General features: G+C 46.0%; 2 protein-coding genes across 7 annotated transcripts in view; one reads left to right on the top strand and one right to left on the bottom strand.

Moving 5' to 3' along the window:
• The first annotated feature begins 19,109 nt into the window (after window positions 1-19,109).
• NKAIN4 (sodium/potassium transporting ATPase interacting 4) lies at window positions 19,110-131,775 on the top strand. 2 transcript variants are annotated; one of them, XM_075901054.2, is made up of 7 exons: window positions 19,120-19,410; window positions 72,647-72,784; window positions 76,244-76,324; window positions 94,054-94,251; window positions 118,680-118,740; window positions 123,400-123,484; window positions 131,421-131,775. In XM_075901054.2, the coding sequence occupies exons 1-7, from the start codon at window positions 19,357-19,359 to the stop codon at window positions 131,428-131,430; spliced, it is 627 nt and encodes a 208-aa protein (XP_075757169.1). In that variant the 5' UTR covers window positions 19,120-19,356; the 3' UTR covers window positions 131,431-131,775. The 2 variants fall into 2 exon arrangements, with proteins under 2 accessions (XP_089625852.1, XP_075757169.1); XM_089769726.1 differs by lacking the exon at window positions 94,054-94,251 and having other exon boundaries at window positions 19,110-19,410.
• Window positions 131,776-137,904: 6,129 nt separating this feature from the next.
• Window positions 137,905-138,868, bottom strand: part of LOC102455419 (baculoviral IAP repeat-containing protein 7) — an 18,637-nt gene continuing 17,673 nt past the window's right edge. For all 5 annotated transcript variants that reach the window (XM_075901055.2, XM_075901060.2, XM_075901059.2 and 2 more), the window contains one exon: window positions 137,905-138,047. The gene's annotated coding sequence lies outside the window, so the exon portion shown is untranslated. The remainder of the gene's footprint in view (window positions 138,048-138,868) is intronic.

Here is a 138,868-nt window from a genome sequence, read left to right as displayed (position 1 = left end):
AAGTACTGATTGTAGTCTAGATGCTCTTTATCGAAAGAAGCTTTTTCGAAAGTATCTTTCGAAACAGCCTCTTTCGAAAGAGGCTTGCAGTCTAGACGTAGCCTAAGAGACGCAGCTTGCATCGCTCAAATTGCGTAGCTCATTTCGACCTGCGGTGCAGTGTAGATGCACCAGTAGCATGGGGGCCACTGACGGACAGAAAAATCAGTCAGAGCCACACACAAGTGAAAAACAAAAAATGAACCCCCACTGATGTGGCCCCCAACAGAGGAGAAAGACATTCTGCACATTCCCCCTTGCTCACCAGAGCCTAAGGGACCCCAGATTAGTAGATTTTGTGTGGTGAGGCAGCAAGGCGGCTGGAGCATCAGTGCAGGCTTCCCATTGCTGGGGGGTTCTGGGCCTGAGGTTCCCCACCCCGGCCACAGAGACCATATGCTACTCATTTTCAGTGCTATACCTGTTCCAGCCTTGATAGTAAATGGTCTATTGTCCTGCCATGGTTATATGGGGGATTAACAAGAATAACTCTTTTTACTATTAATGGTGGCTACATGCATAATCCTTGCCTTACATTAAAGAGAAAATAATGGACTCCAAATATGTGTACATTGGAGGCGGGCAATGAAACAAAGTAAATTCTACGGGCTCGTCTACATTGGCCCCTTTTCCGGAAGGGGCATGTTAATTTCAGAGATCGCAATAGGGAAATCCGCGGGGGATTTAAATATCCCCCGCGACATTTAAATAAAAATGTCAGCCGCTTTTTTCCGGCTTTTAGAAAAGCCGGAAAAGAGCGTCTACACTGGCCCCGATCCTCCGGAAAAAAAGCCCTTCAAAGTAGGAATAAGATCCTCCGGAAAAGGACTTTTTTTCCGGAGGATCGGGGCCAGTGTAGACGCTCTTTTCCGGCTTTTCTAAAAGCCGGAAAAAAGCGGGGGACATTTTTATTTAAATGCCGCGGGGGATATTTAAATCCCCCGTGGATTTCCCTATTGCGATCTCTGAAATTAACATGCCCCTTCCGGAAAAGGGGCCAGTGTAGACGTAGCCTATCTGTATAATTTGCTTTTCCAGTTAAGGACAAAGTGACTTCTTCTGATAAGTACCATTATTTTCTGGTAATATGAACTAATATGAAATGAGGTTCCCATTATATACACACTATATGAGAATCTAATTAGCGTATCAATCATACTTTTTCTATAATTGATTTAGGGCACAGTGGTTGGTATCAGCATTGATTCTGCAGTGTGTCTGATAGGTTTATTTTGCATATTCAATACTTTATGCTTGCAGCCTCAAGGGAGCACTGTTGTGCAACATTTATTCATATGCCACAAATGATGCAGCACTGAGGTATTAATACTGTCTCTATTCTTGGTTAATATACCAAAGAGGAACATTCTAACACTGTCTGGGCAGCATAATCTTCCAGTGGCAGCCTTGGCTGACTGAATCAAAATTGCCACTAATAATGTGGGAGCATATTAATGCATTGCTTGCTCTTTTACAGAAGATATAAGTTATGAATTGCATGGAACAATAAATAGATCTAGATGCTTACATTTGCACCATGTGGTAGCAATATTGCAACCCTTCCTAACATGAAAGAAGTCTTCACTCACACAATAAATCAGAAATAGGAGTAAGTACTTGTGTGAGGATTACAGGATCAGGGCCTTTCATTCAGTGGTAATGAGACAAAGCCAGCACTGGCTACGTCTATACGAGTTTTTCCAGCAGAAAATATGCTAATGAGGGCAGGGCCGGCTCAAGCCATTCCTGCTCCTCCAGCAGCGGGCGCGTGATGCATGCGCGGCTCAAACCCCGGGCACACGGCACATGCACGGTCCCGCCCCCCAGCGCACTGTGCACCTTACAGCTGCAATCGGGCACGTGGTGCCTGATTGCAGCTCTAAGGGGCGCCGCGCGGTGCCCCTTATAGCTGCCATCAGGCGCCCCCCATAGGTTGGCGTCCTGGGCAGCTGCCCGGCTAACCCCCCCTTAATCCGGTCCTGAATGAGGGACTCATTAGCATAAAGCGTGATCTAATTTGCATTTTTTCTGCCAATCCATTTTTTCGCTAGGGGTTTTTGCGCAAAAACAAGCAGTGTGGCCATTTCCTTCATGCACAAAAACCCTTTTTTACGCAAGATCAGTATACCTCTTTTTTTTGAGGCATAAGGATCTTGTACAAAAAGGGGTTTTTGCACAAAAAGAAAACATCCACACAGTTTATTTTTGTGCAAAAACCCCTAGCAAAAAAATGGATTGGCAGAAAATATGTAAATGAGATCACGGCTTATGCTAATGAGTCCCTTATTAGCATATTTTCTGCTGCAAAAACTTGTAGTGTAGATGTAGCACTATGTCTCTCATACACAGCATACAAATGAAGCAATGCAGTTCCCTAGCAAGTTTGAATTGCTCTGTTCCTCGAATCTGGGTCAGGTACATAACCCCATTGCCATCTCTGAAATTGGAGACAGATATCTGTAGTGTGGGAGTAAGCAAACATTTTAAATATTAACATCTAGGACTCAGAAAAAAAAAGTCAAATTCTATCTTTCTTGGTTGACTGGCTACTAGTTGGACTTCAAATATGTATTTGGGTATTGTACAAGGGTATTTAGGCTTGAGGTAGATCTTGGATTGCACTTAAATTCAAAAAGTGATTTCATGCTTTAAAAGGTTGGAGACCACTGGCTTAAACTGAAAGGGAACAAGTGAGTATGTGGTCCCTCTTTTTAACATGTTTACGTAACTCAGGCTTTGTCTACACTACGAGGTTTTTGCGGCAGAGAGTATGCTAATGATCGACTCATTAGCATGAGTCGCAATGTCATTAGCAAATTTTCTGCCAATGCTTTTCGCACAAGGGGTTTTTGCGCAAAAATAAGCAGTGTAGCTGCTTCCATTTTGCGCAAAAAACCCTTTTGTGCAAGATTCCGGAGAGGCATAAGGATTTTGCGCAAAAGGGGGTTTTTTTTGCACAAAATGGAAGTGGCTACACTGCTTATTTTTGCGCAAAAATAACCTTTGCGCAAAAAGCATTGGCAGAAAATATGCTAATGACATCGCGACTCATGCTAATTAATCCATCATTAGCATACTCTCTGTCACAAAAACTTGTAGTGTAGACATTGCCTCAATGTAGTAAATCCAAGGACTGATCAGATGGGGAGATTTGCAATAAATGTTATCATTCAGTTTCTGCATTGTAATTAATTATAACTTATGTAGCAATAATAATAAAATCCTAACAACGAAACCTGGCACATTTTTAGCTTTCTGTATCTCTTCAATAACCTCCAAGTGCCACTGGTGGGAAATGTGATAAGACCTGGAGCTTTTTGCTCTACACTGCACCCTCTGATTTCCTAATGGCACTTCTTAGAAATAAAACACTCCTACTCCACGAGTGGTTAACTATAAGGTCGTTTACACTAAGCTGGCCTGCTTCTGGGAAGAAGGCATCTTAGAAAGCATTCCACGATGACTTCTCCCAAAATAAATATATTAATTAGAGTGGTTTTGTCTGTGTTTTCAAAAGTGCTGTACTTGTTATTGACACTTAATGCTATAGTTAATTATAGTAAGCACTTTTGGTCCTAATCCTGCAAAGACTTAACACAGTTAAATCTAGACATTCCAGCAGTCTTAATTATTTTCCCTGGGTTACTCATTTGTGTAAGTCTTTGCAGGAGTGGGACCTTAGTCTTTTAATATTATTTATATTACATGAGGGAAATAACAGAGATAAAAGCATGTTAAATGTTATCTTCCACCTGAAGAAATCTTAGAAGCCTTTAATAGAATAATTGCTTCCCTCTGATTGTACTGTATAACTTGCCTTGTTACTCCCTCTAGCCTCAAGTACTTGCTTATAGGTGATGCCAGTTGTTGAAAAATCACTACTTAGGATTGTATCCACACTTGCAAGATCTGGATTTATAACTGTCAACTAGTACAGCCTACTGCTGGTAACAAAAAGCAGAAGCTATAGCCTAGACAAGGCTCTGGCATCTAAAACACATGAACCCTGTCTCCATTACAGATTTCACATTACGACCAGCAATGGGAAATTACATGTTCTGTTTTACCTAGTATAGACAAGGGCTAGGAGAATAATTTTTTCTTAAACATAGGTGTGAATAATGTCAAGAAATTCATTAATGACTCCAGCTCACTATCCTGGCTAGTCGTAGTCCTGTCTCCATTCACAACACAAATCAGAACTGTTATTGTTTAATACTTACATTTATCTTACTATTTAAGTTATTAGGCCATCCAAACCATTATCTTTCTCCAGTGACACCTTCTGATTAGGATCATTTTAGGAGGGATTAGCATAATCCCACTGGTCTGAAAGTTAGGCTGTGCATATATTCCAATTTCAGACATGAGTAAAGTGCAAAAGTTCTTAGCTTTAGGCGAGACAGATTCACACTTCTAATATTACAAAGTTAGAAATCACATGTTCACATAAATCAAGTATGAGCTTTTATGTAACAGGTAGCTATTATTACACACAGTTGGAGTCTTCTGATAATGTTGTCTATAATAGCTAGCAAGTGCATAGGTGATGATATCATCAACCAGAGTTGCTAAGTGCTTTTATTATCTATTTCATAGTAATAAAGCATGCTGGGAAAGCCGTAAGACTTTTGCACTTCTTGGAGGCTTAAAGTCACTCAACCAAGGCACATCACAATTTATCTCAGTGCCAGCCACAGTCATGAGAATGGCCACAGGCTGATCCTGCTCAGCACCTCAGCCTTAAAGACAGTGAACTCATTGCAAAATCAGGTCCTAAATGGTTTATGGAGACTAGTAGTGATGACTCCAATAACGGTATTGGTGGGGAATGAAGAGGGAAGCTTGCACTGATATTGCCTGTTGTGAACTTGCTTGCTGGATATTTAGAGTTCAGTGTCCAATGGTTGTCAATTTGGCACATTTCAGGAGTAGTCAGTCACTCAAAAATAAATGCCTCTGAAAAAAATACACTGGTTGTTCAGTCTGGCGCCGTAGGGCACCGCCTGATGCATCTTAATTTACCTTAATATGCAGGGGCTGTCAAGACGTGTTGCTTAGCTTTAGAGATTATTCAAAAGGAAAATATTAGAACAAGACTGCAGAAAATTGTGTCTATTTTTGTATGTGTTTGCACAGTGTGCTTAATGATTATACATTTCCTAGGATGGCTACACTATGCGCATGAGCCATAAGAGACACACTGCTTACTCTACACACAATTGCATACACTGTTTTACTGACTTCTTTAGATGCCCCTTCAATACTCAATTTTCCTTGATCTCTTCTCCACCACATCACACACAGTTTGTTGTAATGGAACAATAAAGGGCATAATACTTTGAGGGTAGAAAAAACAAATATAATAAAAGGGAGAACCTCCCATTAAAAAGAACGACCCTAGAGAACTGCACAGAATTACCGAGCTTTCTCATACTTGTAGCCTGAGATGTTTTCACATCATTTAAGAAATGCAGTTGTTCCATGGAAACCTTGAACAGTCATTTCATATCAATACTCCATGGAACTTGGCAGCTGCACTGAATTACCACTTGGTCACACTGTCTAGTGAAATTGCAGCTGGAAATGTGTCTGCAGTCATGCCAGCTTCTCATATTGCATGAGCTGAGATGTTCAGATGTCAGCTGGGACATCTTACTTTTCTTGCCTGAAGTAATCCCTCATACTTACCCAAGGCCATGCCTTTGAAGGCACCTGTAGTGTTTTTAGTGGAATGTTGGAATGCAAATCTGTGAATCGATAGAACCCTGTCTGCACATCTGAAAGCATTTCACGAGGTCACTTAAACGTCTCAGGTTATGCATTACATAAATGGGAAATTAAGTAATTGGATAATGGAAGATCTTTAATGCCATTGTTCAAATAGAATTCTGATCTGTGATATAAATATTAAAATAACATGAACTGGGAAAACCTAGGAAATTCTGAATTCAGGCAACCACTGTACTCGCACTTCTTCCTTCATGCTGGACAGTTCTGGGGGCTGAAGGTGCTGAAAGAGGGCAGTGTATAGCCCTGATATACTCTGAAGCTTGGCACATCACCTAACTCATCCACTCCTTTACTTACTCATCAATACATTTATATTTAACTCACCTGCCACTTGCGGGTTTTGTGTGGCATTGAGAAGGATAGTTCAGTAGTTAGGATGCTCATCGAGGGCTCAGGAGAACTGGGATCCATTCCCTGTGACACTGTGTTTTCCTGAACAATCCTGGACAAGTCATTGAGGCAATATTTAGGTTCCTCATGTTGATTAAAATCAACAGATGCTGAGAGGATTTGGGCCTTCGTCTCTCTATAACCCAGTTCCTCATCTGTAAAATTGGGGGACTACTGCTTCCAACCTTCCAGGACTTTGTGAGGAGGAATGTACTAAAGAACATGAGGTGCTCAGATACGGTGGTGATGGAGTCATATGTAGTAAGATGTGGGCCTCAAACATATGCCCAGGTATCACAGGCTTGGTGTAAGGCCTAGCCAACAATAGTCAAGACTTTGCTAATATAAAGCAAAGCTAAGCTGTGAGCAAGAGGTAGGCTTCTGCTCATGGAACCTGACACAAACAGGCTGAGAGTATAAAACACTAATTGGTAATAGGCCCAGGTGTACAACAGTAATTGGAACTAGGTACCCGCTGTAACTGGTACTGGGCATAAGATAAAAAGCACATTCAAAGGATGGTAACAACACCTTGTTAAAAAGGACCTTGGTACCCACCCACCCTTTCCACAAAGATACTAATCCAAGTTCAGGAAAGGGTCTGAAATAACAGCACAATGGATGCATATGTTCTAATCGAACCACCAGGCGCAAGGTGATGGGTAGTATCCAGTTAACGTCAGAGAATGGCAACCTGATACATCAGGAGTGATGTGTAACTTGTTTGTACCTGTATATAAAGTTGTGTCTTGGAGGAGCTGTCTTTGCCCGGCCTAGGGGACAGAGTCTCATTCCTGGCACTGACTAAGGAATTGTTAAGGAGTACATTTGTGTAATGGTTCAGTAGAGTCTGACAACTATTATTGTACCTCATTTGACCATAAACCTTGCTGGGCACCTTCAATCCTTATTTGCTGTCTTTGGGGGCTTTCTCAAAGTCTGCTGTGTTGACTACTTACGCAAGTCAACACAACACGCAGGATCGAGCACACACACGAATGCACACAGCCAAATGATTAGCATGAGGGGGGCAGATTTGTCAGGACACCACAACAGTGAATCCTGAATACTATGAAAATGAACTTTTAAGTCCTCAGATAAAATGTTCTGGAGAAATGTTATTAGGGTGGAACTTTTGTCCCCCTGAAGCCAATGGCACATATAGTCAAATCCAAAGCAGTCCTTACCCCTTCCTGTTTTTTGACATCTTTCCCTTCAGGATTCTCTCTATTCCTGAGTTTGGGGTCTTAGGGCTGAGCCTACATTTTGTCACTCTACATGGGCTCTGCTGTCCCATGTCCAGTGGTTCTTGAAAGCTCAGTGTTTTTATTTTTAATTAATCCAATAAAACAGTATGGCTACATCTAGATTGCATCCCTTTTTCGGAAAAGGGATGCAAATTAGACATATGGCAATTGCTAATGAAGCGGGGATTTAAATCTCCCCCACTTCATTAGCATAAAAATGGCTGCCACTTTTTTTCGGCATGGAGCTTTGCCGGAAAAAAGCGCCAGTCTAGATGCGGATCGTTTGGAAAATAAAGCCTTTTACGAAAGATCCCTTATCCCTTGGGGATCTTTCGGAAAAGGCTTTATTTTCCGAAAGATCTGTGTCTAGACTGGCGCTTTTTTCTGGCAAAGCTCTGAGCCGAAAAAACGCGGTAGCCATTTTTATGCTAATGAAGTGGGGGAGATTTAAATTCCCGCTTCATTAGCAATTGCGATACGTCTAATTTGCATCCCTTTTCCGAAAAAGGGATGCAATCTAGACGTAGCCTATAGGTCATGGCTCTGTGGTGTATTCTACATGGTTTGTTTTTAATCCTTGGTCTACTGGGCCAACATGATGACCCCTTTTATATCCCATACTAACTTTTTACGCAACAGGCTGCAAAAATGTCTTTTAGAGATATTAACACTGATAGTGTCAATGTGGATTTATGAAGCCTTTAATATCCAGATCCATACCTGTGCAGTCACCCTGAATGCTCAAATCCTTTATGGAATTTCTGTGTGACCTTATCAAAAGTGCTATGCACTGGCTGCTTTCCTAAGAGACATAAATTAGTCATTTTATACTCTCTCTGTCTCTCACACAAGTTATTTTTAATTCTTCGCAGAAAATGAGAGGAGGAGAATCATAGAGACATAATCCTTGTCATTCATTTCTTTACATATATAGGCCCAGATTCTCTCCTGTGGTACAATTGATTTGCATTGCACTGCTCCTGGATACTGGACCTCATACAGGCATGCTTGGTTGACATGGAAGAGGAGTCTAGAATAGCAAAGAGCCCATATGGCTGATATTGTAGGGGGCATAGCCAATGGATAGAGTGGATGGCTGGGATTTCCTTGCATCCTGTCAATTTCCAGCACCTGTATCAGCCCTATAACTATTTGCATTTGAAGAAAATTAGAGCAGCCTTGAGGTTGCGCTAGCTTATTCAAGGAAATGAAACCTGTGTACAGTTGCTCAAGAGGGAGGGAGCACAAAGGTGATTAAAGCTATGTTTGTGCTCCATCTCCCACCCCCCTTCCTGAGTTGCACTGTGCACTCCCTAGCATAACCAAGGATCTGAGCTAGGCAACATAACCTACTTACAGTGAGCTCAGATATGGAAGTAAGGCAAGATGACTTGGGAGGGCATAGGGAGCAAGAAGGGGGATAGGGAGAAATTAAAGCAGAATGTAGGAACTCGAGTCTGATAGATGAGGGGGAGTTCTGTGAAAACAATGAATTCCTTACCTAAGACCCATAGAAAGTCTTTCATTCTCCATAGCAATATGTTGGGTGCAAAAGGTATGAGAAAAACGATCATATAAAAAAAGTCATGCCACATGAAGCTGAACTACTCTCTCCATTCAATTACCTGAAATGCTGCTGTTTCCATAATTAACAAGCTCACATGTCCCACCATGCCAGTCTGCTGCCCATCAATATCAATGGAACTGGGATTTTATACCTTGAGCTTGATTTTCAGAGGTATTGTACATCTACAGTTCTAGCTGAAGTCAACAAATCTGTGGATGGTCAGAACTCTGGTGTATATCGTTGGGCATCCAAAAATTCAGGTATTCAAAATCTGAATCCATGGCTGAAAACACGGGCCCTAAATCTCTCTTGGCTACAATTTCCTCCTTTGTGAAATGAGGAGACTAATACTCCCCTTTCTCACAGAGATATTTTTAGGCTCAGGATATTAATATTACAGAAGCATTTGGCAGTTTGTGGACAGAAGGTCCTATGGAAATGCAAAGTAGCACTCTCAGCAGCTTGTACAGGGCTTTCCAGGAATCAAAGGGAAAATGACAGGCTTCATGCACTGGTTATTGCAAATTTCACAGTTTGTGCAGGATTCTTAGGGGGTGATGTGAAGGCACAAATATAATGTAAGTTGTTTTAAATGGGTCTAGTCATTAGATATGTAAAGACAGCACAAAACAGTCAGCCTTGCTCTTTCCTGAGATGTATTCATTAGGCTGCAGAGGAGATGAGAGAAGAGCAGATTTTGGTTCCAATGGAAGGTCTATCAGAAGAGTGCAATCTGCTGCGGCTATAGCCGGGATGTGCCATGCTGCTGACTACTTGGGCTGGTTGTGGTCCCTCTGGCAGAGAAATCCTAAAACAGTCAATCCAAAAAACAATCCTGTGTGATTGCTTCTTAATTGCTGCTCTGAGGGTAATCGTAGCTTAACATATACAATTAAATAACAAAGAAGTAAAAGAACGCCTTTCCTTTGCAACAAAAGTGGATGCTAGGATACCCACTCCCTTGATATCTCTTACCTTTTTATCTGATCCTGAAGTCCTTGCACAGGCCTCCTACTGACTTCAATAAGGGTGTGTCTTATTTCAAAAGAGAGCCCTCTTCCTTCGACTTCCCTTACTCCTCGTATAATGAGGAATCAGAGTAAGAAGTCCTCCAGTTTGACAGTATTTCAACATTATTTCGAAATAACTGCCTGCTGTGTAGATGCAGACTAAGTTATTTCAAAATAATGCTATTTATTTCGAAATAGTGTTGCTGTGTAGATGTACCCTAAGAGATCTGGGTAAGACATGATTATTGAACTGGGCTCTTCTGTGTCACACTGATAGGCTGTGTCTACACTGCACCCCTTTTCCGGAAAAGGGATGCAGATGAGACAAGTCAGAATTGCAAATGAAGCGGGGGATTTAAATATCCTCCGCTTCATTTGTATAAACATAGCTGCCGCTTTCAGAAAATAAAGCCTTTTCCAAAAGGTCCCTTATTCCTGATTTTATGAGGAATAAGGGATCTTTTGGAAAAGGCTTTATTTCCCGAAAGATCCCGTCTAGACTGGCGCTTTTCTCCAGCAAAGCCCCGAGCCGTAAAAAAGCGGCAGCCATGTTTATACAAATGAAGCGGGGGATATTTAAATCCCCCACTTCATTTGCAATTCCGACTTGTCTCATCTGCATCCCTTTTCCGGAAAAGGGGTGCAGTGTAGACACAGCCATAGAGTATCAGGAAAGGCTGGATATAGTGCACTGCTATAGTAAATCCTTCCAGACACACTAAATATAGCTTCCTGAGATAAGCAATAAAGCAAAAAAAAAAAAAAAAAAAGAGAGAAAAAAAGGAGATTGGTAATAACTTTTATTTGACTACTGAAAATCAAGTCAAACAAGCACACTTTCTAGCATCTTGCACACATCAGGCCATGAAAAATGAAGGTACAATAAAACAATAGACATAGCAGCTGGGGATAACAACACATCAAAAGAGACAATTACATAAAAACAAAAAAAATTGGTGTGGATTGGAGAGCTCATGTATGGTAATGACTAAAAACTCTCTTGCTCTGGGAGAAAACAGGGGACAAGAGTGTCTAGGGCCTCTCTTTCCCTGTCTAGCATTTCAGCTGGCAGCCTTCCTCCTTTGCCAGGGGCTAGGGCTTGTAGCTGGTTTCTGGGGTAGGGAGCCCAGTGACTCCTTCTGGGACTTCCTCCCCTGCTGTTTCTATATCAGCAACTGATGGTACATTGTCTCACGCTCTCTGTCTCTCCTTCCATCCTCTCACTCTTCCCTGCCCCAATTCGGGAGGCTTTTAAAGGCCTCCATCTGGCCTGAAGTGGAGTCAATTGGTCCCAATCGGCCTGAGCCAGCTCCCTGCCAGCTGCTCCTAATTGTCCTACAGTTCCTCTCTCCCAGCCCCCCAAATTAACAGGCCTTTTACCCTTTTTGGACTGCCTTTTCCCCACTCTGTAGCAGCCTTCTGCCCTGACCTTGGCCAGTAAGGATAACAGAAAAAGTAAATATACTCCAGGAGAAACAGCTCTATTATTTGTTGTCAAGGAGGTCTGTTTGGGGAAACCCTGATGACATGTTTTTAGCTAGCTGTGCTTGATGAAACAAAGCCTGATCTAGGATGGCTTCTGTATAAGAACATAAGCAGGGCTCGACAAATAATACAATCTACTCACCCGTGGCGAGTAGATTGTAACCTGGAAGAGCCAGGTTAGGGCGATCTGAACATGCACAGAATGCCGGACAGCGCGGCTGGTGAGCGGGGCTCGCTGCAGTTCAGTGAGCCCTGAACATAAGAATAGCCATACTGGGTCAGAGCAAAGGTCCATCTAGCCCAGTATCCTGTCTTCTGACAGTGGCTAGTTCTAGGTGCCCCAGAGGGAATGAACAGAACAGGGAATCATCAAGTGCCCCTGTAACCATAACTATCCACTGACAAACAGAGGCTAGGGACACTATTCCTATCCATCCTGGTTAATAAGCATTGATGAACCTATCCTCCTGGAATTTATCTAGCTCTTTTTTGAACCCTGTTAAGGTCCTGGTCATTACTTCCTCTGGCAAGGAGTTCCACAGATTGACTATACATTGTGTGAAGACGTACTTCATTTTGTTTGTTTAAAACCTACTACCTATTCATTTAATTTGGTAACCCCTAGTTCTTATGTTATGGCAACATGTAAATAACATTTCCTTATTCACTTTCTCCACACCAGTCATGATTTTATAGACCTCTATCATATCCCCTCTTAGTTTCCTCTTTCCTAAACTGAAAAGTTCCAGTCTTTTTAATCTCTCTTCCTATGGCAGCCATTCCAAACCCCTAATCATTTTTGTTGCCCTTTTCTGAACTTTTTCCAATGCTAAGATGTCATTTTTGAGATGAGGTGACCACAGCTGCAAGCATTTTTCAAGATGTGGGTGTACCGTGGATTTACACAGAGGCAATAAGATATTCTCTGTCTTATTCTCTACCCCTTTTTTAATGATTCCTAGCATTCTATTTGCTTTTTGACTGTACATGGAGGCTACGTCTACACTGGCATGAATTTCCGAAAATGCTTTTAACGGAAAAGTTTTCCGTTAAAAGCATTTTCGGAAAAGCACGTCTGGATTGGCAGGATGCTTTTCCGCAAAAGCACTTTTTGCGGAAAAGCGTCCGTGGCCAATCTAGATGCGGTTTTCCTCAAAAAAAGCCCCGATCGCCATTTTCGCGATCGGGGCTTTTTTGCGGAAAACAATACTATGCTGTCTACACTGGCCCTTTTGCACAAAAGCTTTGTGCAAAAGAGACTTTTGCCCGAACGGGAGCAGCATAGTATTTCCGCAAGAAGCACTGATTTCAGACAGTAGGAAGTCAGTGTTCTTGGGGAAATTCAAGTGGCCAGTGTAGACAGCTGGCAAGTTTTTCCGCAAAACTCCTCATTCCACGAGGAGTAACGGTAGTTCGGAATAGGACCCTAGTCCGAACTACCTAGTTCGAGCCCCGTGTAGCCGCGCTACACGGGGTTCGAACGAGCGGGGATTTAAAAATGGCGGCTCCCCGCTTATGCTAATGAAGCCCGGGAAATTCAAATCCCGGGCTTCATTAGCAAGTTCGGTATGCATACATTACCCCGCTAGTTCGAACTAGCGGGGTAGTGTAGACATACCCGGAGAGAGTTCAACTGCCATTAAAATCATCCCTCCTTTCCTAGGACCCTGCAGAGGGTTCCCCCTAAGACAGGGGTGGGGAACCTCAGGTCCGGGGGCCAGATGTGGCCCCCGGCTTGCCTGGATCTGGCCCCCAAGACTCAGAGCACCCCCCCAGCATTGGGGAGCCTACACTGGTGCTCCAGCCCCCATGCTGCCACACTGCAAGGCTGGAGCACACAAAATCTACTAGGCTGGGCCCCGGTAGGCTCTGGTGGCCAAGAGGAATGTGGGGAGTGTCTTTCTTCTCATTTGGGGGGCACGTCAGGGAGGGGTTGTTTGTTTTGTTTTTGTTTTTGCTTTTCACTTGTGTTTGGCCCCTGACTGATTTTTCTGTGGGTCAGCAGTCCCCAACCCAAAAAAGGTTCCCCAGCTCTGCCCTAAGATTATGATCTGTGCAGGGATGTGGGAGGGAGGGGCTTCTCTGAGCTGGGTTGGGGTGACATACACCCCCTTTCCCGACCCCATGGAGTACCCCTAGATGTTCAGCACGGGCATTATCACTTGGTCTATGCCAGACTGTTTTCACAAGAGATCCCTCTTTAAAGGGTTCAGGGAGGTCCCTGAGGCTGCTGTGACCAGAGAAGCACACAGGAGGAGGAGGAAAAATAGCCAGAGACTCAGAGTCAAATTCCCTGACCAAAGGATCGGGAGGGAACTCCACCCGAGTGTCCCTATCTGGTTTTCTTCCGCGTTTAGCCTCAGCAGAGGCTGCACAATGGAAAGGGATGACTCAGCCCACAATTCCCAGGCTCAGAATCAAATGACATTAGGAAATCAAGCTTCCTATTAAGAATCCTTCAAGCCACATCCTATGCTACCGAGCCAGGAAAAAATCCTGTTGACACCCCTTCTGAAATCCCACCGAACTTTTTGCCAGGCAGCAGTTCAGGTCATCTTTGGGAGCTGAAAACCCTGGACATGGAGAAGTTCAAACATTTCATTCTTCGATGGTTTTAATGGACCTTTCTAACGGCTTAATCTGGTCCCTTTCAACTCAGAGAGGGTTTTGCTGCCAAGGACAGTGGGGGCAGGAACTGGTCCTTAGAATAAATGTCACGTGGACCCAATCCTGCATACCGTTATTCACTCAGAACCCAAATTCAGCAAAACACTTAAGCATATGGGATACTTGCATGCTCAAAGTTAGGTGTGTTCCTGGAGAGTCAGGTAGTAGACAACTGAACTAATCATGTGAGAGTAAGGACTACCTGAGTCAGGAAGGGTTTGCAGGATAAGGGTCTAGGAGTGTAACCATCTCCCCTCAAGAAATAGTCATTCTACTGCTGTCTTTTTACCCTTCTTAATAAACTCTGGCGATTCAACATGGTTTTCCAATGCATAAAAACGCCGGATCGATTCACAGTTGCCTTTTTGTCCTGTCTCAGTTTATCAAGATAAAACTGTTGGAGAAAAATCCTTTCTGTGGCAAGCTATTTATTATTTCAGTCCTGCTATGTGTTCCTATTTCTCTGAAACGGCTTCTTTGTGTTTTATATATATATATATATATTTGAAAATGTTTACACACATGGAGTTTTCAAAAGCAGGAGCTGACACAAAGAACGTAGGAAACTGCAATAAATTACACCGAGGCAAGGTACTTGCAGACACAGCTGCAGTCCAACCTTTTCCACACTGTTTCCAGCTGATAGCAGAGAATTTTACTCAAACCAGCATAATACCAACCTGTTCCTGTTGTTTTTGAAGTAGCATTTTTACATTCTGATGCCAGGGGGCCTGACCCGAAAGTGCAGCATGAGACTTCTTTATTCAGGTTCTAAAGAATGTTCCCTTCACATCCATAAAAAATAAAACAAACCTTCAGACATTTCCAGCAAATATAAATACAGCAAAAGCTCCTTAAATACGGAGCCTTCCAGGCAAAGTAATTGGTATTTTCTGTGCACATATTCATTTCAGCTGGAATAAAACATGTCTCATTGTGTTGGACTCCATTAATTGCTGAATGTCAGATTATGTTCAGCGAACAGGTCAGAAAATCAATATGTTTCACTATTTCAAATCAATAGGATTTGTGTCCATTTAAAGGTCTGACTTCTTGCTTTAAGTATTATAGGGACTTTTTTCTTTGATTTTTTTTTCTTTGTTTCATGGCTGTTGATTTGAATAACAACGGTAAAGTTAATAAGAGGTTTTCTCATCACTTTGGGCATCATCCTATTTTTCTTGACTATCATCAAGGAATGCTTAAATGGGCCATTTGTCTCTTCAACATCATGATGTCCCAGGTACCACCATATTCTGACGCCACTGCAACAAGTTCTCTTTTGTGTTTACTTAAAGGAAAAATGAAGCTGATCATCCCGGCTCCCAGCGAAGCCAATGCCAAAAGCTCCTCTTGACTTCAAAGGGAGAACAGGAAGGCTCGGGGTAGCATACTAAACTTTGCTATTTAGTTTAATGGAAGCTGTGGAGGTACCACATTATGATCACATGGGTCTTTCCCATGCCAAAGAACACTGGGTGTATCTGACTCACTCTTTGGGCTATGGTAGAGTGGGTGATGGCTCCCACTTCTCTGGACGCTCTCCCTCCCACAGAGCTTATGCATTTGGTTGGTTTTTATGTGTGGTATACACCCCGTACAAATTGTTGTACCTATGTCTGGGAATTTGCTCTTCCCCTTGCTGTCTGGCCTAGCAGACAGCACACTATTGTGGGGCAAAGGAGACCTTGGTTTTACTCCTAGCTTGGCCATTAGCCAGCTGGATGACCGTGGGCATTTGATGACATTGTTGTCATTGTTCTAAGACTCAGTTTTCCCATCTGTAAAATGGAGCTATGGGTGCTGACCTCTTTTGTAAAGTATTTTGAGCTCTGTAGATGAAAAGCACCATCTAAGAGCTAGGCATTGTTAACTGTGACAAGTGTGAAGATATTTGGATGAGTGTACAGAGATATAGAATATCTCAAAATGTAGCAAAGCATATACTTTGATCGCAGAACTTGGTGGAAGGTAAGACAGGGCCTATTAAGTCCTTGGTACATCTAATTCCTATTTACTCATAGACTCATAGACTCATAGACTTTAAGGTCAGAAGGGACCATTATGATCATCTAGTCTGACCCCCTGCACAGTGCAGGCCACAGAATCTCGCCCACCCCTCTTAGAATAATCCTCTCACCTATGTCTCAGATATTGAAGCCTTCAAATACTTTGAAGGCCCCAACATGCAGAGAGTCCTTCAGCTGTGATCTGTGCCCAATGCTACAGAGGAAGGCGAAAAACCTCCAGGGCCTCTGCCAATCTACCCTGGAGGAAAATTCCTTCCTGACCCCAAATATGGCGATCAGCTAAACCCTGAGCATGTGGGCAAGACTCACCAGCCAGACACCCAGAAAGTTCCCTATAGCAACTCCTATCATCCCTCCATTGACCTATTTCCAACTGGTAATGAATGGTCAATTAGTTACCAAGATCATGTTCTTTCATCCAACCATCCCCTTATCATAGAATCATAGAACTGGAAGAGACCTCAGAAGGTCGTCAAGTCCAGCCCTCGGCTCTAGGCAGGACCAATCCCATCTAAATCAACCCGGCCAGGGCTTTGTCAAGCCGAGACTTAAACACCTCTAGGGATGGAGACTCCACTACTTCCCTAGGTAACCCATTCCAATGCTTCACTACCCTCCTAGTAAAATAGTTTTTCCTAATATCCAATCTGGACCTCTCCCACCACAACTTGAGACCATTGCTCCTTGTTCTGCCATCTATCACTACTGAGAACAGCCTCTCTCCATCCTCTTTGGAACCTCCCTTCAGGAAGTTGAAGGCTGCTATCAAGTCCCCCCTCACTCTTCGCTTCTGCAGACTAAACAGACCCAAGTCCCTCAGCCTCTCCTCGTAGGTCATATGCTCCAGACCCCTAATCATTTTGGTTGCCCTCCGCTGGACCCTCTCCAATGCGTCCGCATCCTTTTTGTAGTGGGGGGCCCAGAACTGGACACAGTACTCCAGATGTGGCCTCACCAACGCCGAATAAAGGGGAATAATGACATCTCTGGATCTGCTGGCAATGCTCCTCTTAATGCATCCTAATATGCCATTAGCCTTCTTGGCTACAAGGGCACACTGTTGACTCATATCTAGCTTCTCATCCACTGTAACCCCCAGGTCCTTTTCTGCAGAACTACTACTTAACTGGTTGGTCCCCAGCCTGTAACTATGCTTGGGATTCTTCCGTCCCAAGTGCAGGACTCTACACTTGTCTTTGTTGAATCTCATGAGATTTCTAGTGGCCCAATCCTCCAATTTGTCTAAGTCACTCTGGACCCTATCTCTGCCCTTAAGCGTATCTACCTCTCCCCCTAGCTTAGTGTCTTCTGCAAACTTGCTGAGGGTGCAATCTATCCCCTCATCCAGGTCATTAATAAAGATATTGAACAAAACCGGTCCTAGAACCGAACCTTGGGGCACTCCACTAGAAACCAACCGCCATCCTGACATCGAACCGTTGATCACTACCCGCTGGGCCCGGCCTTCTAGCCATCTTTCTATCCATCTTACCGTCCATTTATCCAATCCGCATTCCCTTAACTTGCTGGCAAGAATATTGTGGGAGACCGTATCAAAAGCCTTGCTAGAATCAAGGTATATAACATCCACTGACTTTCCCATGTCCACTGAGCCAGTTACCTCATCATAGAAGCTAATCAGATTGGTCAAGCACGACTTGCCCTTTGTGAATCCATGCTGACTATTCCTGATCACTTTCCTCTCATTCAAGTGTCTCAAAATGGATTCCTTTAGGATCCTTTCCATGATTTTTCCAGGAACCGAGGTAAGACTGACCGGCCTATAGTTCCCTGGATCGTCCTTCTTCCCTTTTTTGAAGATGGGCACTACATTTGCCTTTTTCCAATCATCCGGGATTTCGCCCGATCTCCACGACTTTTCAAAGATAATGGCCAAAGGCTCCTCAATGACATTTGCCAACTCCTTCAGTACCCTTGGGTGCATTAAGTCTGGACCCATGGATTTGTGTACGTTTAGTTTTTCTAAATAGTTCCTAACCTGTTCTTTACCCACCAAGGGCTGTCCATCTTCTTCCCATCTTGCGTCGCTTAGCACAGAAGTCCAGGAGCCGACCTTGTCCGTGAATACAGAGGCAAAGAAAGCATTGAGTACTTCAGCTTTCCCCACATCCTCTGTCACTAGGTTACCTCCTTCATCCATTAGGGACTGCACACCCTCTCTGATCACCTTCTTCTTGTTGACATGCCTGTAGAAACCTTTCTTGTTATCCTTCACATCCTTAGCCAGTCGCAACTCCATTTGCGCTTTCGCCTTCCTGATAACCCCCTGGCATTCTCGAACTATACATTTAAACTCCTCCCTAGTCATTTGTCCAAGTTTCCACTTTCTGTAAGCTTCCTTTTTGTGCTTAAGTACACCAAGGATTTCCCCTGTAAGCCAATCCGGTCTCCTACCAGGTTTGCCTCTCTTGCTACGCATCGGGATGGTTTCTTTCTGTGCCTTCAATAAGGCTTCTTTAAAATACTGCCAGCTGTCCTGGACTCCTTTCCCCTTCATGTTAGCATCCCAGGGGATTCTTTCCATCAGATCTCTGAGGGAGTCAAAATCTGCTTTTTTGAAGTAAATTCATTGCCCTGCACTGTTTACACAACTCTGCTTGCATGGGCTCCCCGCGTGGTCCATGCAGAACGGTCTCTCGGTTCAGCCTCTGCTTCTGCCTTGGGTCGGGATGCCCCGGGAGGAGCAGAAGTGCCGGGTGGGGTTTTGCACCTTCCCCCCAGTTGACTGGCAGGGCCTGATCCCAAACCCACTGACGTCAGGGGCAAGACTCCCGGCTCCCGCTCGCTGCAAAGATCCCGGCTCAGCGCCGCTTTCCCAGGCATTGCCTTTTTAAGATGCAGCCCCCCCCCCTCCGTGTGCCTTCCCCCCCACAGCAAGCAGTTCCCTGGAGGAGCGCTTTCACTTGCACCGTGACCTCGCGGCGGGGAGAGGCAGCTGCTCTCGCCGCCCGGCTGCTGCCAGAGAGGGCGGAGGGGCCGTCGCTGGATGCGGCTGCAGGCAGTTGCACCCGGAGATGGTAGCGGGCCGATCCGAGTGAAGCCGCCCCCTTCTTGGTCTGCTGCTCCCGGCTCCAAGCGGCTGGGGGGACCCGCTGGGCTCGGGGAGAATGGGATGCTGCACCGGGCGCTGCACCTTGATTTTCCTCTGCACTTTACAACTGGTGAGTAGCCGGCTCTTTCCTCGTGTCTCTTCCTCCCGCCGGGACAACCAGCCGGGCTGCTAGGGGCCCCCGTGGGAGACACCCCCCACGCCCTTATCTCCCCGGAGGGAGGCTGATGTAGGGAAACTTTTACACGAGGCTGCAGCCCGGCTCGATCGGCGTCCGGCTGGACGCGAGTTGGGACCAATTCTCGACCCCCCCCCCCCCCCCAGGCGAAGCGAGCGTGGGGAGGGAGGTTTGTTGTGTCTGTCTTCGTCCGGATCTACCCTGCTTCCCAAACAGATGGGGAGCAACTCACTTTCAGCGATGAGGCACAAATCCGGGGGGGGGACCAGAACCGTCAGGCTCAGAACAAAAGATCCCCGGGATCTAATTCCGTTCCCAAAGTGCATTGTTAAGAAAGAGAGAGTCCCAGACATTTCAGCAGGTAGGATGAACATTGAAGTCCCCGGAGCCGCTGCTTAGTAATAATTGTTTATTCGAATTATTCTAGTTATTACATTATTGGGGATCCCTTTAGCGTCCTGCCTTTTGGATTATATTTTGAAAGGTGTGTGTGTATGTGGTGGGGAGCGGGGAGGGGGGGTTTCCGGATGTAATCCTGAATTGCCAGTGACTCTCCTTTCTGGGGCTGCTTCATTGTTTTGTGTATTTAGCATTGGGTGGGGGATCCCCTTGAAAAAAGTCTTGGACTTGGTAGGTCACTTTCCTTAAAAAAAATAAATGTTACACCTGACGTTAAAATTTGAGAACTATCATCATGATCATCAGCAGCAACCGCAAAAAGTTCAAAAGTGCTGAAATAGCCAAGATATCAAAAGAGGCCAGAGGTACTAATATACAAGGCTGCAATGAAAGACTAATTGAATGTGGACTGCTTTACTGTTCACTGTATGTGTTCATGTATATTTAAAGCTACTTTTTTCAAACGTTCTGGTTCATTGTACAAATCTATAATCAGAAGCAAACTCCTTTGGTGTCTGAAATGCTGGTTTTCATACATCATGGCTTTCTATCACATCTGCATACATGTCAATGCTGAACTGTGATAAACAAAGGTCTGGTTGTTTTATGATTGTCTGTGCATCTAGCTTGTATCTGGAGGTTCCCCTTGTCAATTGCTAATAGGCTCCAGGGTTTCTCTTGCCTTAAAAAGGAAATGGCTTTCCTTTATTTAATTTTGAAGCACGCTCTTCTAAATGTGTTTTATTTTGGAGCATAAGCCATAGATCTTGTTAAGGAAAGGAGCCACTTGATTTTAAACTCAGTAGTAAATTAGTGCCACTGAGTACTCTAGTTAAACAGTGCTTTGGAATTGTTTACTGTGGCAGGAACTTTTTTCCCCCCTGAAGGGACAGTTTTGTGTAGAAAGGAGTCTCCCATTTAGTGGCAACTGGAAGCTGCTAGGTTTTAAAACCTAAACCCTTGGACTAAAATTTGGGAGTGGAGAGAGAAATTTCATGCATTCATTGTGACAAGCATGACCAAGAGATGTAAGATTTGACATGTGGATAAATGAGATAAAGAATGAGGTGCTGTTGTTTGCATGAAGCGTATTACTAGACATGTTTTATGCATGAGGATGGTAATGATGGTGGCGAGTATTTAGTCTTGTGGCATATGCATTCTTTTCCTTAATTTTTCACCCATACTGTACAGAAGAGACTATAACCATATTACATTTGTGTAAATTAGTGTTTGAACACCTAATTGTCTCAAATTCAGCAGTGTATTGACCTCCTTTAATTTTTTTTTTTAACATTAACTGCTGGTGCTACTGTTATTTTTGACAAGCGTGGGAGTTTTCTGGTATCCAGGATACTAGAACAAAGAACCCAAAGTGGTTTTTTTTCTTTAGGACCCTCCTTCTTGAAGAAAAGAATTTGCTTTGCTCATTCTTAACTTTGGATGCCTCTACTTTGGAGATTTCACATGGTGCTTGCCTTGGTAAATTGGTAGAAGACAAAAATGTAAAGTATGGGGAGGGAATTCCTGAAACTCTGCCCTGATGAGCGTGTGACCACGAGCGGTTGGCTAAACTCCCAGTAAGTTACTGGGGGAAGCTGTGAGACCTTTTCCTGATACATATCCAGCTCTCCCTGTTTGTAAAATGTCACATTATTTATACAGCAGGATAGCCAAGTGGGCTGCAATAGAATGAGACACTATAGGTGATGGAATCAATTAATACAAAAAACAGGAGTGATCAGCTCATCATCATTAATTAATTATAAAGATGTGAACTTTCTTTGATCTTATGTCTCTGTTCTATTTCACATGCTACTTTGAATACTGTATATTCTTCCCAAAGGGTATGGCTAGACTGCGGAGGGGTTTCGGGATACCAGAGGTATCCTGAAAAAACTCCACCACATCCAGGAAACACGTTTGCTCTTCTGCTTTTTTTTGCGGAAGAGCAAACACGCTCTTTCAGAAGCCCCTGTATTCCTCATTCTACGAGGAAGAAGAGGGCTTTCGAAAGTGGTTTTTTTTCCGACATTTGGTCCAGTCTAGATGGGCTAAATGTCAGAAAAGCCTCTACCAACAAAAGAATTGGAAAAGGTACACAAAATGCGGAGTGCATTTTGCTCACCTTTTTCCAACAAAAACTTGTAGTCTAGCCGTACCCTTAGTGCTTCCAGACACTGTACTTCCCACAGCAAAAATCCTGGGGAGAAATCTCAGCTCTACTGAAGTCACTGAGAATTTTGCCATTAACATCAGTGGAGTAAGAATTTTACCCTTCGTGCTTAAAACCATTAATTGCAAAACATTACTACTTTGTTTGGAATCTGCACAGTCTACAATATATTTCTCTAGTGCAATAACTGATTTTGTTGGGAGATATTATAAATAACACAAGAAAAACAAAAGTTCAGTTTGCACTGGCTTGTGAAGAGCCTATTACTCGTTATGTGCAAATAGTTGGATAACTGCCAGCTGTGCTCAGAAATGCTCATAGATTCCGAAATGTTCATAACTTGAGCACAAAGGTATGTCTAAACCTCCCCCCTCCAAATATCTGAGAATACTAATCAGTGTTGTTTGTTGTTCTCCTGATTAAAAACATTTGTCATCCATCTGGATAGCAGAAACAACAACATGTGAATTAGATGATTGACCGTGTATAGCAGGAATGGACAATAATTTTTAATGGGGGGCCAACTCTAAGATTTTGGTAAGGGGTGAAGGGTCGCACTTCTGTGGAGGAGGCATGGGGTCTGGGACAGCAGGTGGGGTGTAGAAGGAAGCTTGGGATAGAGGACTGGCGTGCAGGAGGTATTGTGGGTTCTGAGAGGGAATTTGAATGAAGGAGGAAGTTATGATCTGGGACAGGCCTTGGGATGCCGGGTCCAGGAGGGGTAATGGGTCCAGGTGAGGATACTGGCCTGGGGGCAGGGTTGGCCTTACCATGAGGTGAACTGAGGCGGCCGCCTCAGGTGTCAGAGTGTGTGTGGAGGGGGGGCACTAGGAGCCAGAGAATTGAGACCTTTCAAAGTTTTGGCCCAAGCGAAGGCGTATGGGGGCGTCATTTGAGCTCCCCGCCTCCGGTGCCAAAATGTTGTGGGCCGGCCCTGCCTGCTGGGGGAGAGGTGTTGGAGGGGGTGCAGGGTTTGGGAGAGAGTTGTGACCTGGAGGAGGTGGGGAGAGGGGATAGAGAGAGTTTGGGTGGTGACCTGGGGCAGGTAGCTGGGGGAGATGAGGGGATGGGGTGCTAGAGGCAGGCTCTGGCTGGGAGGCACTTATCTAGGTGGCTCCCAGCCAGCAGTGCTGCAGGATCCTGAGGCAGACTCCCTGCCTGTGTGCTGGGTAGGCTGCTCCACATGGCTCTGCTCCAGCACAGGAAAGGAGGCAGGGAGGAGGGAATGAGGAAGCTTTATTCACTGCCCCTGCCTTCAACAAAGTATCTCAGCTCCTATTGGCCAGCAACTGGCCAATGGGAGCTGCAAGATTTTGCTAGGAGGCAGGGGCAGTGTGCAAAGCTTTCGCCACCCTGCCCAGACTGTAGCAATTAATCACCTGCTGTTTAAAGCAGCTGGTCTGTAGTAGGATGTTGGTCAGGCGGCAGCAGGCCAGATCCAGCAGCTTGGTGGGCCGGATGCAGCCCGCTAGCCACCTCTTTTCCACTCCTGATTTAGATAGAATGTCATATTGGTTATCAGCAATGCACAGGCTGCAAACTCTTTGTCTTCAGTCTAAACTGTATAGGCCAAGTTAATGAATATCATAGAATCATAGAAGATTAGGTTGGAAGTGTTCTCAGGAGGTCATCGAGTCCAGCCCCCGCAGGACCAACTCCAACAAAATCATCCTAGCCAGGGCTTTGTCAATCCTGGCCTTAAAAACCTCTAGAAATGGAGGTTCCACCACCTCCCTAGGGAACCCATTCCAGTGCTTCCCCAGCCTCCTATGGAAATAGTTTTTCCTAATATCCAACCTACACCTCCCCACTGCAATTTGAGATCATTAGTTTTTGTTCTGTCATTTGCCACCACTGAAAATAGCCAAGTTCCATCCTCTTTTAAACCCCTCTTCAGATATGTTTGCAGAGAATCAGGATTGAGTCTGAGTTGATTCGCTGATCAGAAAAAGGCTACATTTGGAAGGAATAATTTGACTAACTCTAGTCTTAAATTGAACACTTCAACCTGAATCTTCTACCTGAGCACTTCCAAGTAAGGGTTGGCTCCACTGTAGCTCTGTGCTGATGAGAATAGAAAAAAAAGGGGCACTTCAGATGCTCTGTCAGCCACCCCCACGCATGTAGCAGGAAAAGGTAGCACCACAGGTCATGATCCAGCATGACTTTCACTGGAACTTTCTCACAAGTTCAATTCTCACACCTCTGGATTAAACAAAGATACCAGACGGTTAGATCATTACCTACCTATCAAACAATGAAGGCGACAATGGTTCTTTGTCTTTGAAGCAAAATGCAGGACAATGTAGCACTTTAAAGACTAACAAGGTGGTTTATTAGATGATGAGCTTTCGTGGGCCAGACCCACTTCCTCAGATCAAATAATGGAAGAAAACAGTCACAACCATATATACCAAAGGATACAATTTAAAAAAAATGAACACACATGAAAAGGACAAATCACATTACAGAACAGAAGGGGGATGTGGGGGGCGGGGGGGGGGAAGGAAGGTGAATGCCAGTGAGTTAATGATATTAGAGGTGGGGAAGGGGAAATGTCTGTGAGTTAATAGTATTAGAGGTGATAATTGGGGAAGCTATCTTTGTAATGTGTAAGATAATTGGGGTCTTTATTAAGTCAGGTGTGGAGGGTGTCGAATTTTAGCATGAATGCCAGTTCAGAGGATTCCCTTTCAAGTGCAGATTTGAATGTCTTCTGAAGTAGAATAGTGATAGAAATGTAGCCGTGTTAGTCTGGGGTAGTTGAAGCAAAATGCAGGACAATGTAGCACTTTAAAGACTAACAAGATGGTTTATTAGATGATGAGCTTTCGTGGGCCAGACCCACTTCCTCAGATCAAATAGTGGAAGAAAGTAGTCACAACCATATATACCAAAGGATACAATTAAAAAAATGAACAAATATGAAAAGGACAAATCACATTGCAGAACAGAAGGGGGATGCGGGGGGGGGGGGAAGGGGGAGGAAGGAAGGTAAGTGTCTGTGAATTGATGGTATTAAAGGTAGGGAGAGTGGGATGTTTGTGAGTTAATGGTATTACAGGTGATAATTGGGGAAACTGTCTTGGTAATGGGTGAGATAGTTCAAATTCTTGTTAAGTCCTTGTTGGCAAGTGTTGAATTTAAACGTGAATGACAGTTCAGAGGATTCCCTTTCAAGTGCAGATGTAAAAGGTCTTTGTAGCAGAATGCAGGTGGCTAAGTCATTTAGGGTACGTCTACACTACAGCGCTAGTTCGAACTAACTTAGTTCGAATTAGTTAATTCGAACTAAGCTAGTTCGAACTAGCGCATCTAGAACTAAAAACTAGTTCGAACTAGCGTTTTGCTAGTTCGAACTAGCGCGTCTACACTGATTGGACGCAGGGGGGCATTTAAGGGCAGCTGAAACCGGTTCTGGCAGGGCATCAGGTCAGCAGTTGCTTTGTGTGGCTGCTGTCTGAGGCTATCTGAGGCTCGTGCTTAAAGGGACCCCCCCTGGACAGCCGGTTCTCAGCTTTTCCTGCTTGCTTGCCAACCTCGCCGAGGGACAGCAAAGCGTCGGTCTCTGTGCCCGTCTGTGTCGGTGCTTCCCTTCGGGGGGGACTGCCGCAGGTGGCAACATGGAGCCACGGCTCGCCCTGCACCTTCTGGTGCACGTTCTGGACTTGCTACTGCAAGCCTGCCAGCAATGGCTCGAGGCTGCCTGGCACCACCTGGGGAACGTCAGCCCCCTGCCTCTCCGCCTGGCCGCCCTGGGGGCCGTGGAGGAGCCGCGGCGGCGCCCCGGCACCGGCGTGCCCCGCCGCATCTGGCGTCTGGACACCAGCAGCGACTGGTGGGACCGCATCGTCCTGGAGCGCTGGGACGACCGACAGTGGACCCAGAACTTTAGGATGAGGAGGGACACCTTCCTGGAGCTCTGCGAGTGGCTCGCCCCTGCCCTGCAAAGAAGGGACACTCGCATGAGGCCCGCCATCCCCCTCCAGAAGCGGGTGGCCATCGCCCTCTGGAAGCTCTCCACGCCGGACAGCTACCGATCCGTCGGGAACCAGTTCGGCGTGGGGAGATCCACTGTCGGAGCAGTGCTCATGCAGGTACGGCGCTCGTCGGCCACCGAGCCGGGGGGGAGGGGGGCTGCGAGGAGGGGATGGGCCGCCCCAGGGACAAAGGGGGGGGCGGGAGGAGGCGAAGGCGCCCCGCACCGGAGGGGTCGGGCTGTCCCGGCCGTACTACACGCCGCCAGGGGGGTTGCTTCCGGGAGTGGGGCGCGGGGCACTGCCAGGGCATGAATGCTCCCAGCCACCCGGGCGCCCCACTGATTGACGCTTTGCTGTGTCTCTCTCCGCAGGTGGTCAAGGCCATCAACCGGGTGCTGCTCCGCAGGGTGGTCCGCCTCGCCGACCCGGATGCCGTCATCCGGGGATTCGGCGCCCTCGGCTTCCCCAACTGCGGGGGGGCCATCGACGGGACGCACATCCCCATCCGTGCCCCGGAACACCAGGCGTCCCGGTACGTGAACCGCAAGGGGTACTTCTCCGTCATCCTGCAGGCCGTGTGTGACCACCGGGGACAGTTCACGGACATAAATGTGGGCTGGTCCGGCAAAGCACACGACGCCCGGGTGTACCGGAACTCCTCCGTGTGCCAGCGGCTGCAGGACGGGACCTTCTTCCCCGACCGCCACATCAGGGTCGGGGACGTGGACATGCCCGTCTGCCTGGTGGGGGATGCCGCCTACCCACTGCAGCCCTGGCTCATGAAGCCCTACACGGGGCACCTCAATCCCTCCCGCCAGGCCTTCAATAACAGGCTGAGCAGGGCCCGCATCGTGGTGGAGGGGGCCTTCGGGCGACTGAAAGCCCGCTTTCGATGCCTCCTCACCCGTCTGGACCTGGCCGAGCACAACATCCCTCCCGTGGTGGCGGCATGTTGTGTGCTCCACAATTTGTGTGAGCGGAAGGGGGAGGCTTTCTTGCCAGCCTGGATGGCTGAGGCTGACCGCATGGCTGGACACTACGGTCAGCCCCGCACCACCGCCGTCCGGGAAGCCCAGCGGGGGGCCATCCGGATCCGGGAAGCCCTGCGGGAGAGCTTCCAGGTGGAGGAGGAGGAGGACTGACCTCTCCCTGCATGCCCCACCGGGGCCTTCTTCCACCCTACCCCCCCCCTTCCCCTTTCTCCTCCCTATCTACTGTACAATAAAGACACCTGTTTTTCAAACAAAAACGTCTGTTTATTTCAGAGAACTGGGGTGGGGGAGGGAGGAATGAAGGTGGGAGAAGGGAGGGGGAAACCTGGGACGAGGGAGCTGGAAGGGGAGGGGAGGGAAGGGAGGAAGGGAAAGGAAAGCTCAGGGGTGGGAGTCTGGGTGCCTCTCCCGTCTCGCCACACTGCGGGTCCGGGGGCGTCGGTGGGGAATGGTTGTGGAGGGGGGGGCAGAGAGGACAGGGGGTGTGGATGAAGCAGGAGCGGAAGCAAGAGCGGAAGCAGGAGGAACAGGAGGAGCAGGGGGAGCAGGGGGAGCAAGAGGGGGATCAAGAGGGGGAGCAGAGGGAGGAGGAAATGGAAAGCGGTCTAGCAGGCTCTGGAGGTGGCCTCGCAGGGCACGGCCCTGCTCCTCCAGGGCCTCCAGACTCCTCTGGCGCAGCCTGAGGTCCTCCTGGACCCAGTGGTCCTGGAGACGGAGCTGTCGGTCCAGGAACCGGAGATGCCGCCTCTGGTAGTCCTCCTGGTTCCTGGCTGTCCTGCTTGCCCGGGCGCGGGCGGCTGCTGCAGGCGGTGTGGTGCGCCCTGCAGTCCCCGGTGCTGCAGCTGTGGTGCAAGAAGACCAGCGGTCAATTACCCCAGGGGCCCAGGTGTGTGAAACCCAGCTCCCCTCTGCAAGGCCAGGGCCCCTGCAGGATCCCCAGCTGCTGCTCCGTAGTGGGCAAGGCCCAGGCGCACGGTCCCGGGGCTCCCTCTCGCCCCAGCCCCCCGTACACATAAGGGGAACACGAGGGTACTCACAGGTGGACGCCTCCCCGGCCTCTGATGATGCAGGCGAGCGGCTCTGTGGGGTGCCTCGGGGGTCCCGGGTCCTGGGAAGGCTGGCGGCAGGCTCCTGGCTCTCAGAGCCCTCTTCCTCCTCCTCGGTGTCCAGGAGCGGTCCCTCTGCCCCGGGGTCAATCACGTCCCGGGGGGCAGGGACGGCATGAGGCCCCAGGATGTGGTCCAGGGCATGGAAGTGGGGGCAGGCCTCCGGGTCAGCCTCTGGCAGGCAGGCCCGGGAGTAGGACTGCCGCAAGTCTTTAATCTTGCAGCGCACCTGCTCCCGGCTGCGCTGGTGGCCCCTGGCGGCCAGGCTGGCAGCCATGCGTCCATAGACGGCCGCGTTCCGGTGGCTAGTGCGGAGATCGTGGACATTTGAGGCTTCCCCCCAAACCTCGATGAGGTCCACGATCTCCGCACTTGACCAGGCGGGCGCCCGCCTTTTGCGCCCCCGGGCAGGCTCCCGGGAGCCGCCAGGCTGGTCGTGGGGAGCAGTGGAGGGCTGGGAGCCCTCGGATGGCTGGCTCATCCTGTGGCAGGTGCAGGCTGTGCAGGCACGGGTGCTGGCAGCCTTGCAACTGGCACAAAGTGAGTAGCCAGCCCATGGCCCTTTAAGGGCTCCGGGGCCGGGAGGGGGGCAATAGAGTTTCCCTGGTGTTGGCCAGAGTGGCCACCAGGGAAACCTGGGAAGCCTTAGCCTCCCACTAGTTCGAACTAAAGGGCTACACAGCCCTTAGTTCGAACTAGCTAGTTCGAACTAGGCGTTAGTCCTCGTAAAATGAGGTTTACCTAGTTCGAACTAAGCGCTCCGTTAGTTCGAATTAAGTTCGAACTAACGGAGCGCTAGTGTAGCGCATAGGAAAGTTAGTTCGAACTAACGTCCGTTAGTTCGAACTAACTTTCTAGTGTAGACATACCCTTAGAGAGTGTCCTTTCTGGTTAAAGTGGCAAGAAACTGTTTTCTCTTTGTGATCTTGTCTGATATCTGTTTTGTGGGCATTAATCCTTTGGCGAAGTGTCTGAGATGTTTGTCCAATGTACATAGCAGACGGACACTTTCGGCACATGATAGCATAGATTATATTTCTGGATGCGCAGGAATATGTGTTCTTGATCTTATAACTCACTTGGTTAGGTCCAATAATGGTATCAGCAGAATGAATATGTGGACAAAGCTGGCAACGGGGTTTGTTGCAAGGGAAGGTACCAGGGTTGGTATTAGTGTGGTATGTCCTGTGGTGGTTGGTAAGAATCATCTTGAGGTTAGGTGGTTGTCTATAGGAGACTATGGGTCTGTCTCCCAGAGCCTCTTTGAGTATGGTATCTTGTTCCAATATAGGCTGCAGTTTATTGATAATGTGTTGGACAGGTTTAAGTTGGGGGTTGTAGGTGATGACAAGTGGTGTTCTATTGTTGGTTTTCTTGGGTCTGTCTTGAAGTAGATGGTTTCTAGGTATTCGTCTGGCTCTTTCAATTTGCTTTTTTATTTCTCTGGGTGGGTAGTTGAGATTTATAAATGCTTGGTAGAGATCCTGAAGCTTCTGGTCTCTGTCAGTGGGATTAGAGCAGATGCGGTTGTATCGAAGGGCTTGGCTATAGACGATGGATCGTGTGGTGTGTTCTGGATGGGAGCTGGATGCATGTAGGTAACTGTATGAGTCGGTGGGTTTTCTGTAGAGAGTGGTGTCTAATTTTCCATAGTTGATTTGTACGGTGGTGTCCAGGAAGTGGATCTCTCGTGTAGAATGGTCCAGGCTGAGGTTGATGGTGGGGTGTAGGTTGTTGAAATCTCTGTGGAATATCTCCAGTGTTTCTTGGCCATGCGTCCAGATCATAAAGATGTCATCGATGTACCGTAGGTAGAGGAGGGGTGAAAGGGGACGGGAGTTGAGGAAACGTTGTTCTAGGTCAGCCATAAAGATGTTAGCATACTGTGGGGCCATGCGTGTACCTATGGCTGTGCCGCTGATCTGGAGGTATAAGTTGTTCTCAAACTGGAAATAATTGTGGGTGAGAACAAAGTTACATAGGTCTGCTATCAGGTTGGCAGTAGTGTCCTCTGGGATAGTGTTTCTAATTGCTTGTAATCCGTCTTCATGTGGGATGTTGGTATATAGAGCTTCTACATCCATGGTGGCAAGGATGGTATTATTGGGGAGGTTATCGATGTTTTGTAGTTTCCTTAGGAAGTCAGTAGTGTCTCAGAGATAGCTGGGGGTATTGGTTACGAAGGGTTTGAGAAGAGTGTCTACATAGCTGGATAGACCAGTAGTGAGCGTGCCAATACCAGAGATGATGGGACGTCCGGGGTGCCCAGGTTTATGGATCTTGGGAAGTAGATAGAACAATCCTGGTCGGGGGTCAGAAGGTGATTCTGTGAGGATTTGTTCCCGAGTAGCTGTGGGGAGGCTTTTAAGTAGACAGTGTAGTTTCTTTTGGTATTCCAAGGTGGGATCAGAGGAGAGAGGTTTGTAAAATGTGGTGTTGGAGAGTTGTCTGGTTGCCTCCTGGTTATAGTCGGCCTTATTCATAATGACCACAGCACCCCCTTTGTCAGCTGGTTTGATTACAATGTCCAGGTTGTTTTTGAGACTCTGGATGGCATGGTGTTCAGCGCGGCTAAGATTGTGTGTTGCTTGTTGTCGTTTGCGAATAATGTCAGTCTGTGCGTTGTTGCGGAAGCTGTGTATATAGAAATCCAGATTGTAATTCCGACCGTCAGGGGGAGTCCATATAGAAGTATTTTTCCTTTGGTGTTGATAGGGGGGATCTGGTAGGTCAGATGCACGAAGTGGGTCTTTGCCCATGAAAGCTTATGCTCCAACACTTCAGTTACTCTATAAGGTGCCTGTGACGCCCCCACGCCGCCCCGCGGCGTTTGCCCAGAGGGCTCGCTATGGTCCTTGAGTCTCGAGCTCCCTCGGCTAGTCTTATTCGCACTTTCGTCTTCGGTTTCCCCCCCGCAACAACGCAGGAGGGGAAGGGGGGCCCGGGCCCGCCCACTCTCACGGGCCCCAGCCCAGGGCCCTAAGGGTTCTGGTCCAAGTGACCCGAACCCGGCTGACGGGGTACGACCCCTTAACTCGTCAGCCCACCAGTCATCCCTGACTCTGCCCATGGCTGCTTCCTTCCCCTCGTGCTCCCGAGCTCACCAATTCGCCACGGTCCGGGGTATCCGTAAGCCTGGGGGTGGTCCGCTGCCTCGGCGTTGCTCCCCTGGCTGGTGGGGGGCTGTGCGGTGGGGTGCGGAGCTGCGCTGCGCTGCTCTGCGCCGCTCTTCACGGCGCTGTCCTCCGCCCGCGGTCTGCTGCCCCCCCCTTCCCTTGGGGCCGCGGTCCCATTTTAAAGTTGGTGCCGGGGGCGCGGCCCCGGCGTCCTGCGCCGTCCCCGCCCCTCACGCCGGGGCGTCTGCCCGTTGCTGGGGCAACGGGGCCTGGGCTCCGGCGCGCCCGGATGACGTCCTCCGGCGCGTCGGAGGCCAACGCGTTCCTCGCCGCCGCCGAACACCGCGGGCAGCGGCGGGGGGTGCTCCGCCTCCCGCAGTACAGGGCGGCTGGGACGGGGCTCTCCGCCGTGGGCGGGGCCGCCCCGTCACACACCTCCCCCTTTATCTGCCCTCCCTCTTCTTCCGAGTCTGCCTCGTACCTTCTCGAAAAGAAGTCCGCATTTTGGTGCTGCGCGCCAGGTCGGTGGGCCACGTCAAAGGCGTATGGCTGGAGGGCCAGGTACCACCGCATCAGGCGCGGGTTCGCGTCCTTCATAGTTTGTATCCAACGGAGTGGGGCGTGGTCTGTGACCACCTTGAACCGTCCCCCTAAAAGATAGTATCTTAACATGTCTAAGGCCCACTTTACCGCGAGGGCCTCCTTCTCAATGGTCGAGTAGCGACGCTCTCGTGGGAAGAGTTTGCGACTGATGTACACCACCGGGTGTTCTTCCTCTCCTTCGCCCTGCGAGAGGACCGCCCCAATCCCCGTCTCGGAGGCGTCTGTTAGGACCGTAAAGGGGAGGTTAAAGTCAGGTTGGGCCAATACGGGGTCGCGACTTAAACTTTCCTTTAACCGCCGAAAGGCTACCTCGCACTCGGTCGACCAGCCCACCTTCTGGGGCATCGCGGCCCGAGTTAAGTCCGTTAGCGGCGCTGCTATTGCCGCGAAGTTTGGGATAAAACGCCGATAGTATCCGGCTAGCCCGAGAAACTGGCGCACCTGTTTCTTTGTTTTGGGTGGGGGGTAGCTCTTCAAGGCTTCGACCTTTTCTACCACGGGGCGTATTTGACCCCGTCCCACTACATACCCTAGATAGACTACCTCCTTTTCCCCGAAGCGGCACTTTCGTGGGTTCGCCGTCAGCCCGGCTTCCCGCAGAGCCTGTAGCACGGCCCCTACGTGTTGGAGGTGTTCTCCCCATGTCTGGCTGTACACGACGATGTCGTCGATGTAGGCGGCCGCCCATCTTCCCTGTTCTCTCAGCACCCGGTCCATAAGGCGCTGGAACGTCGCGGCGGCACCATGTAGCCCGAAGGGCATCCGGGTGAAATGGTATAGCCCAAACGGGGTCGAGAAGGCCGTCTTCTCTCGGGAGGTCGGCGTCAGGGGAATCTGCCAGTATCCTCGGGTCAGATCCAAAGTGGACAGGTACCGGGCGCCTCCGAGCCGGTCTAGCAGTTCATCTACCCGTGGCATGGGGTAGGCATCGAAGCGCGACTGCGCATTGACTTTACGGAAGTCAATGCAGAATCGTAGTGATCCGTCGGGCTTCGGGACGAGCACTATAGGGCTGCGCCATTCACTGAAGGATTCCTCCACGACTCCCCACTGGAGCATCTTCTGCACCTCCCCTCGCACCGTCTCCCACATCCGCCGGGGCACGGGCCGCACTCGTTCACACACCGTCTTCCGGGGTTCCGTCTCTATGTGGTGGTGGATGAGGGTGGTTTGCCCCGGCTCGGCCGTCAGGACATCCCCGAAGGTCCGTAGCAGCTCCTCCAGGTCATTCCTCTGGGTCTCGGTTAGGTCGGTTCCTGTGGGGAAGCTCTGGGGCGGGGTCGCCCCGTCTAGGTTCCCGGGTCCTAACTCCGGGTCGGGGGGCACTGGGTTAATCCAGAAGGCCTCACGCTGCTTCCAGGCTTTCAAGAGATTAATATGGTAAACGCGTGTGTCATTCTTCCTCCCTGACACCTTAACCTCATAATCGACGTCCCCTACTCGCCTCAGGACCTCGAAGGGCCCTTGCCACTTGGCCAACAACTTCGAGCCGGGGGTCGGCAACAGCACCAGGACCCGTTGACCCGGGTCGAACACCCGCAACTGAGCTCCTTGGTTATAGTACCGGGCTTGCTTGGCTTGGGCTTGCTCTAGGTTCTCTTTCGCGAACTCCCCTAGCCTGTGCAGTTTTTCCCGGAGGTTCAGGACATACTGTACCGACCCCTGCACTCGGGTCCCCTGTTCCTCCCAATTCTCACGAATAATGTCTAGTATCCCCCGCGGGTGTCTGCCGAACAATAGTTCAAACGGGGAAAACCCTGTAGAGGATTGGGGCACCTCCCGTATCGCGAACAGGAGTGCTGGCAACAACGCGTCCCAATCCCGGGGTTCTTGCCCTACAAACTTCCTCAGCATCTCCTTTAGCATTCTATTAAAACGTTCTACTAACCCGTCTGTTTGTGGGTGGTAGATGGCTGTTTTCAGCCGCTCAATCCGCAACAGCTTACACAACTCGTTCATCAGTCTCGAGGTGAAGTTAGTCCCTTGGTCAGTCAGAATCTGTTCCGGCAGCCCCACTCGGGCGAAAATCTTCACGAGTTCCGCGGCAAGGGTGCTGGCGTGCACGTTTCTGAGCGGGACGGCCTCCGGATATCGTGTTGCATAGTCTAATAGCACCAAAATATACTGGTGCCCGGTTTTGGATTTGTCTAACGGGCCGACTATATCCATGGCGACCCTCGCGAAGGGCACTCCCACCACGGGCAACGGCACCAGGGGGGCTTTGGGTACCCCCTTCGGCCTAACCTTTTGGCACTCGGGGCAGGAGCCACAAAAGTCCTGTACTTCGCGGAAGATACCCGGCCAGTAGAACCGCCGAATGATACGCTGCACAGTCTTTTCTGCCCCCAGGTGCCCGGCCCAGGGGTTAGCGTGGGCTAGCTCCATGAGGCGTTGTCGGTACCTTTTTGGCACCAGCAACTGCTCGACCCCTGAATCGCCCCCCTGCCCCCTGTCCACCCGGTACAACCGATCGTGCCGTACCTCAAAGTAGGGGCCGGTCGGCCTGTCGGCCTGGGGAGCGTCCTCGTCCTGCGGATCCCGGGCGGCACTCCATGCATGTCGGAGTGACGGATCTTCCCGCTGCTCCTGTATAAAGTCACCATCCACTAGCTCCAGTATTCGCGGTCCTTCTGCCTCGCCCTCTTGTGGGCCGGGGCGGGGGTCCCCAATCATACCCTCCTCTCTCTGGGGAGGCCCTCGTTCCCGCCATGCGTTCAGGGCCCGGCGGAACCCCCGCCAATCCCGTCCTAGGAGCGCTGGGTACACTAGCTTAGGGGCGACCACCACGTAGCACCAGTCTTGGCGGTTCCCATCCGATATCTGGGTCCACGCGGTGGCGTATTGGTGGGAATCGCCGTGTACGCACTGCACCCAGACCGGCGGGCCCCGTGGTCCTCCCTCCGGGAGTAGGTCGGCTCTCACAATCGTCTGGCTGCAGCCAGAGTCCACAAGGGCTACCACCGTCTTATCCCCTATCCCTACGGTCCTTAATATCTTACCTTGCCCGTCGCTGGCCTCGGGTTCAGCCCCCGCCAGGGCCTGGGCGTAGGAGCAGTCCATATAGGGGCAGTCCCGGATGAAGTGCCCCTCTTGGCCACAGCGGAAGCAGGTCCCGCGGGCCGGAGGTGGGGTGCCCGGCCTCTGACGCCGGGGGGGTTCGGGCCGGGGTTGCGGTGCCTCCCGTGGCCCCTCCTCGCCCAGCGCTGGCCTCGCTGCGGCGGTCCATCTCCGCTGCCCGTCCCTCTCTGGGCTCCTTCTCCTTTGGACTCCCCGCCCGATGTCGATACGCGGTGAGGGGGTGGCTTTCCGCCCGCGGTCGCGCCCGTCGGCCCGTTCGGCGGCCTCATAGTCTGTCATCAACTCCACGGCTTCCTGGAGGGTGGAGGGATGGTGTCTGCGGACCCATCGCTGTCCGCCGGCGGGGAGGATGTTGACGAATTGTTCCAGGACGACTTGTTCCGCCACCTGGGGACCCGTGTGTTGCTCAGGCTCCAGCCAGCGCCAGGCAGCCTCCCTTAGCTTCTGGGCCATGGCCCGGGGGCGAACCTCGGCGCTGTAGGGTTCACCCCGGAACTTCTGGCGGTGCGTCTCAGGCGTGATCCCCATTTGGTCGAGTATGGCCTCCTTCAATCGATAGTAATGCAGGGCCTCGCGGTCACTTAGACCCCTATATGCTAACTGAGCCGGGCCCGTTAGGTATGGGGCCAGTAGTGTAGCCCAGTGGGACTCTGGCCACCGGGCTACCGTCGCCACCCTCTCAAAGGTGGCGAGGTATGCCTCAGGATCGTCAGCCGGCCCCATCTTAGTTAGCCGTATGGGCAGGCGTACCACCTCCCCCTCTCCTGCTGGCCCCTCCTCCTCGGGGCATGCTGGACTCAGGGGGGTCACCATTGTCGGTGGATATCGTCTCATCCACTCTTCCTGTTGCGCCTTCATTTGCTCGGCTACCTCCCGGATCAGTTGTTTTTGCTGCTCTTGTTGCTGGGTGGTGAGCTGCTGGATTAAGGCTGCCTGCTGCTGTTGGTTTTGCCTTTGGGTCTCCTTAACCCACTCCATGAATTGTGCCGGATCCATGGCGGGTCCCGGTGCAGTTCTCACTCCCCTTTTTCCGAAAAACACCACAAAACACACACCCCTGTTAGTGCTCCCTAAGCCTTCTCACACCCCCTTTCCTTTCCCGGGGGGGGTTGGGTTCGTGAGTGGGTTTTTTTTTTTTTTTTTAACGCCCCTTACATCCGGGGTAGGATCCCCACTATGCCCACATTCTCCACCACTTGTGACGCCCCCACGCCGCCCCGCGGCGTTTGCCCAGAGGGCTCGCTATGGTCCTTGAGTCTCGAGCTCCCTCGGCTAGTCTTATTCGCACTTTCGTCTTCGGTTTCCCCCCCGCAACAACGCAGGAGGGGAAGGGGGGCCCGGGCCCGCCCACTCTCACGGGCCCCAGCCCAGGGCCCTAAGGGTTCTGGTCCAAGTGACCCGAACCCGGCTGACGGGGTACGACCCCTTAACTCGCCAGCCCACCAGTCATCCCTGACTCTGCCCATGGCTGCTTCCTTCCCCTCGTGCTCCCGAGCTCACCAATTCGCCGCGGTCCGGGGTACCCGTGAGCCTGGGGGTGGTCCGCTGCCTCGGCGTTGCTCCCCTGGCTGGTGGGGGGCTGTGCGGTGGGGTGCTGCGCTGCGCTGCTCTGCGCCGCTCTTCACGGCGCTGTCCTCCGCCCGCGGTCTGCTGCCCCCCTTTCCCTTGGGGCCGCGGTCCCATTTTAAAGTTGGCGCCGGGGGCGCGGCCCCGGCGTCCTGCGCCGTCCCCGCCCCTCACGCCGGGGCGTCTGCCCGTTGCCGGGGCAACGGGGCCTGGGCTCCGGCGCGCCCGGATGACGTCCTCCGGCGCGTCGGAGGCCAACGCGTTCCTCGCCGCCGCCGAACACCGCGGGCAGCGGCGGGGGGCGCTCCGCCTCCCGCTGTACAGTGCGGCTGGGGCGGGGCTCTCCGCCGTCGGCGGGGCCGCCCCGTCACAGTGCCACAGGACTCCTTGCTGCTTTTGCAGATTTAGACTAACAAAGCTACCCGTCTGATAAGTGTTTCCTGACTCTTTGTTGTTTGCTAATTAATGGTTCTTATCTGCCATCTTTGACTATCTAGTCTTTAGGTGCTTATAGACTATTTATTTTCTCTATTGCTTTCCAGCTCAGCTTTCCCTTGATATATTTTTTACCCACTGCCTTTTCTTGCTCTCTCCACCCCCTCCCAATTTTCCCTTCTTCCACCCCTCCTCCTGTTTCCCCTATTTATTTTGGTGCTAGACATCCAACACTCCGGTCATCTGAAGTGGGCTGTGCCCACAAAAGCTCGCGATACCATCTACATGTTTTGTTAGTCTATAAAGTGCTACCAGACTATTTGTTGTTTTTTCAGTTTAAGCACAAGCTTAACATTAAGCAAGTGCTTACATGTGTTGCTAAATCAGGGCCATAATGTATAAAAGAGTATTGTATTAAGTAGGCCCAGCTAACAGACAGCTTGTACCCTGCATTCCTAAGGGGGAACCCACGTTCAGCAGGTTGATGGCTAGCTGCTAATACACCAAGGCTTTGTCTCCACTGCAGGGTTTTTGCGCAAGAAGCTTTTTGTGGAAGAGATCTTCCACAAAAACTTCGTACACAAAAACGCGTCCAGACCTCAAAAGTGCATCGCAAAAGTGATGTGCTTTTGCACAAGAGAGCGTTCACACTGCATGGACACTGTTGCGCAAGAAAGCTCTGATGGCCATTCACAGAATGGCCATCAGAGCACCCGTGCTTTTTCTGAAAGGCTCTTTTTGCGCAAGAAACCCCTGCAAAGCATCCACACATGTCTTTTTGTGCAAGAGCTGTAGCGCAAAAAGGAGTTAGTCCTTGTGGGGAGAGGAATAACTCTACCGGCAAAAGCCCTCTGTCCTGTCTATTTACTGTTTTTTGGGGGGGGGGTGCATAAATGACCTTGAGCTGTGGATGCTCCGCGGGGTTTTTGCACAATTTTTGCGCAAAACCCATGTAGTGTAGACATAGCCCTAGTGTTTCTGCCCTGGAGAAGCAACATAGTTACTCCCACAGCATGGTGCCTGTCCTGGCCCTGCCAGCAGAAATCCAAAGGCTGTATCTTTGGTATCATCACTGTGCCTGTCAAGAGAGTATTGGGTTCTAGGACTGGCTGTCTGTCCTTTTATTTCACACTGCAAGGGTACGTCTAAACTACATCCCTTTTTCGATAAAGGGATGTAAATTAGATGTATCAAAATTGTAAATGAATCTGAGATTTGAATTTCCCACGCTTCATTTACATAATGGCGGCCATGGCTTTTTTTCAAAAAGCCGCTTTTCGAAAAAAAAACCCGTGGTCAAGATGGGGATCTTTCGACAGATATGTCCCATTTCGAAAGATCCTCCTCATTTTTTGAGGGTTACAGGATCTTTTGAAACAGGGCGTTTCTGTCGAAGGATCTCCGTCTTGACTGTGGTTTTTTTTCAAAAAGCAGCTTTTCGAAAAAAAGCCATGGCCGCCATTATGTAAATGAAGTGCGGGAAATTCAAATCCCAGCTTCATTTACAATTTCGATACATCTAATTTACATCCCTTTATCAAAAAAGGGATGTAGTTTAGACGTACCCAAGGATCCGGTAGTGTCAATAACGGATGGAGGGTCCAGGCACAGCTGTGGTTTTATAGTTTTTACATCACTTTAACTCAGACACTAATGTTATGGACTCCATCCCCGATCCTCTTATTCTGTTGTAATAAGAATATTAGGGAAAGCTTATGCCAAATCTAAACAAGTGTTATGTTTCCCTAGAAAAGGAATAGCATGTGAACTTCCGCCCTGGGAAGTGTGGTAGAGCAATGTGCAGGAAAGCAATTAATGACAGTAAAGATTCAGAGGGCAGGATTTCACATCCTAGCCATACTGCAGAGTACATCACCAGGAGGCATCCACCAAGACCCCTAAAGGATTGTGGGGTCCCAGCAAGAAACCATGGACAGTTGCTGCTAAGTTCCAGACAGGAAAAACGTTTATAGTTGGTGATCCAATCCTTCCTCCCTGTGAATAAGCAGATTGTTCCCAAGGGTATATTTCTTAAAGTGCGCTGAAGGCGCCATCTGCATTTATTTCAACCAGACCTGGCATAGAAAAATTCCCTGCCTCCCCATAATCTATCCCAACAAATCCAGTAATTGTTTAAATTCAATACATGGGTTGGGTGTATGGATGCCAAGTATAAGCCTGGAGGCAATTTTACAGATACATTTTGTGACGTAGTGGGGGTACCTGGCTGGTTTCTATGCTGCTGGCTCTGGGGTAACCCCCACTGGCTGCCGTGGGTACCAGGACCCAGCAAAACAGGATGAGTCACTATGCAAACGAGTAGGGCCAGACACCCCCCATGGAGAGGAACAAAGGAAGGTGGAATGCTGCCCTGGCTGGGGGGCAGGGCTGGAAGGGAGTTTAGTTGGTGGCTGTCTGGGAGCATGGAGGAGACAGCCTAGGGAGAGGAGCTGGAGTTTAGGGGCCCAGTCTCCCCCCAACTCAAGGGGGCCTGAGGCATCCTAGCCCAGCTCTGTGACCAGATTCCATCTGTGCTGTGCTGTACCCTGGAGAGGCAATAAACTTCCTCTATTCCACCGGCTGGTGCGGTCTGTTTGTGCCATTTCGGGGTGCAGGAGACGGGGGACCCCCAACACGCCGTCACACATTTAGAACCCCTTCTTCTCTGAGGCTCGACATGGGAAAAATGACAAACATTTCTCATTAAGAATGAGAGAGGAACCTGCACAGAATTTTTATGCACAGAAACAAACCAAAAGTAACTATATCTATGTATTTATTTCTTCTCTCTGTGCCCTCCCCCCTTTTCCTGACAATGTCTTTCCAATTTTCTTACAGACGTGGGTGATCAATTGTGGAAACTATTTGAAACTAGCATAGCTCTTCACTAGCAACCTTCTCTAATGACTAACGTGGCCATGACAGCTTGATCTAGCAGAAAGTTGATAAACTAAAACAACACTGGAAAATTTTTTTAAAAAGAGTTTTGGGACTGCACAGGGTGTAAATCAGAACAGAATATGACCAAACACGAACAAACATATAAAATATTTAAAGTTTATAAAATGTATAAGCTCCCCACCCAATTTCCTACATTAAACAGACCTGAATGCTGATTTTAGAGCCACCCACCCTCAATTTCCAAGACAGGCAAAATTTGAATTCACATACAGGACCCAACTTTGCAGCAGGCTCTTGACCCCTTTCTTTATCTCTTGAGCTGAATCAAGCAGCCCAAAACTTTGGGGAAGTTCACCCAAACCAGTCAGCAATAATTCCTAGGCTCCTTGGGACAGAAATTGTCTCTGGTGTCCTACGCAGGCTGCACTGGAAAGCAACTAAATACTAGACTCTGCTTGGCCTCTAGAGGAGCATGGGTTGGGAAAAAGGCTATAAGGAGGCTTCCACTACACCTTGCACAGCCTGGCTAAGAACCAAGAAGCAGAAGTACATTCTCTGACCTTTTGGAAGTGCAGGGACTGCTCCCTTGCTCTTCCACCAAGGCTCAGCATGCCACAATTGTGAGGGAGGCGGAGGCAGGAACATTCTCACTTTGCTCCCCTTTGCACTAGACCATGGAGCAGAGTCGGCACTATTGGGGGATTTAGATAGATCCCCAAAGAAGTATTGTGTGTGCCCTATGCCTCTCCTAGGGTGGTATCATAGACTCATAGCTGTGTAGGACTATACAGCCAGCCACTAATGCTGTGCTGTGTCTAACTGGCATATTTGAACAAAATAGGTGCCCACATCAAATAGTTCAAACAAAACAGGTGCCCACATCAACAGCAGAATCATCTCATTGTTACCTAGTGCTCCCACATCTTTTTATCCACTTCACCTACTGTCTCTCATACTTAGACTGTAAAACCTTCAAAGCAGGGGCTGTCTTCTTGTTATGTTTGTTCAGTGCCGAGTGCAGTGTGATGCTGGTCCCCCTGTGGCCCTGAAGCACTGCCACAGATTATATACAAATATAATAGTCACATTAGACAGAAGCTGTTTTCTGAATGTGAGTGCTAGACAAAGTAAAGTTAAGGCTCTGGCAATAATGGGTTTCCACTGAATTTGGTCATTGATGGAAAACTGAGGTGATGACTAAATGATTGCCATCATGGACATTTTTCCATGTCCACTTTCCATGGACAATGTTGAGTTTTTATCAAAATCCCCAAAAATGTTTTGTCTGAAAATGTTCCAGTCTTGGTTTGTTTGGGGTTTTTTTTTGATGAAAAGTCACATTTTTCTGTGGAGAAAAACAGTTCTCCAAGCAGTTCTAGTCAGTAATGATCCCAACAGGCAGTTCCACTGGAAAACTAAAGAGCAGTGTTCTTTTGTGCAGTATCTGGCATTTCAAAGGTGCTGCATCCTGAGTTCATATTGTTCAGACAGCCCAGATTCCTACTTCCCATTGTGGCAGTAGATTACCAGTGACTCCCAGGAATCCTATGCTTTTGTGTTCTCTGCACCAACCCATCCCACGGCTTCAGACCATGAATAAAATCTGGCAAGGTCCGAAATAAAAACAATTCCTCCACCCTTCAAACTCTTTTTCTTAAAGTGCTTTCTCACACGCTTGGTCTGGTTCTTTTGTGATATGATCTTCTGGTACATTTGAAATGGGTTGGTAGCACAAATAACACACAGCAAAAATTCTTCTGTGACTTCTACCGCTGTGCCAATGAAAGTATTGTGCTATGGTTTATTATATACTCTCTCTGGGTATGTCTACACTACCCCCCTAGTTCGAACTAGGGGGGTAATGTATGCATACCGAACTTGCTAATGAAGCCCGTTATTTGAATTTCCCGGGCTTCATTAGCATAAAACCAGCGCCGCCATTTTTAAAAGCCGGCTAGTGCGAACCCCGTGCCGCGCGGCTACACGCGGCACGGGCTAGATAGTTCGGACTAACAAGCCATTCCGAACTATCTGTACACCTCTGTACACAGAGTTGGCCACACATAAGAATTATCGTCTTCAAACTCAAAACAACTCTTTCTTGCTGCTTTCCCTGTAGGTGCCTTGTCTCATTTTACTTTGCCACTGGGTTGAGATCTCTTAAGATGCAACTTCATGGGTATTTTATTACATCATTGTATTCCCTGCACTTTGTAGCTGCTCCTTGTTTAGGTTTTCCTGTTCGTATCTCCCCTGTGCTCTGTCTTTCATTTCTCCCTTCTCTCCATACATTTGAGCTATCTTATGGCAGGCCTCTGCTAACAGACCAGAACTTGCCTTTCTTTTCACTGGCTTTGTTTCTGCAACCCTTGCTCACATTGAGTAGTCATTACTCAAACAAATAATCTCATTGAACTCAACAGGATTATCCCCGGGAGTAGTTTAATACTTAGCATTAGGGCTGCAAAACTGGGTCAGTTATAAGTAACAGATTAAGAGAACCTCACCTGAATTTTGGTTGCCCGAGTTCTTCGGGGCAGAGAGTTGGCAGGGAGAGAGGTGCAGGAATCAGAGCAGGGCTGGGAGGCAGTGTAGGTGACTGGGGGAAGGGGAGAGAGTGAGGAGGATAGAGAACAGAAGTTTTATGTCAATTGCACTCTGAGTTTTACATGTTTTAATTTGTCTCTTTAAGGGGTAACACTAATAACAAAGTTTCATGTCCTTAAACTGGTGTAAATCAGTAGAGCTCCATGGACTTAGTTATACTGATTTATGCCAGCTGCAGATTTGTCCCAAACTATCTTTTCAAAGCAGTACTTTTGGCCTTATTTACAAAAGGGCATAATTGCCATTTCCCTTGTGTCTGTGGCTTGCTGTCAGCACAGCTGCTTCGATGTCAGGATGCTAGATATAAGTATGTTGGTAAGCAGAGAAGCTGATGCCCCAGAATTTCATTATGTGGTGAGGACTCCATTCAGAAATAAAGACAGCAGCTTTTTGTGATCCCTTTTGTCTATCACTTCCTCTTCTCCCACATGTTGTTTGGGTGAATCCAAGTTGAGTAATTTATGCACCAATTTCATTGTCACCTTTCCTCTGAAATTATGATACGTAGCTATGGTCTCAAATGCCATCTGCCATGGCTTAATGAAAATATAATGTGGGAATCAAGGCATCAGCTTGCCCCTGTCACCTGCTCATAGAAGGCAAACAATTGGCGCTGTTGTACCAGTATTCTTTGCCACCTATCGGTGACCAGCCCACTCTGCAGTAAAATGCACCAGCTGTTCTCAGATCCTTCTCAGAGCAGACGCTTGACTGATATACTTTTTTGCTTTCTCCCTCATTGTCCCCCCCCCCTCGAGAAATACGTTCTGTCCCCAGATACTTGGAACTCCTTGAAACCTGAATAGCAGTCATATTTCCTGTATTGGTGGGGAAAGGATACATGCTCCTTACAGGCCCAGATTTTCTGAAAAACTGGGAGCATGGTTCTGGGGCTAATTACTTCAGGGAGTGACCACACTTAACTCCATTATCCCTGGGGTCAAGTTGCAGTGATCGATCCACCAACCCTCTGTTTATCGCATCTGCTTCGATGTGATGAATTCATCTCCGAGCGCTCTCCCGTTGATGCCGGTACTCTACTAGGAGAAGAAGAGTAGCCGGTGTCAACAGAAGAGCAGCCCCCACCGATCTTACCACGCACAAAGCGCTGTGGTACTCTACTAGGAGAAGAAGAGTAGCCGGTGTCAACAGAAGAGCAGCCCCCACCGATCTTACCACGCACAAAGCGCTGTGGTAAGTGCATCAACTTCAGCTATGCTATTTGCGTAGCTAAAGTGAGGTAGGTTACATAACCATTGGGGGTTAGTGGAGACAAGGCCTCAGACAGGCAACAGGACTTGGGCATACAGACCCCTCGACCTGCATGTATGATTGTGCCTCACACAATGGAGTCTCAGCCAGTGTCCTGCCCTTTGTGGTGCACCAATAGAACAAAGGAGACTTAGGCTACGTTTTCTCTTTGAATTCTTCCAGACAGGCATAAGGATCTTGTGCAAAATGGAGGTTTTCCACAAAAAAACCCAACAACGTCCGCACTGCTCCTTTTTGCACAAAAAAACCCTTGTGCAAAAAGAAACTGCAGAAAATATGCTAATGAGATAACGATTTGTGCTCATGAGTCCCTCATTAGCATATTTTCTGACAGAAGAACTCACAGTGAAGACGTAGCCTTAGAGAATTCCCAAAGGCTGCTGGGGATTCCCCTGCCAGCCCACTTTGCACTTTTCCTATTCCCCAGAAACTCCAAATAGTGTGTTCTAGGGTATGGGGGTCAAGGAAGGGGCTGCAGTTTGGTACTTCTGGGTCACTGAAAGGGTCCAATTCCAGCTGACATAAGCTAAGATTGCCAACAGGACTGTCAATTTTAACTATAAAAACAATGAGCAGTCCTATTGCACCTTAGAGACGAACAAAAATGTAGATAGTATCATGAGCTTTCTTGGGCAAAATCCACTTCTTCAGATGAGCTGGAAGTTGGACTGGAAATAATAGGAACCCAGAATTTAAGGAAGGGAAGAAAAAAAAAACACCTGTCAATAGTAGTATTGGTGCTAATGAGGCTAATTGAGTGGGCTGGACATGTCCCATACTTAGCTTTCAAAAGATCCGAGCCTTTTCTGGTGTGTCTGTGCAGCAACCAAACAACCGTAGCTGGCCTGTGCCAGTGCTGCAGGGCTGTTTCATTGCTACACAGACTTCCAGGGTTGGGCTGAAGTCCAGGCTCTAAGACCCTGCAAAATGAGAGTGTCTCAGAGCTGCAGCAGGAGCCTTGCAAATCAGAGTTGGCAGGTACAAGTCAGCCAGGATGTTTTCTTTGCTGTTTAAACTTACCCTTCAAGGTGTAATGCCAGAGCCCCTTCAAGGTACAGTTCTTACTGCTGTACTCCCACTGCTAGCTCACCACTAATGACTGCACGGGCACAGAGCACGCACTCACTCTCTTATGTCCCACTACACTGGCAGGAACAGCCATTCAGTAGGACCTTCCATAGACTTTTGGGAGTTCCCTAGCCAGACCAGGACTGCCGGCTGCTGCGTGGGTGTGTACTGTCTCCATGTTTGGAGAGGATGTTTGGAGGCCAGGGCCAGATTAAGGGGGGAGCTAGCCGGGAAGCTGCCTGGGGTGCCAACCTATGGGGGGCGCCTGATGGCAGCTGTAAGGGACACCGCATGCCCGGCTACGCAGCACCCCTTAGGGCTGCCATCAGGCGCTGCGCACCCAGGGCCAGGGGCCGAGCGGCGCCCCTTAGAGCTGACTACGAAAGAGCTTAAAACTGAGGTGTGGGGCAGCCAGAGAACAGATAGGGTGGCATAAAGCCCTGTGCACTGCTTCAGACTATAAAGGCTGCATCTCCCACCAGCTGACCAATAGGGTTGCCAGGTGTCAGGTATTAACCCGGACAGTCCGGTATTTTCGCCTCCTGTCCAGTAAAAAAATTCAGAAAATACCGGACACCTAAAATGTCCGGTATTTTCTGATTTTTTTCCCTGCTAGGCGGCGAAAATACCGGACACTTGGCCACTCTACGACACACTCGGCAACTGGGCCCAGCTCCTGGCCTTCCCACCCCCCCGACACCCCTACTGCCCCCCACCCCCCCCCCACCCCCCCCACCCCCTCCACCCCTGGACCCCCTGCTTACCTGGTTCTGCATTCTGGGAAGCTGCATTCTGTCTTGATCAAGAAAACAAAATGGCCGCTGGCAAAAAGCCTAAAGACCAAGGGGAACCCCTGTTCCTATCCCTATTCTGATTCTGCATGCACTCTGGAAGGGGCCATGAGCAAAAAAAAAAAATTTAAATCAGCAAAAACTTTGGTCTCCTCCCTTTTTTTTCTTTCCCTCAACAGATTTTTCCCCCCGATGTTTTTTCTGAGGAGGTGGGGGGTGTTCGGTATTTTTGGTTAAACCATCTGGCAACCTTGCTGACCAATGGTGCTTGGTTTTATTTTTTCAATGGCTGTGTCTGTGAGTAGTGCTGCGAACTATTCCACAGTTCAATATACAGCTGTGTAATAAAGGACCTGACACTCCTATGCACTGGGATCGAATGGATACTTGAGTGAATCCTGTCAAACACAATGAACTTCTGAAGAGGCTTACAGTGGCAGCAGGTGGGAGGGCCAGACAGTCTATCTACAGATTGCTCAGCCTAAGAACACTTTCCTGGCATCAGAAATAACTCCCAGTTTCATTTGTGTTAAGTTCTCTCATGAGGGGTGACCACTAGGGATGTGAAAGTGTAACCACGGTTAACTTTGGGTTTCTGAAGTGTAGACAATTGCTTGGAACTAGACTGGGGCCTGGCTGCGTGAAAGAAATTCACACCAGTGTCACTACATCAACGTCTTATACCAGAGCAGTTTAATCCGGTAACACTCTGTGGGGAGTTCCCACTTGGAGCTAGTGCATGCATGTCCCTCAGCTGTTAACATGGGCTCATTGATTAACATGCACAGTTACACACAGCTCCTGCTGCCTCTGTATCAGAAGCAGTGGAGTGGGGGTGGGGGTGGGGGTGGGAGGAGGAGGCAGGAGCTGGTACGCATGGGGAACCGCTGTGTGTACCAGCTCCTGTGGAGCTGCCTCCCCTCCTGCTCCGCACTGCTGCCTCTGATATAGCATGGGGGGAGGAGTGCCAGGAGGGAGCCGGTTTAAGTCCATTTAAGCCAGCTCCCCGCGCTTACTGGCTTCTGCTTACTCCCTCTCCTCCCCCGCTGGCTCTGATACAGAGGCAGTAGCATGGGGCAGCAGGCGGGCGCCACCTACCTCCCACATGTAACTGTGTTACTGCAAAAAATGTCAGCACATAAGCAATTACTTAATTAAACTCATGTTAACAATCCCAGTGACCATAGCTATGTAAGCTATGCCTCTAAACTTACGCGTCAGGGCAATGCCCTACACAGGTATAAGCCACTCCAGATAGAATTAATTTTTGATGGTCAAATGCTAACAATAGTTTCCTCTATAAAAAGGGAGGCATCCTATTCTAGGAGATTTGATAGCTCATGTAGTTGGCAGAGGGGTAAGGATCCTTTTCATGTTATGGCAGGTCATCACCTAAACTGTAGCCCAGAGTGACCAAAAATGACCATCTGATGGTCTAGGTGAGGAAACATGGTGCGTTAAGTCCTATCACCATTAAGGAATGCCACACTGATACAAGCAGCTGAGGGACATGCATGCACCAGCTCGAAGTGGGAGCTTCCTGCAGAGTGTTACTGGATTAAACTGCTCTGGTATAAGACGTCGATGTAGTTACTCTGGTGTGAATTCCTTTCACGCAGCCAGGCCCCAATCTAGTTCCAAGCAGATAGTTGTCTACACTTCAGAAACCCATTGTCACTGGGAGAAGCTTTTTGGCAAATTTGGAATAGAGAGAGGCCAAGGCTAGAGTAGCTATAGAAACAGTGATCTTCTCACCCCTAGAAGGAGCTTTAAAGGGTAACACGGGACAATGTTGGCAGTACTCTGTGGAGCAAGCCCCATGCAAAGTGGGGCTTTTCGTCCCCCCACTCATGTTTAGGTCTGTTCTAAAGGGTTTATGAGTCCCTGCCGACTTCAGTCCCTCCCTCTCCTGGCTCACCATTAGGTTTGCTCTGCTGTGCGTGATCTGGGGGCAGAGAATTTAAGTCTCTGGAGCTGATGTAGGGGCATCTTTTCACAAGCCAGTCAGTTATTTTAAAAGCGAGAAATTCTGCACTGCTCATGTATAAAACAGGAGCCATTGAGGGGCTGCTAGTTGGTGCAGGAGGAAGAGAAATAGAGGGGCACCATGTCAACCATAAAGGGAATATAAACATGATGTGAAAATTGTAGAGCCAGGGAGGGAGGAGGCTGACTGTTGTGGGACATGCATGGAAACTTAACTGGAGAGTCCATTGGTTGGAGGCCAAAAAATGCATATACAATAAACCACTAGACTAGACAGTAGAGGAAATCAAAACAAATTGGGTAGCACTGCAGATGAGATAAATTATGCTCATAAGATAAACAATGCTTGAGTGACACTGTATAAACAGTTGCATAGAATAGCACTACTGTGTATCTCAGCTTCTCTAACTGGAAGGCTGGACAACATCCGACGGAGACTCTGAATTGCAAATTTTCACCTATAAGAAGGAAGATACTTTTTCCTTTTTTTTCTACCCCTCCCATCGATCCTATTTAACACAGAGTTAAAAAATCCCCCTCTATTTAGTTGAGTTGTAGGGATGGGAGCAGAATGGATCTTTCTCATGGCAAACACATCACGGTAGGAACTGCATTATGAGAAGAATGAGTAGCCAAAATGAATGAAGAACTTACCACTTGTTCTTGTTTTATGTTGTTGTAATATTATCAAAGACTGAAGTCAGTGGAAGTTCTACCTCACTAAAGGCTGCAGTATTTGACCATGGAAATGAAGACCGTATTTTTAAATATATGGCTTTGCATCCAGGGGTCTTGTGATGTGTGTTAAATCTAGAGTGGTGTATCTCCATTGTCACTTATGGATATGTGTAACTGATGACAAGCCTCATTGCTGCGGCCCCTCCTGCTGGTCACATGGGGAATTAGCTCAGTCCACAGCAGAGTGCCCTCTTGTGGCCAGTGTCTCACCCATTGTTGCTTTGAGCTTTCTCCATGCTGGGCTCTGGACCCGCATCACTCCCAGGATCATGGCGTCCTCTTCAGGACACAGCTCTCTGGCAAATACACACACTGGTCCCTCACCCCCCTTGAGCAGTCCTCAGCCTTGCACCTGACACTGTGGCTGACTGCTGCCTCAGTCTAGCCCCTCACCTCAGGGTAGAGTTGCCAGATGGTTGAAACAAAAATACCAAACACCCCTCTCCCCCCCAAAAAACCACCAGGAAAAAATTCTGTTTAAGGAAAAAAAAGGGGGGGGTGGAGAGACCAAAGTTGTTGAGCAAAGAAAAAAAAAAGGACTCCAAGACTTATTAAGCAAAAAAAATTAAAAAATAATGAAATAAAACAGCATTAAAACAGCATGTTCCCTTTAAGAGTGATGTGTAACTTCTTTGTACCTATGTGTAAAAATGTACCCCCAAAAAGTTATCTTTGTCTGGCTTAGGGGTAGCAATAAATCCTGTCATTTCCTAAAATGGTCCATTGTCAGGAGCTACATACGCATAGTGGTCGTAACTTGCAAACAACTCTCTGTGACACTAGTAGTTAGTGGGCAGTTATCCACTATGGATTAGCCATAGCCTTTACAAATATTCCATAAACTCTGAATTTCAATCCTAGCTGTAAATGTCCAAACTTATGATGATACATTTATATGTTTAATTTATTTCTGCAGTTAATAGCATCTGCATTTGTTGTTTTTATTAACTCGTAAAACAAAACACACACAAAACCCGTGTTCTAATAGAATGTTTTGTCAGTAGGAAAACCAATGAACCAATCAGGATTTCCAAACTTACAGAAAGCTTCCCAAGACATCGCTCTTCTAAGAGTGTTTCAAAACTTTAAAGAATCCAGAACAGCAAATAGCTGGCGAGAACTCAGAGACAGTAATTCAAAATCCATTGTACAGCTTTGGTCTGTCTCCAGCTCCTTAGAGATTCAAATCCTGAGTTTTATAAATATTGGTTCAAAAAATACAGGTCTGCAAAGAACAGACGGTGAGTTAGATTTGTTACCTGTAATTACTGAAGTAATTAATCAGTCATTCACTACATTGGATTTTCTTTCTTCAGTACAATCAGGAGAAGAAAATCAATGGTGATTGATTAATGTTGTAGCCGCTCTTTAGATAGGAAGTTGTTTGTGGGTTTACTGGGACAGGACTGTGGTTGTTGGAAAGCCCTAGGAATGCTCTCTCTGGGTATGTCTAGATTGCGGTGCTATTTCAGGATATTTCCAGAATCCCAAAATAGCTATTCTGCGTCTTTTAAGCAAGCCCATTATTTCAAAATATATTGAGCTTGCTATTCCGATGTCCCTGTAAATCTCTTCCACAAGGATTAAGGGACATTTAGAAATGTGGTGCCGTGTAGACAATGCAAATTACAAAATAAGCTATTTCACAGCTAACTTGAAATAAGTTACACAATTTGCATAGCTCAAATTGCGTAGCTTATTTCAAGCTAAGGGTGCAGTGTAGACTCACCCTCTGTGAGCATGCTAACAGTTGCTATTTCTAACAAAATACTTGTTTGTCTTCTTGATTTCTTCTAAAACTTCTCCTTGTTGAATGCATTTTCTTGGATCTTAACACTGGATCTTCTCTTTTCTCCCCAAATATCTCCTGTCTGCCCCTATTATAGTCAATGGTAGTTTTACTACTGGCGCCAGTGGGGCCACAATTGTACCCTACAGGTTTCAATTTTTGATAGATAGTGATAAAACGTTTTCCTGTGTAACTGTAGTTTCTAGGGTGTTGGGATTTCTGTTAAGTATCCATGGTTGAATACATCATAGGAGCTAGAAACCAAAGGTGTGTCTAGACTACACGGCTCCGTCGATAGAGCCATGTAAAGTCGTTTACTCGACATAGTCAATTAAACGGAGATTTAAATAATCCCCGCTTCATTAAAATAAAAATGGCCACCGCGCTGTGCAGACAATCAGCTGATCCGTCACAGCGCGGCAGTCTAGATGCAGCTTGGTCGACAAGGGAAGCCTTTCACGAGGCATAATTGACTATGTCGAGTAAACTACTTTACATGGCTCCATTGACAGAGCCATGTAGTCTAGACACACCCCAAGAGGGTAATTAATAACATCAGAATGTAAAAATGGCCGTACTAGGTCTGATGAATGATCCATCTAGCTTATCCTAGTATCCTGTCTCTGACTATGGGCAGGGTCAGATGCTTCTGAGTAAATGAACAGAACAGGTCAATTATTGAGTAATCCATCCCCTGGCATCCACTCCCAGCTTCTATCAGTGGAAGGTTTTGGGACACCAGGAACACAGGGTTTCATTACTGACCATCTTGGTTAATCGCCACTAATGGACATCTCCTCCATGAACGTACCTAATTCTTTATTTGAACCCTATTATAGTCTCAGCTTTTACAACCTCCGCTTGCAATGAGTTCCACAGACTGACTATGAGTTATGTAAAGCAGTAATTTCATGTTTGTTTTAAGCCTGCTGTCTATTGATTTAATTGGTTGACCCCAGTTCTTGTGTTATGTGAATGGGTAAATAGCACTTTTTTATTCACTTTCTTCATATCATTCATGATTTTACAGACCTCGACTGTATCCTTCCTTACTTGTCTTTTTTCTAAGATGAACAATCCCAGCCTTTTACATTTCTCCTCATATGGATGCTGTTCCATACCCCTAAATAATTTTTGTTGACATTCTTTATACGTTTTCCAATTCTAATGTTTTAATTCTTTTTTTTCAGTGTTTTTGGGATAAAGCAATCAGAACTGCAAGCAGTACTTGATGGCTGTGTCTACACTGGGCCACTTATTCCAGAAAATCAGCCGCTTTTCCAGAATAAGCTGCGAGATGTCTACACTGGCCCTTGAATTTCCGGAAAAGCAACAACGCTGTACTGTACAAAATCAGCCGCTATTCCGGAATAAGCTGCGCTGCTCCCGCTCGGGCATAAGTCCTTATTCCAGAACACTGTTCTGGAAAAGGGCCAGTGTAGACAGCCCAGTAGTCTCTTCCGGAAAAAAGCCCCAATTGCGAAAATGACGATCGGGGCTCTTTTCCAGAAAAGCGCGTCTACATTGACCACAGATGCTTTTCCGGAAAAAGGGCTTTTCCGGAAAAGCAGCCTGCCAATGTAGATGCTCTTTTTCCGGAAATACTTATAACGAAAACTATTCTGTTTTAAGCATTTCCGGAAATTCATGCCAGTGTAGACACAGCTGATGTGTGGGTGTACCATGAGTTTGTATTGGGGTGGGCAAAATACAGGCTATGGTCCAGATCTGGCCCGTCAAAACTTTGGACCAGCCTGCAGCCCGCTGGGACCCTCAGGCAAGCTCCCTGCCTGCTGCAGTCGCAGGATGATCAGAGTGGCTGGCTGCTGGGGCCATGTGCCTGTAGGTACTGCATGCCCCTTGCTGGGGGGTAGAAGAGACTGCGTGCTGCTCCTGCCCCAGCACAATCGTTGCCACTCCCATTGGCTAGTTTCCAGCCAATAGGAGCTGTGATGATTGTGCTGAGGGTGAGGGCAGCCTGCAGAGTCTCCAGCCTCCCTCCCCAGGACATGTGGCACAGACAGGCATGTGGAACAGCTAGCTGCTTTGAGCTTGGGGCTGTGGCAGGCAGGGAGTCTGCCTGATGGTCCCGCTGGACTGCTGGCTTGGAGCTGCCTAGGTAAGTACCTCCTGGCCAGACCCTGCATCTGACATCCCACTCCATCCCACACCCCAACTTCGTTCTGCAGGTCACCACCTCCTCATGCCCCATGTCACCACCCTAACCCCCTACAGCCCCTTGCCCCAGGTCACAACCCCCTCTTTCACTCAAACTCCCGCTCAGACCCCTGGACTCCAATCCCCTAATCCGAGCTCCCTTCTGCACCCAGCCTCTGTCCCAGACCTTGCACCCCCTCCATAGAAAAGTGCAGCCCTTGACCACTTACCAAAATTTTGGAGTGGCCCCCTGTCAAAAATTATTGGCCCACCCCTGATTTATCTAGTCGCATTATGATATAGTCTGTCTTCCAGTCTATATTTCTAATGGTTCTTGAAGTTCTATTTGTTTTTTTGACCGCTCCTGAACATTGTAAAGATGTTTTCACAGAACTGTCCGTGATGATTCTAAGATCTTTGCAATTATCAACACTGAAGTTCATCTGTCGTTTTGTTGCCCAGTCATCCATTTTGATGAGATCCCTTTATAACTCTTTACAATCTACTTTTGACTTAGCTCTCTTGAGAGATGTATCAGCTGCAAACTTTGCCATTTTGCTGTTTACCTTCTTTTCCAGATCATTTATGAATATGTTGAATAGAACTGGTCTCAGTACAGATGCTTGGGGGGACCCTGTTATTTATCTCACTACACTGTGAAAATTGAAAATTTATTCCTACCTTTAGTTTCCGATCTTTTAACCAGTTACTGATCCATGAGCAGACCTTCCCTCTTATCCCATGACAGCTTACTGTGTTTAGGAGCCTTTGGTGGGGGACCTTGTCAAAAACTTTCTGATAGTCCAAGTACACTATGTCAACTGGAGTGCTGTGAGCAAGACATGAGAAGTCATTCTTCCCCTCTATTCTGTGCTGATTAGACCTCAATTGGAATATTGTATCCAGTTCTGGGCACCACATTTCAGGAAAGATGTGGACAAATTGGAGACAGTCCAGAGAAGAGCAACAAAAGTGATTTAAGGTCTAGAAACCATGACCTACAAGGGAAGACTGAAAGAACTAGGTTTGTTTAGTTTGGAAAGGAGAAGTCTGAGAGGTGGCATGATAGCAGCTTTCAAATACCAAAAAGATGTCACAAGGAGGAGGGAGAAAAATTATTCTCCTTAACCTCTGATGATAGGACAAGAAGCAATGGGGTTAAATTACAGCAAGGGAAGTTTAGGCTGGACATTAGGCGTCTACACTATACCCTTGCCTCAAAATAAGGTATATAATTTGAACTACATAAATTGTGTAGCTTATTTTGAATTAATTTCAAAATAGCTTATTTTATAATTTGGCACTATCTACACAGTGCCAAATTTTGAAATAAACCACTATTCTAAAACATCCCTTAATCCTCATGGAACAAGGTTTACAGGGACATTGGAATAGCGATCCCATTATATTTTGAAATAACATGCTTGTTTCAAAGATGCAGAATAGCTATTTCAAGATACCAGAAGTATCCCAAAATAGCTCTGCAGTGTAGACGTACACTAGGAAAAACTTCCTAACTTTCAGGGTAGTTAAGCACAAGAACAAATTGCCTAGAGAAGTAACTGTGAACCATTAATAATTACTCTCGGTTGTATTTCCCTAGTTTACCAGAAGGTCATGCAAGAGTATATCAAATGCTTTACTAAAGTCTAGGTATACCACAGTTATCACTTCACCCTGATCCACAAGGCTTGTTATTCTATCAAAGAAAATTATCAGTTTGGTTTGACATGATTTGTTTATTTACAAATCTATGCTGACTGTTACTTATCACCCAATTATCTTCCAGATGTTTGCAAATGTATTCCTTAATTATTTGCTCCATTATCTTCCTTAGCATGGAAGTTAAGCTGATTGGTCTGTAGTTTCCATGAATTGTCCTTATTTCTCTTTTTATAGATGGACTCTCTATTTGCTCTTTTCCAGGATTCTGGAATCTCTCCCATCCACAGCTCCCATTATCACAGCCTCTGAGCACTTCACAGTCATTAATATATATAACTTTCCCATGGGAAACTGAGACACAGAATAACTAAGTGACTTGCATACGGTCACCCTGCCAGCAAGTGGTGACGCTGGGAAGTAATCCCAGGTCTGACAACCACCAGACTAACACCCTTACCTCTTGGCTGCCCTTCCTTTCACTTGCAGTGTGCTCTTGAATTTGCCCAAATGTTCCAAGTGGACAGCACTTTCGTAGGTGAAAATGGGACTGCAAGTAGTTAGATGAGTGTGTAGTATACACCCCTTCCACCCGAGCCCCATTACACACATTGCCCCGGGGCCTGGTGATCCTGTCAGCTCCCCTGTCCAAATCCCAGGAACACCTACTAAGGAATGCAGATTTCATTAACCTGCCCACCACCTCCCTGCTGCATGCTCCAGTTCTCAATCTCATGGTTCCTTTCACAGGAAAGGGCTGAAACTGGAAGCTTAATAAAGCGCCGGAACTCAGTACAGAACTGATGAGCTACTCAAGTAGGAGTATTCAGGGTTATACATCAAATCTTACCCAGAGGACCTTCTCTTCCACATACCTTAGCAATATACAGAATGTTTTCAGCTCACTTAGGAGCCTAAGATTTTCTAACAGTTCAGATACAACCTGGCCACCTAAATTTGCATTCATAAGGGACATAGTCAGTGTAAAATGACGTGAAATTGTGAGCTCTAGATTAAAGATCAAGTTTTCAGCATGACATGAAATTTGTGCACACAGAATCATGATGTGTACTCATTTACAATCACAGAAAGGGCAATTACATAAACCAATGAGACAGAAACAAAGTTACCTCATCTGCATATACAAATACATGTTTTATATAGGGAAAGAGGTGCACACTCACATTTTACAGAAGGAAAAAGTCAGACCTTTAAAAAATGATTCAGATGCATCTTGCATTAATTTGTATTTTAATTGAGTAAACTTTGAAAAACAAATTTCTCACTGTTAATTACTAAATAGGATCGGAGTCTAGGGGTGCATCTACACAGCAGGGCTTAACTCGAAATAAGCTATGCAAATTCAGCGATGTCAATTGCGTAGCTTATTTCAAAATAGCTTATTTCAAAATCGGGAGTGTCTACACAGCACTTATTTCAAAACAGAGCACTCTTCCTACGACTTCCCTTACTGCTACTACAATGATGGTTACGGGAGACAGAGTAAGAAGTCCTCCAGCTTGACAATACTTCGACATTATTTCAAAATAACTGCTTGCTGTGTTAGACTAAGTTATTTCGAAATAAGCTTGTTATTTGGAAATAATGTTGCTTTGTGGATGTACCCTCCAAGGGGTAGCCGTCTTAGTCTAAATAGGATGTTGCTTAATCATGGCAGATACCCCAAGATGCTATATATTTTAGCATTGATATCACATTAGAACCTAGTGACCCCAACTGAATAAATAGTTCATTGTCCATATTCTGTATTCATGATATGCGACTACACTTCTCTTTAGAACTGATGCCAAAGTCATGAAGGATAGAATTTTTATACCCAGTTCTCCAGGTGGAGATGGAATTGACTTGAAATAGTGAGTAAATGTTCACATCCCAGAACACACAGTGCAGACAATCTGTTTTAAATAGAAGCTTTTTGCTTGAAATAGAACTTTTTCTGTCCATAGCCCTAATAACTAACACTAGTCAGAAATTTGGGGCAACAATAAAAATTTGAAAAAAAAAATCACACTTTCCTCCCATTTTCTGACCAGCTGTTACACTTTTCACTTATATCCTTCAATTTAGAATCACAAAGTAACTCACAAATATAAAGCATCTTACAAAATCACACCTATGTGCTTTAGGAGTACAATTTCCAATGGGTCTTATGCTCCTAAATCACGTGGGTGTTCATAAAAATCCCACCCATTATCCCCTTTTTACATGTGGGGAATCTGAGGTAGAACAGGGAAAAGGTAAAATTTTCGGGAGTGGCCTCAATTTTGGGTTAACTTTTGGATTCCCAAATAGACATACCAGATTTTCAGAAATTTTCAGAATAGCAACAGCAGCTGGGCCTCGGTACAAAGGTGATGGGCCCTGTAGAAAGCATCAAAACAGGCAGACTGATCTCCCAACACAGCAACATGACACACTCAGGCTGTGTCTAGACTGACAAGTTTTTCTGCAAATTCAGCTGCTTTTGCGGAAAAACTTGCCAGCTGTCTACACTGGCTACTTGAATTTCCGCAAGAACACTGACGATCTCTTGTAAGAAATCAGTGCTTCTTGCGGAAATACTATGCTGCTCCCGTTCGGGCAAAAGTCCTTTTGCGCAAAAGGGCCAGTGTAGACAGCTCAGATTTGTTTTGCGCAAAAAAGCCCCAATCGCGAAAATGGCGATTGGGGCTTTTTTGCACAAAAGCATATCTAGATTGGCGTGGATGCTTTTCCGCAAAAAGTGCTTTTGCGGAAAAGCGTCCATGCCAATCTAGATGCTCTTTTCCGCAAATGCTTTTAACGGAAAACTTTTCCGTTAAAAGCATTTGTGGAAAATCATGCCAGTCTAGATGTAGCCTCAAAGACTGGCTCCGTGGATGCCAGGTTCAAGCTACTGCTACTGCAATGACAACAGGGTTGTGGTATAAAAGAGAATCAATCCTCCTTGAGGTCTTACCTAAAAATTGTGCATTGAGATCAATTATCAGGATCTAAGGTGTGAGATAAAAACAATTAGATTATCAAGAGATTAAGAAGGTGATAGACCCCGTGTAGTTTAGATTTATGTTACACTTAGCACTTCCACTTTGAGTTCATAGTAAATGTGTGTAGTGTGGCCAATCCCAAGTGTTCCAAAATCAGGAATCAAGGCCCCCCAAATGAGATTACTTTAAAAATCATTAGATTAAAACATATTAATATGTTTTGGATTCCTTTATGTTTGCCTTCTGGCATCTGAGCTTTTGTAGTGCAAACAAGTCACATTTTCAGGCATTTTTTCTGCAGCAGTGAAAGCTAGAAATTTACTTGAAAGAGGAGAGAGTTTCATTCTAGAGCCTGGGGATTTAATAAGACAACATATATCACAGGACTCATGATAAAATTGCAAGAGTTGATGTGGGCATGTGCGTGTGTTCAGGAGCTGGTATTATGAAGGACAAGAAGCAGCTTGACATGCTCAAACTGTGAGTCTGTGCGTCTTCACTGCCGTTATCCTCTTTCTCTGGTGTTGCTCCTAACCCAGCTCCCCCCTACATACAAAATCCTTGCATTCAACTTAGCCTAGCTGGGGGAGTGGAGTAGAGGTTGGCAGGGGAGCTGTCAGGATTGCCTGGCCCCTAGGCAATATGTGGATGGGCGTCTCTGTATTCCCAGAAGGGGCGGGGCCTTTGTCGGAAGGGGTGGAGTTAGGGCAGCCCCCAGCCATTCTCCCACCAGCCCTTGGAGCTCGCCAGAGCACTCAGTGCAGGGTTTGGAGCATGCCACACAGCACTCCAGTGGTGCTTCTGAAGGGCCCAGGGCTCCAGCTGCCGCTGTTGCCTGAGTAGTAGCAGCAACCAGGAGTCCCGGGCCGCTTAGAATTGTCTGCTTGGCTCCCCCCCCCTCCTATCAGTGGTCCCGGAGGCTGATAACCAGCCCACTTTGCCGCAAGGACACAGGTTAAATCATTTGAGTGCTGATCATCCTCCAGTGCCTTCCCACAATTCCCCCCCATGTACCCTGAAGGACAAATACATTTTTCCACAATTCACTGGGGACAGATCGTAGAGGAGCTCTTTTTACTGCAGTACAAAGAACCACAGAGTACGTCCCCAGAAGTGTCAGCGACACACACCGGGGAAGATAGTACCCATCAGGGCCTAGTTAACTCAAGCTAGGCTTTGCATTGTGGCTGCTCCCATGTAGGTTCAGACCTGGGCATCGATCACTTGAGCTATCTCTGCTATCACCTCTAATATCATTATCTCACAGACATTTACCTTCTCCCCTCCCCATCACCCTTCTGTTCTGAAATTTGATTTGTCCTTTTCATATGTGTTCATTTTTTAAAATTGTATCCTTTGGTATATATGATTGTGACAATTTTCTTCCACTATTTGATCTGAGGAAGTGGGTCTGGCCCACGAAAGCTCATCACCTAATAAACCATCTTGTTAGTCTTTAAAGTGCTACATAGTCCTGTTTTTTGTTCTACCTGGAGAAGAGCCTTCATATGGTTCCTTAGGGTTTTAATTGCCACTGCTCCCTCAGGGCCTGACTCAGCAACATAGTGAAATTTGGCTTCAATGGGATTCATACACGTGCTTAAAGCTAAGCACGTGTTTAAGTGCTCTGCTGAATTAGTTGTCAGTTTTAAGATGCTGCTGATTGTGACGGGGCAGTGGGGTGGAAGCACAGGGCTTAGCTGCTGTCTGGGGGGAAGAAAAGTAGGGTGAAATCAGTGAAACCCTGTAAATTAGTTGCTTCTGTTTAAATTTTATTTTGCAGCATCTCCCCCTCCCCTATCACCATCCAGCTGTGCAAAGCTAAATGCGGGGAAGCCAAAGTGCACTTTCCATATCCTGGTGGGGGAGATAAATTCTTCTTTGCCCTTTTGTTTTCCTGGGGAAGCAGATGCTGGATGAAAAAGGATCCCATTTGTACAGCAATTACCCACGGAAAATTCCAAACTGAAGCTGTCTTCTCCCACCTCAGGATTATTACAAAAGGGCTTTTATGTTCTGAGCAAAGCTGCATGGAGACAGCGACAGATCCCAATTTCCTTTACGATTATTATTAATAGTCATCATATAATATCGTTTTTCTTATCCACCCTTTCTCACCCACCCTGAGCTTTCCTTTAATGAATTCCCTTCTGTTACCTTAGACGCTGCAATGACACTGGGCTGATTTGTAATGTAAATGGGCACCCTAGTGGAAAGGCGACCTGCTAGAGCACCGCAGGCCTCTAATTATAATTTTCATTAAACTCCTTCTGTTGATGAATATCTGAGCAATCTGGAGCTGCAGCAGGAGCAAAGGGAAATTAAAGAGGCACTGCTTCTTAGCTGCAGTGCCCACTGAGGGCAACTCTCCCAGCTGTTCAAGAGTAACTAAAACAGGGCTCTCCCCTTTCCTGATGGGTAAGTTTTAGAAGTATTGTTTTGTCTGTAACAACAGGGCCTCACAGTGTCTAATCCTCCCTCTTCCCCCTCCCCCCAGTAACACTTCACACTCGACTTGGCAGGAGAAGAAATGGGACTGTATAAGTACTTTACAAGTGATCCATTGGTGACCTAATTCGAGGGATCAGCTGCTAGCGCTCTGCCTAAAACTTAGGGGAGCCGTCCTGGTCCTAAGGAATCAGTGGTGCCATTGACTTCACTGGGAGCAGGATTGGGCGCTAAGCTTTGAAATCCACATGGTGAGGGTTGGGTAAAAGAGAGAGCAGCGGACATAGTGCACCTACAGCCCCGGAGTGGCAATTCAAAGACAAGTCTTTTTATCTGAGGATCCCAAAGCTCCTGTTATTAGTGATCAGTTGAGCCATGCAAAATAGAGAGGAACACATGGTCCCTGCCCCGATCATGGGTAGCTCGCTAATGAAATTGTTGCATCAGGTTCTTCACTCCAGCACAGTTCCCAGGACAGGGCCCAGGAAAGGAAATCCATCTGTGCCGTTGGGGCAGCACAAGAAGCCTTCGGCCTCTTTGGTAGGAGAGTTACAGTCAGACAGCAGAGCCCTAAAAGTGAGTGCCGCCAGTTGGAACTGGAGGACAGATAAGGCCGGAGTGGTCAAATCTCAATGGACCCACCTCATTCTTACTGCAGGCTTTGCCAGCAGGTCTCCTAAGTAACTGGCCTTGGTATAATTTAAAGATGCTGCCTTCACCTAATAGCAGTCCGGGTGGAGGGCAGCTTTTGGTGATGCTTTCCCCTGAGAATCAATCCCATCCTGGCAAACTGCCCTTTCCTGCATTACCGTGGACAAATCTGACCCACTGTAAAGTGCTTTGCAGTTCTTGGATGGAGGATGCTAATAGGAGCTCACAGTTCAGTTTGTCTCTATTGTGTGGGTGAGAATGGCGGTAGATTGGGCCTGTCGAAGGAGAGACGTTAGGAGGGAGCAAGAGCAACATGTTGTTTTGTTTTTATTTTGTAATAGATGCTTGGAGAAAATGCTTGTGGTCATCACCGTATTAGGCCCACGCTCTGAACACATAACGTCTGGCTTCCTGGGGTTTAGAACTTGGCTGTGCTAAATGAGTTCAGAATAAGGTTAGTCTTACAGATGTGTATGATACCAAGGGTCTGACATTCATACAGAGCCACCTGTGACGTGCACACAGGACTGCATTAGTCGGACTGCCAATCTCCCAATGGAATGCATAATTAAGGAGTCTTGGGGGTGCTATGAGAGTCAAAGAACTGTTATAAGGGGATTATCACCTCTGTCACCCCCAGTTTATAAAGAGCATTCATGTAATGTGAAAGTGCTAGCCAAGCAAAGTAACCTGCATAGTCTGTAAAGAGTCCAGGGACAGGTTCCTGTAGCCACTGATAGACAGAATGTATTAGGGATGTTAAATATTGGTTAATTGAATAGTCGAGTAACCTCATGAATTCTTATCAGTCGATTATTCTATAGTCCCTGGGGTTGGGGCTGGCAGCATCGTGGGGTGCCAGCTGTGAGCTAGCCCTCGAAGGGAGCCAGTTTAAAAACCAGCTTCTCTTGTGGACCAGCTGCTTGTCGCCCTGTGCTGCTGCCTCTGATAAAGAGGCAGCAGTGCGGGGTGGCAGCAGCCCCTGTCTTGAGGGGGGAGGGGATCTGAGCTCCTGTACTCAGCGCAAACTGGAACTGAGCCTGGCTGCCTGCCTGCCCAGCTTCTAATAAACTTTAAACGTAGAGCAGCAGTCGGGGGTAGGTCCCGGACCCTGCATGAGCCAGAACGGAGCCCAATAGAGGCAGCAAGGGATGGGAGGAAGCGATTAGTTAACTATCCTGTTGACGATCTGATAAGCATTTGCTTGTCGGATAGTTGACGAGTTGACTAGTCCTTCACATCCCTAGCTCTGGCTGGGGAGTGCAGGGGGCAAATGAACTTGGACCTGCCTCAGCTGTGGAACGTGCAGTCCTCCTTCAGCTGTACCCACTGGAGCTGCAGTGGCCATGGAGAGAACTTCTCCCCTGGCTCCAAGCGGCTGCAGTGAGAGAGGGCTGGGTTAGTCCTCTCTTCCCCAGGGCAACCTGCAAACTTGAACCCCTCATCCCCAGCCCCACCCCGCAGCACTGATTTAAATGAAGAATGTGCATTTTCATTTTATTTTCCCAAAACCAAAAATTAACTGAGTTAGAGTCAAGCAGTGCTGGGTAAATCTTCTAGTACATCTATATGGAAGAAGTTTGTGTAGTACCTGCCTATTAGATTCATACTTTTTCAAAGACTAAATTCATCCTAAAATTAGTAATAGGTGGCAAACGCCTCCAACTTTAGCGTAATATATGTTCATCAGTGGATGTGTAGCAAGTAGGTTCCCATGGTTGATAGATACATGGAACAGTAAATGTAGTACCATGCAGGCCTCTGATGATGGGGGGCAGGGCAGGAGGGAGGGAATAGAAGGCAATTGCATAGAGGCCTGGCATTTCAAAGGGGCCTGGAGCTCCCAGCTGCTGTTATTGCTACTTTGGCTGTGGCGGTGGCCAGAGTCCCAGAGTCCTATGAACTGCCATGGGAGTGTCACTTTGAGGGCTGGAGGAGGTGGGCAGCACCGCAGTCCAGGCAGCACTAAAGATTGACTGCTGTAGGCCCTGCCCCTTCTGCCCTTGGGCTTGCGCCTTCTGTGGGCATGGAGCTAGGCTTCCTACCTTGCCCCAGGGCCCATGGTGGCTGTTGGCCCCACTGGTACCATAACACACACCATCACAACCCTGCTCAAGCAGGAAACATATATTATTAGGCTTTCCAGTTTTGTCTCCTGTGTTTACCAAGGAACACACCCTGGCCGTGTCCAGACTCAGGGGTTCTTTCGAAAAAAGTAGCCTTTTTTCGAAAGAACTTCCCCTGCGTCCAGACTCAAGCCGTGTTCTTTCGAAATTATTTCGAAAGAATGCGGCTTTTCTTTCGATGGCGGTAAACCTCAATTTACGAGGAAGAACGCCTTCTTTCGAAAGTTCCTCTTTTGAAAGAAGGCGTTCTTCAATGTAAAGAGGCCGTCTTCGAAAGAGAGCATCCAGACTCGCTGGGTGCTCTCTTTCGAAAAAGCGGATTTCTCTTTCAAAAGATCCGCCTGCAATCTAGACGCGATCTTTCGAAAGAGGCTCTTTCAAAAGAAGCCTGCAGTCTAGACATAGCCCCTGTCCCGGGTCAATGCAGGACCCAGAGAGCTGATAACTGAATAATATAGTGCAAGTAAACATATCCTTACATCCAGGGTTTTCCTGAAAGGGCCAAGTGATGCAGTACAGCCGGTCCCCGTTCACATGTGACCGTTCACATTTACGACCGAAGCTATTGTAAATGGCAGACCCCGAGTTACGACACGATCCGCGCTTATGAACAGCGCGGTCGCGTGTGACTCTACGGGGTCCGACTTACGAACAAACCGAGTTATGGACCAATTGCTTGGTCCGTAACCGGTTCTTAAGTCGGGGAGAGGCTGTACATGGGAAATGAGGCCGAAGGACTAGTGATGGCTTTGGTGTCCACTGAAAGAATGATCTTGTGGATGACGGACCTTTAGCACACCTATACCAGCCTAGAAGGAATGAAGGTGTTGTCAAAAATCTACACCGAGTTGTTTAATGAACAATTACTTAGCCGGAGCTAGTTGTCCTTACAAGTCCCCAGAATGACCCAAGCTTATTCCTATAGCATTAATAATTAGAAGACTCAAAAGATGGCATTTCATCTCAATGCCCATCCAGCTACCGTAATGCCCATGTATTTTTGAATGTAATGAACCTGGGGAATATAAGCAGCCCCTTGGGAGCAAACAGACCAAACTTAATGGAGAATAGTGTTTATTTTATTAAATGTCAGTGCTGACCAAACACCTCTCAGAGACAAGGCAACACACAGAACTCTCCTGTTCAATTAGTCTCTTGACCTCGGTGGCACAGAACGGGATGCTAGGAGGAGAGCTGAAGATCATGAGGCCCTAAGGAGGGTTTCCTTGACAACACTTACAGAAGAAAAATGAGATTTCAGGAACACAATTGCACATTAGGCTACAAGATGCTGATTTCAGGAGGAGCTCGGGATACTCAGCACCCAGCAGGGTTGAGCCTTGTCAGACTGTAGGAACGGGTAGGAAAAATGTCTTTTCCTAATAAATGCAATTAATTGTTTTTTGCTGTGTAGAGACAAATTTATTGTGATAGAGAAGAGGTTTATTGTTAAAATTAATACTCTCATTGCCCACAGATCCACCTTGTCCACACTGCAATCCACTCTGAGACAAATGGAAGGTAATTTTCTGCTCAGCCATAAGGGTTTTTCCCCCCCATCCAAGCTCAGCATGAGTTACTGTGGCGTAGATATTTTCACCATTTTCAAAGATGAGCAGGTAAAATTGCAAGGTGGATAGGTACGGTGGCTGGGCAGTGAATAGTCAGTATCATCCAATCCAAATCACAAAGCTCCAAAATCATTATACTGGCTTAAAAATCAAGAGATTTTTAAAATAAATGTGGGGTTCTCTAATTTCCTTCAAATGTCTGAGCCATTAGCACTCACATTTTCAAGCTTGTTTCTGCAACCATGAGGATTTAAGAACTTTTTATTGTTTGAAGGAAAACAAGTCTCTTATGATCCCATGACTCCAGGAGCTGGGCCTTTAAGGAAAACAAAATATTGCAAGAAGTGGCAACACTGATGTGCACAGAGATGGACCCTATAGCCCTTGCATGGCTAAAACTCCTCTTGAGATCAATGAGAATCCTGCCTCAGTAAGAACTGCAGTTTCAAATTCTTGCTGACGATCTATAACTAATGGAAGTTCTTGCTGCTTTAAAGTTGGCTGAGACTTTTAATAACTTGTGTGATGCACTTTATCCCACTAGGACACATCTAAAAAACTCTGTGTTTGGCTGGATCTCTGTCCTGAGTTAAGTCAAAGGGAGAATAAATAAAATTAAGTCACAGAATTGAGGCTGTTTCTAAGCTGTAGACACACATGTCCTTAGGGATCCAAGGCCTTCATGCATATCCATCTAAAGGGGCATTGCAAACTTCTCTGCAGCATCTTGTGGCCATCCATGCTTTGTGTGTCCAAGGAGATGGAGGAATCGGAGAGAAAAGATGTTAAAATTGTGTCACTAGTAGGACTAATAGAAAATTTCCCTCAAAACTGTTTTTCAACAGAAAATTGGATTTTGAACAGAGAGCGGAGTTTGGTTTGTTTTTAAAAAGTGTTTGCTTTCTATAGAAAATGATGACTTTTTGTCCTACCTTCCTACCCCTCAAAAACTTTCGCTGTAAAATTTCCTATGAAAAACAAACCATTTTTCTGAGTAACTTTAGCCACTTTGCTTAAGGGTCTTTTACTGAGACAGATTGAAAAAAACTCCCAGGACCAAATAACCCTGAACTTTGGGAAGATTTTGATCTAGACTTTTTTTCAACTGGAGCCTTTCCTTAGCAGGTTACTGGCGGAATAGTTTAAAGAGGCCATACTACACTTAAGAATCAGACCCAGTTTTTATATTACTTGCCTCTTTAAAATTCATCAGCCTGCTGTAAAGCTTGGAGCCATTAACACCTTAGGAAACTATAGCTGGAGACCAATTTGCATGGCTTGTTGGAGATATCTTTCCACCTCCACAATGACTCACAAAAATGTGTACCTTTGATTCCATCTCTGATTGACTCTAGTGGGACTCACACCTACAACCTTCAAATATTCTTCCCAAGGAGACAGATCCTTGTTGGCTGCATACAGGGTTGCCTCCGCCTGTCTGCTCCTCTGTTTCATGTGTGCTCTCTCTATTTTGCTATTAAACATTTAAACAAAAAATTCTCTTTAACTATTAAAGGTTAACTTGGGAAGTGTAAAAGCAGCTTTTCCGCTATTAGAACACAGAGGTATGGATGTGCATGATGTGACGCGGGCACAGCCAAGTCTATTTCTCTCACATGATCAGTTCAGTGTCTTCCTAAATGGTCATTATTGTTTCACAAGTGATTCCAGAAAGACAATAAAAGACACAGATCTGGAGCATGTATGATTAGGAGGTGCTTAAAAACATAATAAATTAAGAAAAATCCATTTGATAACATGGCCTGGATAGTGGGATAAAAATGATATGGCTTAAAAGGATTACAGGTGACCTCTGATCCATTCATTGGTTCCTTCATTCCTTCTTTATCTACATCAGTGCACTTGGGGAATGGGCAAGACTTCTGAACTAATTAGAGTGATCGTCTATACTGCCTGGTGAAGTATATCAGTGTTCTCCAATCTGGTGGCCTTCAGAGCCTGGTACAAAACTCACCTTTTCACAGGATCCTCCCTGCAATTGCAGTAGCCAGGCAGAGCACAGAGGAGGAAGGACAGAAAAAAAAGTAGGAAAAGGAAAATAGAGAGGAGGGAAAGCCTCCAAATATAAGCCACCAAACCCTGGAAGCAGTGCCCACTTTTGATATTCTTCCCCCATTTTGGTGTACCCTATTCTGGGGAAGGTTAGTAACTAAATACCTGGGAGAGATGGTGCCATGACCCTACTTTGGTTTCTCCATTATGCAAATACCTCTTAGCCAATCGAAGCACAGATCGTTACACAAACATGGCACAATCATATCTGGACAAAGTTTATGTAAATCTTTGCTCTGTGGTTACTACTGTGAAAATTCCCATCTCAACTATGGCTGCCTTGTCTTCTTGACCCTCTCCCCAATCTGCAATCTCACTTAACCCTAGGTATTTTAAAGGAAATAGGAAATTACTCTTAGTGGGGTGAAGTATCAGAGGGGTAGCTGTGGTAGTCTGAATCTGCAAAAGCGATGAGGAGTCCTGTGGCACCTTATAGACTTACAGATTTATTGGAGCATAAGCTTTCGTGGACAAAGACCCACTTCGTCAGATGCATGTCGTGGAAATTCCAGAGGCAGGTATAAATATACAGGCTTAAGGAAAGAGTACCAATCAAGAGTAAGGCTAGAGATAACGAGGTCAATTCTGAAGGTGTGTCTAAACTACACTCCTCTGTCGGCTAAGGGATGTAAATTAGACATATCGAAAGTGCAAATGAAGTGGGGATTTAAATATCCTGCACTTCATTTGCATAATGGTGGCCGTTGCTTTTATTCGAAATGGGGCTTCTCGGAAAAAAAACCCCAGCAGTTTAGACAGGGCATTTTCGACAGAAATGCCCCATTTTGAAAGATCCTATACTCCACATTTTTTGAGGCGACAGTGGGGTGGGAGAAGAGGTTAAGTGTCCCTCAAAGGGAGAAGGAACAGAGGGAGATGAGTATGAATGGGGAGGTGGCTCTTTCATTTTGAATCAGCTGTGGGCACCAGGTACTATGGCAAGTACAGGCCTCTTGGGTTATACACCAGCAAAGGTCAATCCATTGAGCTTGTCAGAGTTTCTTGGTCAAAATTTTTTTAAAAAACATAAAAATGTCTATTTTCTACATTGAACTAAAAAGTTTGTGTGTTTGTGTGTGTGTGTGTTAATATTCTGTGTCCCTTACCCTCTAACTCCTCCAAACCACAAATAATGAAATCTTGGAATTAAAAAAAAAAATTCTCCTTTCCTGCCCCTTATCTCTTTGTTTTGTGTGTGTGTGCACGTGAGTGCACGCGTGCATGTGTGCATTTGTGCAGGAACATGAATGATGACCATAAATGTGGGGGGTTTGGAGAGGAAATTATTTTTCCCCCTTTTGTTATTTTGCAAGTTTTCCAAATTTCCTCATCTTTATAATAGTTACAGAATAGCAACAAGGAAATGATGATGGTGATCGTGGGGATGGGGTGAAAAAAATCCCCAAACTTTGGATTTCAGTCATTTTATTGCACATCTACCCTAAAATATTATATTGAAAATTTCCAAAAAATTAAAAGTTGTTCCATTTGAACCCTGCACAGTGAAAAGACAACCACAATGTTTTGCAAAATCATTTTTCGAAGAGTTCTCTCAGCAAGGCTCCTCCTCCATCATAGCTATAACCCCGTTTTCCATTAAGACCTCGGTACTGTCAGAGTTCAGGCACTCGCTATATTATTGTCTGTGGAAGCCTTTGTTCCAACTCATGAAGAGGAAATTGACTACTCATATGTAGTGTGATTGACCTTAATTCATGTATTCTACAGAGGCGCCTCATGCTGCCTTCCCTTCGGTACTTGTATGAATGCAATAGAGCCCTCAAGACAATTCTGTAGGTTTGGTTTATCTGCTGAACTTTGTATGGTTACTGTTTTTCCAGTTTCTTTTGTATCACCAAAGACACACCTTATTTCAGACAAGGAAGGTCAACCACAACCATTCTGACTTTTTCGTTATCAAAAACTGGTTGAAGAAAACAACTTTTCCCTTCGTTTAACTGAAAAAGGGAAAGATGTTGTATGGTTTGGATCAGCAAGAAGAGGGGAAAAAAGAGACCTTATAATGAAAATAGTCATAAATGAGATGAAACTGATAGGTATTAATCTTTAAAATCTGTACCTAGAATGTAAGACCATGAGTTACTCTCTATGGACATTTTGAGCAATATTATAGATTTCTACTGAAGAGATATACAATTCTATGGCCCCGATAGGATGGTTCAAAATTGTATAAAAAGACTGCATTTCTCTCTTGTTCCACAGCAGTTTTCCAAAAGCACTAATACCTAGAGGATGGATAACACCTTTGCAGAGGTAAAGAGGTGTGTGCATCTGCACACACGTGCACATCTGCTTCTGTCCAAAGCTCCACGTCCCTTCCCATCTGCCATCACTTTCCCATCAGTCTGACCAAATCAAGGAATCCAATCTTGCAGTCCTAATGGCTGCAATTCACTTCTCAGGATTTCATGCTTTGTTGCCAACCTGAAACACATACTGGCTGTGTCTACACTGGCATGAACTTCCGGAAATGCTTAAAACAGAATAGTTTTCGTTATAAGTATTTCCAGAAAAAGAGCATCTACATTGGCAGGCTGCTTTTTCGGAAAAGAGCCCCGATCGTCATTTTCGCGATCGGGGCTTTTTTCTGGAAAAGACTACTGGGCTGTCTACACTGGCCCTTTTCCGGAACAGTGTTCCGGAATAAGGACTTATGCCCGAGCGGGAGCAGAATAGTTTTTCCGGAATAGCGGCTGATTTTGTACAGTAGAGCGTCGTTGCTTTTCTGGAAATTCAAGGGCCAGTATACACAGCTCGCAGCTTATTCCGGAAAAGTGGCTGATTTTCTGGAATAAGTGGCCCAGTGTAGACACAGCCACTGGGTTTGCACAAGAGTTATCCAGTTCACCTTCCAGCCTTGGCAGGCTTTAAGAGTTATGTCCTTCACTCGGAATTGCAGCCTAATGAATTCCATGGTTGTTTATCTGTTCTCTTTTAGAAGATCTTTTGTTAATTCCACCCAAGGATCAGAAATACCCAAGTGAAAGACTTGATATTGCTTGGGGATTCATTTCAGATGCTTGGATTGTGGCATGAACACTCATGGCTTGGATAATATTAACAACCACAGTAAATCTTTGCATTTACTGCACGTAACCCTTTCCATCTGAGGATCTTAAAGTGCCTTCTAGTATCTTTATTTTACAGGTGTGGAAACAAAGCCATGAAGATGAACGACTTGCCTGAGCTCACACATTGCATTAGCAGCAGTTTGGAACAGAACCCACATCTCCTGGTTTCCTTTCCTCTGTTCTAACCAGTCCTGCTGCAGCAGTCTGTTAGGGTACGTCTACACTTGCTCCCTAGTTCGAGCTAGGGATGCAAATATAGGCAACCGAAATTGCTAATAAAGCAGGGATTTAAATATCCCGCGCTTCATTAGCATGATCTCGCCGGCACATTACTCTGTTCAACAGCTGATTCGAACCAGGAAGTGCGCACCGGGACGCGTTAGTTCGAACCAAACCCCTTGGTTCAAACTAACGTTACTCCTCCTCACAAACAATTGCCAGTGCATATGACACCCTAGCCACACACTGCCTACTCACCCTTCTATTGCCACCCACTGCAATAGTCTTCTTGGTAGTCTCAATTCTGCCTGTGCATCTTACACTAGGGATAGTCCCTGCAGGCCTGGGTGGTAGGTTTGTAGCTACAGTGGAACCAGTCCTTAAGACTAATGGTTGTTCCATCTGACAGAGATGGCATGAGACCCATTTTGCCAGAGTCCTGTGACTCAAACAACCCAATGGAAGTCCCTGCTGGAAGGAGATGGTGATCTACGGCTGGTGCTAGGTACCTCCTCTGAAGGCCCTGCTGGCAAATGTTCATTTCTAAGACAGGGGCCCCTTTTTTGAACAGGCACAGTACGATTCTTTTAACGAATAAGAACAATTCTTTGTGGCAATGATGAGCTGATGGATAGAATCTATATCTGTCCATTTCTTACAGTGCCTGAAGGCAAGAGGCAAAGCTGAGTATTTTATCCTTATACCCCTGAGGCTGGGTGTTACCACTTTACAACACACACCTCATTGCATCCCTTTGTCTAACCAGCTAATTGGTAGACTCTTTGTGGTACATATGTTAATGTCACACACAAAGCCGATTAACTCCCTGATTGGATGAAGTGGTCACAGTCAAGTGACCTGTTACTAGCCAATCAAGAACCACAAATTCTCAATGTCATTATAGTGTGTACATTAATTCTGTACTGAAAGATTAAGCATTTAACCTACGACTGCTGGTTCTGTTAAGCTATAGAATATCTTTTGCCCTCATGGGAGGATACCAAATTGAATGACTGTGAAATGAGTAGTATTTCCCCTGCTCCCATTTCAAAGACAGCCTGATAGCATTACCATGTTTTGCAGCACCTTGCAGTTGCTTAAAATTGATCAAAATACGACAGCGTGCGTTACTTCAAAGGGGAGATTAATTTGTTTTGTAGACTGCAGTTTGACTTTAAGCCAGCTCGCCTCACCCCTTGCTTCTCACGCATCCCCTTCCCAATGCAGAGAGCTTCACTGAAGAAAAAACTGCTTGGTAGCCATGCTTTTTGGCCTCCTCCTTTAAGCAGCAGCACTGTTTACCCCCTTGAAACACAGAGTCTTCTGAACTTTCTGAGCTAGTGGTTTCAGCAAAGAGAACTGTGTTCATGTGGGGTGTAGCTGCCTGCCCTTCCTTGAGATATCATTCTATTTCTGGCACATTCCAGACCACAGGGAGGCATCTGAAGGTATTTTCCCCATTGTGTCTCCTAGAGAGGAGGAGGAACAGTGGTCATTCGATAACTGTGGTGTTCCTCATCATGCGGCTTCACTGCCCTATCTACACCGGCACATTTTGTCACCAAGAACTGCCATCTGGTAATAAATAGTGAGAGCGTTTACATGGCAATGTGACTTTTGTCCTGAAAAACACCCATTTTTGGTGACAAAAAACTTCTATCCCTGAGAGATTCTTTTGTCTCTTCGCCTTCCTTTATTGTCAACAAAGAGCCAGTGTGGACTCTGCTGTTTGTTTTGTCTAGAGAACTGGCTTCTGCCAGTATCCCATAATGCCAGCCCTGATGGCTCTGCTCAGTGTTTTATAATCTCTGCTGCCTTGAAAGCATGTGCCTCTCCCCCTTCAAAGCTTCGGGAAGTATCTGACAGCTGAGTGAGCTGCTCCATTTGGGGAACAAACAAAGAACAAATCATTGGAATGCTCCTGTTCTGCCCTGCACTAGGCACACAGCGGCAGGCGGACTGCTGCTATGGGGGGAGGGCTGGAGAGATGGCCATGCTGCTTTAACATTCCTCAGTATGGAGAGGTCACAGAGCTAGGAGGGAATCCCAAGAAGCACAGGGATCAGATTTGCCTTCCCACTACACTCAGGCTGTGTCTAAACTACATGGCTCCATCGATGGAGCCATGTAGATTAGGCTGATCGGCAAAGGGAAATGAAGCCATGATTTAAATAATCGCGGCTTCATTTAAATTTAAATGGCTGCCGCGCTGAGCCGACAAACAGCTGATCAGCTGTTTGTCGGCTCAGCGCGCTAGTCTGGACGCTCCCGCGCCGACCTGAAAGCCCTTTATCGACCTCCCCGTTATGCCTCGTAGGATGAGGTTTACCGGGGAGGTTGATAAAGGGCTTTCATGTCGGCAGGGGAGCGTCCAGACTAGCGCGCTGAGCCGACAAACAGATGATCAGCTGTTTGTTGGCTCAGCGCAGTAGCCATTTAAATTTAAATGAAGCCGCAATTATTTAAATCGCAGCTTAATTTCCCTTTGCTGAACAAACAAATCTACATGGCTCCGTCGACGGAGCCATGTAGTTTAGACAGACCCTCACTGTGGGATGCTTACCCACATTGCTTTGCTTTACTCTGTTGACAGGGTGCTAGCAATGTAGCCATAAAATGTTGACAATGAGAGGCAAAAAAACTGATTTGACCAGGTTTCACTTTTGGGGACTTTTGCATGGTGACAGCACTTTTGTTGCCAAATCTTCCCAGTGTAGACATAGTCACTGAGGCATGCAACTAGCTCACGAGGATACAATAGCATCCCTCAGTACTTTAAGCCATTGCAAAAGCAAATTTTGGTAACTGGTGTGTGGATAAAAAATAAATACCAATTGTACTTTGTATTCCTATGCTGTTAGGCAGTGCTGTTTTGCTATAGCCGATCCCACTTTCTAAGGATTTGGTGTCAGTCATGGTTTTGGACATAGCACATTTGGGATGGAGAAATACAGGTTGCACCTCTCTCAACTGGGACTCTCTGATCTGGCAGCATCCAAAAATGACCTCTGGTTTGGCAAAATCCCTAATCCAAGAACAGTCAGGTTCCAAGGGTGCAGGACCAAGGAGGTCCAACCTGTACTTTGTATGCAGGAGAGTGCGTGTACCAGAGGCATGGACTAAATGGATGAGAGGAGGCACTATCCCATTCACGTTCACTTTGCTTGTGTTGTGAACATATTAATTAAAAGACTGGGGGGGGGGGAAGGAAGTTGTTTGGTTTTGTGCAATTGCATGTATAATTTGCACATATAATGGCCTGCTCCATGTAGCAACTTGATGCACAGATGGCCAGCTATAAGTCTAGCTAGATATATGTGCCTCCCCTGGTTCTGAAAATCTGAATGTAAAGCACTAACAATTGATATATTTTACCGTAAACAGATTTGTTAGCATTGAAAAGAGCTAACTATGTTGGGGGGCAGTGCTTCTGATGGGGAGGGGTCTCCCTTCCTTCCCCATGCTTTGCCAGTGGAAAACACCAAAGGCATCTGCGGTGACGAAGTGACTCTGAGACTGAACATGATCAGCCTCATAGCAAGCTGTGAATTTGTAATTCATCTTTTGCTGCTCTCTTCCAGCTTGCTGCATTAGAGAGACAAGTGTTCGATTTCCTGGGATACCAATGGGCTCCCATTCTAGCCAATTTCCTCCACATCATCATCGTTATCCTGGGCCTCTTCGGTACTATTCAGTATAGGCCACGCTACATAGTGGTGGTAAGTAGCATTTGCTGTCTTTGGTGCTACAGTTCCCCAGCCAAGTCCGTGATCGGGTCTAGTGAGCCATGGGCTAAGGCTGGAACTGGCCCACTCGTGCACTATTAGGGACTTTTATCCACACAGAATCATAAAATGATCAGACTCAAAGGAACCTTTACAGGTCATCCAGTCCAGTCTCCTGCACTCACGGCAAGACTAAGTATTATTCTTGCAGGAGGCAAACGACTCGATAAGTAGATATTCCAGTGTGAGGCTCATGGGGACCTGCAATGCTACCGTGGTTATGTCAGCTGGTCAGATTTCATGGGCAATGAGCATTGGATCCTTTCAGAAGCCTCCTGGAATGGAATGTCCATTTTCGGGCTCTGCTCATTGTGGTTAGAATCCATTTCTGACCAGAATGTGTTTTTTGAAACCAACAGTCAGAAATATTTTTTAGATACTTAGACTCATTCTGATGCCCTCAAGCCCTTCTCTTTACTGCCTTATAATTGACCTAAATTCCATTTGATTCATGTTCTCTTTCAGCTCTGCTTTATCACTGTCAGCTACTGGACAGATAACATCCTCAATGACAGGGACTGCACCTTAAATAATACACTTCTGCCAGCTGGCAGGTTTTTTGGTAGGAGACAGCTTGCAGTCACCTCTCTGCAGAAGCTGACAAAATGGAGATCAGGTTGTGACTCTTGGGCTGTCTGACAACCTCCTAGTATCATGCTGAGGCCCTTATCCCAATTGATGTGGGTGAAGTGCACACGTTGATGTGGGTGAAAGACAATTAAGCATTGGAATAGAAGCTGCCATGGGAGTTCATGTAAAGGACCGTGAATAGGATTTTTCGGAGGAATTTGGGATTCTTCTGCAGACATTGTTCTTATTCGGTTTCCCTGGGTGTTGACAGTTTTCACACTTCATTCTAAGTAAGCCGAATCAACTAATAAATGTCTCAGAACACCAAAAAAATGCATGCTGCCCATGCTTTAGGGCAGTGGTCACCAACCAATAGATCGGGATCTACTGGTAGAGCTTGGAGCCTCTGACAGGTGATCCTCACTGGTTGGCCAAGAGGCTGTCAAGTGCCGGCATGTCAGCTGCCCCTCTCCCCCCACTGCTGCACAGCTTCTGCCCTTTGCCTTGGAGCTGCCTCCCCCCACTTCCGGGAGCCTCCTGCTTGCTGGGCAGGGGAGGTAGAAGAGGGGCACTGATGTCAAGGTGCCCCTCTCCCATCCTGTATCCTATCTCCACAGAGCAGGGTGGGGGGCACAACAGGACTTGGGAAGGAGTTTGCTGGCTGCTTTTGGGAGTGGTGCAGGGCCAGGGCAGGGGTGATCCTGCCTTAGCCTCACTGTCTCAACCCCAAGATGCCACCTGAGGTAAGCAGGGCCCAGCTGGAGCCCACATCCCAACTCCTGCCCCAGTCATGAACCCCCTTCTACACCTCAAACTGCTTCCCTAGCCCTGAGCACCCCTACATCCAAATACTCTCCCAGAGCCTGCACCTAGAACCCCCTCCAGCACCCCAACTGCCTGCCCCAATTGCAGCTCAGAGCCCCTCTAGCACTCCCAATCCCTTAATCCAAGGCCAGAGCCTGCACCCCAACCTGTTGCCCCTGCCTGGTGAAAGTGAGGGAGGAGGAGGGGAGGATGGAGTGAGCAGGGGCGGGGCCTCGGAGAAGGGGCAGGAAGTTGGCAGGACAAGGGTATTTGGGTTTGAGGTAGATCCTGGATTGCACTTCCGTTCCAAAAGTGATCTCATGCGTAAAAAGGTTGAAGACCTCTGCTTTAGGCACTGCCTAGAAAGCTTAGCTGAAGGACTGTTTCTTGAGTTAGGCTAAGTAGGAATCTAGTAGAGCAGGAATTTCCAGCCAAAGGTGAGTCAGACAGATACCCTAGGTTCATTGCATTAGCCTCAGTTTCGACTTCACACACTTGAGACCAACTGTTCCTCTACTCTTGGATGCTCGGTTCTGCTGCACCATTTCCTCCAGGCCTCTGCCCCAAGCCTCTACTTGCTGATTGGGTGCCCAAGGGAAGAGGCTGCTGGCAGAGATTGTTTCTTTCATTGCTGTAGTTTTAAGCACACTGGTGTCATTCATTTCTATAACCACGGCACCCTTTGGAGGAGGGTGCCTTGCCCGGCTGTGTTCTAAAAAACGCCAAGGTTATTAGCCTCCCATTCCTCCTCCCGTATTGCCTCCCTCTGCCCTCAAAAGCCTTGCATGGTGAGCCCTTGAACACCAGCCATTATCTTCACGCTGAGGACAGCTGAACGGGACTCCCTCCAAAGTCTGTCCTCTCTCCTCGGCAGGCAGGTGTTGGGCGGCACGCGGGAACAGTGGCCAACATTCTGACCAAACATCCTTGCACTGCCCTTTCCCTATGGCTCTGCCACACTCATTCCTGCATCCCCCTCCCTCCGTCCCTCGCTCAATTTCACCAGAGTGGGGAGGGTCCTTTTTCAGCTGGGTGTTGGGTCAGAAACCCCACACCTGGGCACCGGTGTTCCCTGTAAGCTGAGTGCTTGGGTGCCCACCAGGAGAGATTCAAACGCTGCCAGCCGACAGGCCCACCAAGAGGGGGAGAAAGGGGCAGTTGCCCAGGGGCTCAGCAATTTCAAGGGACCCAGAGCTCCGGGCACAGTAGCAGTGGTGGTGGCCAGAGCTCCAGGCCCCTTTGAATCACTGGAAAAGTGCCAGAGCTCCACTTTGCATGGCTCTGAGGCCTGGGGGAGAAAAGGGCAGCAGCACCATGGCCCAGGTGGCACTGATGGCTGACTGCTCTTGGCCTGGCCCCTTCCACCCTCAACCCCGCCCCTTCAGGTGGCGTGGGGCCGGCTTCCCCATACCTTGCCTGGGGTCCACAGCGGTTGTCGGCTCCACTGCCAATTGATTAGCAGTGTGCTCAGTGCCCCCAGCCAGCAGCATGTGTTTCTACTGGTGGTGCGCACCTGCACATGCCTTGGTGCACAGAACAAAAGTCATTCCACACATGGATGGAAAAATTAGAGGGAACATTGCTGGTCACCCATACTTTAACCCAGCTTCCACTTGCTATGTAAGCACTAAGCGCTCCTACTCTGCAAGGGGATCCAAAGCCAGCAGAGGCCCAATGTTAAAGTGCTATTAGGTCTCACAAACCTCGCTTAGCCAGCTGACAGCTCCTCAGCTGGTGTTTAGTAGCACAGCTCCACTGACACTGGTGAGATACATAGATTGACCTCAGCCGAGGGGGTGTGTGGGGATAGCATCCCTAACATGCCATGGTAGAGCAGGACAGATCCTGCCCATAAGCCCTGCTTTGGGGAACTTGTGAGTGCCCCACAGCTATGGTTGCATTGAAATCTAGTCAGATGCCAAACGAGCAGAAAGTGACTGTGAGGCTGAATCACGTGCAAAGCAAGCTAGCATCCCAGAGCACCCCCATGCTCATTAATTATCTCCCCCCTCTTTCTAGTATGCCATCTGGACTGCAGTTTGGGTCACCTGGAACATCTTCATCATCTGCTTTTACTTGGAGGTGGGAGGACTTTCAAAGGTGAGTAGGAGTGTGAGCCTGGCTGATTGGAGAACAGCCTGTGTATCCAAGGAAATGGATGGGGTGGGGAGAAGGGGACTTGCTGGAGAACAAAGCGTGGGGGAGGGGACCTGCCAGGAGAAAATGCTTCCTGCCCGCATGATGATTAAAATGAAAGAAGAAAAAAAGGGGAGGTGTGCTGCCTTCTTGCATAGACTAATTGTAGTCTGATGCTTAGAGGCTTTCTGTGGGAGAGACACATCTTACAAGAATTTTGTTTAAAAAAAAAATCAATAAAAAAAACAAGGGCCAATTTCTTGGAGTCCCTTAGCAGAAGCTTGCGGGGAAGGAAGCATGATTCCCCTCCCCCCCCCCCATCACTTGCTGCACACAATAGAACCAAATAATATTTCAAGCTGAAGGTCTGGGGGAGGGGGCTGTTGCATGAGTGGTATCCCTAACAGGAGGCCCTGTTTGGGGATCTGGAGGGTTTATTCCAGCTTTGGGAGGCTGTGAGCTAATTAGGGGGCAGCTGAGAGGATGCATTGCTCTGAGGGGAGAGAAATAACCATTTGAGTCCAATCAGGCTCCAAAGCAGCAGCTCTGAGGAACTGTTAGCACTGCCTTGCACCGTTTGCATGCCTGAGTCTATGCCAGGGAAGGAATGCAGTTAGGGACTTTTGCCCAGTTGGTGTTGACCTGGGTTAAACTAAATTCCTTGCGATACCTTGCTGGTGGGGTGTGTGTTTCTCTTTTCATTCTATCCCAGCCCTGCTAATCACCCTCATACAGTTAAGGAACAAGGGACACCATGGACAAAAATGGTCCCCAATTACATCTCTCTGGAGAATTTAGAGAAAACTCTTCTCTTCAGCCTAAATGAAAAGTAAAGCTTAGGGAAACCAGGAAGATTAATTGTGGCACCCTCCCCACCCCAAAAGCACTAGCTCTGCTTTTCATGGGCAAGGCACTTTCCTGCCTCTGGTTCTCCAGACAGTTAACACTGGCCTGCAGGGATGTTGTGAGGATTAAATGAATGAATATTTGCAAAGCTCTTTGAAGATGAAAGGTGCTAAATAATACTGTCTGCTGCAGAAGGATGGAGTCAGAAATACTGGCAACTGGAGTCAGCTCCTCAACTAAGTCCGGGATGTAGGCAGTGAGTGGCTAATGAATACTGCTGTAGCTTAATTAGCTCTAAGTGGTTGGAGGAGCTTGGCTTGCTTTAGAACACTTAATATTTGACCTGAATTCTCAGGTCATATGTTTAAATTACAGACATTAACTGGAACTGCCCCAAGTTTTATCTGATTTATGTTAACTCAGTGAGTGGTCACAAAAAGCCCTTTGCAGATAGGGGAAGCTTTAATTTTCTAATTCCCCAACTAATCTCTATTTTCGGAAGTATCCATAGAAACTCCTTAAGAGAGCGCACTTGCCTGGAAACTACCATTGGCCCAAAGTGTAACTTCAACACCGCTGCTACCAGTTAGATAAAAGGAACTAGTTTCGGTTAGTAATAGTCTGAAGGCACTTTTCTGGAAACAAAATTTAGATCAAACTGTTCCATTGATTGTTTGCTGACTGACACACAGTAGCCCATCTTTGATGTACATTTGCTACCCTTCACCTGTTTTACATTATCTGAGTTTTACTGCTTGGAAAAAGACTCAGCAATTCAAACAGAATATTACAAATGCCATTCTGCCACCTATCAGTGAGTTTTCACCCACTACCTTTGTGTCACAGGATACTTTAGCAAAGCTATCAGAGGGGTAGCCGTGTTGTTGTTTATGCAGATTCAGACAGAGGTGCTACTGGACTTCTCACTGTTTAGCAAAGCTAACAACTTTATGTGACTATATGATTTTACTGTTGCCAGTCTTTTTTTAACCAATGGGACTATTCAGATGAGTGGGGGAGGGGACTTTGTGTGTAAATAAGAGTTTATATATTTGGGCTGCACTGCATGACACTTTTGTTTTGTCTCCTGGTGCGTTCTCCCCTGGAGCTGTAAGAAAGTTGCCACGATTGATGGGTGATAGGTGGCAAAAGAAATAATGTTGCTGGTTTCATGACAGAACACAATAATTTATAACTGACCTTTGATTTTTCACAAATTGTTTTTGTTTGAAAAAAATGCCCCATTTTGCTCTTTTTTTTTTAAATGGTGACAAATGCCTCATATCCAAAGAATGGTAAATTATGTCTCTAAGCAAACAAATGAGATCTTGTCAGTGGAATGCTTGTGGAGATGAATTCTGTGATTTAAGGTGCAATTTTGGGCATGTGCTTCCTTATTTAAAAGGGGAGATTTTAAAGATGCACTGTCCCAGAATCTCCTTTTCCCCTGAGACCTCTCAATATGGGGACTCCACCACCCTGGATAAGTGCACCTAGCAGTTGTCTACAAACAAATTTTGCACTGGTTTAGGGTATGTCTACACTGTAGTGGGAGGTGTCATTTCCTGCTCAAGTGGACGTACTTGACTAGTAGACTAGCTCTGATTGGACTAGCATGCTAAGAACAGATGTGTTACTGCAACAATGGGAGAGTCTAGCCATCCACGTACGTACCTTGGGTCTCGAATAGGATTGTAGCTGGGGTGTGTAGCCCTTCCCACTGCTTAGCTACACTTCAGTTTTCAGCATGCTTGTTTGATCAAGCTAGTACAAGCCTGCATACTCGAGCTGAAAATTAGATTTTGTAGATAAACCCAAAGTTTAAACTCGCAGAAACCCCTGTGTGTACTCCCATTTTTCAGTGTAGCTGAAACCTCTTTCAAAGGGCTTAGCTACCCCAATAATTGTGCCTGCTTAACAAATGGGATGTGAATATAAAACTATTTTGTTGAACTAGTGCAAATCCATGTGTGGATGCTATTCTAACCCTCTGAGTTGTTAGGGGGTTTTGTCTTGTTTTTGAACTTACTGTAAATTGTGAACATGTTTAATTGAAACCCAAATAAACCACTCAAACTGAAATCAGAGTATCTACACAGGACTTCACACTGATTTAACTAACCTGACACATGTTTCTGTGCAGACCAGGATGACTGACCTAAGCTAAACTGAAACAAATAGGCTGTGTCTAGACTGGCAATTGTTTCTGCAAATTCAGCTGCTTTTGCGGAAAAACTTGCCAGCTGTCTACACTGGCCGCTTGAATTTCCACAAGAACACTGACGATCTCATGTAAGAAATCAGTGCTTCTTGCGGAAATACGATGCTGCTCCCGTTCAGGCAAAAGTCCTTTTGTGCAAAAGCTTTTGCGCAAGAGGGCCAGTGTAGACAGCTCAGATTTGTTTTGCACAAAAAAGCCCCGATTGCGAAAATGGCGATCGGGGCTTTTTTGTGCAAAAGCACGTCTAGATTGGCACGGACGCTTTTCCGCAAAAAGTGCTTTTGCGGAAAAGCATCCGTGCCAATCTAGACACTATTTTCTGCAAATGCTTTTAACGGAAAACTTTTCCGTTAAAAGCATTTGCGGAAAATCATGCCAGTCTAGACGTAGCCACATTGTTTAAATAGAAATCAAAGTCCCCAGAGCCTTTTTGCACCATTTTGACTAAGTTGGTTCCTAGTCACATCTAAACGGAGGCAACTTTGTTCATGGGCAAGCTTCTATTCTCACCTCTATGGGAACTAGTAACTACCACATTCTCTTGCACCTCCAGAGACCTGAGTCAGGCCCCACAAACATCTGTGGAAAGACTCCTATTGACTTGAATGGACTTTGGCTCAGTCCCCATAACAACTCTATCCAGAATAGTGTCCAGTCCTGTGACTTCATTGGACGAATCACCTCAAGAAGGTGACAAGAGCAAAATAGTGCCAGCCATTTGCTGAGGAGCACTGTACCGTGATGCCACAGAAGGGCAAGTGTATACGTGAGGGGAATTCCTGTCCCTCAGGCTGTGGGTACGTCTAGACTACCGCGTTTTGTCGACGGAAGTTTTGTCGGCAGATACTGTCGACAAAACTTCCGTCAACAAAGAGCGTCCAGACACATTGAGTTCTGTCGACAAAGCAAGCTGCTTTGTCGACAGAACTCCGTAGTCTGGACGCAACCGTTACAGGCAATAACACCTTCTGTCGACAGAGTTCTGTCCACAGAAGGTGTTATGCCTCGTAAAATGAGGTTTACCAGCGTCGACAAAACTGCTGAGTTCTGTCGACGTTATGTCGACAGAACTCAGCGGTAGTGTAGACGCTGGTATAGTTTTGTCGACAAAAGTCCACTTTTGTCGACAAAACTAGGTAGTCTAGACACACCCAGAGTGTTCTATTGACTGTTCACCCATATTTCCATGTGAGGCCCTACAAAATAGATGGGGCAGAGTGGGGAAGCCAGGTAGCATTCCTGCCCACCCCAGTGCGTCTCTTTTTCATTTCTGACAATGATGGATTGTCAGACGCTGGGCTGATATAGCTGTGTCAGCAGTTGGTTAATTTATAATGACAAAATGCAGCAAGGTCAGCGAGCTGGAAAGAATGGCGTTTGCTAAAATGGCAGTTGGTAATGACAGCCCTGGACAGTTCTGACAGGTGATGGCTCTGGTGAGGCAAGAGGGAAAAGAGCCCTGAGTGGTTCTGCTTTAGCAAGTTTAATAAAATGCCTGGAGAGGTGAAAATAGGAGCAACAAGGAAACTGCTACGTGCCTTTATGGTGAAGAAAGTCACTCCTGTATATTCTGGTGAATAGCTCACACTTTGGGAAGGTGCAGGGAGAAAGGATGGCGGTTGGGAGGGGCAGGGAAACAGAAGAGAAATTACACACCTGTTGTGCATTATTTGCAGAACATTGTTTTTTGTACGGTGAAATGCCCCTGTAGTCCCCACTGTTGGCATGTGTAGAAAAGGGGAGGCCAACCTGTTACAGACAAAGAGCCAAAATAGTGATGGATACAGCGCAAAGAGCCAAGGCAAAGAAGTTACTGAGCAAAAAAAAAAGAAAAAAAGCTGCCCCTTTAAGAAGCCCAAGCAGGCTTCCGTCGGCCGCAGCATCAGATCTCGCTGCCTCAAGTGGTGCCCTGACCAGATAAGGAAAAAAGGTCAGAGCAGGGGAACAGAGAACAACCGCAGGTGCAGGAGCTGTAATTTTTCCTTTAAAGAGCTGCATGTGGCTCGCGAGCCATGGGTTGGCCACCCCGGTACAGAATGTCATCAGGTTTTTAGGCACATGTTGTTTCCGTGAATTATGGGTGGATATCACCTTTCTTTCAGGCTACACCTACACTGTGAGCTGGGGCATGATTCTCAGCTCTGATAGACATACTTGCACTAGGTCTCCTCTGAGCTTGTGCCCAAAAATAGTAGTGTGGCCATGCTAGCACAAAAAGTGGCAGCAATGGCACAAACTAGCCACCCTGAGTATGTACTCAGTCGGGTTTGCTCTTGGTACAGGTATCCCATTTCACTGCTGTCTGTGCTACCGCAGCTATGCAACTATTATTAGCATGCGAACTCAAATGAGAGCTAGTGTGGGTGTGTCTATGGGAGCGGGGAATCACACCCCTAGCTCACAGAGTAGATGTTGCCAGACTCCAGTAAGTGTGTTGACACCTAAATCTGTGTGACATAGCTCTCTCCTCCCCTCGGAGCAAGACTCCATCTCTTTTCTTCCTTCCTTCTCATTTTGTCTTTTATGACCCTTTCATGGAGCATACTTCTAGGCTGCATCTACACTGGCATGATTTTGCACAAATACTTTTAACGGAAGAGTTTTTCCGTTAAAAGTGTTTGCGCAAGAGAGCGTCTATACTGGCATGTGCCTTTGTGCAAAAGATTTGCTTTTGCGCAAAAGCATCCGTACCAGTGTAGACACTCTTGTGCAAGAAAGCTCCAATGGCCATTTTAGCCATCAGGCTTTCTTGCGCAAGAAATTGATGTTACCTGTCTACACTGGCCTCTTGCACAAGAACACTTGCGCAAGAGTTCTTATCCTTGAGCGGGAGCGTCAGAGTATTTGCGCAAGAAGCACTGATTTTGTACATTACAACGTCAGTGTTCTTGCGCAAATACTCGCGGCCAGTGTAGACAAGTGGCAAGATTTTGCGCAAAAGCAGACACAGCCCTAGAGTAGCAGTTACATCCTGGTGATAACCAAGAAAATGCTAAAATATCATCGGAACAGCCAATTTCATATATCTCCCATTCAGTTTTGCCCACCACCTGAAAAAATGATAAGCCTCTGAAATATCAGGTGTTAGCCCAAATGCAACCTCCAAATCTTTTGAGGGTTTTTTGGTACTTTCTCTACAAATGTACAAAACATTAAGGAGAGGAAAGATTGGTGACTATAAATTGTAGCAAAAGTAGTGCTAATATTCCTGAGCAATTTAGGCTCCAAGTTCTCACATAATTGCACATGTAAAAGACCATGAATATTTTTTACCTAATTAACATGTGTAGTCACAATAAATATGCACTTAAGTCATTTGACCCTGTGATTCGTGACTGGATGCATGACTGCAGTAACTGTGTGTTAAAAACATACAGGTAGGTCCAAATATCTGGACCCAGATGTGGCATTTTATTTCCTAAACTCATCTGACATCATATCAAGCTGAGTTATTCTTGTCCAAGAGGAAAACTGAGTATTTTACATTGGTCCCTAATTTCATGAACCAGAAAATCAGTCTGACAATTGTGATTATATTTTTACACCTTGGCTATGTCTAGTCTGGCCAGTTTTTCCAGAAAGTCAGCCGCTTTTCCAGAAAAACTTGCCAGCTGTCTACACTGTCCACTTGAATTTCCGCAAAAGCACTAACTTCCTACTGTAAGAAATAAGTGCTTTTTCCGGAAATACTATGCTGCTCCCGTTCGGGCAAAACTTTTGCGCAAAAGGGCCAGTGTAGACAGCGGAGATTTGTTTTGCGCAAAAAAGCCCCGATCGCGAAAATGGCAACTGGGGCTTTTTTTGAGCAAAAGTGAGTCTAGATTGGCCAGGGACGCTTTTCCACAAAAAGTGCTTTTGCAGAAAAGCGTCCGTGCCAATCTAGACGCTCTGTTCCGAAAATGCTTTTAATGGAAAACTTTTCCGTTAAAAGCATTTCCGGAAAATCATGCCAGTCTAGACACAGCCCTTGTTGTTTTTCAAATTGATATCTTTTCTACTGACCCAGGGCAGACTCCAGCTAGTTGGTCTAGGAATTAGCTTGTTGACTCAATGGATGCCTCCCTCTATCTGGTGTCTCCCCGTGTTCTCACTACTCTCTCTAGTCCAGATGTGTGTCATTCATGGACCTTGGCGTCCTCTTCAGGACACTGCCCCTGGCACTGCCCACTCCAGTGTCTGAGCTCCCCTTCCAGGGGTTGGTGTTTATCCTGGTTGCACTCCAGGGTCCTCCCTTCCCCGGGGCACCCTGTTCCCCTCCCAGGGAACAGCCAGTTCCCCTGGACCCACCTTGCCTCAGTGACCCTACACCAGTCTTCATCTAGCCTCTGCCTCAGGGGCAAACTGCAGTCTGGAATGGCCGCTCATCACTAGCAGAGGGGTGGGGAACCTGCTGCTTCTGCCTAACCTGGCTGCTTTAGACCCTGCAACCTGGAAGCTTGCTTGGTCAGAGCTTCTCCAGCCCTATTCTACCTCCAGGAAGCTTCCTGCTTCCCTGGCAGTCAGATCCCTCTTACTCTCTCTTCAGAGCAGCAGCCTTAGTTAGCTAGTTCCCTACCTCCAGCAGTTCTTTATATAGCCCCCAGCTGAGCCCTCATTAGCAAGAACTGCCTCAGCTGGGGCTTCTGCTGTCAGCTCTTGCTCAGGGCTGGGGTTTTGCCCTTAAAGGGCCAGTACAGGGCAAACACCCTGTCACAGCTACATAGAATAAAAGGAGTGAAATATTGTCTGCCAGAACTTCATTAGGTGGAGATCAGACAAATGGATTGGCAGACAAAGGTCTAATAAAAGATTTCCTGCTACCTTGCAGTGATTATTTGCTAGGTCTTTGTAGAACGGGTTCAGAAGTGTCAGCTTTTTTTATGACCATGCTCTGATCAGACAAGACACATGGACCTGGAATTGAAATGTTGTTTTTCCATCTTCTTCAATGTGATGCAGATGTGGTTGCTCAAAGGTTTTGCGCAGACTCCTGGCTGGCTCTGCTTGCTGTTCGGCGCATGCGTGCAGTATCATGATGACATACTGCTTCTTGGAGCGCTTTGCACAGTGACTCCATATCACTGCAATTGGTGGAACTCCTGAGATTCAACTTCCAGACTGCTGCTTCTCTTCTTCCTGACTTTTCATGTGCTCCCTCTTCTTTCTGCCTATGCATCCATCTAGCTAGCTATTTACATTACCTGCAACACCAGATATCCCAATATACTTCTCGGCTACGTCTACACTGGCATGATTTTCCGAAAATGCTTTTAACGGAAAAGTTTTCCGTTAAAAGCATTTTCGGAAAAGCGCGTCTAGATTGGCAGGATGCTTTTCCGCAAAAGCACTTTTTGCGGAAAAGTGTCCATGGCCAATCTAGATGCGCTTTTCCGCAAAAAAGCCCCGATCGCCATATTCGCGATTGGGGCTTTTTTGCGGAAAACAGTACTGTGCTGTCTACACTGGCCCTTTTGCGCAAAAGTCTTTCGGAAAAAGACTTTTGCCCGAACGGGAGCAGCATAGTATTTCCGGAAAATCACTGACGATCTTACATGAGATCGTCGGTGCTTTTCCGGAAATTCAAGCGGCCAGTGTAGACAGCTGGCAAATTTTTCCGGAAAAGTTGCTGATTTTCTGGAAAAACTTGCCAGTCTAGACACAGCCCTCTAGAGCCATTGGCTGAGCAGGATAACCCAGCTCATTTACGCACGTGCACTTCTTAGGGGAGTGGGAAATCTAAGTTAATAATCAGGCTGCTAAAATGTACATGCCTCTGTTTATTCAGTTGACACATTGTTTTTCATCATGTGCTCGAGACACAAACATTTTTGAGACAGTTTGTGTCTTTACTTTTAAACCTGCCTCTGTCCCTTCTTGTCATCTGGAAACTGTTTATCATAGAATGGCCATTTTTAAAATTCTCTTACCCAGGCCTGATCCTTGGCTTTAAGTCTATACCAGCATTCTTCCAATCATTTGATTATAGGAACATAATTTTTGTTAGCCATCCTGGAAGTGATTTGCATTCAAGAAGAGAACAGATAGAGCATCTCTGGGATAGCTCTGGGACATGAGCACATGTTATCGAATGGAAGTGAGAGGAAACGCATTGTTGATAATGACGACTCCCCCAGCCCTCCTCCTGATGTCAGAGAAGTGAAATCCATTTCTTGGCCTTTAAGTATTATTGGGAACAGACAACCTGAGCTTAAGCAATGATAAAAGTCGTTCCCTTGCTGTCTCTGTAAGAGGCAAGCACTCTGCCTGCACTGCTAGGAGATAAGCCTGATTGTTTCCCTTTTTGATAATCCATTTTTCCCACTTAAAAGATGCAAAATTATTCAGCCATCAAGCTCTTAGGGCTTGCGCGCCTGGGCAGAGCTTGCTTTGAGAGCCATTACTGCTGGCTTGTCTGACAATTAATGAATGGGGGAGCAGGGTTCAGCTCTGTAAGCCTCAAACAGCCAGCTGATTCTGTGGGTGCAAGAGTGGAAAATTGCTTCTAATATAAAGATGTAGGAGATATAATGGGAAAAACTCTTCTACTGTATTAGATTTTTTTGAGGGGGGGGAGGAGGGTTCCTCCTTTTAACACCATCGCTGTTCTGGAGAATTGCAAATAGAGAGCAAGAAGGTCCAGCGGCAGTTTAAATTGAAATGTGAGCTTGGCTGGCCTTCGGCATGCTCTGGAGAGGGAGTTTGTATCACCACTTCTCTCATATTTCTTTTCAGCTTGAAGGCTAAGGGATGTAGCAGTAATGCTTAAATAGCCACCTGTCAAGAAATGGAGGGAGTGTAGATATATACCAATCTCTGTTCCTCTCTGAAATAACTGGGAATGGAAAAGTATGTCCCAACACACCTCCCACTTCTAGTTATCTTTTTTGGCGTGTTTTGAGAAAAATTGCAAATGCGTCACAGACTGTTTTTGAAGTTCTTGCCTGATTTCTGTTTTTTTTTTGCCCTGTTTTTAATGAGCTACTTCTATGATTTTTATATATCATTAATTAAATGCCCTTTTGCAATAAGGAAAACTAAATGTTAACACGCTGCAGTAGGAGTCCAGGGATTCTAATCCTGGTTTCCCAACTAAAGCTTAGCAAACACAGGTCAATACAATGTTTGTCCTGAATGCCTTTTTCCTATGTTTGGTCTTTGCTGGGGTCCCACAAAGAGTTATTGCCAAGGACACCTGTAAGAATCAGCATTGATTTCGGTGTGCTGAGAAAGCAACACCTCTATTCCTCTCCCTTACCCCAAAAAACTGTGGGCAAAATTTCTCATCTCCTTTTCAGAACTGTGTGCGCAAAAAATCACTTGTATCTGCTTACACAAGGCCATCTCAATCACAAAGACATGCAAGCATAATGCTTGGTTATGCTGATCTTTTGTGCATGCCAGTTACTGCCTGCTCTACTCGAAAGTGCCCATGTTTTCCCCAGACAACTCTTAAAAACTGAGAGGGGTTGTCTCTCTAGACTTCACTCTTTTCTGAGCGCATAAACCCACTTGTGCTTCCAGCTGAGACTTTTATGGTACAGTACTGAGCCCTTTGTATTTAGCATTCTTCTACCTGCCAGACCTGACATCTGGTCTGCAGCTTATCTAGGCTCAGTTCAAAATGAAGGTTTGCTGATGTCCGATGGGTAAAAGTCCATCTCCGGCAGCAGAGCTGACTATGAGGACTTTCAAAGAGGAAAGCTGTCCTATTGTTTTCCCTCTTGCCAGCTGTCTGTAGAAGCAGTCCACCTTCTGCAGAGAGGAATCCAGACAGCGCTGGAAAGGGCTCTTCACATCAGTCATGCAAAAACCTGATGCAGGCAGGTGCCAGATGGGGGGAGACTTATCCATCTAGACTACCGCGTTTTGTCGACGGAAGTTTTGTCGACAGATACTGTCGACAAAACTTCCGTCGACAATTTGCGTCCAGACACATGGAGTTCTGTCGACAAAGCAAGCCGCTTTGTCGACAGAACTCCGTAGTCTGGACGCAGTGTTACAGGCAATAACACCTTCTGTCGACAGAGTTCTGTCGACAGAAAGTGTTATGCCTCGTAAAACGAGGTATACCAGCGTCGACAAAACCGCGGAGTTCTGTCGACGTTATGTCGACAGAACTCCGCGGTAGTGTAGACGCTGGTATTGTTTTGTCGACAAAAGTCCACTTTTGTCGACAAAACTAGGTAGTCTAGACACACCCTTAGGCTAGGTCTATACTATAGCCTTTTTTTGGAAAAAGCTACGCAAATTGTGTCTAGACAGGGCCAAATGGCAGAAAAGCCTCCTCTTTCAGAGGTGCCCTTATTCCTCATAGAACAAAGGCTGTGGGGGGAAGGGATAGCTCAGTGGTTTGAGCATTGGCCTGCTAAACCCAGGGTTGTGAGTTCAATCCTTGTGGAGGCCATTTGGGGCAAAAATTGTCAGGGATGGTACTTGGTCCTGCTGAGAAGGCAGGGGACTGGACTCCATGACCTTTCAAGGTCCCTTCCAGTTCTAGGAGATAGGCAATCTCCATTATTAAGAAGTATACAGGGCTCCTCTAAAAAGCAAATTTACTCTTCTGAAAAAAAACAAAACAGAAGAACACACACATTCCTTGGACATAGTGGAGTTTTTCTGGGATGCCTCCGGTATCCCAGAAAAACCCAGCAGTCTACACGTATCCTTAATTGGGAAATGGGGGGGGTGAGTGAAGCATTGTAGACAAAGCTACTGGGGTGGGGGAGAAAACCACTACAGTTGAGAAGGCCACTGGGGCAAAGCTGATCTAGATTTGATTTTAACAAATTGGGAGGAAGTGGTTGAAAATTTGAAAGTGGAAGGCAGCTTGGGTGAAAGTGATTATGAAAATATAGAGTTCATGATTCCAAGGAATGGTAAAAGGGAGAACAGCAAAATAGAGACAATGGATTTCAGGAAGGCAGATATTAATAAACTCAGGTCCCATGGGAAGCAAGACTAAGAGGAAAAACAACTGAAGAGAGCTGGCAGTTTTTCAAAGGGACATTATTAAGGGCCCAAAAGCAAACTATACCACTGCATAGGAAATATAGAAAGTTTGCAGATGATACCAAGCTTGGAGGGGTTGCAAGTGCTTTGGAGGATAGGGTTATAATTCAAAATCTGGACACAACAGAGAAATGGCCTGAGATAAATAAGATTAAGTTTAAAAAGGGCAAATGTAAAGAACTCCACTAAGGCAGGAGCAATCAGTTTCACACATAGGCTGTGTCTAGACTGCATCCCTTTTCCGTAAAAGGGATGCAAATTAGACACATCGCAATTGCAAATGAAGCAGGGATTTAAATCCCCCCGCTTCATTTGCATAAAAATGGCTGCCGCTTTTTTCCAGCTTGGAGCTTTACCGGGAACAAGCGCCAGTCTAGACGCGGATCTTTCAGAAAATAAAGCCTTTTCTGAAAGATCCCTTATTCCTCTGGAAGGCTTTATTTTCCGAAAGATCTGCATCTAGACTGGCACATTTTTCCGGTAAAGCGCGGAGCCGGAAAAAAGCAGCAGCCATTTTTATGCAAATGAAGCGGGGGGAATTTAAAACACTGCTTCATTTGCAATTGCGATGTAACTAATTTGCATCCCTTTTACGGAAAAGGGATGCAGTCTAGACACAACCATACAGAATGGGAAGTGACTGTCTAGGAGGGAGTGTTGCTGAAAGGCATCTAGGGGTCAAAGTGGACCACAAGCTAAATATGTGTCAACAGTGCGACACTGTTGCAAAAAAAAGCAAACATGATTCTGAGATGCATTAACTGGAGTGTTGAGAGCAAGACACAAGGGCTACATCTACATTGGTCCCTATTCCGTAATAGGGATGCTAATGTAGCACTTGGGAATAGGCAAATCCGCGGGGGATTTAAATATCCCCCGCGGGATTTGCATTTTCAGGGCTGCCGCTTTTTTCCGGCTTGTAGATAAGCCGGAGAAAAGCGCCAGTCTGGACGCGATCCTCCGGAAAATAAGCTCTTTTCCGGAGGATCTCTTATTCCCACTTGAAAGTGGGTCAATGTAGACGTAGCCAAGAAGTCATTTTTCTGCTCTACTCTGATTAGGTCTCAGTTGGAGTATTGTGTCCAGTTCTGGGCACCACATTTCAAAAAAGATGTGGAAAAATTGGAGAAGGTCCAGAGAAGAGCAACAAAAACTATTAAAGGTCTAGAAAACATGAGCTATGAGGGAAGACTAAAAGAATTGGGCTTGTTTAGTTTAGAAAAGAGAAGAGTCAGAGGGGACATGACAGCAATTTTCAAGTATCTAAAAGGGGGTTAATAAGGAGGAGGGAGAAAAATTGTTCTCCTTGGCTTGTGATGATAGGACAAGAAGCAATGGGCTTAAATTGCTGCAAGGGAGGTTTAGGTTGGACATTAGGAAAAACTTCATAGTTGTCAGGGTGGTTAAAACACTGGAATAAATTGCCTAGGGAGGTTGTAGAATTTCCATCACTGGAGATATTTAAGAGCAGGATAGACAGACATCTATCAGGGATGATCTAGATGGTGCTTGGTTCTGCTGTGAGGGCAGGGAACTGGATTCGATGATCTCTCGAGGTCTCTTCCAGTTCTAGTATTCTTTGATTCTAGGACAATACCCTGTGGTACTGTGAAGCCATTTTGAATTGCTTTGTATCTGTGGTAATAAAGGCAAACTCTGAGCAAAGGATTTGGAGCTGAGTCCTTGTCTGGAGAGTGGTTTTGCCTTTTTCCGTCAGTGGATCTGCCCATTAGCTCAAGGGTGGAGGAAGAATAGGGTTGAGGGAAGTACAGCAGTGGCTTTAACAGGCTGGGTGGCTCTCACGGACAGGGAACTTGTACAGAGCATAAGTCATGTGTCCCAGGGACTGTGTACACAACATAAGCAGTGAATGCGGGGGAGCAGCAAGCTTGGGGAAACCTGCATGACTCTAAGGAAGGAGAGAGCGTATGTGTGCAGGCATTCTGTGGTAAGAGCAGGCCTGTGACTTTCCTGCCAAAATCCTGACACTTCCAGAGGCTGCAGAGGAGGGAAATTGGCCACTAAAAGCTTCTCCTCTGATATCCTGCAGCACAAAACCTGTGCCACACTAGCCTTGCACCTTGCACTAGCTTCAGTACCCTGCAGCTGGCATTCTAATTATTCTCCTCCTCTCTTCTGTGTAAACTCTACATTGTTAATGGAGTTTTCTCTGTTGTCTTTCCTTTAATATTAGGCCAGCTTCAGTATGGGTAGCACACCCCAGCTTTGCACCCTTCCCTGTCTCCTGCAAAGCTCATCCCATCTTTTGCAGTGCATATGTCAGAAACTTGTCTTTTTTTTTAACTCCATTGTCGGTGTCTCCAAAGATGTGCTTCCCAGAAAGTTAATAACAGTTCCAAAACTTCTTCCTGAGTGCTAGCTTGTCATGGGCCTGCAGGCTAGTCCATATAAGGTTCATTATAATGGGATGGTAGTTGGCTTCTCGGGACTTGGGAACAAGGAATTCATACTGTATATGAACTTCAACTTAGGCTATGCGACTTAGACTTTAATTTTCCTGTCAAAATCTGTCTCTGTTCAGACATTAGCTGAGTTATATTCAGATTATCTCCACTATAGGATGTGCCTAGATCCAGACTCTGATTTTTTGCTATTTTCCCTCCCCTTCCCCCATCTCAATCTAGGACCAACGGTCCATCAAGACCAGTATTTTAATTGAGAGCAGATGCTTTAGAGCAGTGGTTCCCAAACTTTTTGGCATCACACCCCCCTTTTTGATTTTTGAAAAAACCTCACGTCCCCCCCCAAAAAATAGCAGCAAAACTTGAGCAAAAAGGGAAAAAAAGAACTGAACTGAGCAGCAAAACGTGATGGGGGGGAGGCTGGGTCGCCATGCCCCCCCCCCTAGGATTTCTTCATGCCCCCCTGAGGGAGGCACGCCCCCCAGTTTGGGAACCCATGCTTTAGAGGAAAGTGTAAGAAGTCCTGTAGTTATTGTAGGATGTACATTGTAATTTCTATGTTTATTCCTAAAGTGAAGACTTGTTTAGAATCTAACACAGGCACGTATAAATCCTTCCCTCTTCTCCTGCCAAAAGGTATTGTTGAGTCTACATCAAAGTGACATGCAAGGTCTGTTGGGTCCCAGTGGCACTGGGCACTTAACACTTCCCCACAAAGTATTGCTACTATTATCTTTTCATCCCCCTCTCTGCCCACAAGGAGAAGTTTGTCTTTCATCAGTTGCAGGGAAATTTAAGCTGGAAGCCCCAGAGCAATATCCCAGCGGCTGCAGCTGTGATTCCAGGTTACTCAAGTATCATTTTTCCTAAAGGAAGGGGGATTTGTTATTGTTGAAAGCGCCATCTCATCATTGCCTGTCAAACTCTGGAACTCTCCCTACTGCGCTTCACTGTGTGACACCCAGAATGGCGAGTTTTAGTGCACTGAGCCAGCAAAGCTGACGGAAGCAAAGTAAAAGCTGGCTTGGGAAGCAGAGACGATGTGGAGCTCTTCAGCGAGTGTTAATTATGAAGCTATCGATCACAGTGGAGGTCAGTTCGTTAGAGTAATATGACCCAAGAGGTTGATAGTAGGTCGGTTTTGTCAGTGCAATTTAACCCAAGAGGTTGATCGTGACTGAGGTCAATAGAAGACCCAGAAGTGCAATAAATCTGAATACTGAGAGGGAAATTGACAGATGGAAATGATGGGAATTTATTAGATACATTTACAGGTAGGGGCAAAGAGGAAATTAAACTGTTAGTTCAAAAATATTTTTCATGATTACTCTGGCTATAGATCCTAGACTCTAATCTTTCCAGGTCGATAGGTTTAGACATAATTCTGAGTAGACTTGGGGCTCCATATTATTTTCCTTCTGCGGAGAATGTATTCAGTTTTCAAATCTAAATCCAGCTTCATGCTATGAACTTAACCTCTTGGTGTAAGCCACTGTCAGCAACTTTTCCCTTGAACCAACATTGGAAATAGCTTAACTGTTAGTGTGAATGATGCATGTTTTTCCACACACAAAGAACAACCATTTACCTCCAATATATCATAGTCTAAAGAAAAACAGCAAGAAAGAATAGACAGGAAATCTGTCTCCATAAGAGAGTAGCATGTTGACATGTCCTTGTGTGTCCATGACAAGTTGCAGTAGCTCTGGGAACAAAATGGCTGCCATCTCCGCTGACTGTCAGAATTCTTAGCAATGTAAATATGTTGTAAGCAGTAGCCAAAGTTGTCATCATTTGGTATTAATGTAAACCACTACATACAAGTGGAACTGCGTACAGCACCATTGCAGAAAGTGCTCGAGACCTGTTGCTGACACTTTTCAATAATGATCATTTTTTTAACGTGTATGGAACTTTTAAAAGAGCTTACACTGGTCCAGGTGCAATAGCTCTATGCTGAGAACGTGTGTTGAGAGCGTTTTTATTCCTAATGCAACTCTAATGCCATGAACCGAACCTGGGACCTCTGGAGCTCAGTGCATGAGCCTCTACTTCATGAGCTAAAAGCCAGATGTCTCTTAGCTAAGGCTGTAGAGCAGATACATTATTCTCTCTTTAAGTGTGGGACAGAACACCACAACCACATCTGTAATAGTCAGTAATGAGGTACATTTAGCAAGATTAAAATAAATAGTTGCATATTAAGCATGAAAACATCACCAAGTTGCCTTGCTCTGAAAGTTTATAGTTTACTCCAAGAACCCATTGGCTATGTCTACATTGGCACCCTTTTCCGGAAATGCTTAAAACAGAACAGTTTTCTGTTAAGTATTTCTGGAAAAGCGCGTCTACATTGGCAGGATGCTTTTCTGGAAAAGCGTCCGTGGCCAATGTAGACACGCTTTTCCGCAAAAAAGCCCCGATCGTCATTTTCGTGATCGGGGCTTTTTTGCGGAAAAGACTACTGTGCTGTCTACACTGGCCCTTTTCCGGAACAGTTTTTCTGGAAAAGGACTTTTGCCCGAACGGGAACAGCATAGTTTTTCCCGGAAAAACAATGACGATTTTACATTAGATCGTCATTGCTTTTCCGGAAAAGCAAGCGGCCAGTGTAGACAGCTGGCAAATTATTCCGGAAAAGCGGCTGCTTTTCCAGAATAAGTGGCCCAGTGTAGACACAGCCATTATGTTTTGACCTATATTTGTATGAATCTAAGATTCTCACAAATGCAGAGTGTTGATTCTATCTGAATATTTGCAGATATTCCAAATCGATTGACAGCTCTTTTTTCTCTCCAGGCACTAGCCATGTGGCCTTGGGTCCTCAGACTAATCTGGGTGCCTATAAAGTGTGTTTCTATTGTGGCCTTGCAACATGGTATGTTGAAACTACCTCACCACTGCATCCAGACATCACCATATTAATCTGGGACTGATTGACACAATGTAGCAGCATTGTGTCTCTTTTATAGTTCAGTTCATACTGATGTATCAGCTTGTTCAAAAAATTCTTCTAAACACCTTTGATCCTGTTAGTGCTCACAGAGGATGGGTTGTTTTTTCCTTCAGAAGAAAGGCTCTTCTTGACTTTAATGGCCAATTTTTTTAATAAGCTGCTTAACAATTGGCTAAGTATTTTTTCATCTCTCCCCCTAAGCAGGACTTGTGTCAATTCCTCTGTAAATGAAGATTTTTTGCATCTTTTTTCCTCCCAGGACAGCGAACTTTTGACCTTTAATATCTCCCAGCATCAGTCATGGTGGAGTGAAAACGGCCCTGGATGCATAAGGAAGGAGGCTCCCATGGCTGGTATAAAGGGACTGGACAGCCATTCTTACATCTCTGTGATTGGTTGTGCTCTCGAGTATCGCTACATTGAAGTCATGCACAGCTCAGTCCAGATTCTGGTAGCGGTGAGTACCTCCTAGTAGATCTGATCTCCAACAAAGAGTAAAACCATCCAAGAAGAAATGTAATGGGTAGCAGCACTGTTAACTTATGCAGTCACAGAAGTTGATCTGTATGTTCTGTTCCTCTCAATCTTTTTGCAAGGTCTGTGTAAATCTCTGCTAAAGAGGGTGAGTGTGGGTGGGGTTTTTTTTTAATTTCATGTTCAATCTTCAATATCTACTAGCATTTTTTTTAAATCAAAATAGTAATCAACACCAGGAGCCTAGCTCTTGCAATAACAAACCACATATACCTCTACAATAACAAATTAGTGGCAGAGGAAGGGAAACATATTTCAGTCAGGAAACAGACCTACGACAGTTGCTGTGTGTGTGTGTGAATGAGCACTCATAGAAAGGGTTGGGAGAGGGGAGATCTATGTTTCCCTATGAAAATAATATCCTCCTTCAGAAAACAACTTAATACATTCACAAAGTAGTATGTTTTCTTTCTGCTGATACCAGTGATTTATATTAAGTTTCCATCAAACATTGCCCCATCAGAGTCTTTCATGGGCATTTTTAAAATATCCTGCAGTAATGTGTTGTCCTTAATGTTCCCCATTAATTAACTGATTTTCATTTGCATGTGAAATTATTTGAAACAAAAGCTCCATTGTTTGTTTTTAAATTTGCATGGGTGCTTTATAGCTTCATTGCATCTTTTTAAACTGCTTTGTTGGTTAGGTTAGTGGCTTTCAGCACAAACAAGTTCTACTACAACTCAGAACTTTGTTTTAACCCTTGGGGTGCTTCAAATGACAGGTTTGACTGCACCTAACATAGGCTTATAGGCATGAAAAGAAAGGCACGAGAAAGGTAACACGACCCGTGCTGGAACATATTGCAAATTTCAAGGGAACGTGGGCTGTTTATGAAGGATTGTTAGTCTGGATGTTACTCATGGATGTTTTACCGACCAGTGTCCTCATGGTAGTTCCTTCCACTGTCATAAAGAAAAGCAAGGCTTTGTTTCTTAGTTCATTGTTCCCTAAGCCAGTCAATGATAGGTGTGCTCTGAAGGCTGAATGTTGAATCCATGGAGAGCAGAAGTGTCATACCTCACTTAATAGTATTCCCTCTGGCTGATTTAGGAAGCATCATTGTTGGACTTCAAAGTCCTTCCCAGTGGGGCAGACTTAAGGAGAAGGGCTTAGTTAAATGGCAAGACATGGTCCTATGTTACATGTAGGATAGGCTCTGGTATTGTGGGATCGTTCTAACTTTAGACACCAGGCCCCAAGGTAGATTGCTGCAATAAAACAGAGCCAAGTGACTTACAGGCAATGCCTCCTAGCTTAACTTAAGAAGCATAGATTCAGAGTGAGTGTTCTCAGTTGGCCAGATGGATAGAGAATCCATTGTTAGAGATTCTCTAAGCTATAGTCAGAAAGAGAAGGGAAGAGGACAAACCATGGGCCAGAAAAGACCAACAACTGCATATAAAGGAATCCAATGCATCAGGGAAGGGCAGACAAATAAGCAGTGGCAAATTTTTAAAGTGCTTCTACACAAATGCTAGGAGTCTGACTAATAACATAGGTGAACTAGAGTACCTTGTATTAAAGGAGGAGATTGACATAATAGGCATCACTGAAACCTGGTGGAATGAGGAAAATCTGTGGGACACAATCATGCCGGGATATAAAATATATCGAAAGGATAGAGCAGGCCGTGTGGGTGGCGGGGTGGCACTGTATGTGAAAGATAATGTGGAATCAAATGAAATAAAAATATTAAATGAATCCACATGTTCCATAGAATTGCTATGGATAGCAATTACATGCTCCAATAATAAGAAATTAGCAGTAGGGATATATTACCGACCACCTGACCAGGACAGCGATACTGACATTGAAATGCTGAGGGAGATTAGAGAGGCCACCAAAATAAAGAACTCTATAATAATGGGGGATTTTAATTATCCCCATATTGACTGGATACATGTCACCTCAGGAAGAGAAGCAGAGAGAAAATTTCTCAGTGGTTTAAATGACTGCTTCTCAGAGCAGCTGGTGCAGGAACCCACAAGGGGAGAGGCAATTCTTGATTTAGTCCTGAGTGGAGCGCGGGATCATGTCCAGGAGATAACCGTTACAGGACCACTTGGGAATAGTAATCATAATATAATAACATTTAATATTCCTGTGGTGGGAAGAACACCTCAGCAGTCCAGCACCCTGGCATTTAATTTCAAAAAGGGGAATTACACAAAAATGAGGAGGTTAAACAGAAATTAAAAGGCACAATGACTAGAGCCAAATCCCTGCAAGCTGCATGGAAACTTTTTAAAGACACCATAATAGAGGCCCAACTTAAATGTATACCCCAAATTAAAAAACATAGCAAGAGAGCTAAAAAAGAATCGCCGTGGCTTAACCACCATGTAAAACAAGCAGTGAGGGACAAAAAGGTATCTTTTAAGAAGTGGAAGTCCAATCCTAGTGTGATAAATAGAAAGGAACATAAACACTGTCAAATCAAGTGTAAAATGTAATAAAAGAGGCAAAAAAAGATTGAGGAACAGCTAGCCAAAAATTCAAAAAGAAATAAAATGTTTTTTAAGTACATTAGAAGCAGGAAGCCTGCTAAAAAAAACCTGTGGGTCCCCTAGATGATCAAGATATAAAAGGAGCAATCAAGGACGATAAAGCCATTGCGGAGAAACTAAATGATTTCTTTGCTTCAGTTTTCATGGCTGAGGACATAGGGGAGATTCCCGAATCTGCACCGTCCTTTGTGGGTGATGAATCTGAGGAACTGTCCCGGATTGAAGTGTCATTAGAGGAGGTTTTGGAACAAATAGAAAAACTTAATGTTAACAAATCTCCGGGAGCAGATGGCATTCATCCAAGGGTTCTAAAAGAACTCAAATGGGAAATTGCTGAACTATTATCTGTGGTTTGTAACCTATCCTTTAAATTGGCTTCCATACCTAATGACTGGAAGGTAGCCAACGTGACATCAATATTTAAAAAGGGCTCTAGAGGCGATCCTGGCAATTACAGACCGGTAAGCCTAACTTCAGTACTGGGCAAACTAGTCGAAACAATAGTAAAAAATAAAATTGAGGCATGTAGAAGACCATAATCTGTTGGACAAAAGTCAACATGGTTTCTGTAAAGGGAAATCCTGTCTTACTAATCTATTAGAGTTCTTTTAAGGGGTTAACAAACATGCGGACAAGGGGGATCCAGTAGATATAGTATACTTAGATTTTCAGAAAGCCTTTGACAAGGTCCCTCACCAAAGGCTCTTGTGTAAATTACATGGCCATGGGATAAGAGGGAAGGTCCTTTCTTGGATTGAGAATTGGTTAAATGACAGGAAACAAAGGGTAGGAATAAATGGTAAATTTTCAGATTGGAGAGGGGTAACTAGTGGTGTACCCCAAGGGTCAGTCCTGGGACCAATCCTTTTCAACTTATTCATAAATGATCTGGAGAAAGGGGTAAGCAGTGAGGTGGTAAAGTTTGCAGATGATACCAAACTGTTTAGGATAGTCAAGACAGAAGCAGACTGTGAGGGACTCCAAAAAGATCTCACCAAACTGAGTGATTGGGCAACAAAATGGCAAATGAAATTTAATGTGGATAAGTGTAAAGTAATGCACATCGGGAAAAATAACCCCAACTATACGTACAGTATGATGGGGGCTAATTTGGCTACGACAAATCAGGAAAGAGATCTTGGAGTTATCGTGGACAGTTCTCTGAAAACTTCCACACAGTGTGCAGCGGCGGTCAAAAAGGCAAATAGGATGCTAGGAATTATTAAGAAAGGGATAGAAAATAGGACCCAGAATATCTTACTGCCCCTGTATAAAACTATGGTACGCCCACATCTCGAATACTGTGTACAGATGTCGTCTCCTTACCTCAAAAAAGATATTTTGGCCTTGGAAAGGGTTCAGAAAAGGGCACCTAAAATGATTAGGGGTTTGGAACGGGTCCCATATGAGGAGAGGTTAAAGTGACTGGGACTTTTCAGTTTAGAAAAGAGGAGACTGAGGGGGGGGGGAGATATGATAGAGGTATATAAAATCATGAATGGTGTGGAGAGGACGGATAAAGAAAAGTTATTTATTAGTTCCCTAAATAGAAGAACTAGAGGACACCGAATGAAATTAATGGGTAGCGGGTTTAAAACTAATAAGCGAAATTTCTTCTTCACACAGCGTGTAGTCAACCTGTGGAACTCCTTGCCAGAGGAGGCTGTGAAGGTTAGGACTATAACAGTTTAAAGAGAAGCTAGATAATTTCAGGGAGGCTAGGTCCATAAAAGGCTATTAGCCAGGGGATAGAATTGGCATCCCTGGCCTCTGTCAGAGTCTGGAGAAGGATGGCAGGAAGCAAATCGCTTGATCATTGTCTTCGGTCCCCCCTCTTCGGGGCACCTGGTGCTGGCCACTGTCGGCTAGATGGACCTTTGGTCTGACCCAGTAAGGCCGTTCTTATGAGGAAACTGACTAACACCAGGCAAGAAAATAATGGGTATGGCACAAATATTTATAAATTGCATCACCATTCCCTCTTTGGGATGTAAACTTTAAAGGATTCCTATCCTGCATTCTGGACCCTGCAACTGGGATACAGGCTCAAGCATGTGTGTGCAGAAATCCTGCTAGGGATTTCCAGTCCTAGGAGGTGTGTTTCTGTCAAAGGGACACTTTCCTGTAGTCAAGGTAGAATGTTATAACCCCAGGCCTGTATTTCATGGAGACCCTGAGGTGCTCATATAATCGTACTGGACACTAGACAGATTTTCCTTGAAGGCGGAATAGAAAGGAAAAAAACCTTAAAGGGCTTTTCATTATTTCAGTCAGACCCTGCCTGAAAATAGCCAACTCGTCCTTTCCCTGTTTAGTCTTTGAGAACCAAACTCTTTGATCCTCGCCAATAGTTTTGCTACTCTCTTTATCTCATTTTCAGGAAGATTTTATTATAGGCTGCTGTCCCTCCCAGAAGGCTTTGCAGGCTTCAATGCCGCAGACAGACAGTAATTTTTTTTTGTATTATTGATTATGTCTTCCTAAGAAGAGGGAGATGCAGAAAAAGCTATGACCTTGTTCATTCCTTGTCTGTCAGGCATCTAGGAGAACTGAATGCTCCGTTCCTCAAAAGGGTTGGGTGGGGGATCCAAAGCCTCCTCTCCCATAGTTGTGGGTTTTGTTCAGCAGCTTCAGAAATATCCGTTTCAACTTCAGTGATATGAAATTCATATTCACTAACAAATCAGACATGACCATGTGTCCAGTCCTTGGGAGAGAATCGTTCCCCAAGAGCAACTGAGGCACGGTAACATTGCTGACTGCTCCCCTGGAGGGAAGGTTGATTCATACTGGAAAACATCCCCCCGCACCAATCATTAAATTTCACCTTATTATGATGAAAAAAAAGGTTTAATGCAAACCAGTGAGCTGTAATAACAGCCCTGGAGCTGCCCGGAGCCCTGTTCCCAGCATAAAATCTCCTGGGTCATTACTTCGCATAACTCCCATCTTTATTCACAAGGGTGCTGTAGACACTTTCCTGTATGGCTCTTACTAATGCATTACATCCCTGGCTGCATGTTGAAGGGCAAGCTCCCTCAACTGTCCCGAAGTCCAAGTCACTGCCCCCTCTCCTGGGGCAAAGGTGGCCCAGGGGCCTAGGTCATAGGCAAGTTCCTTGTATCAGGGTAAATACGGCCTGATAGCCCAGTCCATATAGAAGTCCCCACTATCAGGGAGAATACGGCCTGCAGGCCTAGTCCATACAGAAGTCCCCTTTGTCAGAGTAAATATGGCCTGAAGGCCTAGTCCACAGGGAAGCCTCCCAAACTGCTAGGGAGCTGGGTAGGGTGACCCAGGTCCTCCTGCTCCACCAGATCCCAGCCCAGGGCCCTGTTGGCTGTGGAGGACTCCGCTGCCTGGTTGGTGGGGATTCCTCCTGAAACACACTGAGCTCCTGGAGGACAATCCTCTGCCCTGGACTACTTCTTACCGCTCCCAGCGCGCTGCTCCACTCTCAGGGTGTTGTTTGGTGGGCTGGACCCTCGTGGACAGCCTCCCTGGCCGGGGCTATCACTGGCGGCTGGATCTTGGGCCTGAGCTCCTTCTCCTCTGGTAGTCAGCAACAACTGAGTGTCTCCAGAGGCTTTTATACCCTCCCTCTCTTGTGAGCATGCCCAGCAGGGCTTTGGGGGATGGTCCTTTTCGGCCATCTGTGCCAGGGCAACTCCCTGCTCCTTAGTGTGGGGTAGATACACCCTGTTACACTGTGTCACCCCACTCTTCCAGTCCTGGGCCTCTAGTGTGAAACACACACACACACACACACACACACACTCACTTGTGGCCATTGGATTCGGGGCTAATTCCGTGATAACGGAGTTGCTCCTAACTTTCTCTGGAGTGAATAAGGTCAGCATCAGGGTCCAAGACTCTCAGTTGCGTTAAAGGGGGATTGTTTCGTGATTTGCACAAACATCTGTGAGGGCTTAATTTTAAGAATCCGTCAGGCTCCTTTCCAAATTTAATTCAGTCAGGAATTGAAGACAGGTCTCCTGAAAATGGAAAGGGTGTAGATACGACCGTGACAGAATCAGCACTGGGTTATGCAACGGAGAAGTGGGGCTATACCTCTATTCCCAGCCAACTCATTAAAATACATTAGTAGTGGTTTTCAACCTTTTTTTTTCTTCTCATGACCTAGTTGACGAAAACTTTTGAACCCAATGACCCAGCATAATTTGACTAGAGTGTGGGCTCCAGAGTGGGGTGCAGGAGGAGAGCTTTGGAGTATAGCAGGGGAGTGGTTCCTGGTCAGCAGTGCAGTGGGGGTACTGGGTGGTAGAATGTCAGGCACTCGGTCATGTTGCAGGTGACCAGTGAGGTGATAGGCAGCTTCCTGCCTCTCCTGGCACCACAGACCATGCTGCGCCCCAGGAGCAGCCAGCAACAGGTTCCCGGTCAATGGGAACTAGTGCTCAGGGCAAGGGCACTGTGCTGATCCCTGTGCATTTTCACTACCATCTAGGAGCCAGGCCTGCTGCCGATCGCTTCTGGGTGCAGCGCAGTCTGCGGTACCAAGTCAGGCAGGTAGCTGCCTAGCACCCCACTGGTCACCTGCAACGTGACCGAGTGCCCGACATTCAGTATTGGGTTGCGACCTGTAGCTGTACGAGAACAAAGAACATTGTGAAGGGTCCACATGGTGGATAGAGATGCTTAATGGAAGCAGACATTTTAAACAGGGACTTAATACTGGCATATGCAGGTTAGTTCATTTACTATCAGCGTGCCACCTGCTCATATCAACCCCGTCAAAAATGCAGCAGAAATATCCTTTTGCCCCACTTGTCTGCAAAAGAAAACTTTCTTTGTTTTCCAGTTTAGCAAATGCCCACTATACAATTCCCTGACTTGCCCAGTAGCAGTTGGAGGTTCATTTTCTGTTTTAAATACCTGGCCTACTTTTGCTCTGTCCATATGGCAGCTCTGGGAGTGGAGAAGGATGGGCTGTCCCCCATCGCATGGCGTGGGATGAAGGTTGGAAGTACCTCCCCAACAGGGAGCATTTTCAGACAGCCTGTCCACTGCTTTCATCGGAATGACAGCTTGGAAGGTTCCCAAGAAAACGGCCCAGCAACGGTTGACAGCAGATGTTACCATGGAAAGCAAGTCAGGACACGCATTGCTGCTGGCACGTGTTCCATTTTCACTGATAGTTGTTGCATCCTGAGAGCGAAAAAGGTCAGGAAAACAAATGCTGTGACTAGCTGATCACAGTTCCTTTTTCTCCAGTCAGCAAGAGCTTTCCAGAAGCTCAAGAATGTTCTGGAAATTCACGTCTTTCCCTCTCGTCTCCTGCCTCCCCCATCCCACGTTCGTGAGAGGGCAGCATGCTGAGCTGACTCTCAAGCTAGAAGTGAAACCTATAGTGCTTCCCTCTCATCAAGAAAAGCGAACTGGACTTAACAGAGACTCGGTTCTCTGTTGCTCCTGTCTCAAGCAAGAATGAAAGGGAGGGTTTGAATGTAGCTTTGCATAGGTTCATGCCCCCAGGTCAGAATTGCAAAGAGGGGCGAGGCGGGATGGGGCTTCTTCTAGTTTTCCAGCTTCACTGGACATTCTCCCTTCTCTTGCTTTTCTTCCTGCTCCTTGTAGCCTATGCTTAAATGTGAGTTGCTACTTTTGAAAATAACAGACTCATCACTCAAATGGCTACTTAAGAAAATGTAACTGAGGTTGGAGATGAGATTGGTTGGATACACAGAGAAAACAGAAAGATTTAATCAAGAACCAGGTTCATCCATACATGAAAAATACTGAGCCAATAAACGGGTATAAAGAATAGAGCAAGGCACAAAGCTGACATACTCCGAGCATCATGGACTGACGAAAACAAAGACAATATTGATCAGTAAGTGAACATCACCCTAAGTGGCAGTGATAGTGGTGGCTGTTGCTTGCTACATCGTTCACTGGTGAGCATCCATGAATCAGGTTTTATACCCTTTGTTTACACATGATCCATGACCGTATTTAATTACACAGCCATGATTGTATTTAATTAGGTCTCAGTCCTCTATCTATATGTAGCTATCCAGGTAACCATAACTGGGTTTCTGATTGTAGACATAGCTATTTGCATCAGTACTTTGGTCAATATTTTCAGTGTGCCCATGCAGATAGCTACAAGGGTGCATGTTACTAACCCCCCCCTCCCCCCGCCCTCCCAAATTCCATTAAGCCTGCTTGATTTTGTTCCTTGCAATTAACTTTTTTATGAAAAAACTCTTGTTGCTAAAGCTTATAACCTGAGGTCAGTTACTTATGCTGTTCAACTCTTAAATACTAGATCACTGTGGGTACGTCTACACAGCACCATAAACTTGAAATAAGCTATGCAATTTGTGGATCAATTTGCAGGGGAGTAGCTTATTTCAGTCTATTTCGAAGTAGGCTGTCTTCATAGCACCAAATTTCGAAATAAAAGTGCTATTTCGAGTCATCCCTTACTCCTCATACAACGAGGTTTACGGGGATGACAAAAGAGCATGTCCACTATATTTTGGAATAGCGGACGCATTCAAAATAACTTTGATGTATAGACATATCCTGTGAGGGGATGTATAAACCCCACACCCACAAAGGAGGCAAAGAGAGACTGTGAGCAGCGCTAACCCCATCCCTCCACTTTATGTTCCCTATGTGTACCTGGAGACAATAAGCCTGTTACATTGGCCAGGGAAGATAGGTTTGGCAAGCCAGGAAGGAATAGCTCAGTGGTTTGAGCATTGGCCTGATAAACTGAGGGTTGTGAGCTCAATCCTTGAGGGAGCCTTTTAGGGATCTGGGATAAATCTGTCAGGTCCCTTCCAGTTCTATGAGATAGGTGTATCTCCATATATTATACATCAGGCAGCTGGTACCATTGCTCGCTATTCCTGCCTTGAGGGCGGGGGGCTGGACTCGATGACCTCTTGAGGTCCCTTCCAATCCTATTATTCTATGATTCTATGATCCCTTTGGGGATTACAGAATCTGAACACACGTAAAATAAACTAGCGGAGTGGGAGCCAAGATCCCCATCTCCTTCAAACACAGGTGGACTGTTTAACTCAGCTAGTATCACATAGTTTTGAATGTAGGCAGATGAAGATGGCCTATGGATTTTTCCATTCCTGTACAATAGGAAGCACCCATCAGCAGCCCAGCCTTGCCTAGACCTTGTGGCTAGAGCTCTTACAAATTCACAGTGCATTTTGGCCAGTTTCACAGTCCTAAGATTTTAAAACTAATAAATGTCACGATTTCAGATATTTCAATCTGAAATGTCACGGTGTTGTAATGGTAGGGATCCTAGGAGTTAGGGGTGTCGTAGGAGGCATTACAGTAATGCTATCCTTAATCTTGCACTGCTGCTGCAGGTGGTGGTGCTGCCTTCAGAGCTGGGCAGCTGGAGAGCAGTGGCTAGTGGCCAGAATCCCAGCTGTGAAGGCAGAGCCGCTGCCAGCAGCAGTGCAGGAGTAAGAATGGCCTGGTATAGTGTTGCTGCCTTTACTTCTGCGCTTGCTGCCTGCAGAGCTGGGTGATCGGTCAGCAGTTGCCATTCTCTGGCCACCCCGCTCTGAAGGCAGCAGTGGAGAAGTAAAGGTGGCTTAGTATGGTATTGCCACCCTTACTTCTGTGCTGCTGCTGGCAAGTACTGCCTTCAGAGCGGAGCACCTAGCCAGCAGCTGCAGCTTTCTAACCATCAAGCTCTGAAGGCAGCAATGCAGATGCAAGGGTGGCAATACTGCAGCCCCCCCCCCACTAAAATAACCTTGTGACCCCCCCTGCAGCTCCCTTTTGAGACCCCCACTTTGAGAAACATTGGGCTCCCTGGTGAAATCTATGTGGGATAGGATAAAGGCACACAAGAGAGCACATTTCACAGTCTGTGACATGCTTTTCATGGCCACGAATTTGGTATCTACTGCCAAGCCTACTTTCATGACCTCCTACTTGTGTTTCAGCTATACTGGTATTACTCAAAGAAAACGGTGTATAAAATAAAGCTCACTTTATAACCACTCCAGGATTAGCACCCTCCTCCAGCCATTTATCAGTGATGATAGGCTCACAATGAAAGAAGCTAATGGTTGGGACAATCATGGTGCATCATTTCTTCTGTTCTGCAGCTGTTGTTTCCCAGACTATTTGACTGGCTGATTGAACCCACCTGGCTATAACATGTGTTCCTAATAAAAGGCTGCATTTTATACTTGTACTCCTTGGAGGAAGCTGGCATGGAGGTTATTGGGGGCAACAAGGGCAGAGGCTAAAGCATTCTTGGAGGAATTAGAGCAATAGCCGAGTATCATTTTACATCGCTGCCTAAATGTTTCGTGTCAGCATTTTGAACTGACTTGAAACAAAATATTTTGTTTGGATTTTTTTCTGGAGGGCATTCGCTCAGTCAAAAAAAATTGCAGCAAAAATTGATTTTGTTGAAACAGTATTTTTCATCCAAAATCATTCCGAAGGAAAATTGCCCACATGTTCATACTTGAATCATTTTGGATCAGGAACACAGATCTAGGGTCTGCTCTCAGTTACAGCTATATGAATCCAGATTATACCACAGAAATGAAGAGCAATCTTTGAACCCCATGTCTTTTATTTATCAGTCAAACCTGTCCATCGGTGATGCTGTGCTAATGAAGGTAAATCATAGACTTATAGGATGGGAAGGCACCTCCAGAGGTCATCCTGTTCAGTCCCCTGTGGCTGTTACACAGCATGTAATGGGGGAAAGCTAACAAAGGAGGATCACCCCCTATGAATTTTATGGAGAAAACAACTTTTAATCCTGTGCTATTTGGCCAGCAGGAGTGGAATTTACTGTTTGCTTCCTTTAGGTTTTATAGGAGGTCAGGAAAGGGATCTGCTGCACTTGGTTCCAATTTGAAGAGTGGAACCTGCAAGCTTTCTATCACCCTCTCATTCCTCAGTTCATAACGAATCCTTTGCTTTGCTCCTCTGTTACACTTCTGCAGCTGCCAGTCAAATGGAAGGGGGTATTTTTGAATGAGCTTGTTGGGTATAAAAAGCATTTTGACAGGAACCATCCCCCCCGGAGGCCCTGGGCATGATGCTCTTATCACTTTCATTGGTATAAATCAGGAGTAGCTCATTGAAGTGACACTAGTGTAAAACTGGTGCAAGTGGAGAATCAGGTTCTGTGACTGCATCCTCTCTAAACGTCTTTGTGTACCTCACCTACTACGGTGGAGTCCTTTGTGATGACTAAGACTTGTGAGTGCTACACTAATGGAAATAATTAATAATGATTCCAATATCTTCTGGAACTCAATTGCTTAATCTGTTTGGAAACAAGTGAAGTACTAAATTTTAGCATAAATAATTCACTTATCCCCAAAGCTGTTAAAACTGCTGGAGAGTCCAGTTTAACCCTATAAAGGCCACAGTCTCTCATGTGCCACAAAAATCACCATTGAGTCTTGATTATTTCTTATCTCTTCTTCCCTCTGTTCTGAGTCTGCTCTTGATATTTCCCTGTATACATCAACCTTGAAACATTTTCTGATGTAGGCAAACAGCTTGATGGATGATGCTCTAAAAGAAGCTAATAGATCAAAACTGTGTAACTTCTTTTCCTGCCTTTACCTCCCTTCCCTGTGGAGGCAAAAATTAAATTTCAGCAAATCAGACCTGTTCTAGTTGTAGCTGGAGGATGTTTTTGTTAGAGCCTTTACATGTTTAACAGCAACTGAATAGTTTTTTTCTAGTCTGCACCAAAGAAACATATAAAGTCTTCTCAGTGTCCTTTTGTTCTGTTGTCTATTGACTGAGGGTTCTTCACTGTCCTTGAATTTCTGTAGCATCAAAAATATGTAGTGGGGCTTTGTGTGCAAAGCTGCTTTACGGAGCGTGTTCTTGCAGAAATGTCCCTCTCCGTTATTAAGAACGAGTAGTCCTGTGTCACCCTAGAAACTAACAAAAATATATAGAGTATCATGAGCTTTTGTGGGTAAAACCCACTTCCTCAGATGATGAGCTGGAGTGAAAATAACAGAACCACGTTATTTATAACAAAGGGGGCGGAGTGGGGGGGGAAGTACCTGTCAATTGTAGGACCTGTGCTAATGAGGCTAATTAAGTGGGCTGGAAACCTCTTCATTATTGTTACCCTTTTCTTTCTTCTTTCTTTCTTTGTATGTCTACGCTACAGAGGGGTTTTTTTTTTTTGGTTGGGAAAACAGTTGTTTTTCTGAAAAACTTCAATTATGTCCACTCTGCAATCGCTTCTTCTGAAAGAAAATCAAAAGAACAAAGGGGTTTTTCTGACACTGATAAACCTCTTTCTACAAGGAAGAAGCCTTTTTCCGAAAGAGCTCTTTCGGAAAAAGGTGTGTGTGGATGGGGAAGAGGGAGTTTTTTCGAAAGAAGAGGAAAAAGCACAGGTGCCCTGATGGCCACTCCATCCATAGTAATCACAGCTGAAATGCAAGATAGCTTCCACACTAGATGGACAATCTCTTTCAAAAAACCAGATCACTTTTTTGATGTGCTTTTGCAGCGTGGATGCTCTCTTTCGGAAGAATTTTTTCCGGAAGATCTCTTACAGAAAAGCTTCTTTTGAAGGAAGCCTGCAGTCTAGACATAGCCTCTGTCTTTCTGTCTCTTTGGCTACGTCTAGACTGAATGCCATGTCCAAGGAACATGTTTGCTTTTTCGGGAAAATTTTTTGAAAAAGCGGACGTGCTCTTTTGCCATCCCTGTAAACCTCATTCTATGAGGCATAAGGGATGTGTAGAAAGAGCATTTTTTCTGAAATTTGGCACTGTGTAGATGCACCAAATTTTGGAAAAGGCTCTTTCAAAAGTAAATTGGAAGTAAATCTTTTTCCGATTTAACGCTGCAGTCTAGACAATATCTAACAGGAGTGCGTAATCTTACATCTCTTTCTTTGTCATGGTTTAATGTGACCATGGGGCTTGTGATAGCCTGGGATGAAGTGAGATCTAAGTGCCATGCTATACATAGCTACCCTCCTACCTAGGAGTGAAATATACCCAGGATCTTTGACCTCTCTCTTGAGGCGCCAGTGATGAAAATGAACGACGGCAAACCATCATGGATCTCCTGAGACAGAGGCCTCTCCACTGATCTCTCTTTCATCCAACTTACTTCACCCAACATTGTGAACGGCCATGATGTGAACTCTGGTGTCTTGGGGGCTTTGTTGAGAGTGCCAAACCGCCATCTTTCTCCTCATTCAAAAATCCCAGAATTCTAGTGATGTTCCTCCAAACAGCCAAAAGCTTGGGCATTATAAAAGAACAGGAACCCTCAGGCAATTCAGTCAACAACATAAAAAACAGGACAGTTTGTACCCATTGAAAGAATTAAAATTTTAATGTGACAGATTCATTTTATGTGAAATGAAATACCCCCTAATTCTTAAGTTTGGTGAAGAAACAATTAGCTATGAATCCACTTTAAAAGCTTTGAGCCTTTTGGAATTAACACACTCAAGCGGGCTGTCTCACTGAAAGCAGACAGACTTGGTGATGGGATTTTTATTTCATCTCTATTGCCTTTATTTCATTCATAATTTATGTGGGAGGCAAGATGTAGTGTAGATCCCAGGAGTTCACTTTATCCCCAAAGTGATAGGTTTAATTATAGCTTAGTTCGGGCAACTTGAAAATACAATATAAATGTGTACTGCATGTCCCTCCTCCCTCCACTCCAGAAACTTCCCCCTTCCATCTGATCTGGGAGGCTAATGTAACCTTTCTAGAGAAAACGGAAATAAGTCATTGAATAAACAGTAATTTATAATTGATGAAATCCATGCCGCAAAGTCGTGGGTTATAAGGTCAAACCAGAGTAAATGTGAAACACAAAGCAAGTTGTGTTGAAACAAAGTCAAGAGGAAATCAGAAATAGATAACATAGGCTTCAAAGGTTTTGAGATTAGGAAATCTGCCGTGTGTGTGTGGGGGGGGGGGGGGGGGAGGTACTTTTTTTTTTCCAAAGAAAATTTCCTAGCTAACCTTATTACTAGCCCAATAACTCTTAATTGTGGAACAAGTTTTTAGGAGGTTTAACACTAGCACGACTGATATTAAGCAGTTACATAAATTCTACCTTTTATGGTGCCCAAATAGTTCATTCTTATTATTAGTACTGTCCCGGCCTCTCTGACACACATGACAGAAGTAAGAACTTTAGATCAGGTTTGCCTGTGTTTGATATGAAGTATAAACACCCTGAGAAATCCAGTGTGGCATGACTGTTAATCCCAAATTCACAATTGGATAGACCACGATGGCAATGTATCAGGATACAAGAAAACTGACCTGGAATCGCCTGTGAATCAGGACAAGTGTTAAATATGCAATGTTCATTCTTGGATGTTTTGGTGAATGTCCAATGAGTTGGCCTTACCACTATTATTTTACACTAATCCCTATAAAATGCTATGGGCAGGATTTTCAAAGACCACTAAGGTCAGGCTCTGTCCAAGAGTGGATGGGGGACTGCGTATTTGTATTCTGAATCTGAGCCTAGAATGAAATGATGTGGTGAGAGGTTGATAGATGTTCAGCTGTGTCAGTGTGTTCCTCTGTGTGCTGCAGCAGCCCTACACAGACAGCTGGCACGGCAGACCTTGAGTGAACCACCCACAAGATCCATTAAGTGACAAAGGCATCCGGCCAGGTTTATTGTCCAAGAAGCATGGTAATAGCACCTGGCAGACTATACAAGGATATTAAGACATTTATGCCCATGACAATAGATGCAGCTGAATGAATGGTAGAAATTTCTATTCCCCCCCTTGGCTGGACAAAGATATCCCTCTGGGAGGCATCTTTGTACACACAAGTTAATTACTGCTCCCAACGTCTCTTTATAAGTGTTGGTTTAATTAAAACATGTTTATTATGTATTGCTATTCTAACCTTATTTTTAACGGGTCAGTGTGTTCTTGGGAAATGGTTTTGGACCATTCTTAATACTGGAATGCTTTGGTACTGTTTCCTATGGAAAAGTATTTGTGTAAGTACTTTGTAACTAGCACATCTTAAAAATAAGTATTTCTGCAATACCAGCCCTGTTCTTGCCAAATTCTATAAGCAGCTCCTGCCTCATAGGTCTCTAAGGCTACAGCTACACTGCCATCTTTTTGCGGAAGAGGATATGCAAATCGAGGTTTACAGGATCTTTCAAAAAAGTTTTTTTTCCCCGACAAATGGCCCCATCTACACGGGGCTTTTTAGCAGTAAAATCTCTTCCGCAAAAAGAATCGGAAGAAGATATGCAAATGAGAGCACAATTTGCATATCCTCATCTGCAAAAAGACGGCAGTGTAGCAGTAGCCTAATACAAGGGCTTATGTCTCAGGAGCTCTTCTTGCTACACATGAATGCACATACATCAGACTTCTGTGTATGGAAATAGACATCTATCAAAGGTCAAATCTGCACACATGGAGTATGTGTACATTACAAACTTGGGGGGGGGGCAGTGATTCCTTAGATGTACTCCTTGTAGCTTTCACTGAGCTAACACACTAAAAATAGTAGTGTAGCCATGGTACACCGCAAGTGCCGATATGGGCTAGTAACCCCATGCACAAATGCACCTGAACCCCATGGGTACGTATTCAGCACAGCTAGCCCATGCCATTGCTTGCCATGTCCCATGCTGCTGTGGCTATGCCATAGTTTTAGCACACTAGCTTAACAATAGTTAGCATGTGTATGTGAGATAAGAATCGCAACCCTAGTTCCAAGTGCAGATATATCCACAGAGATGCAGATCTAATCTAATGCAGATTAGAAATGCTCACACACTTTTACATGCGGCCCTAGAGGTTTTTGTTTTGAAAAATTAGGTTCCTAAATAATAATGTCCCATAAGTACCTCTTATTCTAGGGTTTCAAAGAGCATCATATATTTGTTAGTCAAATCGCACAGCTCTCATGTGAAATAGATGATTTTCATTTGACGCCAGGTAATCACTTGACAAATGTGACTTATTTATTATGTACATTTTACAGATTGTGGAATTCACACGATTTTTCACAGACAGACAGTGTGTCAGTGTCAGCTAGGAACAGAACCCAGGGTCCTGACTCACTGCTGTAACCAAGAACCCAAACTCACCGCTAATATGCTAAGAAATTAATAAATATAAGTCTTGCCATCATTTCACAGACAGAGAAAGTTAGAAAAGTTTGCATCAAAGATACTTGCCTGTGTCATGATGATTGAATTTTAAATACCTATCCTGGCCCAACTGTAGTGTGATGTTCAGATCTGTTAAGTCTCGTGGATCAAGGAAACAATGGATGTTGGCGCAAACCAGAAAACAGTAGGGCTACGTCTAGACTGGTATGATTTTCCAGAAATGCTTTTAATGGAAAAGTTTTCCGTTAAAAGCATTTTTGGAAAAGAGCGTCTAGATTGGCACGGACGCTTTTCCGCAAAAGCACTTTTTGCGGAAAAGTATCCGTGGCCAATCTAGACGCGCTTTTGCGCAAAAAAGCCCCGATCGCCATTTTCACGATCGGGGCTTTTTTGTGCAAAACAAATCTCAACTGTCTACACTGGCCCTTTTGCGCAAAAGGGACTTTTGCCCGAATGGGAGCAGCACAGTATTTCTGCAAGAAGCACTGATTTCTTACTGTAGGAAGTCAGTGTTCTTGCAGAAATTCAAGCGGCCAGTGTAGACAGCTGGCAAGTTTTTCCGGAAAAGTGGCTGATTTTCCGGAAAAACTGGCCAGTCTAGACACAGACTAGGAGTACATCTGCACCGCAGCATTATTTCGGAATAACTAATGTTAGAATATAACGTGCGTCTACACCACAAGCCTTTATTTCAAAATAATGGTGAGCTGGATGACTTCTTACTCTGGAGAATGCTCTTCCTTCGACTTCCTGCTGTGTAGATAGAACCACAAGCTGAATTAAGCTATTTCGACTTAAGCTACGCAATTGATGTAGCTCAAGTTGTGTAGCTTAATTTGACTTTTGCCCTGCTGTGTAGATGTGCCCTGGGACACTTTGTCACCTTGACATTAACTGGCCCTACTCCTCTGGGGTCTGGAGCAGCCTCTCTCTGCGGTGGGCCCTGGTACACCTCAGGCAGGGGCTGCTCCAGCCTGACAGGAGCAGCTCCTGCCTTCAGCGGGGTGGGGCTGAATCCCAGCAGTGAGTGTGTGTGTGGGGGGAGGTGCTCCCTCTTTAATCAGTTAACTGGTTAACCAGTACATTTAACCAGTTAACCAGCTGAACAGGATTTTACATCCCTACTCCCTATGTCACAAAATAAGATCCCTGATTTTCAGGTCCTTAACTCAGTTATTGTTTTTCTTCATTTAAATCATTGCTCTAGGGTGAGGCTGGGGACGAGGGGTTCTGAATGCAGGATGCCACAGGGAGAGAGGACAACCCCAGCCCTCATCCACCGCTGCAGCGTGGAGCCTGGTGGGAAGTGCCTCACTATGGCCACTGCAGCTCCAGCAGGCACATCCATGGGAGGGTGCATGTCCCTGCACTGGGAAAGGTCTGCCCCCTCTGCTCCACAGGCAGAGTGGATCGGGAGGGGGGGAAGCTTTAGCCCCCCTCCTCCCTGAAGAGTACCTGGGGAGTGGGAGGCTTCGGGTGGGGCATTCCCAGACAGGGGACACCCCCAGCCAGCCCCTTTCACCTGTCTGGTGAGACACAATCCCATTCTGTGTACATCCTGTTTTCCTGGCACAACCAAATCATTAGCTTGGTTTAAGTTATGATAAAAGGAAGCTGCATACCAAATTTGGTGGTCCTAGCTCTTACCATTTCAGAAGAGTTCTTGGACAAGCTGAGAGGCAGACAGATACACAGACAGACAGAGATGTGTGCACAAACTCTCAAAGGATGTGTCTACAGAGCAGAGCCTAACTTGAAATAAGCTACTCAAATTGAGCTATGTCAATTGCGTATCTTATTTTAAAATTGGGAGCAATTTTGAAATAAGCTTCTACACAGCACTTATTTCAAAACAGAGCACTCTTCCTCCGACTTCCATTACTCCTAGTACAATGAGGGTTACAGGAGTCAGAGTAAGAAGTCCTCCAGCTTGACAGTATTTTGACACTATTTCAAAATAACTGCCCGCTGTGTAGATGTGCCTGAAGTTATTTCGGAATAGTGCTAATTATTTCAAAATAGTGTTGCAGTGTAGACATACCCTTAATATATAGTAGATTTAATAAAAGATTATGGCTTGTTGCCTTTATTCAGCACCATGGCCAGTTCCAGGTACATTTTTTCCCCCCCTTCCAGAAATGCAAATTAACACAAACAAAACAAATCCTAACCAAAAAAAGACATTCTTCTCTCATATGTCTGTAGAGAGCAGTGGCTTCACATAAACAGGTAATTCTCTAGAAGCTCCCCAGGCATAACTAGTTTTGCATATTATGTGGTTTTGTGATTGCCATTGCAACTGGTTGGCTTCTTTTCTGAAATAAGTAAACTGTGGATAATGGAAACAAAAGGTGTAAAATAGCCCTCTCTTGAAAACTACACAGCAGGAAATTGAGCAATGAGAGCTGTCCAGTATTCCCTCTAATTTTCCCATCCATGTGTGGAATAAATTTTATGTGCACCAAGGCATGTGTGGATGTATACCACCAGTAGAAACACATGCTGCCAGTTGTGGGTGCTCTGCTAATCAGCTGAGTGGCACCGGAATCTCTTCTGGGGCTGTCTCTCTATAATTGCAGTAATGGACTGTACCTCCATGGAGCTAGTCAAGGCTCAAGAAAGTAAACTGAGGATTCTGTTGTTGCGTTTAACTTTTTACTAGGAAGTTTAAAAGAAATACAAGGTTTGGTGGTGCTATAAAAATTACTTAGTTTCTTCTGGCTAAGATGCTTCTTGTCTTCAGAGAGCTGCAGCACACAAGCAAATCTTATAATCCCTCAATAGAAATCTCATTATCCTGCCTTTTAGTTTCGGGAGTTATGTGTTTTTCTGTCATATGAAAAATGAATGGATTCCATTTTCCGAGTCCTTTCATGCATCATTCTGTCTTCCCTTGGAGTGAGCCATTGTTTGCCACCTAACTCTTGTTAAAGAGCATTGGGTTCACAGCAGGAAACCAATAATTATGGCTCGCAAGAGCTTTAATAATGCAGTTAGTGTCAACCAAGATCTTGCTAACTGGAGTGTTATGTTAGGACATCATACAAGTCACGGAGGACATATTGGATCAACAAAAAGCAGAGCATCATCCAAACCTGCTGAACCAGGATCTCACAACTCTGTTAGGATCCGATTCTGACTTCCTTACTCACATTGGGTATTGCCCTGTGGACAGGGTCTGGCACATTTTAGAGCTTCTCTGAACTGTCCCCAAAGTGATGAGCTTCCATGTGGGGTTTTTAAACAGTTTTGAGGTGATGGTCCATTTTAGTTTTCTAATTTTGAGTCTGTTTTCTTACTTTGTGCCTGTGGCCATGAGTAATGTGTGTACTGCACCAAGTCCGGAGCTGTTCCGGAGGGCATTGTGACCCTAGAGAAATCCGACTGACTCACCATTTCTTTCCTGCTTCCTCACAAGAGAGTAATTTAAAGCTGGCCTATACTACCCTATGAGTTACCAAGCATCATCTAGATCACCCCTGATAGAAGTTTGTCTAACCTGCTCTTAAATATCTCCAGTGATGGAGATTCTCCAACTTTCATAGGCAATTCATTCCAGTGTTTAACCACCCTGACAGTTAGGAAGTTATGACATACTAACCCTAGTCTCAACTCCTCTGGCCAGTAACTAGCAGGGAGGGAGTCAAGGTTCTGCACATTTCCCACTCAAACTACATCTTGCAGGGAGTCAAAACCCCAAAATAGTCCTGTGCTCCTTGACCCAAGATCTGGTAACACCAGTAGGGCTTTAAGAGATTTGGAGTTTCTTCTTACTCCCTTGTGTGGGCACGGAGTCTGACTCTGCATCTTGTCCTAGCTTTCCTCACTTTGACATCCTACCAATTATCCATCTCCAAATCTAGTGTCCTTACATATAAACACGGAAAGTATCCCCACATTTATGATTAATTTCAAAACTAATTGTCCATCTTGTCTGTCAACCTACAAAGCAAAACCTACCCCCAAAAGGCTTGGTCATATCAATAGGATGATTTAAACAATGAGTTCTCCTCCTCTTACATCCTGTTCACTGATGGAATCAGTGTTCTTCCATGTGTGTATTTGATTGCTATCGCAGAAGAGATTCTACAAAGGGGAAACAGTCTGGAATAATGTGCCAGTACTTCTCTGGCATCCTCATTAAAAAGAAATGTTTCCTGTCCTTAGGGGAAGAAAACCTGCTTTAGGTCATGTTTAGTACACGTGGTTTCTATAGTGCTATTAAGGCTGCTTATGGGCCAGCTTGTCATGGCATGAACCCCCTTCACTCAAAGGATGGAACCACACTTTTGAAGAACAATGAAGCCATTAATTTTCACTGGAAAGGACATTTTGAAGATCTTCTTAATCGTAACTCCATGGGTGCAGATGAAGTGCTTGAGCAAATCCCCCAACAACCTTCTAGGGATGAGCTCAGAGACCCTCCCATTTTTTGGAGGTATACAATGCCATCAAGCAGATGAAGATCAACAAGGCAACAGGTCCAGATGGGATCCCCACCAAAATCTTTAAAGATGGTGGACCAGAGTTAATTTGGCAGCTTAGCCTGCTTATCCTTAAAATCTGGATAAAGGAGGAGATACCCTGTGGAATGAGAGATGCCTTGATTGTTACCCTCTTTAAGAATGGGGATAAAGTGGACTGTGGAAGCTATCATGGGATCTCTTTCCTTGCTGTTGCAGGCAACGTTCTGGCATTTGCAGGCAACGTTCTGGCATGGGTCCTTGCAATCCATCTTCTGCGCCCTTGTCAGAAGAAATGTATTAGAGTCACAGAGTGGCTTTCAGCCATGTTGCGGAGCTGCGGAGAGGATCTTCATTGCATAGCAGCTGCAAGAGAAGTGTCAGGAGCAAAACCGACCACTGTACATGTCTTGTATTGATCTAACTAAAGCCTCTGACTCAGTGACTCACCGTGCCCTTTGGACTATACTTTCAAAGATTGGATGTTCCAATGAATACATCAATGTCCTAATGTTGCTTCATGACAACATGAAAGCGACTGTTCTGAGCAGCACTGGCTCCCAGAGTGAACCTTTCAAAGTACAAACAGGAGTCAAACAGGGCTGTATCATCGCCCCAACCATGTCTGCAGAATTTATTGCCATCATTTTCGACCTAATTGCTGGGAAGCTCCTAGCTGGTGTTGAAATCATCTACAGAATTGATGGAAAACTGTTTAGCCTTAGCAGGCTAAAAGCTAAGAGTAAGATTTCCACCATATCTATCATGGAACTTCAGTATGCTGATGACGATGCAGTTTTTGCCCACTTTGAGAAAGATCTTCAGGCTATCTTGAATGTGTTTGCTGATGCTTATGCATGTCTTGGTCTCCCCCTCAACATCTAGAAAACCGAAGCACTCCATCAGCCCTCTCCAATTGAGGTACCATAGGCCCTATCTATTAAAATCAATAGAAGGCACTGGAGAATGTACATCCTTTTCTCTGCCTTGGAAGTTATCTTTCATCCAAGGCAGATATTGATGTAGAAATCCAACATCATCTGAGCTGTGCCACTGCAGCCTTTGCTCGTTTACGGCACAGGGTTTGTGAAGATCATGATATTCAAACAGACACCAAACTTCTTGGTCATTCTCCCAACACTACTGTACGGGTTTGAAACCTGGACAACTCATAGACATCACTTGGAAGTCCTTCAGAGGTATCACCAACGCTGCCTCCACAAGATCTTAAAAGACCAAATGGGAAGACAGGCACACTAACATCAGTGTTCTGGAAGAGGCAAAGACCACCAGTATTAAGACAATGATCATCCATCAGCAACTTCGCTGGACTGGTCACCTTGTTTGGATGCCAGACCATCGCCTCCCAAAACAGGTCCTGTTTTCTCAGCTGAAAGAAGGACACCGTAACATGGGAGGACAACGGAAGCATTATAAGGACTTGCTAAAAGATAACTTAAAGAAGTGCCGCATTGACTTTGATACTTGGGAGACACTCATCTGGGATCGCTCAAAATATAAACCAGTCCCATGCAATGGCCCCCTGCATTTTGAATTTTCCCACCAAAATGCTGAAGAGGAGAAGACGCACAGGAGGAAGGAGAGATTGGCTTCTAGTCATGGTCAACAGCCTCCTGCTGTAGCTCTGGATCAGCTGGGGAGTTCCCAACTGATCCCGGGTTCTGTGGAAATGCCACGCGGAGCCCGGGGTCATCCCAGGGTCCATGTGGCACTGCCGCTTTGAAATGCTAAGCAGAGCCCAGGATCAGTTAGGGAGTCCCCAGTTGACCCCTGGCTCCACGTGGCACTGCCGCTTTGAAATGCTGCAGCAGCATTTCAAAGGGGCAGCGCCACATAGAACCTGGGGTCAGCTCCGTGTGGTCCTGCCACTTTGAAGTACCCTTTCTTCCCCCTCTGTTTGCTGTCTCTGATAGAGGCAGCAAGGGGAGGGGAATCAACTAGTCGACTCAACTATCTGATAAGCATTTGCTTATCAGATAGACAACTAGTCCTTAACATCCTTAGTGTTAACTCTGGAGCTCAGTGATTACTATTTAAGTGGCAACATTGTTATATCATATCAGTACTGATTGCATTATCTTCTCCTGCTGCTCTGAGACTGTGAGTGGTGGCAAAAATTTAGGGAGAAATATGCCATTACAGTCTAGCTCCTGCACGGCATACTTTATGGCAGATTTTACTTGGCAGATTTTACCATTCTGATGATCAGGGTTGGGACCTGGGGCTGATAGATTCTGTAGGGCTCCCTAGGCTCTGGACTGGCGTAAAAAATTAGGGGATTGAGGTGCTGGAGGAGGCTATGGGTTGAGGCAGGAGGGTGGTGCAATGCAGGAGTGGGTGAAGGCTTTGACTGGGGGTTTGGACTCACAGATGGGGCTGGAAATGAGGCATTTAGGGTGCAGAGGTTCAGAAAAGGGCAACAAAAATGATTAGGGGTTTGGAATGGGTACCATATGAAGAGAGATTAAAAAGACTTGGACTTTTCAGCTTAGTCTCCTCTTTTCTAAGGGGGGATATGATAGAGGTATATAAAATCATGAGTGGTGTGGAAAGAGTAAGGAAACGTTATTCCCACAATTTAAAATCTAGGGGTCACCAAATGAAATTAATAGGCAGCAGGTTTAAAACAAACAAAAGGAAGTTTTTCTTCACTCAGTGCACAGTCAACCTGTGGAACTCCTTGCCAGAGGATGTGGTGAACACTAGGACTTTAACAGGATTCAAAAAAGAGCTGGATAGATTTACAGAGGTTAGGTCCATGAAAGGCTATTAGCCAGGATAAGTAGGAATGGTGTCCCAAGCCTGTTTGTCTGGATATGGCTGACAGGAGAGGGATCACATGAGGATCGCCTATTGTGTTCCCTCCCTCTGGGGCATCTGGTATTGGCTCCTCTCGGCAGACAGGACGCTGGGCTAGATGGACGTTTGATCTGACCCTGTATAGCCTCTCTTATGTTCAGACGGCTCCAGACAGTTTGGGGGAAGAGAGAAATGGCAGTGGGCAGAACCGCCTCTTATCCCTCTCCCCTGCCAAGCAGAGCTGGCCCAGAATGCAACACACACAGGCTTTAATGGCTGCAACCCAGGGACCCCCTCTTAACCCAGGACTCTGGGCTACAGCCCCTAAAGCCCTTTGCACAATCCAGCCCTGCCAGTGAGGGCTGTTGAAGTCTGGCTGTAAGCGTGCCGAATGATTTCTTCTCTTTGTTTTCCAGCTGGTGGGCTTCGTCTATGCCTGTTACGTTGTGAGTGTCTTTACAGAAGAAGAGGACAGCTGTAAGTATTCATCAGCAGATTCCTTGGCAACGGTTTTTGTGAAAAATTCTCTCTCAAAAATGTTGTCCCATGAGCTAGTGCCATAGGCCGTCAGTCAGTGAATGAGGGAGAGAAAGGTCAGGAGAAGAGAGGAAACGTTTTCTTATCCATCTCACCACAAAAACGGCATCACTGCAACACCTTTCTGACAAGGCCAGATTTACAGTGAGATCCTCTCCTCTTGAACCCCCACAATCTTCTTCTCTCGCTCTGTTAGCACAGTGGTTTGGCTTTGTTCACTGTTCACACTGGAGACAGAAACAGTGGAGTGGATTCCCCTGTTACACTGCTATTGATCAGCAATAATGCCATGGATAGCGGTAGAGTATCAACAGCATAAAGTCAGTGTACATGAATGGAGAATCAAGTTCAGGAAGGTTGTGCCCTGTGTACATTGCGATATAATCTCAGGACAAAGTAGAAGGGAAGAGTACTTACAAATAACCGAAATGAGCATTTAATTTGCAAAGCAGAGGTGGCCCTGCACTTGGATTATAGAAAAGACAATTCTCTTGGTGCATGATTATCAGTTCTCTTAGGTATTTAGGGTTCCATTTTACAGTGCCAAAAGAAAAAAAAAAAAAAAAAAAAAAAGGCAGAAAGCCAACCAAAAGCCATTCTGATTATAAGGTCAGCTGGGTTTATCCACCTGCCTACATGTAGCCTTTTCCTGCATTTCTTTGCACTTCCAAAACGCCTCTTGAACCACATTGTTTTAGGCACATAAAGACGGGGTTAATTGATTCTGAATAGCCACATGGGATGTTCTCTTTAGAAGCATGTTTCTTTGGGTTGAATTTAAGAGACAGATCATCAGCTTATGTGAGTCAGCATCATTGTGTTCAAGTCAATGAACCTACACCAATTTACTTCAGCTGGGGATTGGACCCAAGGCTTTATATAACCAGTATTACTTCTTTGAGGTGTCTAGTCCTTCAAATTAGTGTAAAAAGCTTGATCCTTTAAAAACTGGCCACCAGAGATGGTTGCTGAAAAATGATGAATTTGAATTAGATTTTAGAAGGTAAGGCCACATCTTCACTTCCCAGATAATTGATGTTGCAGCGGTCGATCTTTTGGCATTCTATTTAGCAGGTCTAGTAAAGACTCAGTAAATCAAATGCTGAGGGTGCCCCTGTCAACACCAGAACTCCTACTCCTTGTGAGGAGTAAGGGAAGTTGATGGGAACATTTCTCCCATCAACCTCCCACTGTGAGGACAGTGCTGAAGCTCAGCTTAAGGTCCATTTACTCTAGCTATATTTGTTACGTAGCTAGAATTGCGTTTAAGCCAAACTTTGGCTGCAGTGTGGACCGGCCTAAGTGAGAAAGTTTATTTCAAATGGGGCTAATGAGATATACAACAAGTCTAGTTTACCCTCTCTATTTCTCTCTTGCTTCCTGTGTGGCTGTACTGACCACAGAGGCTTTACTGATTACTTGCTAGACTAGCCGTAACAAAGGCATGTATTATAAGTAATGAAAAACAAGGTTTGCTCCCTCTTTGTCCCTCTCTCATCAAGAATCTCATCTGTATGTTTTACCCTATGGGTTTTACAGTTGATGTTACTTTAAATACTATTTTTAAAAACATCACCAGAACTTGTTTAAATACAATGGTTTTATCATCAGAAGCCATTACCAGTAGAATGAATTACTGAGACACATACTGCTGTGAATTTCAGAATTTTAAAAATTCTGCTCCATCTCATTTTCTCAGGTTCAGAGTTGAAATGCCAGCTTGAATAATTAACAATGACACACCATCAATATTTCACAGTCTCAGCAGTCGGTCCTTCCAGTGACCTGAACTAATTTGAGCTGTGTTTTAATTTTCTCTTCCATTTGTGGGTTCTTTTAAATGTACCTTTGATATGCGGCATGAAGTAATTAGAAGTGCTAAGACCCATTAATCAGGAGACCAATGCTAACGTGATTTTCATGAGGAAGCACAGAAATGGGACCCACTAACACTGGATTGTTGGCAAGATGTTTTAGATGTGCTCACGCACCGTAATATATGGATGGTAACACCAGTGAACCATGGTCAGGGTTTAATGGAGAGATTAGGATTTAGGGTGCCTTCGTTGTTAGATGCCCAGTTTGGGAACATTTATTTTCAAGGAGCAGGTGATAGGGATAGTCAGAAAAACAGGCCTCTTTAACATCCCTGGAGTAGGACACCCAAAACCAAAAGCAACCTAAACCACCAGTCACTTCCAAAAAATCAGCCAATTATCTGGGAACATTTTTAAAAGCACCTAAATCATCTTTTTCAAAAGTGACTTAGGGTGTGTCTAGACTACATCCCTTTGTCACCAGAGGGATGTAAATTAGACATACTGACATTTAAATCCCCACTTCATTTGCAATCTCCCACGCTTCATTTGAATAAAAGTGGCCACCGCGTTTTCCGAGTCAGCAGTTTGTCGGCAAAAAGTGGCTGTCAAGACGGGGATCGAGTGACAAAGAAAGCCTTTGTCGGCCGATCCTGTAAACCTTGTTTTACAAGGTATAAGGTAGAGGCTAAATTTTTAAAGGTATTTTGAAATCAGTGGGAGTTAGGAATCTAAGTTTCTTTAAAATCTGTCCCTAGGATCCTAAGCTTCATTGTGACAGGCCCATTGAGAGGAGGGACAAAGGGGAGAGTTGCCTAAGGGCCCCGACAATTCAAAGGGGCCCAGGGCTCCCAGCCACTGCTGCTGCTACCACAGGAGCAGTGCTGGCCGGAGCCCTAGACCCTTTAAATTGCCACCTCTGCATGCTCCATGTGACTCTAAGGCCCCTTCCGACTGAGACTCTGCCCCTTCTGGGAGCACGGTGCTGCCCCCCACACCTTGCCCAGGGACCCACAGAGGCTGTTGGGTCCCCTGCGTTGGGATTAAGGTCCTAATTTGCATACGTGCTTTTGAAAATTTTACTTATATTCTGCTCTTCCAAGTTACACAACAGCAGTTTCTTGCTGTTGGTCAGAACAAAGATTTGGATGGCTGCTGAGAATTCAATGTCTAAATACCTTGAAACATTTTTGCAATGTTTCTCGTGCTTCTCTTTCTATTTTAGGGTATGTGTTGACAAAATGTTTAATAAAATTACCAACACCCTTTAAAAATATGTGACTGACGTGTAAAAGAACAGTGCCACCTTTAGGAAAGAAATTGAATGGTTGTATGGTTAATGCAACTCTCTAGAGGTATATTTTTTATAAATGTTTGGAAGGGGTATAAACTTTCTTATGTTACGCATCAACCACATTTTGAACTGATGGCATTTAAGAAGAAACTTTCTTTATGGAGAAAATATTCTATAACTTCCTTTACTACTTAGTACTTCTAGTCACTGTAGGAGATCAGATATGTGGACTGGGTGAGCATATTTCTGATTCAGTCTGTCAGTCCCTATAATAATTTTCTTTAAGTTGAACACCTACAAGATGTTCTAGATAGAAATGTCAGAGTTAGATGCCCAAGAGAGTTAGATGCCCAAGCTCCGATTTAACTCCCATAGATTCCTTTGAAAATCCCAATCTTAATTTTAAAATATGTTGTTGGATCCATGTATCATAACACGATATCACAATTAACTTTAGAAGAACCCTGAGAGAATCTTCCAGTCAGATCATCTGGCAACTCCGATAATGGGCAACAGGGGAATGGTGCCATAAAAATACCCTTAACTAGTTACATTGACTCAGAGGGCTCCCTGCGTTAGTCTGGATCTGCAAAAACAATAAAGAGCCCAGTAGTGCCTGAGACACTAACAGATTTATTAGGGAAAGCTTATGCCCTTATAAATCTGTTAGTCTAAGGTGCCACAGGACTTCTCGCTTTTTTGTAGTTATGTTGTCATTATCTGAGCACTGGGGAAAGGTAGTATTTTAAATAAATACTTTTATGGATTTAAAAAAATCAAATTAAATCTGAAAACCACCAGGTCAGGGGGGATTGGAGAGGGTTTTAATAAACCAGTTGCTGCTGTCACCGTCTTGTTGTCTTACAAGCAAGCAAACCGTCCTTGGTAGACAACCTTCAGAAGTACTGCTTGCTACCCGCTTCCCTGCAGACATCCACTCCCTTACCGTCGCTCAGAGTCTTTCAGCAGCTGGAGTTCACACACTGAACGGTTTCTCCAGGGCCAGCCCACAACATTTTGGCACCTGAGGTGGGGAGCTCAAATGACGCGCCCATGCCTCCTTTTCTCCTGCCTGCCAGTTATGTCTCTTGTGCCCTCCTTCCTCCAGCACCGCACTCCACCATCTCTATGCATCTAGAGCAGAGAGATTACATATGCATCAGCAGCAGACAATTTTCTACACTCTGGGTCCTAGTGGCGCCCCCCCCCCCCAATCTGGCACCTGAGGTGGCCGCCTCAATTCGCCTCATGGTATGGCCAGCCCTGAGTTTCTCCAAGAGGTCTAGGTTGGGTGATCTGTATAGGCAGGGTTTTCCAGTCTGTGTTGGGCACTTATTTACATCCATGGGACCTAACGCAGGGCTGTGGATAATCATCTTTCTGTTCTTCGCACCATTTTATGTTAAGACATGCCATGCACCCGCTTTCCTGTCGCCATCCCTGCCATATTTATTTATTTATTATTATTTGGGTTTTGATTTCTTTCAGTTGATTTCATTGGTGGATTTGATCCATTTCCTCTCTACCATGTCAATGAAAAACCCACCAACCTTTTGTGCAAGCAGACGTACCTGTAAGTATTGGCCCCCGGGCTAAGAAACCTGTGGTACCTCTCAGCTCGGTGGCCCAAGGCTGCTCCCTTTACTCTCTAATAGGTGGACTTCTCCAGCAGGGTTCTCTTGTCAGGGTTTGATGCTTCACAGAGGTGGGTTCCTGGGAGGGGTGAAGTCAATTCATTTCAGCCTCAGGGCATGGTTGGGCTCCAGATGTGGATGCTAATGCTGCCGTCCTTAGTGTCTAACATGGCGTCCTTACGGCCTCTCATTATGGAGTAAGTTCTAGTCCCTCGTGCTAAGCTTCAGCCAGAGAGCTTTGTGCAATGTAAACATAAGCCTGCAGGGGAAGGAGGGCACAGAATCCTCCCCTCCACTCACGTGGCAGCAACGTAGGGAGCTATTAAAGCTACATCTCAGCTCCATGCTCAGCCAGTCATAGCATAGAGTTTGAGTCTATTCCAGCGGTGTGGTTCTACTCCAGGCCTTTGCCAACCCTCCTCTGCTCTCCCATGGAGTGAACAGCCTGGGACGCAAAGGCTGGAATGTTCTCCTCTTCACTTCTCAGCCACCCCATGCAGAGGAAAGTTGGCTTTTTCGCCACACTGTGGGTGTTTTCTGGTTTAGGTTTGACCCAATCATTTTGCTGGAATCAGAGCCATCCCGCGGAGGATGCTGGGCCCAGGAGGTAGACATTGAGGGTGTGTCTAGACTACATGGCCCCGTCAACAGAGCCATGTGACGTAGTTCACCCCACATAGTCAATGAAGTGAGGATTTAAATGACTTAAATAATCTCCGCTTCATTAAAATAAAAATGGCCACCACGCTGTGCCAACAATCAGTCTAGACGTGGCGCAGTCGACAAAGGAAGCCTTTGTCGACCGCTCCTGTAAACCTCGTTTTACGAGGCATAAGGGAGTGGTCAACAAAGGCTTCCCTTATCGACCAATCCATGTCTGGACTGCCATGTTGTGCTGGATCAGCTGATTGTCGGCACAGCGTGGGGGCCATTTTTATTTTAATGAAGTGGGGATTATTTAAATTTAAATCCCCGCTTCATTGACTATGTGGGGTAAACTACTTTACATAGCTCTGTCGACGGAGCCATGTAGTCTAGACACATCCTGAGTTTCTAATCTGCCAGAGGCTCTTCCCAGGCCTTGCCCTCACTCCAACCCTTTCCACCAAGGCCCCACTTCTTCCCACCCCTGCTCAACCTCTTCCCACCCACTTCTGCCCCCTCCCCCAAGTACGCTGTGCCCTCGCTCCTTTTTCTTCTCTCCCCAGCACCTCCTGACACTGCAAAACATCTGATCTGTGATAAATAGGAGATGCTGAGAGGGAGTGGGAGTTGCTGATAGGTGGGGCCCACTGTCAGGCAGGAGGTGCTGAGGGGAAGGGGGCAGGTCTGGTAGGGAGGCCTCCAGTGGATGCGCCAGCCCTTGAACACAGGACTCTCTAAAGCACAGAGCCATGGGCAGTTGCCCCGCTTCCCCATATCCAAGGGGCAGCGCTGGCTGGAATTCGGTTTCCCATAGAAACAGTGGGTTACAGCCCTTGTAGGAGGGTGCAGGCAAAAGACAGTCACTTCACAACCGTCCCCCTCGCACTCCTAACAAGGCTCCATCTTTAAATTCTGACAACCCTCCTTTTGTTACTCATTGCACAAGAGCTATCGTGTGGCCCGCGTGAGAGCTGCTGCGTAGTTAGATACTTTAAGTGTAAGGCCCGTAAGATCTGTGCTTAGCAGCAAGAGGCATTGAATTCCTGTTACTCTCTTCACAAAACCCGCAGAAGAGCACCACAACGTGCAGGACCTCTGATGAGAGAATGATTTTAAAGTCTAATGCTACAGCTGAGTTCTTCCAAAAAACGTCAGGTGGGGGAGGGAGAGGTGGTGCGGGAAGGGGAAACTGACCTTACACTAGATCTGGACAGATGGCCTCAAAATGCCTACGCGGAGGCGCACACAGCTCACGGTCACTGCAGCACTAGCCAGAAGAACAGGGGAGTTTTGAAAAGAAGTCCAATTTCTCATACACTAAGGGGCTGACCGATCTTATTAGGAAGACTGGTGCGGGAGGATTACATATCGATTTTCCCCTCTCGCTTTGTCATGGTGGGATGGGATTTTCCTGTAGCTGTAGAAGCTGCAGGGTTCTTGGGCAGCTCCTTGATTTATGGGCCTGGTGCAGTGGAAAAAAACTGCACTTTTGCCCCCCCCCCACAAAAAAAAAAAGGAGAGAGATGAGGCTGCTTTTCTCTTAATAGTAGTTGTATGTTATGTGGATGGAAGACTCCACTTATCAATGTCAGCTTCTTTCACAAGCCAGAGCAGCCTGGAGAGTGTCAGGGTAAGTTTCGATCCCACACCCCACCAGTGCAGAAAGCCCCTGTTAAGCTCCACTGCTATGTCTACACTGGCGGCTTCTTGTGCAAGAACATGCCCACACTGTCGTGTACTTTTGCGCAAGAGCGCCCATGGCAGGGTCTACACTCCCTTGCGCAAGAAAGCTCTGATGGCATGTGGCGGGCCCCTCTTGCCCGTCCCCTTTAAGCCTAAGGCCCCCCGGCCTGAGGCCACAACCCAGTTTATAGCTGGCCCTTTAAGCAAGGGCAAGGCCCTCCAGCCTGAGTCCACAATGCAGTCTGCAGGGTAGTCACGGGGATACAACCCCAGGTAGGGGGACCCAAGCCCACCCTACTCCACCGGGTCCCGGCCCAGGGCCCTGTGAGCGACTGGGTAGCGGGTCACTCCCTCGGCAGGGCAATCCAACTGAAATGTGTCAAGGTTCGCAGGGTGGCTCCCGCTCCTGCCCTGGGCCACTTCCTACCTGGGTCCCCGGGGCTTCTTCCCCTGTACTTGCCCGGCTTGCGGCAGCCTCTGGGCTGGCATCTCCTCGGCAGACAGTCCCCGGGTCGCACCAGCTCGCCTCCGCGTCCCCTCCGGCCTCTCCTGGAGGCCTTCACCACCACTGTGCAGGAGCCTCCTTCTTAGCCCCTTTGCCTCCAGCTGTCTTCCCTAACTGAGGCCTTCCCCTGGCTTTTATAGTAGAGCTACAGCCTGGGCATGCCCGGTAGGGCTGCGGGGGAGGGGCCTCTGTAGCTAGGTAACCCTGGCTGGGCCTTGCTAGTTCAGGGCGGGGCTGCCTTGCCCCATCACATGGCCATTTTAGCCATAGGGCTTTCTTCCACAAGAAACCCCTGCCGCGTGTCCCCACTGCCCTCTTGTGCAAGAGAGTTTACACTTGTTAGAAAAGAGCGTAGCTCTTGTGCAAGAATCCCTCTCTTGCCACGCTTTACTGTAAATCTTGCGCAAGAGCGGGCGGGCAGTGTGGATGCTCTGCAGAAGAACAGCAGTTCAAACCAGTGTAGACATAGCCCTAGAGTAATACAGTCACCATTCAATCTTCGGTCCATGATCCTCATGCTAACTGTACACAAGGGTACTTTGCTGTTTCATTGGGGAGGGGGAGGGGTGCAGTGAGCGGCCAAGCACTGGGCAGACGGCACCCATATATTTCACAGTAGCCACCACATTGCACTAACTTTTGCTCGCTACCATTTTGGGCTCTTACCCTTCTGCCACGCACACCTAGCAGGAGTGGGTGGGGGAGAAGCAGCAAAGGAGAAAAAAAATCTGTATAATGATGCCAGAGCATCCTGTGGACTGGGAGCAATGGGATGCAAAGCCTCACTATTGCATTCTTCTCCAGGGGCAGCCATATCTTTCTAATGATTCTGTAATAATTGAGTAGGTTCTTAGTCGCTGTTCAGGTCTCTCATAACTTGCATTGAATGGGGCGCATCAGAAAATGCTTCTGCCTCCTCCACAGTTCGGCTACATCTACACTGCAGGCTTCCTGCGCAAGAACCATTTTGCGCAAGAGTTCTTGTGCAAAAGGTCTTCCACAAGAGCGTGTCCACACTGCCACGTGCTTTTGCACAAGAGATGTGCTTTTGCGAAACAGTTCTTGCGCAAGAAACCTGCAGTGTAGACATAGCCTAGTTGTTTAATTCTCTGTTTCAAAACCCCACTGTCAAACTGCATTATTGCTTAATAAGGCAATTTTAAATATGTTTTGTTAGCCTCTTTGCCACACATACCCATCAACAAGTCTTTATAAATACATGCAGGTTTCAAGTCTTTCTATTTCAATCTGATTTAACACTAAGGATTATTGTGATGGGTGGCTTTTAAACTCCTGCTTCTGAATCCAAACTGAGTCAAGCGAGTGTGGGAAAAAAATATTGTAACGCTTTCCTGTGAAAGTCAGTTGCTCTTACTCAATGTAATTGCTGCTTGCCACTGAAAGGACTGAACTAATTGTTCGCCTGAATACTAATATTTTAAGGAATGTGGCTACCAGGCATGTTAGCAGGGTTTTCAGTGTATGAGCATTTGGGTCAAAATATTAAAGAGTGGGGTAACAAAGGAGTTATTGAAAACTAAAAGCAACTCTCTCCCCGGCCTGAGTCAGAGAGCGTTCCCAGCCTAATAAGATTTCACAAGTGAGGCTTAAAGGCTTAAAGTCTGCCCATGCCTCCTTGCAAGACTGTCTTCTTTGTGCCCACTGTGGAGAGGCTGCTCCACACCGGGCACTGTGGCCACTTCAAAGCACTATTCCGTAAGGTCGGTAACCTGAAACAATTCTTACCCCGTGGAACATGTGATGCTTCTTGTGATGAGGCTGATCAAGCTTCTCTGACAACTGCTAATATACACATAATACCATTATGGCTAGGTGACTCGTGGTAGCACTTGGAAGGCGCACTGCCCACACCCCACCCACAGGCCCACCAGCAGCAGCACTGGTGGCAGCTGGAGCACCAAGCCCTTTAAATCATCAGTGGAGTGTCACATGGTGCACTCCAGGTGGCTCTGAGGGCTGGCTGCCCAAGTCCCATCCCTTCCTCCCAAGGGCCAGCCCCTTCTGGGAGCATGGAGCTAGTCCCCCCCCCCCACACACACATCTTGTCCAGGGCCAAGCAATTCAGTCATGCCCTTTCCCCCACACCTTCTACCAAAATTTTAATTGCTAAATGGGGTGTCTCCACATGCTCTCTTCCTGCCCCTCTGTGTGGCCCTCCCTGCACCCCCTTCTCCCAGCTGCCACTAGTGGCCCCTGCCACTAAGAGCTCAAGAAGCTATGTGATCCTCCTAGATGTGGACCTCATTGTGACATATTGACATCACTTCAAACGTATTGGCTGCATCTTGATGGGCATGATTTTCCGGAAATGCTTCTAACGGAAAAGTTTTCCGTTAAAAGCATTTTCAGGACAGAGCATCTAGATTGGCACAGACGCTTTTCTGCAAAAAGTGCTTTTGCGGAAAAGCGTCCGTGCCAATCTAGACGCGCTTTTCCACAAAAAAGCCCCAATCGCCATTTTCGTGATCGGGGCTTTTTTGCGCAAAACAAATCTCAGCTGTTTACTCTGGCTCAAAGGGACTTTTGCCTGAACGGGAGCAGAATAGTATTTCCGCAAGAAGCACTGATTTCTTACAGTAGGAAGTCAGTGCTTTTGTAGAAATTCAAGCGGCCAGTGTAGACAGCTGGCAAGTTTTTCCGGAAAAGTGGCTGATTTTTCAGAAAAACTGGCCAGTCTAGACACAGCTGTTGTGTCAGAGCTAGTCCATTTTCCTTTGTTTGAGAGAGACCATCCTTAGCCTTCGAGTTTGGGAGATTTCCAAGTGGAACTGCTGCTGAGCCCCTAATCTTAGATCAAAATGATCTCAAAGTCATTTTACATCATTTTGGTGTCAGGAACTGCTCCCACTGTGGACTGGAACTGGGCCTGGGTTTCCACAAGAAGAGATTCACACACACTGGGAAACCCATCTACAAATCTGGTCTGAGTTTGCCTGGGTCCATGGCATGTTTCCACCTGCTTTTAGGTTTCAGTTCAGAGCACTCAGCCCAGGTTTATTAACTTTTTTTGTAGCGTAAGAAATTAAATACATTATTTTTCACTATTTGTCATCTGCTTTGTTACTAAAGGTTACCTTCTTCAAATCTAAACACAACCAAGCAATCCATACTGTGTGAAGTCTGGCTGTTAGGCAGCAGCTGGTTGCTTGGAGTGAGGCAGCTGGTCCTTTCACACGTGGAGGGACAGGAATACTTTGCCTCTCTCTGCCTCCCAGTGGGTAACCGCTCTTCTTAATGACAGCTTTTAGAGGTAGCCCCTTCAGCAAAACAATGAGGAGGCCAGAATCACCTTGAAGGCTAACAATTTTATTATGGCATAAGCTTCTGTGAATTGCAACTCACTTCATCAAAGCATGAAGTGAAAGAAAAAGAAACAGACTGTAGGGATACAGAGATGGGAGTGTTACATTAGAGCTAAATCAATCAGGATGGCTGTGGATAAGGTCAGAATACCTAAAGTGGAAAATTTCTACGGGAACTGGTAATTTTCTGCTTTAGATATTCTCACCTTCTTATCCACATCCACCATGATTGAATTAGCTCTAATGTAACACTCCCCTCTATCTCCCTACTATCTGAAATAAAAGACAGAACGATGTAGCACTTTAAAGACTGATTCTTTTTCTTTCACTTCATGCATCTGATGAAGTTGCAACTCATGAAAGCTTATACCGTAATAAAATCGTTAGTCTTTAAGCTGCTAGAGGACTTGTCCTTTTACTCTTAGTGCTTTCTAATCAATCCCATTGTGCTTCAGACAGTTCTCTAATATTGAGCATGGCCACGTGAATCCTGACACCCCAGGCAGCTGCCCGTATGCAGCATGTGAGGACTAAGTGATGAGAATAGAATCCATAAAATGTAGGTGGGCTCCCCGAGTTAAAACAGCCCCGTACTGAGTGACCGTAGTACCCGATCCAAACATAAGCCGTTCTGCCTTATCCCAGCTGCAGAAAAAAGGCAGCCAACTCATCACAACCTCAGAAGACCTTTTCGATTAGTGATAAAGTGAAAACACAGGTCCAGTTTCTAAAAACACTAGCGTTGCCAAGAGTATTTGGATCGGCCCCTTTGGTTCAGGCCCCTGTTTAAGTGCACATAAAATCTGGATTCAGTCAGGTAACATTCTGTCTAACTCTTAAAGGACTAACTTCCTTAACCATGCTGGGATCTAGGAGGAAGTGCAATTATGATCAGCTCTGGGCTAAAACATTTAAAAAAAAATCAAGTTAGGACCTTTTTTTTTTTTTTTAAAATCATTGTACCATATAGCTGCTGGTTGCTGCCTCTCCAGTGAGTTTTGCAGCAGAAGTTTCTTCAGGCTTAATTTTTGCATTTTCTGCCTCAGCTACGTGCATATTTTTTCCCTTGCCGTACCAGTGTAACTAACATTTCACAAACGCAATTCATGCCATTGAAAAATCAGGTGAGCTTTAGAGTCTAGCTCCAGAGGAAATAGTACTAGCATTTCATGTTCCCTCCTCTGAGCATGCAAAGTTCATGATTCCCTGTTCTGTTCATTCCTTCTGGGGTACCTGGCATTGACCACTGTCAGAAGACAGGATATTAGAGGGGATGGAATTTTGGTCTGAGCCAGTACGGCCATTTTTAGAGTCCCGTAGCCAAATTTCCAAAGGTATTTAGGCACCTGAAGATGCACAAAGGCATGGGGTGGGATTTTCAGACATGCTTAGGAAGCTAAAGCCCAATAGCAGGAATTAGGTGCTACCAGATTTTGAAAATCCCACTTGGAGCCTATTTGCCTCATTGGGTGTCTAAGTCTCTCAAACACTGGCCCCCTACTAGTAGAGATTGATTTTCAGAGCTTGCAAGTTCCATAGGGGGATCATTCAGTTTGCATTCAACTGGCCATGAACTGCTGCAGAACTCATCCATGTATAGGGTGCATCATGGGAGAACAAAAATTGTTTTGCTCATATTAGTTCAATACCATTTAAATGGATTTATGCAGACTATTTCACCTTTGCCTTTTAAGCTGATAGATTTCCCTTTCTCCCCAGGCCTGCATAAGTAAGGAAGAGCCACCTTACACCTAGCAATCAAAGGCGCTGCAAGAAAAGAAGCCGTCCTCAGCCTGGATCTGTGGCAGAGGAAACACCTTTTTTTTAAAAAAAAAAAAAATTTTTACACTATGAATGTACGTTGATGAATGGCCACTAGGTTTTTTTTCATTTTGTGAGTGTCCTGATGAACTGTTAGTCCCACGGCCTAGCCTTACTGACCCATGGATGGGACAGTCTTGTCTGAGATGAGCAAATCCACGGGGAGCCCTCGAGTATCTCTTGAGCATGGGAGCTGAACTGCTTTCCACGATGGAATAAAGCTATAAAGAATAAAGTCCTGCTGATCCCAGTGGTTCAGGTTTCAACAGTTTTGTAATTTACTACTTTTTTTAAAAAATGGACTAATAGCCGCCCCCACCCCCCCAAACAAACTCATCCTTCCCACCCTCCAGGAGACAGGCTCTTTGCATTTGCTGAGAATTGTTTATTAGTTTTAGAAGGGTCTGAGACTTTCCTCTTCCCTCTCCCGGATAACCTAAGGCTTTGGATGCATGAGGAGTGCACCCTGATCTCTGCTCTCGGGGGTATAGGCACGAGGGCACCTGTGCTGGTGAAAAGTCCTAACGTAGACACCCAACACCATGATTTGCTCCTGGTACAGTTGAACCCAGTTTCAAGGATGAAAGAGCCCCACCAGTGCAAAGTGTAATTTATAACAGCTGTGCATGCCATAAGCTTACATGGCTGCAGGCAGAGGTCCACGTCCTCATGCATTAGAGACCACTTGTGCCAGACCCCCACGCCAGTCAAATTTACTCCAGGAATGGCTTGAACCATAGTCCATGGGGGAATTTGTAGAGATGAATTTTATTTTAAGGGGTGGGGAGGAGGAAGTGGGGGATACTCATCACTGTAATTAAAGTGCATCATGGGCCACAACCATGGAAAATAAAATACAATAATCACCTACTGGAATGGGGGGCTTGGTTTGTTTTTCAAAGCAGCAGCCTCTGTGGAGGGATCCAGCCCGGAGAAGGAATCTGAAGGTGGCTCAAAGCCATCAGCAGCTACACCATCAGCACTGTAGCCCTCAACTTAGCTCCCTGTTACTGAACGAGTGCACTTACACTGCTTGCTATTTTAGGTCCATTCAGCCAGACTGACTGCTTCTTTTTCATACGACGAGGAAAGAGTTTTAGGAACCTTTAAACACCATGACATCAGAAGCCACATTTGGCATCAGGCAGAATGACTGGTTTCTGTTTCTCTCAAGCGCTGCTTGTTAATGGCTTGATGAGATGAGCTAGGGTCGTCTCTTGTCCCCTCCCATCGCTCCCCCGCAGCAAGCATACCACAGGGGTGGTGTTAACATTCCTCCTCCTATTAACAGGAAGCAGGGCTGGCTACATGGCAGCTGGGGAGCAGCCTCCCAGCCCAGATGCCTACAGCATGCTTAAATCCATGTGGATGTTGTGGCTCGGGGGCAGCTAAGGCCCTTTGGCGCACCCCACCTCATGGGGCTGGGCATATGGCAACATTGCAATAGCCCCCACTGCTGTTGGGGACACTGCAGCTCGAGCTTTATAAGTACAAATCCTCTACCTGGGTCCTCTACTCCCTCCCAGCTGCAGTGTCAACCTACCCTTTGCTATCCTGTGGAATTCAAGGACTAGAGAGCGCTGGGGCCACCATGGAAGTCAATGGCAACAGCGTCCCTGAAAATAAAGGCTTCTTGAAGGGCCTTCATCTTCCCACTCAGGTTCTGCAATGAAGGGAGCTGTTACGGCAAGAGCCGAAATGAGGGAAGTGAGACTTGCCTGCCCCTTCAACACTGGAAGAGCTCAGTAATCTCCCCTCTAAAGAGAGATTAAACCACCAATCAGTCCAAGTTTTGCCACTGCTCTAAGCTCCCTGGTCCTAACTAATTGGCACCCTCGGGCGACTGCCTAGCTTGCCCGTAGGGTTGCCAGATGGTTAAAAAAGGGGGAGGTGTCAGGGAGTAGCCAGGGAAACTTGGTGGAAGGATTCGGGAGGTTGGGCCGAAATGCGGTTGTGGCCTACACCTAAGACCAGCTCTGTCGGCCGTCCCTTGAAAAGGGCAGCCCCGGCTGACCACCCGGCTTGCCTGCCCCTAAGATCAAGACCCAACTGGCTGCAGCCAGTTTTGAACAGCTGGGCTACGTCTACACTAGCATGATTTTACAGAAATGCTTTTAACAGAAAAGTTTTCCGTTAAAAGCATTTTCGGAAAAGCACGTCTAGATTGGCACGGACGCTTTTCCGCAAAAGTGCTTTTTGCGGAAAAGCGTCCGTGCCAATCTAGACGTGGTTGTGCACAAAAGAGCCCCGATCGCCCTGTGCGGTCTACACTGGCCCTCTTGCGCGAATGATTTGCGCAAGAGGGCTTTTGCCCGAACGGGAGCAGCACAGTATTTCCGCAAGAACACTGATGATCTTACATGAGATCGTCAGTGTTCTTGTGGAAATTCAAGCAGCCAGTTTAGACAGCTGGCAAGTTTTTCCGCAAAAGCAGCTGATTTTCCAGAAAAACTTGCCAGTCTAGACACAGCCCTAGAAAGCAAAATGCAGGACAATGTAGCACTTTAAAGACTAACAAGATGGTTTATTAGATGATGAGCTTTCGTGGGCCAGACCCACTTCCTCAGATCAAATAGTGGGAGAAAGTAGTCACAACCATATATACCAAAGGATACAATTTAAAAAAATGAACAAATATGAAAAGGACAAGTCACATTGCAGAACAGGAGGGGGATGCGGGGGGGGGGGGGGGAAGGAAGGAAGGTAAGTGTCTGTGAATTGATGATATTAGAGGTAGGGAGAGTGGGATGTTTGTGAGTTAATGGTATTAGAGGTGATAATTGGGGAAACTTTCTTGGTAATGGGTGAGATAGTTCAAATGTTTGTTAAGTCCTTGTTGGAAAGTGTCGAATTTTAACATGAATGACAGTTCAGAGGATTCCCTTTCAAGTGCAGATGTAAAAGGTCTTTGTAGCAGAATGCAGGTGGTTAAGTCATTGAGAGAGTGTCCTTTCTGGTTAAAATAGCAAGAAACTGTTTTCTCTTTGTGATCTTGTCTGATATCTGTTTTGTGGGCATTAATTCTTTGGCGAAGTGTCTGAGATGTTTGTCCAATGTACATAGCAGACGGACACTTTCGGCACATGATAGCATAGATTATATTTCTGGATGCGCAGGAATATGTGTTCTTGATCATATAACTCACTTGGTTAGGTCCAATAATGGTATCAGCAGAATGAATATGTTGACAAAGCTGGCAACGGGGTTTGTTGGAAGGGAAGGTACCAGGGTTGGTATTAGTGTGGTATGTCCTGTGGTTGTTGGTAAGAATCATCTTGAGGTTAGGTGGTTGTCTATACGAGACTATGGGTCTGTCCTAGAAAGTTGCACTAATCTGGTGCATTTGCTCAAGAAGGTATTATTGCAGGTTGTGCCATGGATAGGATGGTCTTAGACCTCAGAATGCTTTATACTAGGGATGTAAGCGACTAGTCAACTATCTGATAAGCATAAGCTTATGGATAGTCAACTAGTCGCTTCTCCTCCCCCCCATCTTGCTGCCTCTATCAGAAGCAGCAAGGGCAGTGGAGACCAGGAGCCAGTTCTGGGGAGAGCGGGCTTAAAAGCCATTTCCCTCAGCCCCGTCTCTGCAGGTAGTAGGGGAAGCGGAGGGGTAGCTGATTCCCAGCCCCAGACACTGCATCTCTGCCAGCTCTTAATACTTTTAGGAGGCAGAGCGGCAGTGGGGTTAATTCCTGGGGCCAGGAGCTAACCCCGCTGTGGCTCTGCACTTTCCCCTGCTTATCAACTAGTCGATTCTTTGATTTGACTAAATTTAGCGTCCCTACTTTATACCACCTCTTTCCACCTCACAAGGTCCAATTGGGGGATCCAATGTGACTGACCCCGTCTGAGGGACAAAAGAGTCAAGGCAGTGCTGCATGATCCATTCTTCTAGCATTAGTCACTTATACCCTGGTCTACACTAACGAGTAATTTCGAAACAAGTGGTGCATCCACACTACGAACCCTGTTAATGTGACAATGGGACAGTTATTTCAAAGTCTGTATTCCTGCTTTCCTTGAGGAATAAAACTTACTTTAAAATAGTTATTTCGATATAGCAGCAGTGTGAATGCTCTGCTGCTGCTATTTCAAAATAACTACTCCTGAGAGTAATGCAAAGTAATTACTCCCCGATGATTCCTGGGGCTCTAAATTGAGGTAGTGCATTCACAGTAATGGAACCTGCCTCTGATTAATTTCAAGGCTTCCCCCCCGCCCACCAGTGGGGATATGCTATTTGATTTTGCTATTTTATTTCAAAATAAATAAATGCAACTTGTTTCATAGTGGAGACGTGCCCTATCACCTCAGCATTGTGCTTCTTAATTCCTAATCTCAGTTCAACAATAAAGTGAAGTTGGATTTGAGGAATGTGGGTTACTGTCATCCACTTTAGTTCCAGAATGAGGGACCCTTGAGATTGTGTCCTGCTGTAAACCTGAGGAATGAACACACCTAGGCTGTGTCTAGACTGGCCAGTTTCCCAGAAAATCAGCCGCTTTTCTGGAAAAAGCTTGCCAGCTGTCTACACTGGCCGCTTGAATTTCCGCAAAAGCACTGACGATCTACTGTAAGAAATCAGTGCTTTTTGCAGAAATACTATGCTGCTCCCGCTTGGGCAAAAGTTTCTTTTCTGCAAAAAAGGGCCAGTGTAGACAGCTGAGATTGGGGCTTTTTTGCGCAAACAAATCGCGAAAGTGGCGATCGGGGCTTTTTTGCGGAAAAGCGCATCTAGATTGGCACGGACGCTTTCCGCAAAAGCGCATTGTTATAACGCAAACTCCGCGCCAATCTAGACGCTCTTTTCCGGAAATGCTTTTAACAGAAAACTTTTCCGTTAAAAGCATTTCCAGAAAATCATGCCAGTCTAGACGTAGCCCTGAATATTTGAATTTTACTGACTAATGCCCTCAGCTACTGGACTTGATAGAGATTGTTCAGCTGACCTGTCCCCTATCAGGGACCTTATTTTATAACCCTTCATTCTCCCCCCCCCCCCCCCACTGATTTTCATCATTAGCAAGGGCACAGTCACCTCCAGTTTCCGGTGCACAGATTCCATTTGCTCTATACTTTGCTAACTAACTACATTTCATTTGTGTCTAGGTTATGGGAATGAAGAACAGTTGAAAGCTAGATTAATGGTGCCCTCTGCTGGCTACAGAGGACAACTAAAATCCCCAATAGTCTTTTGCCTGGCATTGGAAAGGGTCACACACTGGTGTGAACAATGCATGAAGCTAGGCAGCAGCCTTTCACAGCTGAAATAGCTGACACTGGATTAACTCAACAAGAGCAATTTCCTCCAGGATCTCAGTTTGCATCCTAATTATATCCACCATTAAGAACATCACAATCCTCCTGCCAATTATACAATAAAATGAGCCAAATTCTGAATTGAAGCTGGTTCCCTCCTCAAAATGGATTTAAAAGGCTTTTGAGGTTTAAAACATTCCCTTTTCAGGTTAGTACAAGTGTTTAAACTGGGCCCAATCCACAGGTTAATTAACAATGCATGTTAATGCCATTATGGGTTTGTAATGGAAATGCAGACACCCTTGTAAGTACAAAAGGTCACACTTATTCTGTGGTAGCCCTGAACTCTCAACACCCCAACCAGCTCCACTGATTAGCTTCCAGAGAAAAAGGATTTTTGCATTTCAAATCTCAGTTCTGCATAGTGAAATAATAGCCCCTTCCTTTGCACCAGACAGCTTAATTGGGTCACCTAGATAGAGCCAAGGCCTATTAGGTGCACAGAAACATGGAACCAGACAAAGGCTGTAAGTGACAAGGCAAAGGATACAGCTGATATGCTTAAGAGGAGGAAGATAAGGCTTGAGTGAAATACAAAATAGTGTGGTTCTGCTTACACCTTAAAAGAGAGACAGAACGTTTTTGCTGGAGACTGGGAGCTCAGTTTTGGGAGCTACTCTGAAAGGTAGCTAGAGATCACTTGATTGCCCACAATTTGCTACTGGAGTAAGAGGGCTAGCAGACCACATAACCCTACCATCTGATGATACACGCAGGGTCTTGGATCCCAGCCTTGATGGAATGTTGCACTAAAAGCACTTTGTTTTTCCACAGAGTGGGCCTATAGTCTTAAAAGTAAGAGAAAATGCTTTTATTCCAAAATGTAAAATATAAATCTCCAAACTTAGCAAATCATTTTTTCCAAACCCATGAATAAGTAACACTCTGCAGGCAAATGTTCTTATGTCTCTGCCAAGATCTAACAGTTGGTTAAGAATAAAAATCACAATTCCAGACAAGTATCATCAGTTTTTGAGTGAAAGAAGTTACCATTCCTCCTGTTAATGGAGGACTTTGAGATGAATTTTTCCATAGTCCTCACAGGCAGGGAAGAAGCCCTGCAGGACACTTCTAGGAAGAGGTCCAGTAACCCAGACTGCTAGCAAGACTAGGAACGTCATTTCCCGTGAGATATCCTCATGCAGCACCTTCTGGGATGGAGAAGGAGCTGCCATCTGTGGAGGAGGGCAGAGATGGGAAATTCTGCAAAGACAGAAGGAGCTTTCACAGTCTGAGCTTTGTGAGGATACAACCCTCCATTTAACTTATCTGGTCCTTTCCCTTCCCCCATGCAGTTGGAGACCTGTTCAGAAAAGAACTTTGATTCTTCCGTGGAGTCCTAGGCTTAAAGGCATCCTGGCTGCAAGGGCCCTCTCCAAGAGGAATTGGATGACCAAGCCAGATCAGAACAATGATTAGAAGCTTTGTAGCTTCCTTCAGTGTAGGGTTTATACCAGAAAAACATTTCTAGACAGCTACCCAATCCCCAACCAGTGAAAAGTTACAAGGTCTCAGACTTCAACAATCTGGTCCCGCTATGAGTGTCAGGGACTGGATTTGATGACCTCTAGAAGTCCCTTCCAATTCTATGCTTCTATAAATGTAGTGCTCTTCTCACCTAGTGCCGAAGCAATAGAATTTCCCTTTCCAGAATAAAACTTTCCAAGTTTAGAGAAGAAGAGAGGCATTTTCCCCCGCTCCTGTTTCCAGCATGTCCAGTAGCTCAGGTCCCCCTGAGAGCTACAACTCAGTGAAAAGTCAAGGCCAGGGGGTTGTCAGCTGTAGTGCTGGGTTTACAATGGTGCTGGTGGTGCTAGGGAGCCAGGCCCAAAAGGGATGTTAGCCTGCTACACTTGCACTGCACCCTTCCGGCTTCACCTTCCCATCACCTGCTCCTCTCAGCCTGACCACTCACTGGCCAAAGGCTCCTCTGTCCCCTCTTATTGGGGCCAGTCCCCCATGCACCTCTCGCTCTGGGCAGTCACTGCTTCCTACCACTCGTGGGGCCCTATGTCTCCCCGGAG

This window comes from Pelodiscus sinensis, chromosome 17, assembly GCF_052426305.1.
Source record: "Pelodiscus sinensis isolate ZL-2025 chromosome 17, ASM5242630v1, whole genome shotgun sequence".
Lineage (NCBI taxonomy): Eukaryota > Metazoa > Chordata > Testudines > Trionychidae > Pelodiscus > Pelodiscus sinensis.
This window is presented reverse-complemented; position numbering and strand designations above follow the sequence as displayed.

Bases quoted from the DNA above. Each gene is read 5' to 3' on its own strand.
- NKAIN4 (XM_075901054.2), top strand. From the start codon at position 19,357: ATGGGATGCTGCACCGGGCGCTGCACCTTGATTTTCCTCTGCACTTTA. The intron at 19,411-72,646 runs GTGAGTAGCCGG...GCTCTCTTCCAG, and splicing joins TCCTCTGCACTTTACAACTG to CTTGCTGCATTAGAGAGACA. The intron at 94,252-118,679 runs GTGAGTACCTCC...TTTGTTTTCCAG, and splicing joins CAGTCCAGATTCTGGTAGCG to CTGGTGGGCTTCGTCTATGC.